Here is a 140,000-nt window from a genome sequence, read left to right on the forward strand (position 1 = left end):
GTATGGAGTCAGTATGTCTTTGTGGTATGGAGTCAGTATGTCTTTATGGCATGGAGTCAGTCTGTCTTTATGGAGTCAGTATGTCTTTGTGGTATGGAGTCAGTATGTCTTTGTGGTATGGAGTCAGTATGTCTTTATGACATGGAGTCAGTATGTCTTTATGACATGGATTCAGTCTGTCATTATGGCATGGATTCAGTCTGTCTTTATGGCATGGAGTCAGTCTGTCTTTATGGCATGGAGTCAGTCAGTCTTTATGACATGGATTCAGTCTGTCATTATGGCATGGATTCAGTCTGTCTTTATGGCATGGAGTCAGTCTGTCTTTATGGAGTCAGTATGTCTTTGTGGTATGGAGTCAGTCTGTCTTCATAGCATGGAGTCAGTATGTCTTTATGACATGGAGTCAGTCCGTCTTTATGGCATGGAGTCAGTATGTCTTCTTGGCATGGAGTCTCTCTGTCTGTCTAAATGGAATCAATCTGTCTTTATGGCATGGCGTCAGTCTTTCTTTATGGCTTGGAGTCACTCTCTTTGTGGCAAGGAGTCAGTCTTTCTTTGTGGCATGGAGTCAGTCTGTCTTTATGACATGGAGTCAGTCTTTCTTTGTAGCATGGAGTCAGTCTGTCTTTATGACATGGAGTCAGTCTGTCTATATGGCATGGAGTCAGTCTTTCTTTATGACATGGAGTCAGTCTTTCTTTGTGGCATGGAGTCACTTTCTTTGTGGCATGGAGTCAGTCTTTCTTTGTGGCATGGAGTCAGTATGTCTTTGTGGTATGGAGTCAGTATTTCTTTATGGAGTCAGTATGTCTTTGTGGTATGGAGTCAGTATGTCTTTGTGGCATGGAGTCAGTCTTTCTTTGTGGCATGGAGTCAGTCTGTCTTTATGACATGGAGTCAGTATGTCTTTATGACATGGAGTCAGTCTGTCATTGTGGTATGGAGTCAGTATTTCTTTATGGAGTCAGTATGTCTTTGTGGCATGGAGTCACTCTTTATTTGTGGCATGGAGTCAATCTGTCTTTATGGAGTCAGTATGTCTTTGTGGTATGGAGTCAGTATGTCTTTGTGGTATAGAGTCAGTATGTCTTTGTTGTATGGAGTCAGTATGTCTTTGTGGTATGGAGTCAGTATGTCTTTATGGCATGGAGTCAGTCTGTCATTATGGCATGGAGTCAGTATGTCTTTGTGGTATAGAGTCAGTATGTCTTTGTTGTATGGAGTCAGTATGTCTTTGTGGTATGGAGTCAGTATGTCTTTATGGCATGGAGTCAGTATGTCTTTGTGGTATGGAGTCAGTATGTCTTTGTGGTATAGAGTCAGTATGTCTTTGTTGTATGGAGTCAGTATGTCTTTGTGGCATGGAGTCAGTCTTTCTTTGTGGCATGGAGTCAATCTGTCTTTATGGAGTCAGTATGTCTTTGTGGTATGGAGTCAGTATGTCTTTGTGGTATAGAGTCAGTATGTCTTTGTTGTATGGAGTCAGTATGTCTTTGTGGTATGGATTCAGTCTGTCTTTATGGTATGGAGTCAGTCTGTCTTTATGGAGTCAGTATGTCTTTGTGGTATGGAGTCAGTCTGTCTTTATAGCATGGAGTCAGTATGTCTTTATGACATGGAGTCAGTCCGTCTTCATGGCATGGAGTCAGTATGTCTTCTTGGCATGGAGTCTCTCTGTCTGTCTAAATGGAATCAATCTGTCTTTATGGCATGGCGTCAGTCTTTCTTTATGGCTTGGAGTCACTCTCTTTGTGGCAAGGAGTCAGTCTTTCTTTGTGGCATGGAGTCAGTCTGTCTTTATGACATGGAGTCAGTCTTTATTTGTAGCATGGAGTCAGTCTGTCTTTATGACATGGAGTCAGTCTGTCTATATGGCATGGAGTCAGTCTTTCTTTATGACATGGAGTCAGTCTTTCTTTGTGGCATGGAGTCAGTCTTTCTTTGTGGCATGGAGTCAGTATGTCTTTGTGGTATGGAGTCAGTATTTCTTTATGGAGTCAGTATGTCTTTGTGGTATGGAGTCAGTATATCTCTGTGGCATGGAGTCAGTATGTCTTTATGGAGTCAGTATGTCTTCATGGAGTCAGTCTGTCTTTATGGAGTCAGTCTTTCTTTGTGGCATAGAGTCAATCTGTCTTTATGGAGCCAGTCTGTCTTTATGACATGGAGTCAGTCTGTCTTCATGGTATGGACTCAGTCTGTCTTTATGGCATGCAGACAGTCTTTCTTTATGGCATAGAGTCACTTTCTTTGTGGCATGGAGTCAGTCTTTCTTTGTGGCATGGAGTCAGTCTGTCTTTATGACATGGAGTCAGTCTGTCTTTGTGTTATGGAGTCAGTCTGTCTTTATGGCATGGAGTCAGTCTGTCTTTATGGCATGGAGTCAGTATGTCTTCTTGGCATGGAGTCTGTCTGTCTATATGGAATCAATCTGTCTTCATGGCATGGCGTCAGTCTTTCTTTATGGCATGGAGTCACTTTCTTTGTGGCAAGGAGTCAGTCTTTCTTTGTGGCATGGAGTCAGTCTGTCTTTATGACATGGAGTCAGTCTTTCTTTGTAGCATGGAGTCAGTCTGTCTTTATGACATGGAGTCAGTCTGTCTATATGGCATGGAGTCAGTCTGTTTTTATGACATGGAGTCAGTCTTTCTTTGTGGCATGGAGTCACTTTCTTTGTGGCATGGAGTCAGTCTTTCTTTGTGGCATGGAGTCAGTATGTCTTTGTGGTATGGAGTCAGTATGTCTTCATGGAGTCAGTATGTCTTTGTGGTATGGAGTCAGTATATCTTTGTAGTATGGAGTCAGTATGTCTTTATGGAGTCAGTATGTCTTTGTGGCATGGAGTCAGTCTTTCTTTGTGGCATGGAGTCAATCTGTCTTTATGGGAGCCAGTCTGTCTTTATGACATGGAGTCAGTCTGTCTTTGTGGTATGGAGTCAGTATGTCTTTGTGGTATGGAGTCAGTATGTCTTTGTGGTATGGAGTCAGTATGTCTTTGTGGTATGGAGTTAGTATGTCTTTGTGGTGTGGAGTCAGTATGTCTTTGTGGTATGGAGTCAGTATGTCTTTGTGGTATGGAGTCAGTATGTCTTTGTGGTATGGAGTCAGTATGACTTTGTGGTATGGAGTCAGTATGTCTTTATGGAGTCATTATGTCTTTGTGGTATGGAGTCAGTATGTCTTTATGGAGTCAGTCTGTCTTTGTGGCATGGAGTCAGTCTTTCTTTGTGGCATGGAGTCGGTCTTTCTTTGTGTTATGGAGTCAGTCTTTCTTTGTGGCATGGAGTCAGTCTGTCTTTATGACATGGAGTCAGTCTGTCTTTATGGAGCCAGTCTGTCTTTATGGCATGGAGTCAGTATGCCTTTGTGGTATGGAGTCAGGATGTCTTTATGGAGTCAGTATGTCTTCATGACATGGAGTCAGTCTTTCTTTGTGGCATGGAGTCAGTCTGTCTATATGGCATGGAGTCAGTCTGTCTTTATGACATGGAGTCAGTATTTCTTTGTGGCATGGAGTCAGTATTTCTTTGTGGCATGGAGTCAGTCTGTCTTTATGACATGGAGTCAGTATGTCTTCTTGGCATGGAGTCTGTCTGTCTATATGGTATGGAGTCAGTATGTCTTTGTGGTATGGAGTTAGTATGTCTTTGTGTTGTGGAGTCAGAATTACCACAAATCCCTGAGATGCCTTATTGCTATTATAAACTGGTTACAAATATAATTAGAACAGTAAAAATAAATGTTTTATTTTTCCTGTGGTATACGGTCTCATATACCATGTCTTTCAGCCAGTCAGCATTCAGGGCTCAAACCAGCCAGTTTATAATTATGTGTATACAACTGTAAGACAAGCAGTTATACATTTCCCAAGACAAATCTGTCACCCTGAACTCTAGTGTCGCATTCTGATAATTTCCACAATTTCTCCTGCAACCCGGGGCAGATTTTTTATTTTGTTGCTTCTGATTGTTTCTATCCCTGTAAAACGCTGGTTGCTTTGCTGAAATACTGCAGTGTTTATTACGGCTCCCCCTCTCTCCTCCTCTCTCCTCTCTCCCCCTCGTCTCTCACCCATTTTGTGTCCTCTCTTTCCCCATCTCTCTCTTTTTTCCCCTCTCTCCCCCTCACGATTTTGTCCAACAACACTGCCCTCTCCTCTCCCATCTCCTCCTCCTCCCTCTCCCATTCCCTTGTTCCCGTGTGGATAGGTTAGGTTAGGGGGGGCTGGCTGGCTGGAGCAGCAGCCTGGACCAATGACGTGGTGCGACATGTAACCATGGCGCTGGAGAGGAAATCAATAACTGAAACGATGAGGGGCGCTGGGCTGGGCTGGATTAACGTCAGGGGGCCAAGCAGGCCAGGGGGGTTTGGGGGGGATGGGAGGGGGGGTGCTTTGGGGGCCTTGGACTGGAGATTTGAGGTTGGGCGACCTAAGGTATGGGGAGGGGGGAGACAAATTGGGCAAGATGTACAGTCCTCAGCCTCGAGTCCTCAGGCCAGGTCCCATTGTACACCGTTCCTCTCTCTGTCTTTCCTTTAGTTGTTCAAATGTGTGTCGCTTCCAGGACCAACGACACAGATGAACTGCTGGTCCCAAATAGGCCAATATAGAAGTGTTAAAGAAAAATGCCTCTGTATATGGTTGGATAGAAACAGCTAGTGAACTACTAATATCTCCCTGCCTTCTCTGTCTAACTTTGCCCCAGAGAGGTGTGTGTGGAGTCTGAGAGGAGAGATTGTGTTGAGTCAGAGAGGAGAGATTGTGTGTAGTGTCTGAGATAGAGTGTGTGTGTGGAGTCAGAGAGGAGAATGTGTGTGGAGTCAGAGAGGAGAGTGTGTGTAGAGTCTGAGAGAGTGTGTGTGTGTGTGGAGTCAGAGAGGAGAGTGTGTGTGGAGTCAGAGAGGAGAATGTGTGTGGAGTCAGAGAGGAGAGTATGTGGAGTCAGAGATGAGAGTGTGTGGAGTCAGAGAGGAGAGTGTGTGGATTCAGAGAGGAGAGTGTGTGGAGTCAGAGAGGAGAGTGTGTGGAGTCAGAGAGGAGAGTGTGTGGAGTCAGAGAAGAGTGTGTGGAGTCAGAGAGTAGAATGTGTGGAGTCAGAGAGGAGAATGTGTGGAGTCAGAGAGGAGAGTGTGTGGAGTCAGAGAGGAGAGTGTGTGGAGTCAGAGAGGAGAGTGTGGGGAGTCAGAGAGGAGAGTGTGTGGAGTCAGAGAGGAGAGTGTGTGGAGTCAGAGAGGAGAGTGTGGGGAGTCAGAGAGGAGAGTGTGTGGAGTCAGAGAGTGTGTGGAGTCAGAGAGCAGAGAGTGTGTGGAATCAGAGAGGAGAGAGTGTGTGTAGTCAGAGAGAAGAGTGTGTGGAGTCAGAGAGGAGAGTGTGTGTGTGGAGTCAGAGAGGAGAGTGTGTGTGTGGAGTCAGAGAGGAGAGAGTGTGTGGAGTCAGAGAGGAGAGTGTGTGGAGTCAGAGAGGAGAGAGTGTGTGGAGTCAGAGAGGAGAGTGTGTGGAGTCAGAGAGGAGAGAGTGTGTGGAGTCAGAGAGGAGAGTGTGTAGAGTCAGAGAGGAGAGAGTGTGTGGAGTCAGAGAGGAGAGTTTGTAGAGTCTGAAAGAGAGTGTGTGTGTGTGTGGAGTCAGAGAGGAGAGAGTGTGTGGAGTCAGAGAGGAGAGTGTGTAGAGTCTGAGAGAGAGTGTGTGTGTGTGGAGTCAGAGAGGAGAGTGTGTGTGGAGTCAGAGAGGAGAATGTGTGTGGAGTCAGAGAGGAGAGTGTGTGGAGTCAGAGAGGAGAGTGTGTGGAGTCAGAGAAGATAGTGTGTGGAGTCAGAGAGTAGAATGTGTGGAGTCAGAGAGGAGAATGTGTGGAGTCAGAGAGGAGAGTGTGTGGAGAGAGAGGAGAGTGTGTGGAGTCAGAGAGGAGAGTGTGTGGAGTCAGAGAGGAGAGTGTGTGGAGTCAGAGAGGAGAGTGTGTGGAGTCAGAGAGAAGAGTGTGTGGAGTCAGAGAGGAGAGTGTGTAGAGTCAGAGGAGAGTGTGTGGAGTCAGAGAGGAGAGAGTGTGTGGAGTCAGAGAGGAGAGTGTGTGGAGTCAGAGAGGAGAGTGTGTGGAGTCAATGAGGAGAGAGTGTGTGGAGTCAGAGAGGAGAATGTGTGGAGTCAGAGAGGAGAGAGTGTGTGGAGTCAGTGAGGAGAGAGTGTGTGGAGTCAGAGAGGAGAGTGTGTGTATGGAGTCAGAGAGGAGTGTGTGTGTGTGGAGTCAGAGAGGAGAGAGTGTGTAGAGTCTGAGAGAGAGTGTGTGTGTGTGGAGTCAGAGAGGAGAATTTGTGTAGAGTCTGAGAGAGAGTGTGTGTGTATGGAGTCAGAGAGGAGTGTGTGTGTGGAGTCAGAGAGGAGAGAGTGTGTGTGGAGTCAGAGAGGAGAGTGTGTGTGTGGAGTCAGAGAGGAGAGAGTGTGAGTATGTAAGTCAGCAGCAGGGTGTGGCCCTCAGTACTGTCAAGATTCAGATAATAAATATCCGTAATAAATATCATTATTATTGGGCCAATCTCCCCCAATAACACAGCCTCAGTGAAAGATGACACCGGGGACTTGGCTGGATATTGGCAATATATCAGCATTGATTATTGAAAGTGCTGACAGAGAGGGGGAGGCAAAGTTAATAAAAACTAATAAAAAAAGACAAGAAATACAGGAAGAACAAGGTCTTAAGATGGACTGGCTGCTTATTCACTATAGAAGGAGGAGGGGAGACAGAGATGGGGATCAGGTGTGTGTGTGTGTGTGTGTGTGTGTGTGTGTGTGTGTGTGTGTGTGTGTGTGTGTGTGTGTGTGTGTGTGTGTGTGTGTGTGTGTGTGTGTGTGTGTGTGTGTGTGTGTGTACTTTCATGCTTGTGTGTTTCTACATGGAGTATGTAAGTCTGCTGTATGCTCACACATGATTTATTTCCCAGTGTTTGCTTTGTGTCTTCAGATCTGCATAGTACACTAACGCTAGATACTGTAGATCAACACATGGACTCCACCTACACACACACACACACACACACACACACACACACACACAACATAACACCATCCATCATGTCCAATTTATCTTGATAAATCTATACATCAGGTCAGCATATGGATTTGTGTGAATTTTGCATCTTCTCTCTGTTATTATTATTAATAATAATACGCGTAACAATAACAACATTATTTTAGTTCTCAGTGTTTATTATGATTTTAGTGGCAAAGCAGAATAAAGATCTCAATATGAGGTAAACTCCCAGCAGCCCCCAAGTCCAATGGGTATATCCTCTGGCGTGTTGATGTTCATGTTCTCCGTTTCCGTACATACATACATATTCTCCGTACATACCAAGATGGCATAGTAGTCAGACAGGCGTCCTTTGTCCTCGTCTTGTCGTGTCCCATGGATATATATATATATTTACATCTTTCTTCGCATATCTTTTATATATTTTCTTTTCCAAAAACTCAACTTCAGAACACTCTCCTGCAACCCGCCTCACCAATTAAAAAAAAAAAGTATTATTTATCTCAAATCTCTTCTGGTTAGCCAGAAGCTAACCAGAAGCTAGCCAGAGGCTAACCAGAAGCTAGCCAGATGCTAACCAGAAGCTAGACAGAAGCTAACCAGAAGCTAGCCAGAAGCTGACCAGAAGCTAGCCAGAAGCTAACCAGAAGCTGGCCAGAAGCTAGCCAGTTTGCTAGCTAACGTTAGTATTCAGCTAACCACGGTTTGTGGTCATCAGCTATCCTTTAGCTCGAAAAGCTATCACCAGCTTTGTACGGCGCGACTCAGACCAGAACATACCGGACCTATTTTTCTCTCCATATCCCCGGATTTCAACCGCAAACTCTGGACATTTACACCTGGATCTCGCAGCTAGCTAGCTGCTATCCGTGTGACTATTGGCTTGCGCTGATCCCGGAGCAAACATAGATTATTCCGGAGCTGGCCAGCTGGGGAGTTCCATCGGCGACTCCTGGGCTGCGGTCACCTATCCGGACCCGTTTTACTGCCGATGCGGAGCCCCACCGGGCCTTCACGACTGGACTACCGACGTTATCTGCCCGAGGGAGTTATCTAACTGTCCCCTCCGTCGCGACGTTACCTGAACGCCCATCTGCGGCCCGCTAATCGTTGGCTGTCTTATTGGCTGCTATCTGAGTGGGTCTATCAGACAATTTTTCTTGGGTCGCTATAACTATGTCTATTTTGCCAATTGGATTGATCCCCTCTGCCACGCGGAGCCCCACTGATCTACCGACGGAGGCGCACAGGGTGGCTGAAAACAGACCTCCATCCTATGCTAGCTTGCTACCGATAGCCCGGCTAGCTGTCTGAATCGCCGTTACTCCAACCAACCGCACTTCTCACTGGACCCTTATGATCACTCGACTAAGCATGCCTCTCCTTAATGTCAATATGCCTTGTCCATTGCTGTTCTGGTTAGTGTTTATTGGCTTATTTCAATTTAGAGCCTCTAGCCCTCTACCTTATCCAACCTTTCAGTTCCACCACCCACACATGCGATGACATCACCTGATTTCAATGTTTCTAGAGACAATATCTCTCTCATCATCACTCAATACCTAGGTTTACCTCCACTGTATTCACATCCTACCATACCTTTGTCTGTACATTATACCTTGAAGCTATTTTATCGCCCCCAGAAACCTCCTTTTACTCTCTGTTCCGGACGTTCTAGACGACCAATTCTCATAGCTACTCCTCCTCCGTTCCTCTGGTGATGTAGAGGTGAATCCAGGCCCTGCAGTGCTTAGCTCCACTCCTATTCCCCAGGCGCTCTCTTTTGATGACTTCTGTAACCGTAATAGCCTTGGTTTCATGCATGTTAACATTAGAAGCCTCCTCCCTAAGTTTGTTTTATTCACTGCTTGTTCTAGCTGTGTCTGAATCCTGGCTTAATTAAGAAGACCACCAAAAATTCTGAAATCTCCATCCCTAACTACAACATTTTCAGACAAGATAGAACGGCCAAAGGGGTCGGTGTTGCAATCTACTGCAAAGATAGCCTGCAGAGTTCTGTCCTAATATCCAGGTCTGTACCCAAACAATTTGAACTTCTACTTTTAAAAATCCACCTCTCTAAAAACAAGTCTCTCACAGTTGCCACCTGCTATACACCACCCTCTGCCCCCTGCTGTGCTCTGGACACCAGATGTGAACTGATTGCCCCCCATCTATCTTCAGAGCTCGTGCTGCTAGGCGACCTAACCTGGAAGATGCTTAACACCCCAGCCATCCTACAATCTCAGCTTGATGCTTCAATCTCACACAAATTATCAATGAACCAACCAGGTACCACCCCAAAGCCGTAAACACGGGCACCCTCATAGAAATCATCCTAACCAACTTGCCTTCTAAAGACACCTCTGCTGTTTTCAACCAAGATCTCAGCGATCACTTCCTCATTGCCTGCATCCGTAATGGGTCAGCGGTCTAACGACCTCCACTCATCACTGTCAAACACTTCAGCGAGCAGGCCTTTCTAATCGACCTGGCCGGGGTACCCTGGAAGGATATTGATCTCATCCCGTCAGTAGAGGATGCCTGGTTATTCAAAAAAAATGCCTTCCTCACCATCTTAAATAAGCATGCATAATTCAAGAAATTTAGAACAGATATAGCCCTTGGTTCTCTCCAGACCTGGGACAGGGGCAGCAGGGTAGACTAGTGGTTAGAGCAGTGGACTAGTAACCAGAAGGTTGCAAGTTCAAACCCCCGAGCTGACAGGGTACAAATCTGTCGTTCTGCCACTGAACAGGCAGTTAACCCACTAGGCCGCAATTGAAAATAAGAATTTGTTCTTAACTGACTTGCCTAGTTAAATAAAGGTAAAAAGTAATAAATGAATAAAACCTGACTGCCCTTAACCAACACAAAAACATCCTATGGCGTTCTGCATTAGCGTCAAACAGCCGCTGTGATATGCAACTTTTCAGGGAAGCTAGAAACCAATATACACAGGCAGTTAGAAAAGTCAAGGCTAGCTTTTTCAAGTAGAAATTTGCTTCCTGCAACACAAACTCAAAAGGTTCTGGGACACTGTAAAGTCCATGGAGAATAAGAACACCGCCCACTACACTGTCACCACTGATAAATCCAATAATTGAGAATTTCAATAAGCATTTTTCTACGACTGGCCATGCTTTCCAACTGGCTACCCCTACCCCGGCGAACAGTACTGCACCCTCCACAGCAACTCGCCCAAGCCTTCCCCATTTCTCCTTCTCCCAAATCCAGTCAGCTGATGTTCTGAAAGAGCTGCAAAATCTGGACCCCTACAAATCAGCCGGGCTAGACAATCTGGACCCTTTCTTTCTAAAATGATGTGCCAAAATTGTTGCAACCCCTATTACTAGCCTGTTCAACCTCTCTCTCGTGTCGTCTGAGATTCCCAAAAATTGGAAAGCAGCTGCGGTCATCCCCCTCTTCAAAGGGGGGGACACTGTTGACCCAAATTGCTACAGACCTATATCTATCCTACCCTGCCTTTCTAAGGTCTTCGAAAGCCAAGTCAACAAACAGAATACCGACCATTTCGAATCCCACCATACCTTCTCCGTTATGCAATCTGGTTTCAGAGCTGGTCATGGGTGCACATCAGCCACGCTCAAGGTCCTAAACGATATCTTAACCGCCATCGATAACAAACAATACTGTGCAGCCGTATTCATTGACCTGGCCAAGGCTTTCGCCTCTGTCAATCACCACATCCTCATCGGCAGACTCGATAGCCTTGGTTTCTCAAATTATTGCCTCGCCTGGTTCACCAACTACTTCTCTGATAGAATTCAGTGTGTCAAATCGGAGGGCCTGTTATCTGGGCTTCTGGCAGTCTCTATGGGGGTGCCACAGGGTTCAATTCTTGGACTGACTCTCTTCTCTGTATACATCAATGATGTCGCTCTTGCTGCTGGTGAGTCTCTGATCCACCTCTACGCAGACAACACCATTCTGTATACTTCTGTCCCTTCTTTGGACACTGTGTTATCAACCCTCCAAACGAGCTTGAATGCCATACAATTCTCCTTCCGTGGCCTCCAATTGCTCTTAAATACAAGTAAAGATAAATGCATGCTTTTCAACCGATCGCTGCCTGCACCTGCCCGCCTGTCCAACATCACTACTCTGGACGGTTCTGACTTAGAATATGTGGACAACTACAAATACCTAGGTGTCTGGTTAGACTGTAAACTCTCCTTACAGACTCACACCAAACATCTCCAATCCAAAGTTAAATCTAGAATTGGCTTCCTATTTCGCAACAAAGCATCCTTCACTCATGCTGCCAAACATACCCTCGTATAACTGACCATCCTACCGATCCTCGACTTCGTCGATGTCATTTACAAAATAGCCTCCAACACCCTACTCAATAAATTGGATGCAGTCTATCACAGTGCCATCATTTTTGTCACCAAAGCCCCATATACTACCCACCACTGCGACCTGTACGCTCTCTTTGGCTGGCCCTCGATTCATACTCGTCGCCAAACCCCCTGGCTCCAGGTCATCTACAAGACCCTGTCACGTAAAGTTCCCCCTTATCTCAGCTCGCTGGTCACCATAGCAGCACCCACCTGTAGCATGCGCTCCAGCAGGTATATCTCTCTGGTCACCACCAGAGAGGGGAACCAGAGACTGGAACGAACTACAAAAATCTCTGAAACTGGAAACACTTATCTCCTTCACTAGCGTTAAGCACCAGCTGTCAGAGCAGCTCACAGATTACTGCACCTGTATATTGCCCATCTATAATTTAGCCCAAACAACTACCTCTCCCCCTACTGTATTTATTTATTTATTTTGCTCCTTTGCACCCCATTATTTATATCTCTGCTTTGCACATTCTTCCACTGCAAATCTACCATTCCAGTGTTTTACTTGCTATATTGTATTTACATGGCCTTTTTTTGTCTTTACCTCCCTTATCTCACCTCATTTGTTCACATTGTATATAGACTTATTTTTCTACTGTATTATTGACTGTATGTTTGTTTTACTCCATGTGTAACTCTGTGTTGTTGTGTGTGTCGAACTGCTTTGCTTTATCTTGGTCAGGTCACAATTGTACATTTGTCAACTTGCCTACCTGGTTAAATAAAAGTGAAATAAAATAAATAAATAAATCCACAGACAGAATGATTTTGCAGTGCATGGTGATCAAACAGGTTTCCAGTTATATTCATCAGAGGTGTAGGGAGGGGGAAGTCTGTGAATCCCAAAATTTGTAATTATACAGATAATTAACAAAATATGACATGACAGAATTCATACCTTGGTTTTTGTGGTGAATGTGAATGAAAAAAAACTGTTTTGATCATGTTTTTCATACATATATCTTGTCCATAATGTAGAGGCCTATGGGATATTCATTGAAGATGTAAGGGAGGAGGATGGTACATGTGATCTGTATTACACACTGTACCAATAGCAATTGACATTCCTTTGTGTGCCTCCTTGTCTGCATACCTGCAGACACAGACACAAAAGTGAGCAGTTCAGTCATCTGCACCCAATACATCTAGCCTTCAACATGTTCTTACAGCCTACATATGCTCACCTCTTTGTTGATTGATATCCATTGAATTGTGTCCATTTTCTGTTTTAGAAAGATTTGCAAAAATATGAAAAGATAGATGGTATCATCATAAAACAATATCAATTTAGATCATACAAGGGACAAACCTTACCTTAAATTGAGGAGATCTTTACATTTTTCAGTTAAGTGCCTGCACCTGTTGTCATTTCAAATTGGGAAGTTAGGTTCCTGCAAGAACCCCCACAAACTAAGGAGGTTACTTGAAGAACCTCAACTCCTATGGGGTTCTTGGAAGAACCTTTTGGGAGCCATTTTCAGTGCCAAGAACCCTAAGGTTCTTCAAATAACTTTGAGGATCTTAGAAGAACCCTTGTTGAACCCCTAATTTTGTGTGTGTATGTCCTACACAGTGTAGTGATAGAGGGTGTGAGAGGTCTGGGGTGGTGCTAGGTGGTATTGTAGTGACAGTGTAGTGATATAGGATGTGAGAGGTCTGGGTTGGTGCTAGGTGGTATTGGAGTGACAGTGTAGTGATAGAGGGTGTGAGAGGTCTGGGTTGGTGCTAGGTGGTATTGGAGTGACATAGTGTAGTGATAGAGGGTGTGAGAGGTCTGGGTTGGTGCTAGGTGGTATTGGAGTGACAGTGTAGTGATATAGAATGTGAGAGGTCTGGGTTGGTGCTAGGTGGTATTGGAGTGACAGTGTAGTGATAGAGGATGTGAGAGGTCTGGGTTGGTGCTAGGTGGTATTGGAGTGACAGTGTAGTGATATAGAATGTGAGAGGTCTGGGTTGGTGCTAGGTGGTATTGTAGTGACAGTGTAGTGATAGAGGATGTGAGAGGTCTGGGTTGATGCTAGGTGGTATTGGATTGAATCTAGGCAGTGTCACAGTGAGAGAGTATTGTTCATTGTAATGTGGCCTTGTTACCACTCTGACGGCGACAGTAACACAACTGTTGCCTGATATTGATTTGGGGACATGGGTGTTATTGATGAGTGAGAATTGAATTCAACCAGCTCATTTGTCAGTGTGACATCACCGTTTAACAATAACCATGACATGGCATGCACATGGACAGTAGACACAGACAAATACATAGTCAAACACACACATTATGCACATATGCAGTACACACTCACACACAGCTCGTACGTAGTTACACACTTCTTTTGGAAGGCTCATGGGTTCTAACCACCCGGCTTCCTGTTCCTTATTTCTGCTGTAATTGCCATCGTGTTTTTTTCTTGCTTTCTTTGAAGATGAAAATGACATGCTATTACTACGAGGCCAGTAATATACTAGACTAAAGGACAGATGGGGCAGGATGACCAGACTATATGTGCTGAATGTGTAACCATAATGTCTAAGTTAATATGACTAAATATACTGATATTTCAGGAAGGATATACCAATATGACATTTTTAGGAACATTCTGCATTCTATGAATGTCATTGGTGATTGATAGAATTTGAGGTCCATTTTGTTGGATGTCATTTGTTTTTCCTGTATGCATAGATGAAGCTTTGATTTATTGTTAAACATATCTCATTTATTTTTAGGTCATCAAAATCCTGATTATAAGTAGCAATATATCGTTCTACAGAGAAAATGGCAGATGAACTAACCGTTAATCAGAACACGTTATCACACACAATAAAGTATGCAACATTTATTAAGAAACAACAACCCTGTAATCAGCCTGGGAATTTGGCCTATTTAAATAGGGAGAAAATGTAAGATTTTTGCACAAATTAAGCAATCAAATCTATGTATTTTTAATAACATTGTCATACAATTGTAATGAAATAAAAAATATCTGAGATCCTGTTTTTACCACTATGGGGCCAATAATAATGTAATCCTCAATATTGAAATTGGCATCCATATAGCCATTACTATACAGTGCCGTGCAATAACATAACAGTACAGAATAATAACAGTTACAATGACTCCATTCCATCTCCATCTCAGAGGTAGCCTGGTGGGTAGGAGTGTTGGGCCTGTAACCGAAAGGTTGCTGGATCGAATCCCCGAGCTGACAAGGTACAAATCTGTTGTTATGCCGATGATGTCGATTAAGGCAGCCCACTACACCTCTCTGATTCCGAGGAGTTGGGTTAAATGCGGAAGACACATTTCAGTTGAATGCATTAAGTTGTACAACTGACTAGATGTCCCCCTTTCCTTCTTCATTAAAAAAAGGGGATGAGAATAGCCTCTATTTTCTGTTTGACGAAGTACCAGTCCCAACAGTGGACAACCTGTCCCAGGCCGTCCGGGCCCCTGGTGAGAATGGTCCAGAGCAGCAGGGGTTATTGGATGGTGAGGCCCCCCAGGGGTGGTGAGGCCCCCCAGGGGTATTGTCTCTGGGCTCCAGGGGTCCATGGAGGCCACTAGGGACGGGAAGTCTGGAGCAGCCTCCCTGCAGGCTCCCTGCCTAGGCATTATCACATAGAGAGAGAGGGGAGGCACAAAGACTTAGAGAGAGGAGCTTTGTATTTGGACCAGGTGTATAGTATGGTTGGGTATAGCCCTGAGGCTTGACTACTGTTTGCCACAGCAAGAACAATACACAGTATAGTTCTTAGATGAATTGCAAAGTATGAAATTAGTGTCTGTCTGTCTGGCTACTTGCGTTTGTATAATGTTTTTTGCAAAAGTTTTTTGCAGGTAAATACTGAACAATCAAGTGCCCAAATGTAATCCCATGTTTAAAAAACGAGATAACTGTTTTAGTAAGGTGCATATGGGAGTGGGTATTTGGGGTACAGCTTTGTGTAGGACACAGAGTTTATTTGGTTGGATGTCAGCTCCACATATGACAGATGACATCCGATGACATTTGCAGATAAAGGAAAGAGAAGAGTTGGATGGAGGTGTGCGAGGAGGAGGATGGGGGGATGCTGGAGGTGTTAGGGCCCCCCTCATCCTCCCATCCCCTCCAACACCATCTTATTTTCCCCTCCTTCAATCTCATACACCCTACCTCTATCCGTCTCTCCCACAAACGCGCACAACCACACTACATTCTACAAGAAATAATTGCTTTTGTCTGGAAGGAGTATGGGGAGGAGGAAGGAGCGGGGCGCGCGCGGCTACCTCTGTTCGAAAAGGGGGTGCGTGAAGGACAACTAGTCGCTTCTCTCCTTCCCCTCCTCAACCACATCCCTCCTTCCTCTCGTTGGACTTGCGGATGTCATCTGTCATACGTGGAGCGGAGGGAGAGGGACAATAAACCGTGTTATATTGTAGTGTATTCGGAGGTAGAGATGAAGGCTGGAAATAGGACACATTTCTCATAATTAGAAACTAGCACATATCCCTGGTGTCCCTGGTATCCCTGATATCCCAGTGATAACCAAAACGGTGAAGGAATAATCATCATCATAATAATAGTAGTAATATTAATATTAAATATATTGTATGACTATATCGATAGGCCTATGTGTTTTTATTAGTCAGTCATAACGTTTAACATTTCATATTTAACTGGTAGCAAGAGGCCTATAGACTGTAGTCTTACTCAATGCTATTGATTTGCCTGTATTGACTTAGATGTTTGTATTGATCTTTCTGTTTAAAAATCTATATCGATAATAATCTAGTGTATAGCGTGGTAATTCACCGCGTATTATATATCGGTTTGGCACGAGGGAGGTGAGGCGATGAAGAAGAGAAAGAGGGCGCGCGCTGCGTGCACGGCAATACTCCAAGATGTGGCCTGCATGCGGGAAGTGAGATGTTGGTTGAACCGGTGCTCTTCCGCGTGAAGCCGGCAGCTATACGGCCTCTGCTGGCCTTACCGGAGTGGGATTTTGCTCATGGTCAAACACAAGCCTTACCTGTAGCAGATGACGTTTCTTCACATAGAATAGTAGCATCTTCTGAGTCACAGGAATTATGGTGATGAAATTAGATCATGACACGTCAGTAATTTTGAAGTTGAAGTCATGGATGCAGGGAGGAATTTAAACAGCCATGATTTGTTAGAAATGCTTATAGCTGGTCTCACAATGCCTTTGCCTAAACGTATAGACTAGATTCATATGACTGTCATAATGATTGTAGAACATTGTATATGAGTGTCAGAAATCACCAAGAAAGCGTTTATAGTGCGTTAGCCAATGCAAGTTCAACTGTGAATTTTTAAGGCTGAATGATGTCTTAATGCAAAGATTCCCTCATGCAATTCCATGAGAGAGATAAAAAAATGCAAACATGATTTGATTAAAATCTAGATGTTATCATAGGTTTTATCTTTCTGAACAAAATGCATTTCAATAGTTAACATTTGCAGTGATGGGGAACAAGTGTAGGCTATCAACTTTTGTCGTATTATACACTAAACACAAATATAAACGCAACATGTAAAGTGTTGGTCCCGTGTTTCATGAGCTGAAGTAAAAGATCCCACAAATGTTCCAATTGCACAAAAAGCTTGTTTCTCTCAAATTTTGTGAACAAATTCGTTTACACCCCTGTAAGTGAGCATTTCTCCTATGCCAAGAAAATCCATCCACCTGACAGGTGTGGCATATCAAGAAGCTGATTAAACAGCATGATCATTAAACAGGTGCACCTTGTGCTGGGGACAATAAAAGTCCACTCTAAAATGTGCAGTTTTGTCATGCAACACAATGCCACAGACGTCTGAAGTTTTGAGGAAGTGTGCAATTGCCATGCTGACTACAGGAATGTCCACCAGAGCTGTTGCCAGAGATTTTGAATGTTCAACCGGTCTCACAACTGCAGACCATGTGTTTGGTGTCATGTGGGCAAGCGGTTTGCTGATGTCAACGTTGTGAACAGAGTCCGCCGGGGTGGCGGTAGGGTTATGGTATGCGCAGACATAAACTACAGACAACGAACACAGTTGCATTTTATCGATGGAAATTTGAATGCTCAGAAATACCGTGAGGAGATCCTGAGGCCCATTTTCTAAGGTATCGGTCATGTGAAATCCATAGATTAGGGCCTAATTCATTCATTTCAATTGACTGAGTTCCTCATATGAACTGCAACTCAGTAAAATCTTTGAAATTGTTGCATGTGGCGCTTATATTTTTGTTCAGTATAGTAACATACTGTATGTGCCTATTGGTTGGCTTCTCCAGTTATCTGTGATCCCAGTCTCCCAGACAAGCAGTAATGTAATGATCACCATTCGCATCATTATAGCATGGTCTTATTAAGAGGAAAGAAGACAGAAATCAATACAGGATACCTTTAGCAGCGGCGCTGAAAACGAGGGAGAGGCGGGAGGAGGAGGAGGGGAGGGAGGAAGGGAGGGAGGAAGGATGGAGCGAGGGAGCAGAGAGAGAGAGAGCATGAGGGAGGAGGGGGTGGGGGGTAAGGTGGTGGTAATGTGTGAGTAGCGGGTGCTCTCGCTTCAATGTTGCAGCCAGCGTAGTGGCAGATCGCTAGAATACTGGAGGGAGCCGGGTCGAGTGAGCTATTTGGGGTTCCCAAAAATCTGGGACAAACAGGCAGACAGAAAGACACACAGGCGGATGGACGGAAAGATAGGCAAGTGCTCCGACAAAAACGAGAAACGTAACGGATATTCGGCTTTCTTTTTATGTTGTTTCCGTTCTTTATTTATTTGGCTTTATTTATTTATTTATCGATTGATTGCGTTTTAATTACTGCCTTGTGACAGGGAGTGAGGGAGGAGGAGCGTAGGCCAAGCGGGCACGTTGTGTAGCCTTTCCAAATGTTTATTTATTTCAGCTGATTAGCTTATTAATGCGACTATTTTACATGCATTTTAAACACGATTCGCTGCTTTGTAGCCTGCTTATGGGTGAATGTGTGTGTATATAGCCTACATGTGAGGGACAGTGAGAGAGTGCAATCAGCTAGAAACCAAATAAAGTAGATTAACCAAAAATAACAAATCCAAATCTATCACAATAATTGTTGTACTTTATGCACGCCAGCGTGACTCGGGTTTCGTCTGTTTCTATTGTAATAGTATCCATTTTATTTACCAGCGCAAACCAAAGCTAACCCGGGTGAGTGACGCTAAGAGACTAGCGACTGTTACGGTGTTTGTTCTCACGCCTGTCGATAGGAAAACAGTAGGCTAACATTGAGACTATGCTAATATAAACGCATACATGAGAAATAGAACGATTAGACTAATGTATGGTTACTTACAGTTTGCCACGGCATACGAGAGAGACAGGAGCAAAAATCTGGACATAACCACAGGCTTATAATACAAGTATTATTACTATATTAGTCCTGATAGTGTTCTTCTGATATAGTAGTGGGAGTTCAGTTGTGGTTCTATCCGTCTGTGTGTTGGGTCTGGGCTGTTTCCTTAGCCTGATTGCTGCACAGTCAAGGAGCACCATATAGATTTATGTTTTATGCACATTTACATCCAAAATCCTGCGGATGAGAAACAGACATCCTAAAACGTAAATAGAGCTATCCAGCATAGCCTAGATGTGTACACGCCATCAACTGGTAAGCTAAACAACGAATGTTCTAAGTTTTCGATACCAAGTATATTTCAAACGGACGAAGATACACAGAAGAGGAACCATCTTGTCACAATATTACTGAAAAATGATATGAAACAAAACCAGAAGACGGAGGAAGATCATGTTTGTTCCCTTGCCGGTGCCGTTCATGTTTCAGAGAACTGCCCCTGACCTCAACGCCTGGCGTCTGAAGTCCCCGTTGGCTCTACGTTCCGACTCCGGTAAGACATTTTCTGTTATTCTTGCCATGTCGGTGAGGTTCAGTCATGCATTCCCGCCCCACCTTAACGACTCCCATGTAGCGCGCTTTTCGGTGCCGATTATCCACTCGGAACTGGAAAGTGCTCTGGGCACACACACACTTCTGTGTTGAAGGCTGGAATACACTCCTCTTCTCTCTTGTTTTAAATGTGTAAATAAACAGTCCATAGTTTAAAATTAGACTGCAAATAATTGCGCGTAAATGTAATTTTCTTCATTCCCTTGAAAGAATACGTGCTCGTAATGTGCGACGGGTCCATCTTGTGTTTATTTACGTTCCTTTTCTCCCGGTGATGTATCCCTCTTTCTGTCCCCTCTCTCCATCCTTCCCCTCTCCTCCGCTCCGTACGCCTGTGCCTCAGCCTCCGTCTCTCCCGAACTACCCTCTCTGCAGGCAGGAAATATTCATGCAAACTTATCGATCCTGCGGAGATCGATTCCTGGGCTGGTGGAAAGAGGGAGAGGGGAGAAAGAGGCAAATATACGGTGAAAGGGGAAGGACGGTGAACGAGGAGAAGGGAGAATACTGTCTTTATTTCATTTTATTTAACTTATTTTCGACAGTGTGCGTGTATATCTGTGTTGTGATTCAGACATTGAACTGACATTTTGTCGAATAGGCCTCTTCTGTCTCAATTCGAGACAATGGTTAGATGTGTGTGGATAACACCTTTATTTCAGTAGCCTGAACATGACAGACATTGATTTCTCAGGACCACGTTTGTCTGTCCAGATGCTTGTCTGCGTGTGGTGTCAGTGTGGCTGGTCGCTAAACCCGGCAGGGGAAGGCGGCTGTGGCGCCGTCTGCGTTTCATCTGCGCTGAAGCGGAATAAAAGGACGCATGGTGGGAGCAGCCAGCCCGGCTTTCGTGTGTCGCTGCCAGTGTGTCACTGTGGCGTCGTCTAGCTCTGGAATTAGGCAGCCGCCCAGACGTGAAACGGCAGCGGTTTACAGCTTTTCTCTTCATCCTCAGTAGGGAGTGGAAGTATGCGTAATGTCCCTGATCTCGGTGTGTATGTTTGTGTAGAGGTAGTAGGGTTGGGAGGGGGTTGGTGGAAAATACCATATGAATGCACTGAGCGTTTATCTTCCACCCTCCCGATTTATTAAAGCCATTCAGAATGCATGCACACAATGCCTGTCACGGTTTAATGGTGCATAAATACAGCTCGTTGTGCACCTAGACGGTGTCTGCGTTCTTAAAGAGACAGGCACACATTTATCTGTGTTAGACTATATTTTCCTCTCTTTTTCCAATGTGTAATTTTCAGATCAGTTCAAGTTCATTTGATTTCAGAAAGGCGAGTTTCTCTCCACCTTCATTTACTATCTGTCACAAGAAGGGTGTTTATACACCATGGTGTAAAGATGAGGGGATGTGTGAGAGAGAGAGAGAGAGGAGAGGGGAGCGTAGAGGGAGGAGAGTGACCTGTTACCTAGGTGTATCTCTAGAGTTAGCATATAGAGGAGAGGGAGGAGAGTGACCTGTTACCTATGTGTATCTCTAGAGTTAGCATATAGAGAAGAGGGATGAGAGTGACCTGTTACCTAGGTGTATCTCTAGAGTTAGCACATAGAGGAGAGGGAGGAGAGTGACCTGTTACCTAGGTGTATCTCTAGAGTTAGCACATAGAGGAGAGGGAGGAGAGTGACCTGTTACCTATGTGTATCTCTAGAGTTAGCACATAGAGGAGAGGGAGGAGAGTGACCTGTTACCTATGTGTATCTCTAGAGTTAGCATATAGAGAAGAGGGATGAGAGTGACCTGTTACCTAGGTGTATCTCTAGAGTTAGCACATAGAGGAGAGGGAGGAGAGTGACCTGTTACCTAGGTGTATCTCTAGAGTTAGCATATAGAGGAGGGGGAGGAGATTGACCTGTTACCTAGGTGTATCTCTAGAGTTAGCACATAGAGGAGAGGGAGGAGAGTGACCTGTTACCTATGTGTATCTCTAGAGTTAGCATATAGAGGAGAGGGAGGAGAGTGACCTGTTACCTAGGTGTATCTCTAGAGTTAGCACATAGAGGAGAGGGAGGAGAGTGACCTGTTACCTATGTGTATCTCTAGAGTTAGCACATAGAGGAGAGGGAGGAGAGTGACCTGTTACCTATGTGTATCTCTAGAGTTAGCATATAGAGAAGAGGGATGAGAGTGACCTGTTACCTAGGTGTATCTCTAGAGTTAGCACATAGAGGAGAGGGAGGAGAGTGACCTGTTACCTAGATGTATCTCTAGAGTTAGCACATAGAGGAGAGGGAGGAGAGTGACCTGTTACCTAGGTGTATCTCTAGAGTTAGCATATAGAGGAGGGGGAGGAGAGTGACCTGTTACCTAGGTGTATCTCTAGAGTTAGCACATAGAGGAGAGGGAGGAGAGTGACCTGTTACCTATGTGTATCTCTAGAGTTAGCATATAGAGGAGAGGGAGGAGAGTGACCTGTTACCTAGGTGTATCTCTAGAGTTAGCACATAGAGGAGAGGGAGGAGAGTGACCTGTTACCTAGGTGTATCTCTAGAGTTAGCACATAGAGGAGAGGGAGGAGAGTGACCTGTTACCTAGGTGTATCTCTAGAGTTAGCATATAGAGGAGGGGGAGGAGAGTGACCTGTTACCTAGGTGTATCTCTAGAGTTAGCACATAGAGGAGAGGGAGGAGAGTGACCTGTTACCTAGATGTATCTCTAGAGTTAGCACATAGAGGAGAGGGAGGAGAGTGACCTGTTACCTAGGTGTATCTCTAGAGTTAGCATATAGAGGAGGGGGAGGAGATTGACCTGTTACCTAGGTGTATCTCTAGAGTTAGCACATAGAGGAGAGGGAGGAGAGTGACCTGTTACCTATGTGTATCTCTAGAGTTAGCATATAGAGGAGAGGGAGGAGAGTGACCTGTTACCTAGGTGTATCTCTAGAGTTAGCACATAGAGGAGAGGGAGGAGAGTGACCTGTTACCTATGTGTATCTCTAGAGTTAGCACATAGAGGAGAGGGAGGAGAGTGACCTGTTACCTATGTGTATCTCTAGAGTTAGCATATAGAGAAGAGGGATGAGAGTGACCTGTTACCTAGGTGTATCTCTAGAGTTAGCACATAGAGGAGAGGGAGGAGAGTGACCTGTTACCTAGGTGTATCTCTAGAGTTAGCATATAGAGGAGAGGGAGGAGAGTGACCTGTTACCTATGTGTATCTCTAGAGTTAGCACATAGAGGAGAGGGATGAGAGTGACCTGTTACCTAGGTGTATCTCTAGAGTTAGCATATAGAGGAGAGGGAGGAGAGTGACCTGTTACCTATGTGTATCTCTAAAGTTAGCATATAGAGGAGGGGGAGGAGAGTGGCCTGTTACCTAGGTGTATCTCTAGAGTTAGCATATAGAGGAGAGGGAGGAGAGTGACCTGTTACCTATGTGTATCTCTAGAGTTAGCACATAGAGGAGAGGGAGGAGAGTGACCTGTTACCTAGGTGTATCTCTAGAGTTAGCACATAGAGGAGAGGGAGGAGAGTGACCTGTTACCTAGGTGTATCTCTAGAGTTAGCACATAGAGGAGAGGGAGGAGAGTGACCTGTTACCTATGTGTATCTCTAGAGTTAGCATATAGAGAAGAGGGATGAGAGTGACCTGTTACCTAGGTGTATCTCTAGAGTTAGCACATAGAGGAGAGGGAGGAGAGTGACCTGTTACCTAGGTGTATCTCTAGAGTTAGCATATAGAGGAGAGGGAGGAGAGTGACCTGTTACCTATGTGTATCTCTAGAGTTAGCACATAGAGGAGAGGGATGAGAGTGACCTGTTACCTAGGTGTATCTCTAGAGTTAGCATATAGAGGAGAGGGAGGAGAGTGACCTGTTACCTATGTGTATCTCTAGAGTTAGCACATAGAGGAGAGGGAGGAGAGTGACCTGTTACCTAGGTGTATCTCTAGAGTTAGCACATAGAGGAGAGGGAGGAGAGTTACCTGTTACCTAGGTGTATCTCTAGAGTTAGCATATAGAGGAGGGGGAGGAGAGTGACCTGTTACCTAGGTGTATCTCTAGAGTTAGCACATAGAGGAGAGGGAGGAGAGTGACCTGTTACCTAGATGTATCTCTAGAGTTAGCACATAGAGGAGAGGGAGGAGAGTGACCTGTTACCTAGGTGTATCTCTAGAGTTAGCATATAGAGGAGGGGGAGGAGAGTGACCTGTTACCTAGGTGTATCTCTAGAGTTAGCACATAGAGGAGAGGGAGGAGAGTGACCTGTTACCTATGTGTATCTCTAGAGTTAGCATATAGAGGAGAGGGAGGAGAGTGACCTGTTACCTAGGTGTATCTCTAGAGTTAGCACATAGAGGAGAGGGAGGAGAGTGACCTGTTACCTATGTGTATCTCTAGAGTTAGCATATAGAGGAGGGGAGGAGAGTGACCTGTTACCTAGGTGTATCTCTAGAGTTAGCATATAGAGGAGAGGGAGGAGAGTGACCTGTTACCTAGGTGTATCTCTAGAGTTAGCATATAGAGGAGAGGGAGGAGAGTGACCTGTTACCTATGTGTATCTCTAAAGTTAGCATATAGAGGAGGGGGAGGAGAGTGGCCTGTTACCTAGGTGTATCTCTAGAGTTAGCATATAGAGGAGAGGGAGGAGAGTGACCTGTTACCTATGTGTATCTCTAGAGTTAGCACATAGAGGAGAGGGAGGAGAGTGACCTGTTACCTAGGTGTATCTCTAGAGTTAGCACATAGAGGAGAGGGAGGAGAGTGACCTGTTACCTAGGTGTATCTCTAGAGTTAGCACATAGAGGAGAGGGAGGAGAGTGACCTGTTACCTATGTGTATCTCTAGAGTTAGCATATAGAGAAGAGGGATGAGAGTGACCTGTTACCTAGGTGTATCTCTAGAGTTAGCACATAGAGGAGAGGGAGGAGAGTGACCTGTTACCTAGGTGTATCTCTAGAGTTAGCATATAGAGGAGAGGGAGGAGAGTGACCTGTTACCTATGTGTATCTCTAGAGTTAGCACATAGAGGAGAGGGATGAGAGTGACCTGTTACCTAGGTGTATCTCTAGAGTTAGCATATAGAGGAGAGGGAGGAGAGTGACCTGTTACCTATGTGTATCTCTAGAGTTAGCACATAGAGGAGAGGGAGGAGAGTGACCTGTTACCTAGGTGTATCTCTAGAGTTAGCACATAGAGGAGAGGGAGGAGAGTTACCTGTTACCTAGGTGTATCTCTAGAGTTAGCATATAGAGGAGGGGGAGGAGAGTGACCTGTTACCTAGGTGTATCTCTAGAGTTAGCACATAGAGGAGAGGGAGGAGAGTGACCTGTTACCTAGATGTATCTCTAGAGTTAGCACATAGAGGAGAGGGAGGAGAGTGACCTGTTACCTAGGTGTATCTCTAGAGTTAGCATATAGAGGAGAGGGAGGAGAGTGACCTGTTACCTAGGTGTATCTCTAGAGTTAGCACATAGAGGAGAGGGAGGAGAGTGACCTGTTACCTATGTGTATCTCTAGAGTTAGCATATAGAGGAGAGGGAGGAGAGTGACCTGTTACCTAGGTGTATCTCTAGAGTTAGCACATAGAGGAGAGGGAGGAGAGTGACCTGTTACCTATGTGTATCTCTAGAGTTAGCATATAGAGGAGGGGAGGAGAGTGACCTGTTACCTAGGTGTATCTCTAGAGTTAGCATATAGAGGAGAGGGAGGAGAGTGACCTGTTACCTAGGTGTATCTCTAGAGTTAGCACATAGAGGAGAGGGAGGAGAGTGACCTGTTACCTAGGTGTATCTCTAGAGTTAGCACATAGAGGAGAGGGAGGAGAGTGACCTGTTACCTAGGTGTATCTCTAGAGTTAGCACATAGAGGAGAGGGAGGAGAGTGACCTGTTACCTATGTGTATCTCTAGAGTTAGCACATAGAGGAGAGGGAGGAGAGTGACCTGTTACCTATGTGTATCTCTAGAGTTAGCATATAGAGAAGAGGGATGAGAGTGACCTGTTACCTAGGTGTATCTCTAGAGTTAGCACATAGAGGAGAGGGAGGAGAGTGACCTGTTACCTAGGTGTATCTCTAGAGTTAGCATATAGAGGAGAGGGAGGAGAGTGACCTGTTACCTATGTGTATCTCTAGAGTTAGCATATAGAGGAGGGGGAGGAGAGTGACCTGTTACCTAGGTGTATCTCTAGAGTTAGCATATAGAGGAGAGGGAGGAGAGTGACCTGTTACCTATGTGTATCTCTAGAGTTAGCACATAGAGGAGAGGGAGGAGAGTGACCTGTTACCTAGGTGTATCTCTAGAGTTAGCACATAGAGGAGAGGGAGGAGAGTGACCTGTTACCTAGGTGTATCTCTAGAGTTAGCATATAGAGGAGGGGGAGGAGAGTGACCTGTTACCTAGGTGTATCTCTAGAGTTAGCACATAGAGGAGAGGGAGGAGAGTGACCTGTTACCTAGATGTATCTCTAGAGTTAGCACATAGAGGAGAGGGAGGAGAGTGACCTGTTACCTAGGTGTATCTCTAGAGTTAGCATATAGAGGAGGGGGAGGAGAGTGACCTGTTACCTAGGTGTATCTCTAGAGTTAGCACATAGAGGAGAGGGAGGAGAGTGACCTGTTACCTATGTGTATCTCTAGAGTTAGCATATAGAGGAGAGGGAGGAGAGTGACCTGTTACCTAGGTGTATCTCTAGAGTTAGCACATAGAGGAGAGGGAGGAGAGTGACCTGTTACCTATGTGTATCTCTAGAGTTAGCACATAGAGGAGAGGGAGGAGAGTGACCTGTTACCTATGTGTATCTCTAGAGTTAGCATATAGAGAAGAGGGATGAGAGTGACCTGTTACCTAGGTGTATCTCTAGAGTTAGCACATAGAGGAGAGGGAGGAGAGTGACCTGTTACCTAGGTGTATCTCTAGAGTTAGCATATAGAGGAGAGGGAGGAGAGTGACCTGTTACCTATGTGTATCTCTAGAGTTAGCACATAGAGGAGAGGGATGAGAGTGACCTGTTACCTAGGTGTATCTCTAGAGTTAGCATATAGAGGAGAGGGAGGAGAGTGACCTGTTACCTATGTGTATCTCTAAAGTTAGCATATAGAGGAGGGGGAGGAGAGTGACCTGTTACCTAGGTGTATCTCTAGAGTTAGCATATAGAGGAGAGGGAGGAGAGTGACCTGTTACCTATGTGTATCTCTAGAGTTAGCACATAGAGGAGAGGGAGGAGAGTGACCTGTTACCTAGGTGTATCTCTAGAGTTAGCACATAGAGGAGAGGGAGGAGAGTGACCTGTTACCTATGTGTATCTCTAGAGTTAGCATATAGAGAAGAGGGATGAGAGTGACCTGTTACCTAGGTGTATCTCTAGAGTTAGCACATAGAGGAGAGGGAGGAGAGTGACCTGTTACCTAGGTGTATCTCTAGAGTTAGCATATAGAGGAGAGGGAGGAGAGTGACCTGTTACCTATGTGTATCTCTAGAGTTAGCACATAGAGGAGAGGGATGAGAGTGACCTGTTACCTAGGTGTATCTCTAGAGTTAGCATATAGAGGAGAGGGAGGAGAGTGACCTGTTACCTATGTGTATCTCTAAAGTTAGCATATAGAGGAGGGGGAGGAGAGTGACCTGTTACCTAGGTGTATCTCTAGAGTTAGCATATAGAGGAGAGGGAGGAGAGTGACCTGTTACCTAGGTGTATCTCTAGAGTTAGCACATAGAGGAGAGGGAGGAGAGTGACCTGTTACCTAGGTGTATCTCTAGAGTTAGCACATAGAGGAGAGGGAGGAGAGTGACCTGTTACCTATGTGTATCTCTAGAGTTAGCATATAGAGGAGGGGGAGGAGAGTGACCTGTTACCTAGGTGTATCTCTAGAGTTAGCATATAGAGGAGAGGGAGGAGAGTGACCTGTTACCTAGGTGTATCTCTAGAGTTAGCATATAGAGGAGAGGGAGGAGAGTGACCTGTTACCTAGGTGTATCTCTAGAGTTAGCACATAGAGGAGAGGGAGGAGAGTGACCTGTTACCTAGGTGTATCTCTAGAGTTGGCATATAGAGGAGGGGGAGGAGAGTGACCTGTTACCTAGGTGTATCTCTAGAGTTAGCACATAGAGGAGAGGGAGGAGAGTGACCTGTTACCTAGGTGTATCTCTAGAGTTAGCATATAGAGGAGAGGGAGGAGAGTGACCTGTTACCTATGTGTATCTCTAGAGTTAGCACATAGAGGAGAGGGAGGAGAGTGACCTGTTACCTATGTGTATCTCTAGAGTTAGCATATAGAGAAGAGGGATGAGAGTGACCTGTTACCTAGGTGTATCTCTAGAGTTAGCACATAGAGGAGGGGGAGGAGAGTGACCTGTTACCTAGGTGTATCTCTAGAGTTAGCAAATAGAGGAGAGGGAGGAGAGTGACCTGTTACCTATGTGTATCTCTAGAGTTAGCATATAGAGGAGGGGGAGGAGAGTGACCTGTTACCTAGGTGTATCTCTAGAGTTAGCATATAGAGGAGAGGGAGGAGAGTGACCTGTTACCTATGTGTATCTCTAGAGTTAGCACATAGAGGAGAGGGAGGAGAGTGACCTGTTACCTAGGTGTATCTCTAGAGTTAGCACATAGAGGAGAGGGAGGAGAGTTACCTGTTACCTAGGTGTATCTCTAGAGTTAGCATATAGAGGAGGGGGAGGAGAGTGACCTGTTACCTAGGTGTATCTCTAGAGTTAGCACATAGAGGAGAGGGAGGAGAGTGACCTGTTACCTAGATGTATCTCTAGAGTTAGCACATAGAGGAGAGGGAGGAGAGTGACCTGTTACCTAGGTGTATCTCTAGAGTTAGCATATAGAGGAGGGGGAGGAGAGTGACCTGTTACCTAGGTGTATCTCTAGAGTTAGCACATAGAGGAGAGGGAGGAGAGTGACCTGTTACCTATGTGTATCTCTAGAGTTAGCATATAGAGGAGAGGGAGGAGAGTGACCTGTTACCTAGGTGTATCTCTAGAGTTAGCACATAGAGGAGAGGGAGGAGAGTGACCTGTTACCTATGTGTATCTCTAGAGTTAGAATATAGAGGAGGGGAGGAGAGTGACCTGTTACCTAGGTGTATCTCTAGAGTTAGCATATAGAGGAGAGGGAGGAGAGTGACCTGTTACCTAGGTGTATCTCTAGAGTTAGCACATAGAGGAGAGGGAGGAGAGTGACCTGTTACCTAGGTGTATCCCTAGAGTTAGCACATAGAGGAGAGGGAGGAGAGTGACCTGTTACCTAGGTGTATCTCTAGAGTTAGCACATAGAGGAGAGGGAGGAGAGTGACCTGTTACCTATGTGTATCTCGAAAGTTAGCACATAGAGGAGAGGGAGGAGAGTGACCTGTTACCTATGTGTATCTCTAGAGTTAGCATATAGAGAAGAGGGATGAGAGTGACCTGTTACCTAGGTGTATCTCTAGAGTTAGCACATAGAGGAGAGGGAGGAGAGTGACCTGTTACCTAGGTGTATCTCTAGAGTTAGCATATAGAGGAGAGGGAGGAGAGTGACCTGTTACCTATGTGTATCTCTAGAGTTAGCATATAGAGGAGGGGGAGGAGAGTGACCTGTTACCTAGGTGTATCTCTAGAGTTAGCATATAGAGGAGAGGGAGGAGAGTGACCTGTTACCTATGTGTATCTCTAGAGTTAGCACATAGAGGAGAGGGAGGAGAGTGACCTGTTACCTAGGTGTATCTCTAGAGTTAGCACATAGAGGAGAGGGAGGAGAGTGACCTGTTACCTAGGTGTATCTCTAGAGTTAGCATATAGAGGAGGGGGAGGAGAGTGACCTGTTACCTAGGTGTATCTCTAGAGTTAGCACATAGAGGAGAGGGAGGAGAGTGACCTGTTACCTAGATGTATCTCTAGAGTTAGCACATAGAGGAGAGGGAGGAGAGTGACCTGTTACCTAGGTGTATCTCTAGAGTTAGCATATAGAGGAGGGGGAGGAGAGTGACCTGTTACCTAGGTGTATCTCTAGAGTTAGCACATAGAGGAGAGGGAGGAGAGTGACCTGTTACCTATGTGTATCTCTAGAGTTAGCATATAGAGGAGAGGGAGGAGAGTGACCTGTTACCTAGGTGTATCTCTAGAGTTAGCACATAGAGGAGAGGGAGGAGAGTGACCTGTTACCTATGTGTATCTCTAGAGTTAGCACATAGAGGAGAGGGAGGAGAGTGACCTGTTACCTATGTGTATCTCTAGAGTTAGCATATAGAGAAGAGGGATGAGAGTGACCTGTTACCTAGGTGTATCTCTAGAGTTAGCACATAGAGGAGAGGGAGGAGAGTGACCTGTTACCTAGGTGTATCTCTAGAGTTAGCATATAGAGGAGAGGGAGGAGAGTGACCTGTTACCTATGTGTATCTCTAGAGTTAGCACATAGAGGAGAGGGATGAGAGTGACCTGTTACCTAGGTGTATCTCTAGAGTTAGCATATAGAGGAGAGGGAGGAGAGTGACCTGTTACCTATGTGTATCTCTAAAGTTAGCATATAGAGGAGGGGGAGGAGAGTGACCTGTTACCTAGGTGTATCTCTAGAGTTAGCATATAGAGGAGAGGGAGGAGAGTGACCTGTTACCTAGGTGTATCTCTAGAGTTAGCACATAGAGGAGAGGGAGGAGAGTGACCTGTTACCTATGTGTATCTCTAGAGTTAGCATATAGAGGAGGGGGAGGAGAGTGACCTGTTATCTAGGTGTATCTCTAGAGTTAGCATATAGAGGAGAGGGAGGAGAGTGACCTGTTACCTAGGTGTATCTCTAGAGTTAGCATATAGAGGAGAGGGAGGAGAGTGACCTGTTACCTAGGTGTATCTCTAGAGTTAGCACATAGAGGAGAGGGAGGAGAGTGACCTGTTACCTAGGTGTATCTCTAGAGTTGGCATATAGAGGAGGGGGAGGAGAGTGACCTGTTACCTAGGTGTATCTCTAGAGTTAGCACATAGAGGAGAGGGAGGAGAGTGACCTGTTACCTAGGTGTATCTCTAGAGTTAGCATATAGAGGAGAGGGAGGAGAGTGACCTGTTACCTATGTGTATCTCTAGAGTTAGCATATAGAGGAGGGGGAGGAGAGTGACCTGTTACCTAGGTGTATCTCTAGAGTTAGCATATAGAGGAGAGGGAGGAGAGTGACCTGTTACCTATGTGTATCTCTAGAGTTAGCACATAGAGGAGAGGGAGGAGAGTGACCTGTTACCTAGGTGTATCTCTAGAGTTAGCACATAGAGGAGAGGGAGGAGAGTTACCTGTTACCTAGGTGTATCTCTAGAGTTAGCATATAGAGGAGGGGGAGGAGAGTGACCTGTTACCTAGGTGTATCTCTAGAGTTAGCACATAGAGGAGAGGGAGGAGAGTGACCTGTTACCTAGATGTATCTCTAGAGTTAGCACATAGAGGAGAGGGAGGAGAGTGACCTGTTACCTAGGTGTATCTCTAGAGTTAGCATATAGAGGAGGGGGAGGAGAGTGACCTGTTACCTAGGTGTATCTCAAGAGTTAGCACATAGAGGAGAGGGAGGAGAGTGACCTGTTACCTATGTGTATCTCTAGAGTTAGCATATAGAGGAGAGGGAGGAGAGTGACCTGTTACCTAGGTGTATCTCTAGAGTTAGCACATAGAGGAGAGGGAGGAGAGTGACCTGTTACCTATGTGTATCTCTAGAGTTAGCATATAGAGGAGGGGAGGAGAGTGACCTGTTACCTAGGTGTATCTCTAGAGTTAGCATATAGAGGAGAGGGAGGAGAGTGACCTGTTACCTAGGTGTATCTCTAGAGTTAGCACATAGAGGAGAGGGAGGAGAGTGACCTGTTACCTAGGTGTATCTCTAGAGTTAGCACATAGAGGAGAGGGAGGAGAGTGACCTGTTACCTAGGTGTATCTCTAGAGTTAGCACATAGAGGGGAGGGAGGAGAGTGACCTGTTACCTATGTGTATCTCTAGAGTTAGCACATAGAGGAGAGGGAGGAGAGTGACCTGTTACCTATGTGTATCTCTAGAGTTAGCATATAGAGAAGAGGGATGAGAGTGACCTGTTACCTAGGTGTATCTCTAGAGTTAGCACATAGAGGAGAGGGAGGAGAGTGACCTGTTACCTAGGTGTATCTCTAGAGTTAGCATATAGAGGAGAGGGAGGAGAGTGACCTGTTACCTATGTGTATCTCTAGAGTTAGCATATAGAGGAGGGGGAGGAGAGTGACCTGTTACCTAGGTGTATCTCTAGAGTTAGCATATAGAGGAGAGGGAGGAGAGTGACCTGTTACCTATGTGTATCTCTAGAGTTAGCACATAGAGGAGAGGGAGGAGAGTGACCTGTTACCTAGGTGTATCTCTAGAGTTAGCACATAGAGGAGAGGGAGGAGAGTGACCTGTTACCTAGGTGTATCTCTAGAGTTAGCATATAGAGGAGGGGGAGGAGAGTGACCTGTTACCTAGGTGTATCTCTAGAGTTAGCACATAGAGGAGAGGGAGGAGAGTGACCTGTTACCTAGATGTATCTCTAGAGTTAGCACATAGAGGAGAGGGAGGAGAGTGACCTGTTACCTAGGTGTATCTCTAGAGTTAGCATATAGAGGAGGGGGAGGAGAGTGACCTGTTACCTAGGTGTATCTCTAGAGTTAGCACATAGAGGAGAGGGAGGAGAGTGACCTGTTACCTATGTGTATCTCTAGAGTTAGCATATAGAGGAGAGGGAGGAGAGTGACCTGTTACCTAGGTGTATCTCTAGAGTTAGCACATAGAGGAGAGGGAGGAGAGTGACCTGTTACCTATGTGTATCTCTAGAGTTAGCATATAGAGGAGGGGAGGAGAGTGACCTGTTACCTAGGTGTATCTCTAGAGTTAGCATATAGAGGAGAGGGAGGAGAGTGACCTGTTACCTAGGTGTATCTCTAGAGTTAGCACATAGAGGAGAGGGAGGAGAGTGACCTGTTACCTAGGTGTATCTCTAGAGTTAGCACATAGAGGAGAGGGAGGAGAGTGACCTGTTACCTAGGTGTATCTCTAGAGTTAGCACATAGAGGAGAGGGAGGAGAGTGACCTGTTACCTATGTGTATCTCTAGAGTTAGCACATAGAGGAGAGGGAGGAGAGTGACCTGTTACCTATGTGTATCTCTAGAGTTAGCATATAGAGAAGAGGGATGAGAGTGACCTGTTACCTAGGTGTATCTCTAGAGTTAGCACATAGAGGAGAGGGAGGAGAGTGACCTGTTACCTAGGTGTATCTCTAGAGTTAGCATATAGAGGAGAGGGAGGAGAGTGACCTGTTACCTATGTGTATCTCTAGAGTTAGCATATAGAGGAGGGGGAGGAGAGTGACCTGTTACCTAGGTGTATCTCTAGAGTTAGCATATAGAGGAGAGGGAGGAGAGTGACCTGTTACCTAGGTGTATCTCTAGAGTTAGCACATAGAGGAGAGGGAGGAGAGTGACCTGTTACCTAGGTGTATCTCTAGAGTTAGCACATAGAGGAGAGGGAGGAGAGTGACCTGTTACCTAGGTGTATCTCTAGAGTTAGCATATAGAGGAGGGGGAGGAGAGTGACCTGTTACCTAGGTGTATCTCTAGAGTTAGCACATAGAGGAGAGGGAGGAGAGTGACCTGTTACCTATGTGTATCTCTAGAGTTAGCATATAGAGGAGAGGGAGGAGAGTGACCTGTTACCTAGGTGTATCTCTAGAGTTAGCACATAGAGGAGAGGGAGGAGAGTGACCTGTTACCTATGTGTATCTCTTGAGTTAGCATATAGAGGAGAGGGAGGAGAGTGACCTGTTACCTAGGTGTATCTCTAGAGTTAGCATATAGAGGAGAGGGAGGAGAGTGACCTGTTACCTAGGTGTATCTCTAGAGTTAGCACATAGAGGAGAGGGAGGAGAGTGACCTGTTACCTAGGTGTATCTCTAGAGTTAGCACATAGAGGAGAGGGAGGAGAGTGACCTGTTACCTAGGTGTATCTCTAGAGTTAGCACATAGAGGAGAGGGAGGAGAGTGACCTGTTACCTATGTGTATCTCTAGAGTTAGCACATAGAGGAGAGGGAGGAGAGGAAGGACAGAGAAGCGAAAGAGGGAGCGGGTACTGGGAGGAGTTTTCGAGATCTGCACGTTGAAAAATTGCAAATGTCATAGTGAGATAAAAAAAAATGGAGAAAGAAGGAGAGAGAAGTCGGTGAAAGTTAAAGCAGATGACAGAGTGAAGAATGAGTCTGGAGAAGAAAAGGTGAACTGTACCAGAGTCAATGTGGTGCATGATATGTTGCTAATTATGCATAACAACATAACCTATTGTAACACACACTCTCTCTCTCCAGCCTGTACTTTTTATGTTCTTCCCACATTACAGACCCTCTGGGGTCTTATCTCCCAACACAATAAGTCACCTAGCACACTACACGTGCTGGACTGTTTTCCAGCTGGGCAGACATTCATTCACAGTGGTCTATATGTAATGGTATCTGGGCAGACATTCATTCATAGTGATCTATATGTAATGGTATCTGGGCAGACATTCATTCATAGTGGTCTATATGTAATGGTATCTGGGCAGACATTCATTCATAGTGGTCTATATGTAATGGTATCTGGGCAGACATTCATTCATAGTGGTCTATATGTAATGGTATCTGGGACAGAAGTGTATATACCAAAGTTGTACAACTGAGTTCAAACGCAGTTCAAACGAAATGTGTCCTTTAACCCGACCTCTCTGAATCAGAGCATGCAGGGGGCTGCCTTTAATTGACGTCATCTGCACCCAGGGAGCAGTTGTTGTTGGGGATTAACTGCCTCGGGGATTCGAACCGGCACCCTTTCGTTTACTGGTCCAACGCTCTTAACCACTAAGCTACGTGCCACCCCTGTGTAGTGTAGTACAGAGTAAAGTGGTTTGTGACACCATCATCATTAACCTCTGTATGAAACTTTAATGTGGCCGGGCTTGATATGATGGAATAGGACTGACACTGTAGCCTTACATTAGTTTCCTTTACACACACACATATTTGAAAACAATAACTTTATTTCTACCTGTGTGGATTTAGATCACAGGCATATAAGCCTAGGCAGGCTACGGCTGGGAAACAAGAGGAACTCTGTTCAGGAGAGAATGTGGTTAAGTAGAAAGAAGGAGTTATATTCTTTATAAACTGCTAGGGTGAATGAGCTACAACTCTCTTCATGTTCATGAGCCAACATAACAGGATCCATTGCAGTGGCTCCGTAGGACAGACACTATAAGGTGAGTCAAAAGGAAGACACAGTAATTCACAAGGGCTACATAGCGAACATAATAAAGTACAACTTTTTATGATGGATTCTCATGACAGTTGAGTTGGCATACGCTACGCAGTGTATGTGAATTGACGCGCTCTACTCTGGCATGCAAATTATGACGCCGCTTTGATGCAAATTTTGACGTGTCTCTCTGTATTGTTTCGGCTTCAATTAATCGCTTGTACACACGACAAACCATTACACACTCTCACACACACCCTCTCGCACATTTAATCCCACTAATTTAGCTTCATACGCCTCGTGGCTGTAGAGCCATTAAGCCACAGGCACACAGAGACTGCTGTAGTCAATATCTACTGTCTATGCTATGCTGTGTATGCATTTCTGTTTCATATGATGTATGCTAATAAACAAGCTATAGTTTTACATTCATATTTGTGTCAAGATCCTGTATGGTTCTGTATAGTATAGGGACATGTTCGTTTCTGTGCTTGTGTGTAGTGTCGGTGCCTGTATGAGAAACGATTTGATTGTGCACGTAGGCCGATGCATATGCTTACATGTGTTTTTGTGTGTCTGTGTCCGAACCTGCCCGTGTGTGTATAGATTGGAGCGTGGAGGGGAGTGTGTGAGTCCCAGTGTTAACATGATTGCGAATGACAAAATGTCAACCTGGGTTTGTTAGGAACGTAATGGGGAATCAATAGACACAAGAAAGATGTCAATACAACATGCTCTATAGCATTACGGCTACTGCTCCCCCCTCTCTCTCTCTCTCTCTCTCTCTCTCTCTCTCTCTCTCTCTCTCTCTCTCTCTCTCTCTCTCTCTCTCTTTCTCCTTTTCTCTCATCCCATCCCTTCTTCATATTCCACAGTACAGTGCATTTCTCTCTCTCTCTCTCTCTCACTCTCTTTTCTTCCCCCTGTCCATCTCTTCCTCTGCCTGTGTGTGTGTTCCGTTATTAGATTACAGTATGATGGGCCCACAGTCAGTAATGCAGTGCTCTAGTCTGGTCTGGTGGCAGAATGCTGCTAGTCATAATGAAAACAGACATGTGGATGTTACAGAGTTATATATTATGGCATCACACAGATGCTCTTGACATGGATAACCTCACTCACTGTCCCCAGTACAGGATGTCTGAGTCAAGATCTCTGTTCACGGGAAGAACATTTACAGTACACCATACACAGGGAATGCAGTGTGTGTGCTTGTGTGTGTGTGTGTGTGTGTGTGTATGTGTGTCAGTGTGTATGTGTGTGTGTGTGTGTTGCAGACTCAGACTAATGTAGTACCAATGCTGATGAAGTCCCCCCATTAACAGCAGTGAGTGGTATTGAATTTCTCCCTGGGAGGAAAGGTCAAGCCACCAACTACACACTCACTCACACATACATGCACACACACGCACATGCATGCCCCCTCCCACACACACACACACACACACGATAACACACAAGGTGTTCTATGTATGGTGGGTCAGTGTGTGTGTCCACTGAAATACATCCCAGCATTAGTTCTAATCAGAGACAGAGTGAGCAGGCCACTTCATCAGACCTATCCCTCTGGGACCAGGGGAGAGAGGGGTGAGGCAGGGGGGAGAAAGGGGGAGACGGACGGGGTCCAGGCTCTTAATCAACACATCACCTGGAATACACTCATGCATGCTGCTTTTTACACCCCCTTTCTCTCTCTCTCTCTCTCTCTCTCTCTCTCTCTCTCTCTCTATCTCTCTCTCTCTCTCTGTCTCTGTCTCTGTCTCTCTCTCTGTCTCTCTCTCTCTGTCTCTCTCTCTCTCTCTCTCTCTCTCTCTCTCCCTGTCTCTCTCTCTCTCTCTCTCTCTCTGTCTCTCTCTCTCTGTCTCTCTCTCTCTCTCCCTGTCTCTCTCTCTCTCTCTCTCTCTCTCTGTCTCTCTCTCTCTCTCTCTGTCTCTCTCTCTCTCTCCCTGTCTCTCTCTCCCTCTCTCTCTCCCTGTCTCTCTCTCTCTCTCTCTCTCTCTGTCTCTCTCTCTCTCTCTCTCTCTCTCTCTCTCTCTCTCCCTGTCTCTGTCTCTCTCTCTCTCTCTCTCCCTGTCTCTCTCTCTCTCTCTCTCCCTGTCTCTCTCTCTCTCTCTCTCTGTCTCTCTCTCTCTCTCTCTCTCTGTCTCTCTCTCTCTCTCTGTCTCTCTCTCTCTCTCTGTCTCTCTCTCTCTCTCTCTCCCTGTCTCTCTCTCTCTCTCTCTCTCTCTCTCCCTGTCTCTCTCTCTCTCTCTCTCTCTCTGTCTCTCTCTCTCTCTCTCTCCCTGTCTCTCTCTCTCTCTCTCTCCCTGTCTCTCTCTCTCTCTCTCTCTCTCCCTGTCTCTCTCTCTCTCTCTCTGTCTCTCTCTCTCTCTCTCTCTCTCTCTCTCTCCCTGTCTCTCTCTCTCCCTGTCTCTCTCTCTCTCTCTCTCTCTCTCCCTGTCTCTCTCTCTCTCTCTCTCCCTCTCTCTCTCTCTCTCTCTCTGTCTCTCTCTCTCTCTCTCTCTCCCTGTCTCTCTCTCTCTCTCTCCCTGTCTCTCTCTCTCTCTCTCTCTCTCTCTGTCTCTCTCTGTCTCTCTCTCTCTCTCCCTGTCTCTCTCTCTCTCTCTCTCTCTCTCTCTCTCTCTCTCCTGTCTCTCTCTCTCTCTCTCTCTCTCTCCCTGTCTCTCTCTCTCTCTCTCCCTGTCTCTCTCGCTCTCTCTCTCTCCCTGTCTCTCTCTCTCTCTCTCTCTCTCTCCCTGTCTCTCTCTCTCTCTCTCTCTCTCTCTCCCTGTCTCTCTCTCGCTCTCTCTCTCAAGCATACTTGACCTCCACAAAGGGCACCAAGGCATGCCGCGGTGCCACAGATTGACAGATTGAGTGTTGAGTATGTGCGTTTATGTGTGTTTGTGTGCGTGTGTGTGGTCGCACGTTGTGTGTTTGTTGGTCAACCTCTGATAAGTGTGTGAGGTGAAGGAGAGGCATATGTCCAATCACACAAATCAGAGAAGGCCAGAAACTGTTGATTGTATGTGGAACACAGATTTGTTGACTGTTGACTGTATGTGGAACACAGATTTGTTGACTGTTGATTGTATGTAGAACACAGATTTGTTGACTGTTGATTGTATATGGAACACAGATTTGTTGACTGTAGATTGTATGTGGAACACAGATTTGTTGACTGTTGATTGTATGTGGAACACAGATTTGTTGACTGTTGATTGTATGTGGAACACAGATTTGTTGACTGTTGATTGTATGTGGAACACAGATTTGTTGACTGTAGATTGTATGTGGAGCACAGATTTGTTGACTGTTGATTGTATGTGGAACACAGATTTGTTGACTGTTGGTTGTATGTGGAACACAGATTTGTTGACTGTAAATTGTATGTGGAACACAGATTTGTTGACTGTAGATTGTATGTGGAGCACAGATTTGTTGACTGTTGATTGTATGTGGAACACAGATTTGTTGACTGTTGGTTGTATGTGGAACACAGATTTGTTGACTGTAAATTGTATGTGGAACACAGATTTATGACTGTTGGTTGTATGTGGAACACAGATTTGTTGACTCTTGATTGTATGTGGAGCACAGATTTGTTGACTCTTGATTGTATGTGGAACACAGATTTGTTGACTCTTGATTGTATGTGGAACACAGATTTATGACTGTTGGTTGTATGTGGAACACAGATTTATGACTGTTGATTGTATGTGGAACACAGATTTGTTGACTGTTGATTGTATGTGGAACACAGATTTGTTGACTGTTGATTGTATGTGGAACACAGATTTGTTGACTGTTGATTGTATGTGGAACACAGATTTATGACTGTTGATTGTATGTGGAACACAGATTTGTTGACTGTTGGTTGTATGTGGAACACAGATTTGTTGACTGTAAATTGTATGTGGAACACAGATTTGTTGACTCTTGATTGTATGTGGAACACAGATTTGTTGACTGTTGATTGTATGTGGAACACAGATTTGTTGACTGTTGATTGTATGTGGAACACATAAGCCTTCCTGTTCCCCTCTCATTTCCTCCTAATAGAACAATATCTCCCACATGCTTTCTGTATTGTACTCATGTTCCTCTCTATAGTCCTGTCTTTATGCTTTCTGTATTGTACTCATGTGCCTCTCTATAGTCCTGTCTTTATGCTTTCTGTATTGTACTCATGTTCCTCTCTATAGTCCTGTCTTTATGCTTTCTGTATTGTACTCATGTTCCTCTCTCTATAGTCCTGTCTTTATGCTTTCTGTATTGTACTCATGTTCCTCTCTATAATCCTGTCTTTATGCTTTCTGTATTGTACTCATGTTCCTCTCTATAATCCTGTCTTTATGCTTTCTGTATTGTACTCATGTTCCTCTCTATAGTCCTGTCTTTATGCTTTCTGTATTGTACTCATGTGCCTCTCTATAATCCTGTCTTTATGCTTTCTGTATTGTACTCATGTTCCTCTCTCTATAGTCCTGTCTTTATGCTTTCTGTATTGTACTCATGTGCCTCTCTCTATAGTCCTGTCTTTATGCTTTCTGTATTGTACTCATGTTCCTCTCTATAGTCCTGTCTTTATGCTTTCTGTATTGTACTCATGTTCCTCTCTATAGTCCTGTCTTTATGCTTTCTGTATTGTACTCATGTTCCTCTCTATAGTCCTGTCTTTATGCTTTCTGTATTGTACTCATGTGCCTCTCTATAGTCCTGTCTTTATGCTTTCTGTATTGTACTCATGTTCCTCTCTATAATCCTGTCTTTATGCTTTCTGTATTGTACTCATGTTCCTCTCTCTATAGTCCTGTCTTTATGCTTTCTGTATTGTACTCATGTTCCTCTCTATAATCCTGTCTTTATGCTTTCTGTATTGTACTCATGTTCCTCTCTCTATAGTCCTGTCTTTATGCTTTCTGTATTGTACTCATGTTCCTCTCTATAATCCTGTCTTTATGCTTTCTGTATTGTACTCATGTTCCTCTCTCTATAGTCCTGTCTTTATGCTTTCTGTATGTACTCATGTGCCTCTCTATAGTCCTGTCTTTATGCTTTCTGTATTGTACTCATGTTCCTCTCTCTATAGTCCTGTCTTTATGCTTTCTGTATTGTACTCATGTTCCTCTCTATAATCCTGTCTTTATGCTTTCTGTATTGTACTCATGTTCCTCTCTATAGTCCTGTCTTTATGCTTTCTGTATTGTACTCATGTTCCTCTCTATAGTCCTGTCTTTATGCTTTCTGTATTGTACTCATGTTCCTCTCTCTATAGTCCTGTCTTTATGCTTTCTGTATTGTACTCATGTTCTCACTCTATAGTCCTGTCTTTATGCTTTCTGTATTGTACTCATGTTCCTCTCTATAATCCTGTCTTTATGCTTTCTGTATTGTACTCATGTGCCTCTCTATAGTCCTGTCTTTATGCTTTCTGTATTGTACTCATGTTCCTCTCTCTATAGTCCTGTCTTTATGCTTTCTGTATTGTACTCATGTTCCTCTCTATAATCCTGTCTTTATGCTTTCTGTATTGTACTCATGTTCCTCTCTATAGTCCTGTCTTTATGCTTTCTGTATTGTACTCATGTTCCTCTCTATAGTCCTGTCTTTATGCTTCTGTATTGTACTCATGTTTCCTCTCTATAGTCCTGTCTTTATGCTTTCTGTATTGTACTCATGTTCCTCTCTCTATAGTCCTGTCTTTATGCTTTCTGTATTGTACTCATGTTCCTCTCTATAGTCCTGTCTTTATGCTTTCTGTATTGTACTCATGTTCCTCTCTATAGTCCTGTCTTTATGCTTTCTGTATTGTACTCATGTTCCTCTCTATAATCCTGTCTTTATGCTTTCTGTATTGTACTCATGTTCCTCTCTATAGTCCTGTTTATCTGTTTATCTCTCAGTTATGGGGAGATTTGGGGTTATTTATCATATAGTAGATTCATACAGGTTTATGGACTGACCACACTTAAATTCACCAGTTGGTTGCCAAGATTAAGAAGGAGAAAATGTGTGAGACCCCTCCTTTTTCTGTACAAGGGGTGCACCCCTTGGTCCCTTTGTCTGTTTGTGAAGTGGATTGGGGAGGTGCAGGGGGGTAGAGGGGCGGTGTGACTAAATGACCTCTCTCCCCTTTCTTTTGACTCTCCTGTATTCTGTCCATTTTGTCACACGACCCTCCTCTTTCATCCTCTGTCCTTCCTTTTCAGCCTGGCTGAGTCGCCGTGCATGGTACTGTCTGTCTGTCTGTCTGTCTGTCTGTCTGTCTGTCTGTCTGTCTGTGTCTCTGTCTGTCTGTCTGTCTGTGTCTCTGTCTGTCTGTCTGTCTGTCTGTCTGTCTGTCTGTCTGTATGTCTGTCTGTCCGTCCGTCCGTCCGTCCCCCTCTCTCTCTCTCTCTCTCTTGCTGTCTCTCTCCCTCTCATCTCCCCTCCTCCTCTCTCCTCCGGAGTGTGGGGAGCGATAGCCTGGTTGCCAAAGTGACTGCAGGACACATTAAGGCCTATAAAAGCCCGGGCCGCGGTCACACTCTTAACCGCGAGTCAGAGGTAGTGTATGAAAGTGTGTTTAAATGGGTCTGTGATTACACAGGGACAGCCAGAGAGAGGTAAGTAGCCGAGGGGGAAAAAGAGAGAATGAGATATGGAAGAAATACATTCATAATAAAAGAAACGGAACAGATTTGAACACAAAAATGGACAAACAAAAAAATCCTCTTCCACCACAACCACCGGCCCCTCCCCTGTCTTTCACCCCTAGTTCCTAATTGGCCACATGGTGCCTTGAGTGACAGGTGTAATCATCAGTCAAATTATGAGGGAGAGAGAGAGGGGTGGAGGCCGGGGGAGGAAGGAGGGAGAAGTGGAGGAAGGTTTGAATGGAAGGTTCTTTGATCAGACGAAAGGAGGAACGGAGGAGAGGAGGAGAGGAAAGAGGGGGACACCAGAGGAACAGATTGAGTTACATGGAGACCTGCTGCCTACACCTGTTACTCCCTTAGACTGCCACACTAGCACATACTACACAATAGTATTACACTTCGTTTACCAGCGACTACCACTACGATTCAGTAGAGACTACAGTCATTATACACTAACAGCAAATACAGTTCTACCACCACTACTCAGAAACGACGCTGTACAGTGTCACCATAGAAATCCACAATAGTAACCTGTAGTACATATCAAGCTTGGGTGCGGTTGCACAGTATACCCAAACTCTTTGATTTTATCAACCAAGATAATTAAAGCTGTCAGTGTATTTCAGTAGTCCTAGTGAGCCCCAGCCTGAGCTCGTCCTAACGAGGTTTACAGTAATTAGGAGTTGTAGTGATAGAGAGAGGACTTTGATTCCTGCTCTGTGCGGTGGCATTAGCGGTACTCATTAGCAGCTTATGAGCTTGCATGGCCATGCTCTCTCCCTCTCCCTCTCCCTCCCTCTCTCTCTCTCTCTCTCTCTCTTTTTCTCTCTCTCTCTCTCTCTCTCTCTCTCCCTCTCCCTCTCCCCCTCTCCCTCTCCCTCTCCCTCTCCCTCTCCCTCTCCCTCTCCCTCTCCCCTCCCTCCCTCTCCCTCCCTCTCCCTCTCTCTCTCTCTCTCTCTCTCTCTCTCTCTCTCTCTCCTCCCGTTCCTCTCCCTCTCTCTCTCCCCTCTCTCTCTCTCTAGTCAGATCCTATTAGGCAGCTGAATGTGCATGCAGGGAGATTAGGAAACTACACATACATCATATTCTTTCTTCAGAGAAAATACTCCTTTAACTGACATTATCACTGTAAATACCCCTCTCTTTCTCTTTATTTCCTTCTCTTTACATAACACTTCCTCTTCCCCTCTCTTCCTCCATTTCTCCCTGTCTTCTCCTCCTCTCTCTCCACGATGGAGTGATTATTGAGGAGATGTTGCAGTGTTCAGCGCTCGTTGATGAAGTCTACCTTTGTCTGTACTGCCCTGTCGTAACCAGGACACCGCTTATAGCAAAATCAATACACAGAGAGAGAGAGAGAGAGAGAGAGAGAGAGAGAGAGAGAGAGAGAGAGAGAGAGAGAGAGAGAGAGAGAGAGAGAGAGAGAGAGAGAGGAGAGAGAGAGAGAGAGAGAGAGAGAGAGAGAGAGAGAGAGAGAGAAAGAGAAAGAGAGAGAGACCTCCCATTATCCCACACATTGCTATTATCACTCGTCTACCATCAATGTTGATACAATTAGTATATCAAATCACAGTCCGTAGCACAGTCAGTATCACTGTTTATGGTCAATGTGATGTTAGCCTGTTGGGTCTAGATCAGTGTGTGTTACATATCTGTCCGGTGTGGCCTTGGTGTAGTGCTGGTGTGGATGCTAGGGGGACAGGGCTATCTGCCATGTGTATATATGAGATCGCCTCTCCCTCTCCATTCTCCCCACCCCACTCCCCAGTGGGACCAAGTGTGAGGGGAGGAGAAGGGGAGGAGGAGGTTGTTGTGTGAGAGAGGCACAGCTGGGAAATGAGAAATGCCCCCCCCCACCACCACCTTAACTCACACATACAATACACACACACGCACACAAACATACACATTCCTGATCCCCCATCTCTTTATCCTCCCCTCAGGAAAGAAGAAGGGAGAAGGGGGATGAAGGCAACGGAGAAGGGGACAGATAGGGGCATTAAAATTCATGGATTTTTTTTTCCTGCTGAAAATCAATAGTGTTTACTATGAATGAGAGGAACAGTGGACAACAGCAGTGCCCGGGGTAGAGGGAGGATGAGGAAGGGGGATAGAGGGAGAGGTAGGGAGGAGGAGGAAGGGGGATAGAGGGAGAGGTAGGGAGGAGGAGGAAGGGGGGTAGAGGGAGAGGTAGGGAGGAGGAGGAAGGGGGGATAGAGGGAGAGGTAGGGAGGAGGAGGAAGGGGGGATAGAGGGAGAGGTAGGGAGGAGGAGGAAGGGGGTAGAGGGAGAGGTAGGGAGGAGGAGGAAGGGGGGGGTAGAGGGAGAGGTAGGGAGGAGGAGGAAGGGGGATAGAGGGAGAGGTAGGGAGGAGGAGGAAGGGGGGTAGAGGGAGAGGTAGGGAGGAGGATGGGTGACTTTATTACTATAGGCAGAGTCACCAAGGGCCAAGGTTAAAGACCGGTGTGGGGCGAGAGAGAGAGACAGGGAGAGAGAGAGAGAGAGAGAGAGGGGGGGGGCATTGACTAGCAATATGGATACTGAGAAGAGACACTAATACATATTTACAGTGTTCTCTCACTATACATATTTACAGTGTTCTCTCACTATACATATTTACAGTATTCTCTCACTATACATATTTACAGTGTTATCTCACTATACATATTTACAGTGTTATCTCACTATACATATTTACAGTGTTATCTCACTATACATATTTACAGTCTTATCTCATTATACATATTTACAGTGTTATCTCACTATACATATTTACAGTGTTCTCTCACTATACATATTTACAGTGTTCTCTCACTATACATATTTACAGTGTTATCTCACTATACATATTTACAGTGTTATCTCACTATACATATTTACAGTGTTATCTCACTATACATATTTACAGTGTTATCTCACTATACATATTTACAGTATTCTCTCACTATACATATTTACAGTGTTATCTCACTATACATATTTACAGTGTTCTCTCACTATACATATTTACAGTGTTATCTCACTATACATATTTACAGTGTTCTCTCACTATACATATTTACAGTGTTCTCTCACTATACATATTTACAGTGTTCTCTCACTATACATATTTACAGTGTTATCTCACTATACATATTTACAGTGTTCTCTCACTATACATATTTACAGTGTTATCTCACTATACATATTTACAGTGTTATCTCACTATACATATTTACAGTGTTATCTCACTATACATATTTACAGTGTTCTCTCACTATACATATTTACAGTGTTATCTCACTATACATATTTACAGTGTTATCTCACTATACATATTTACAGTGTTATCTCACTATACATATTTACAGTGTTCTCTCACTATACATATTTACAGTGTTCTCTCACTATACATATTTACAGTGTTCTCTCACTATACATATTTACAGTGTTATCTCACTATACATATTTACAGTGTTATCTCACTATACCTATTTACAGTGTTATCTCACTATACATATTTACAGTGTTCTCTCACTATACATATTTACAGTGTTATCTCACTATACATATTTACAGTGTTATCTCACTATACATATTTACAGTGTTATCTCACTATACATATTTACAGTGTTATCTCACTATACATATTTACAGTGTTATCTCACTATACATATTTACAGTGTTATCTCACTATACATATTTACAGTGTTATCTCATCTCACTATACATATTTACAGTGTTATCTCACTATACATATTTACAGTGTTCTCTCACTATACATATTTACAGTGTTATCTCACTATACATATTTACAGTGTTCTCTCACTATACATATTTACAGTGTTATCTCACTATACATATTTACAGTGTTATCTCACTATACATATTTACAGTGTTATCTCACTATACATATTTACAGTGTTATCTCACTATACATATTTACAGTGTTATCTCACTATACATATTTACAGTGTTATCTCACTATACATATTTACAGTGTTAGCTCACTATACATATTTACAGTGTTATCTCACTATACATATTTACAGTGTTCTCTCACTATACATATTTACAGTGTTATCTCACTATACATATTTACAGTGTTATCTCACTATACATATTTACAGTGTTATCTCACTATACATATTTACAGTGTTATCTCACTATACATATTTACAGTGTTATCTCACTATACATATTTACAGTGTTCTCTCACTATACATATTTACAGTGTTATCTCACTATACATATTTACACTGCACTGACTTCAGATTCATTCTGTCTTCCACTTTCTTCTTAACTTTTTCTCTCCGTCTTGAATGCTTCTTCTCCCCTATTGTTTTGCCTACACCTTTCTCAAATCAAATCGAATCAAATTGTATTTGCCACGTGCCGAATATAACGGATGTAGAATTTACCCTGAAATGCTTGCTGACGAGCTCTTCCCACGGATGGCAAACTGGAAATGTTTTGCTGAATGATAGTTTTGTGTTGGGTGGCTGCACAATGTGGAGGGTGGGAGGATGTGTTCTGTTGTGCTGGGTAGGTGCTCTGCACAGGGATAGGATGTGTGTTGTGTTGTGCTGGGTAGGTGCTCTGCACAGGGATAGGATGTGTGTTGTGTTGTGCTGGGTAGGTGCTCTGCACAGGGATAGGATGTGTATTCTGTTGTGCTGGGTAGGTGCTCTGCACAGGGATAGGATGTGTGTTGTGTTGTGCTGGGTAGGTGCTCTACACAGGGATAGGGTGTGTGTTGTGTTGTGCTGGGTAGGTGCTCTGCACAGGATAGGGTGTGTGTTGTGTTGTGCTGGGTAGGTGCTCTGCACAGGGATAGGGTGTGTGTGAGTGTGTGTATGATGAAATAACGTTGAGTGAGTTCATGCATTATGGAGGGAGCAGGCGGGTGACAGAGAGCGGCTGAATGGGAATGACTGCCTGCCATGCACTTAGAGTTCAGGGCTAATCTCACTGTGCTGCTCTGACATTACCATAGATCTACATTACCACATATCCACTTATCTACATTACCATTGTCAACATTACCATAGATTTACATGACCACACAGCTACATTACCATAGCTCTACATTAACATAGATCTACATTACCATAGTCAACATTACCATAGATTTACATGGCCACATATCAACATTACCATAGATCTACATTACCACACATCTACATTACCATAGATCTACATTACCACATATACATTACCATAGATCCACATTATCATTGTCAACATTACCATAGATTTACATGACCACATATCTACATTGCCATAGCTCTACATTACCATAAATCTACATTACCAACGATCTACATTACCACATATCTACGTTACCCCATATCTACATTACCATAGCCAACATTACCATAGATTTACATGGCCACATATCTACATTACCATAGCTCTACATTACCATAGATCTACATCACCATAGATCTACATTACCACACATCTACATTACCGTAGATCTACATTACCATAGATCCACATCACCACATATATACATTACCATAGATCCACATTACCATAGATCTACATTGCCACACATCTACATTACCATAGATCTACATTACCACATATATACATTACCATAGATCTACATTACCGTAGATCTACATTACCAGTCTCACCCTAAAAGGCAATATACAGTGGGGCAAAAAAGTATTTAGTCAGCCACCAATTGTGCAAGTTCTCCCACTTAAAAAGATGAGAGAGGCCTGTAATTTTCATTATAGGTACACTTCAACTATGACATACAAAATGATTTGAAAAAATCCAGAAAATCACATTGTAGGATTTTTTATGAATTTATTTGCAAATTATGGTGGAAAATAAGTATTTGGTCACCTACAAACAAGCAAGATTTCTGGCTCTCACAGACCTGTAACTTCTTCTTTAAGAGGCTCCTCTGTCCTCCACTCGATACCTGTATTAATGGCACCTGTTTGAACTTGTTATCAGTATAAAAGACACCTGTCCACAACCTCAAACAGTCACACTCCAAACTCCACTATGGCTAAGACCAAAGAGCTGTCAAAGGACACCAGAAACCAAATTGTAGACCTGCACCAGGCTGGGAAGACTGAATCTGCAATAGGTAGGCAGCTTGGTTTGAAGAAATCAACTGTGGGAGCAATTATTAGGAAATGGAAGACATACAAGACCTCTGATAATCTCCCTCGATCTGGGGCTCCACGCAAGATCTGACCCCGTGGGGTCAAGATGATCACAAGAACGGTGAGCAAAAATCCCAGAACCACACGGGGGGACCTAGTGAATGACCTGCAGAGAGCTGGGACCAAAGTAACAAAGCCTACCATCAGTAACACACTACGCCGCCAGGGACTCAAATCCTGCAGTGCCAGACGTGTCCCCCTGCTTAAGCCAGTACATGTCCAGGCCCGTCTGAAGTTTGCTAGAGAGCATTTGGATGATCCAGAAGAAGATTGGGAGAATGTCATATATAAAACCAAAATATAACTTTTTGGTAAAAACTCAACTTGTTGTGTTTGGAGGACAAAGAATGCTGAGTTGCATCCAAAGAACACCATACCTACTGTGAAGCATGGGGGTGGAAACATCATACTTTGGGGCTGTTTTTCTGCAAAGGGACCAGGACAACTGATCCGTGTAAAGGAAAGAATGAATGGGGCCATGTATCGTGAGATTTTGAGTGAAAACCTCCTTCCATCAGCAAGGGCATTGAAGATGAAACATCGCTGGGTCTTTCAGCATGACAATGATCCCAAACACACCGCCCGGGCAACGAAGGAGTGGCTTCGTAAGAAGCATTTCAAGGTCCTGGAGTGGCCTAGCCAGTCTCCAGATCTCAACCCCATAGAAAATCTTTGGAGGGAGTTGAAAGTCCTTGTTTCCCAGCAACAGCCCCAAAACATCACTGCTCTAGAGGAGATCTGCATGGAGGAATGTGCCAAAATACCAGCAACAGTGTGTGAAAACCTTGTGAAGACTTACAGAAAACGTTTGACCTCTGTCATTGCCAACAAAGGGTATATAACAAAGTATTGAGATAAACTTTTGTTATTGACCAAATACTTATTTTCCAACATAATTTGGAAATAAATTCATAAAAAATCCTACAATGTGATTTTCTGGATTTCTTTCTCATTTTGTCTGTCATAGTTGAAGTGTACCTATGATGAAAATTACAGGCCTCTCTCATCTTTTTAAATGGGAGAACTTGCACAATTGGTGGCTGACTAAATACTTTTTTGCCCCACTGTATGTGTTATTCAGATATTATATTATGCATACCAAATATATATTGCATACATATACAGTCGTCAGGCTATTTGATAGGTACAGTAGATGATGTAGTTTTGATAGAGTGTTGTTTGTTTTGAAGGTGGAGGGAGTTTGAGTTTTAGAGATTTGGAGACATCAGACGTGTGGGTACAGATATGGGTGAAGAGACTTGTGTGTGTCTGTGTCTGAACTGGCAGGGTGAACTGAAGTTTACTCAGGTCAGGAAGACACACAACTACTGTTCTGTGTGCATGACTGGATGTAACCAGCTCTGTGTGTGTGTGTGTGTGTGTCTGAACTGGCAGGCTGAACTGAAGTTTACTCAGGTCAGGAAGACACATGACTACTAGTCTGTGTGCATGACTGGATGTAACCAGCTCTGTGTGTGTGTGTGTCTGAACTGGCAGGGTGAACTGAAGTTTACTCAGGTCAGGAAGGCACACGACTACTGGTCTGTGTGCATGACTGGATGTAACCAGCTCTGTGTGTGTGTGTGTGTGTGTGTGTGTGTGTGTGTGTGTGTGTGTGTGTGTTTGGCCTCACTCCAGTGCATCAATAAACCAGAGCGTAGTTTGAGAGCCAGTGAGTGATGTTTAACTACCGTTCCTCAAGGAACCCCGCAGCACTTTCAGGCACCACAAGGGGGCCACAAGCCAGGGGATCTGGGGAGACAGTGACCAGTACAGGGGAGGGAGGGCCAGCACACAGGAGAGACCCGTATTTGGGTTCATAGAGGTTTTTTCTTTCTTCCTTCTCATTGTATTTCACCCTGCCCTCTATCCATATGCCAACTTTCCTTTACCCTCTTTCTTTCACTCTTGAATTTTTCACCTCCCCTTTTTTCTTTGCCCTCTCAACTTCTTACTAATTTACTTACTAATCCTACTCTCTGCAGGTCTCTCTCCCTCTCTCTCCCTCTCTCTCTCTGCAGGTCTCTCTCCCTCTCTCTCTCTCTCTCCCTCTCTCTCTCTGCAAGTCTCTCTCCCTCTCTCTCTCTCTCTCTCTCTCTCTCTCTCTCTCTCTCTCTCTCTTTCTCTCTGTCTCTCTCTCTCTCTCTCTCTCTCTCTGTCTCTCTCTCTCTCTCTCTCCCTGTCTCTCTCTCTGTCTCTCTCTCTCTCTCTCTCTGTCTCTCTCTCTCTCTCTCTCTCTCTCTCTCTCCCTGTCTCTCTCTCCCCCTCTCTCTCTCTCTCTCTCTCTCTCTCTCTCTCTCTCTCTCTCTCTCTTTCTGTCTCTCAGTAGTCTGTCTCTCAGTAGTCTGTCTCTCAGTAGTCTGTCTCTCAGTAGTCTCTCTCGCTCTCTCTGTCTGTCTCTCTCTCTCTCTCTCTCTCTCTCTCTCTCTCTCTCCCTGTCTCTCTCTCTCTCTCTCTCTCTCTCTCTCTCTCTCTGTCTCTCAGTAGTCTGTCTCTCAGTAGTCTGTCTCTCAGTAGTCTCTCTCTCTCTCTGTCTCTCTCTCTCTCTCTCTCTCCCTGTCTCTCCCTGTCTCTCTCTCTCTCTCTCTCTCTCTCTCCCTGTCTCTCTCTCTCTCTCTGTCTCTCAGTAGTCTGTCTCTCAGTAGTCTGTCTCTCTCTCTCTCTCTCTCTCTCTCTCTCTCTCTCTCCCTGTCTCTCTCTCTCTCTCTCTCTCTCTCTCTGTCTCTCAGTAGTCTGTCTCTCAGTAGTCTGTCTCTCTCTCTCTCTCTCTCTCTCTCTCTCCCTGTCTCTCTCTCTCTCTGTCTCTCTCTCTCTCTCTCTCTCTCTCTCTCTCTCTCTCCCTGTCTCTCCCTGTCTCTCTCTCTCTCTCTCTGTCTCTCAGTAGTCTGTCTCTCAGTAGTCTGTCTCTCTCTCTCTCTCTCTCTCTCTCTCTCTGTCTCTCAGTAGTCTGTCTCTCAGTAGTCTTTCTCTCTCTCTCTCTCTCTCTCTCTCTCTCTCTCTCCCTGTCTCTCTCTCTCTCTCTCTCTCTCTCTCTCTCTCTCTCTCTCTCTCTCTCTCGCTCTCTCTCCCTGTCTCTCTCTCTCTCTCTCTCTCTCTCTCTCTCTCTCTCGGTCTCTCAGTAGTCTGTTCCCTTAGCGACCGTTTCCAAGGTGCCCATTCCCAAGGGCTGTGGGAGGGGTTCTGGGATGTCAGGCATGCATAACTATACACCTGTAATCCCTGCAGCTCTCTCTCCTCCTTCCTCTCTATTCTACCATTCTTCCTCTTTCTTTCTTTCTTTCTTTTTTATAGTATTATTATTTGCCACTACTTCAACCTACCCTTTTTTAACTATCTTGACAGAATGGAATTAGTATCAGTAGTAAAATCCCTCCAATTTGTCTGAAAATAGAAAATTGCTTTATTGCTACAACCAGACTTGTAATGTTTTTAATGTCTTTTCAATAGGTGTTTGGAGGGAGGACAGGTGAAATGGTTTCTATTCACAATGTACAGAACCGATACATCTGCACCTTGTTTAAAAGGTCATTTGTCAAACCTGACATTTTGTGCCCTTACCTAAAGGTGGGCTCAATAACCCTCGCTTTCTGACCCATTGTTTTATCTAGTTGTGTTCTAGTATAAAGTTGGCTGATAACAACTTGTTTTCAATAATAAGTGATCTGCTCTTCTCCAACCTCAGTCAGTGTAACACTTAATGATGTTGAAGGACAGCTGCCTTATCCGAACCAAGCCCGTTGCACTTCAACTTGCATGTCTGTGTGTGTTGGTGGGCATAGTTCTGACGCCATGCTGAGGGTCGGGGTTGCTTGGTGATGGGGTCGGCGTCTGTAGAAATGTGAGGGTTAACAGGGAGTGTGTGTGTGGAGGGAGGAGGTTTTCACTCAGCGTTGGTTGTCGCCCCTCTGTTCTCCTTTTGTTCCTCTGACATTCCTCCATTTTGTTATTGTGTTGCAGAGGATTGGACCAAACGAGGCCCCACAGCAACACCCCCACTTCCACACCCCCTGACATGTTCAAATCTCTCTCTCTTTCTCTGCGTGCTTTCGCTCGCTCTCGTGCTCTCTTTCAGTCTGTCATTCTTTCTCTCAGGGACTTGCTCAATTAGCTTAGAGGGACATTTTTGTTCCCTTGATTTTCTCAACCTACCCCCCACCCCTTACTCTCTCTATCTCTATGTCTCTTTCTCTTTCCCTTTCTATCTCTATCTCTATCTCTCTTTCTCTTTCTCTTTCTCTCTCTCTCTCTCTCTCTCTCTATTGATCTAGTCATAGGTTTCTCAGACTCTCTCAGTACTGGCCCCGCTCTAATCAATACAGATAATTGTCTGCTCTCTCTCTCTCTCTCTCTCTCCATGCCAAACATAGACCGCTCCCTCCTCCTCCTCTCTCTCTCTCTCTCTTTTTTATCAATGAACCCTGGTCTTCCCTCATTCCCACCCCCTCTACCCCTTGATCGGGGATTCCCTCCCCTAATGACAGTAGATAACCTGCTTTCTTAACCGATTTTCCCCTCCCTCCCTCTCCCTCTTTCATCGATTACCGTGAGAGTTTGCCCTGCCGGCCCCTCCTGCCCTACAGATGTTAACTATATGGTGGTGTTGTGGTTTTACTCCGGTGGATCCATTTGGACCGTGTCTGTGTGGGTTGGGTTGCTCACCATGGTTCTCTGGCAGGTCTCAGTCAGACCAGTGACCCCACTGTAACAAGAATACAATCTGCCATGTTCTACTCAGGCCTATTGATGATGATCGTCACCTAGGAGAGGTCTCAGTATCTTCATGCTCTCAGGCCATACCTTAGAGCACGATGTCGAACTCATTTTGCCCGGGGGCCGCATTCCTTCTTCAACAAGGTCTGGAGGGCCGCACTGAAAATGTGTTATTTCCTCGCTGTCAAAATGTGCTAAATGTTTTCCTGTATCCATAGTTGTTGGAATGTTCAACGCTCCCTGACTGTCCAGCATCCATTTGGGTGATTATTAGTGAGCTGGACAGTCAGGTATGAGTGTAGGTCCATGATCATTTCTACAGTTTGGATTTGTTTTTACTCCTTTGATATTATATTATATCTATATATATCTATAATGTTGTTTTACTCAAACCACCAGCGGGCCAGATTGGTCCTATAATAATAACATTGTATTCAGGAATTTTACTTTCAGAATTTTGGCTTCCCAACTTGAACACATGTTGGGAAGTCACTACTAACTGATGAATCATTCACAAATACTTGTGAAAAAGAGTTATATGCATATATGCCCCCCCCCCCCCACCCCCCCCCCCCCACACACACCGAACAAACTAGTGCATGTTGAATAACACCTCCATCCACTAGACAGACACCAGGACAGGGCTGTATTAGGTCTAGACAGACACCAGAGCAGGGCTGTATTAGGTCTAGACAGACACCAGGACAGGGCTGTATTAGGTCTAGACAGACACCAGAGCAGGGCTGTATTAGGTCTAGACAGACACCAGGACAGGGCTGTATTAGGTCTAGACAGACACCAGGGCAGGGCTGTATTAGGTCTAGACAGACACCAGGGCAGGGCTGTATTAGGTCTAGACAGACACCAGAACAGGGCTGTATTAGGTCTAGACAGACACCAGGACAGGGCTGTATTAGGTCTAGACAGACACCAGAGCAGGGCTGTATTAGGTCTAGACAGACACCAGAACAGGGCTGTATTAGGTCTAGACAGACACCAGGACAGGGCTGTATTAGGTCTAGACAGACACCAGGGCAGGGCTGTATTAGGTCTAGACAGACACCAGGACAGGGCTGTATTAGGTCTAGACAGACACCAGAGCAGGGCTGTATTAGGTCTAGACAGACACCAGGACAGGGCTGTATTAGGTCTAGACAGACACCGGGGCAGGGCTGTATTAGGTCTAGACAGACACCAGGGCAGGGCTGTATTAGGTCTAGACAGACACCAAGGCAGGGCTGTATTAGGTCTAGACAGACACCAGAGCAGGGCTGTATTAGGTCTAGACAGACACCAGGGCAGGGCTGTATTAGGTCTAGACAGATACCAGAGCAGGGCTGTATTAGGTCTATACAGACACCAGAGCAGGGCTGTATTAGGTCTATACAGACACCAGAGCAGGGCTGTATTAGGTCTAGACAGACACCAGAGCAGGGCTGTATTAGGTCTAGACAGACACCAGGACAGGGCTGTATTAGGTCTAGACAGACACCAGAACAGGGCTGTATTAGGTCTAGACAGACACCAGAGCAGGGCTGTATTAGGTCTAGACAGACACCAGAGCAGGGCTGTATTAGGTCTAGACAGACACCAGGGCAGGGCTGTATTAGGTCTAGACAGACACCAGAGCAGGGCTGTATTAGGTCTAGACAGACACCAGGACAGGGCTGTATTAGGTCTAGACAGACACCAGGGCAGGGCTGTATTAGGTCTAGACAGACACCAGAGCAGGGCTGTATTAGGTCTAGATAGACACCAGAGCAGGGCTGTATTAGGTCTAGACAGACACCAGGACAGGGCTGTATTAGGTCTAGACAGACACCAGAGCAGGGCTGTATTAGGTCTAGACAGACACCAGAGCAGGGCTGTATTAGGTCTAGACAGACACCAGGACAGGGCTGTATTAGGTCTAGACAGACACCAGAGCAGGGCTGTATTAGGTCTAGACAGACACCAGAGCAGGGCTGTATTAGGTCTAGACAGACACCAGAGCAGGGCTGTATTAGGTCTAGACAGACACCAGAGCAGGGCTGTATTAGGTCTAGACAGACACCAGGACAGGGCTGTATTAGGTCTAGACAGACACCAGAGCAGGGCTGTATTAGGTCTAGACAGACACCAGAGCAGGGCTGTATTAGGTCTAGACAGACACCAGAACAGGGCTGTATTAGGTCTAGACAGACACCAGAGCAGGGCTGTATTAGGTCTAGACAGACACCAGGACAGGGCTGTATTAGGTCTAGACAGACACCAGAGCAGGGCTGTATTAGGTCTAGACAGACACCAGAACAGGGCTGTATTAGGTCGAGACAGACACCAGGACAGGGCTGTATTAGGTCTAGACAGACACCAGGGCAGGGCTGTATTAGGTCTAGACAGACACCAGGGCAGGGCTGTATTAGGTCTAGACAGACACCAGGGCAGGGCTGTATTAGGTCTAGACAGACACCAGAGCAGGGCTGTATTAGGTCTAGACAGACACCAGGGCAGGGCTGTATTAGGTCTAGACAGACACCAGAACAGGGCTGTATTAGGTCTAGACAGACACCAGGGCAGGGCTGTATTAGGTCTAGACAGACACCAGGGCAGGGCTGTATTAGGTCTAGACAGACACCAGGGCAGGGCTGTATTAGGTCTAGACAGACACCAGAGCAGGGCTGTATTAGGTCTAGACAGACACCAGAGCAGGGCTGTATTAGGTCTAGACAGACACCAGAGCAGGGCTGTATTAGGTCTAGACAGACACCAGAGCAGGGCTGTATTAGGTCTAGACAGACACCAGGGCAGGGCTGTATTAGGTCTAGACAGACACCAGAGCAGGGCTGTATTAGGTCTAGACAGACACCAGGGCAGGGCTGTATTAGGTCTAGACAGACACCAGGGCAGGGCTGTATTAGGTCTAGACAGACACCAGAACAGGGCTGTATTAGGTCTAGACAGACACCAGAGCAGGGCTGTATTAGGTCTAGACAGACACCAGGGCAGGGCTGTATTAGGTCTAGACAGACACCAGAGCAGGGCTGTATTAGGTCTAGACAGACACCAGGGCAGGGCTGTATTAGGTCTAGACAGACACCAGGGCAGGGCTGTATTAGGTCTAGACAGACACCAGGGCAGGGCTGTATTAGGTCTAGACAGACACCAGGGCAGGGCTGTATTAGGTCTAGACAGACACCAGGGCAGGGCTGTATTAGGTCTAGACAGATACCAGAACAGGGCTGTATTAGGTCTAGACAGACACCAGGGCAGGGCTGTATTAGGTCTAGACAGACACCAGAGCAGGGCTGTATTAGGTCTAGACAGACACCAGGGCAGGGCTGTATTAGGTCTAGACAGACACCAGGGCAGGGCTGTATTAGGTCTAGACAGATACCAGAACAGGGCTGTATTAGGTCTAGACAGACACCAGAGCAGGGCTGTATTAGGTCTAGACAGACACCAGAGCAGGGCTGTATTAGGTCTAGACAGACACCAGAGCAGGGCTGTATTAGGTCTAGACAGACACCAGGGCAGGGCTGTATTAGGTCTAGACAGACACCAGGGCAGGGCTGTATTAGGTCTAGACAGACACCAGAGCAGGGCTGTATTAGGTCTAGACAGACACCAGAGCAGGGCTGTATTAGGTCTAGACAGACACCAGAGCAGGGCTGTATTAGGTCTAGACAGACACCAGGGCAGGGCTGTATTAGGTCTAGACAGACACCAGGGCAGGGCTGTATTAGGTCTAGACAGACACCAGGGCAGGGCTGTATTAGGTCTAGACAGACACCAGGGCAGGGCTGTATTAGGTCTAGACAGACACCAGGGCAGGGCTGTATTAGGTCTAGACAGACACCAGAGCAGGGCTGTATTAGGTCTAGACAGACACCAGGGCAGGGCTGTATTAGGTCTAGACAGACACCAGGGCAGGGCTGTATTAGGTCTAGACAGACACCAGAGCAGGGCTGTATTAGGTCTAGACAGACACCAGAGCAGGGCTGTATTAGGTCTAGACAGACACCAGGGCAGGGCTGTATTAGGTCTAGACAGACACCAGGGCAGGGCTGTATTAGGTCTAGACAGACACCAGAACAGGGCTGTATTAGGTCTAGACAGACACCAGGGCAGGGCTGTATTAGGTCTAGACAGACACCAGAGCAGGGCTGTATTAGGTCTAGACAGACACCAGGGCAGGGCTGTATTAGGTCTAGACAGACACCAGGGCAGGGCTGTATTAGGTCTAGACAGACACCAGAGCAGGGCTGTATTAGGTCTAGACAGACACCAGGGCAGGGCTGTATTAGGTCTAGACAGATACCAGAGCAGAGCTGTATTAGGTCTAGACAGATACCAGAGCAGGGCTGTATTAGGTCTAGACAGATACCAGAGCAGGGCTGTATTAGGTCTAGACAGACACCAGGGCAGGGCTGTATTAGGTCTAGACAGACACCAGAACAGGTCTAGACAGACACCAGAGGAGGGCTGTATTAGGTCTAGACAGACACCAGAGCAGGGCTGTATTAGGTCTAGACAGATACCAGAGCAGGGCTGTATTAGGTCTAGACAGATACCAGAGCAGGGCTGTATTAGGTCTAGACAGATACCAGAGCAGGGCTGTATTAGGTCTAGACAGACACCAGGGCAGGGCTGTATTAGGTCTAGACAGACACCAGAACAGGTCTAGACAGACACCAGGGCAGGGCTGTATTAGGTCTAGACAGACACCAGAGCAGGGCTGTATTAGGTCTAGACAGACACCAGAACAGGGCTGTATTAGGTCTAGACAGACACCAGAACAGGGCTGTATTAGGTCTAGACAGATACCAGAGCAGGGCTGTATTAGGTCTAGACAGATACCAGAGCAGGGCTGTATTAGGTCTAGACAGACACCAGAACAGGTCTAGACAGACACCAGAGCAGGGCTGTATTAGGTCTAGACAGACACCAGAACAGGTCTAGACAGACACCAGAGCAGGGCTGTATTAGGTCTAGACAGACACCAGAGCAGGGCTGTATTAGGTCTAGACAGACACCAGGGCAGGGCTGTATTAGGTCTAGACAGACACCAGGGCAGGGCTGTATTAGGTCTAGACAGACACCAGAGCAGGGCTGTATTAGGTCTAGACATACACCAGAGCAGGGCTGTATTAGGTCTAGACAGACACCAGAACAGGTCTAGACAGACACCAGAGCAGGGCTGTATTAGGTCTAGACAGACACCAGAGCAGGGCTGTATTAGGTCTAGACAGACACCAGGACAGGGCTGTATTAGGTCTAGACAGACACCAGGGCAGGGCTGTATTAGGTCTAGACAGACACCAGGGCAGGGCTGTATTAGGTCTAGACAGACACCAGAACAGGTCTAGACAGACACCAGAGCAGGGCTGTATTAGGTCTAGACAGACACCAGAACAGGGCTGTATTAGGTCTAGACAGACACCAGAACAGGTCTAGACAGACACCAGAGCAGGGCTGTATTAGGTCTAGACAGACACCAGAACTGTCACGTCGTCATATGGAGGAGACCAAGGCGCAGTGTGGTAAGCGTACATACTTATTTTATTAAAGAAAGAACACTGAACAAAACTAACCTTGAAGCAAATATGAGTAGTGCAGACAGGCAACTAAACATAGAATATGAACCCACAAATACCCTAGACAAATGGCTACCTAAATATGGTCCCCAATCAGAGACAACGATAAACAGCTGCCTCTGATTGAGAACCAATCTAGGCAACCATAGACATATAAACACCTAGACTAGAAAACCCTCTAGACAATACAAAAACTAAACAAACCACCCTTGTCACACCCTGACCTAACCAAAATAATAAAGAAAACAAAGATAACTAAGGTCAGGGCGTGACAGTACCCCCCCCCCCCCCCCAAAGGTGCGGACTCCCGGCAGCAAACCTAAACCTATATGGGAGGGTCTGGGTGGGCGTCTAACTTCGGTGGAGGGCTCTGGTTCTGGACGCCGCCCCCCTTCTTTACACTGATCCCTCCGCCCTTGTAGCACAGACCCGTGGACTGCGGATCCTCGCAGTTGGCCCTGGGCTGGGGACCCTTGCAGCATGGATAATCGCCGGAGGTTCTGGACTGGGGACCGTCGCTGTCGACCCCGGAATGGGGACTGTCGCTGGAGACCCCGGGCTGGGGACCGTCGCTGGAGACCCCGGGCGGGGATTGTCCGCTAGATACCCCGGGCTTGGGCTCGTCGCTGGAGACCCCGGGCTGGGGACTGTTGCTAGATACCTCGGGCTGGGGACCGTCGCTGGAGGCTCTGGACTGGGTACTATCGCCGGACGTTCTGGACTGGGTACTATCGCTGGACGTTCTGGACTGGGTACTATCGTCGGACGCTCTGGACTGGGTACTATCGCTGGACGTTCTGGACTGGGTACTATCGTCGGACGCTCTGGACTGCCGAGGCGCACTATAGGTCTAGTGCGTGGTGCCGGTACTGGTGGTACCGGGCTGGAGACCCGCACCTCAGGGCGAGTGCCAGGAGCAGGAACAGGACACACCTGACTGGGAAAGCGCACTTGAGGGAGAGTGCGAGGAATTGGCACAGGGTCTTGAAGGTACACTGGAGACCTGGTGTGTATAGCCAGCATCAATTGTTCCGGAACTTTAACACACGTTTCAGGACGAGTACGGAGAGCTGACTTAGGTGGCACCAAACTGACAACATGTTATTTTATTCAAAATCCTTTCGTCCTCCACCAACTCAATAACTCCCCCATTTCTCTCTCCTCCGAATCCTCCGAATCCTCTTTCTCCCAGACTGGCTCTGGTTTACTCCTCGGCTCCACCGATTGCTCCCCCCCCAAACATTTTTCTTGGGGTTTCTGTGGTCGCCTTTCCTCCAGTGCTATCTCCACCTGCTTCCATGGCAGGGTCTTGTCCCCTGCCATTACCTCCTCCCAGGTCCAGGATGTCCTCCACTCATCTTTCTCCCGGGTCCAGGATGTCCGCTCCTCATTCACTCGCTGCTTGGTCCTTATTTGGTGGGTTCTTCTGTCATTGTCGTCATATGGAGGAGACCAAGGCGCAGTGTGGTAAGCGTACATACTTATTTTATTAAAGAAAGAACACTGAACAAAACTAACAAAACTAACCGTGAAGCAAATATGAGTAGTGCAGACAGGCAACTAAACATAGAATAAGAACCCACAAATACCCTAGACAAAATGGCTACCTAAATATGGTCCCCAATCAGAGACAACGATAAACAGCTGCCTCTGATTGAGAACCAATCTAGGCAACCATAGACATATAAACACCTAGACTAGAAACCCCTCTAGACAATACAAAAACTAAACAAACCACCCTTGTCACACCCTGACCTAACCAAAATAATAAAGAAAACAAAGATAACTAAGGTCAGGGTGTGACAAGAACAGGGCTGTATTAGGTCTAGACAGACACCAGGGCAGGGCTGTATTAGGTCTAGACAGACACCAGGGCAGGGCTGTATTAGGTCTAGACAGACACCAGGGCAGGGCTGTATTAGGTCTAGACAGACACCAGGGCAGGGCTGTATTAGGTCTAGACAGACACCAGGGCAGGGCTGTATTAGGTCTAGACAGACACCAGGGCAGGGCTGTATTAGGTCTAGACAGACACCAGGGCAGGGCTGTATTAGGTCTAGACAGACACCAGGGCAGGGCTGTATTAGGTCTAGACAGACACCAGGGCAGGGCTGTATTAGGTCTAGACAGACACCAGGGCAGGGCTGTATTAGGTCTAGACAGACACCAGGGCAGGGCTCTATTAGGTCTAGACAGACACCAGGGCAGGGCTGTATTAGGTCTAGACAGACACCAGGACAGGGCTGTATTTGGTCTAGACAGACACCAGAACAGGGCTGTGTGTGTGTGTGTGTGTGTGTGTGGATACTCTTATCACTGAACCCAATCTAAAGGCATACATCCACCACACCACACGGCTAGGACTTAATATAAAACCTGGAGGAAATCTAGGCTTACTGTTCACTCAAATAGCACATATATCTGTTCAGATTTTCCACTCATAGATTTGTCAGGTGATGGTGTGTGTTGGTCATGTCAACCAAGCAGCAGGTGTGATGATGAATTTGAACTGGATGAAAACACTGCAGACTCCTGCTGTAAAACTAAAAACAGTTGTATTGTGAGAATAGTGAATAGAAAGCGGTAGCTAGCTAAGTTGATTGACAGTGATTATACTGTACCATTTGAAACAGGTCCATTAAGTCTAGAGGCTCAGGTCTACATATGTGTGTGTGATCAGTCAGTCTATGTAGGGCTTAGAGAGCCAGCAGGACAGGAGGGGCGAGGAGCATCGCTCTGGGGGGAGACAGCAGGGGACTCTCCCCCCTGGGGAATAGTGGACCCTCCAGCCCTCTGGTCATGGACTTGAACCCGGTGGGCCTAAAGGCCAATCTGTTCCGTTCCTCAGTGACATGTGAAGCGTCACGCATGTCCTTAATGGATAAACAGACGGGAGCTGTTGCTCTGTTTCACTGCTTGGTTGGTTCATTCCTTACAGAGGAAAGGAAATAGGCATTTGGAATCTGTTGGTTTTATAATCCTACGCTGGAGTTGAATTGCAGAAGCTCTACTGCATGAAAATGAATAAAGCATCTCTATGGGCTTTAGAGAAACATACTGTACCCAGAGTCATTGTGTGTGTGTGTGTGTGTGTGTGTGTGTGTGTGTGTGTGTGTGTGTGTGTGTGTGTGTGTGTGTGTGTGTGTGTGTGTGTGTGTGTGTGTGTGTGTCTGTGTGTGTGTGTGTGTGTGTGTGTGTGTGTGTGTGTGTGTGTGTGTGTGTGTGAATTATGTTATGGCCTGCTCATTCTTCACTTGCAAAATAAATAATACTCACCTGGCTCAGAGAAAAATAAATGTATTGAAGGTGAATGGAAACATGGAGAGGAGGAGGCAAGGAGCATTATATAGAAACATGGAGAGGAGGAGGCAAGGAGCATTATATAGAAACATGGAGAGGAGGAGGAAAGGAGCATTATATAGAAACATGGAGAGGAGGAGGAAAGGAGCATTATATAGAAACATGGAGAGGAGGAGGCAAGGAGCATTATATAGAAACATGGAGAGGAGGAGGCAAGGAGTGTTATATAGAAACATGGAGAGGAGGAGGAAAGGAGCATTATATAGAAACATGGAGAGGAGGAGGCAAGGAGCATTATATAGAAACATGGAGAGGAGGAGGAAAGGAGCATTATATAGAAACATGGAGAGGAGGAGGCAAGGAGCATTATATAGAAACATGGAGAGGAGGAGGCAAGGAGCATTATATAGAAACATGGAGAGGAGGAGGAAAGGAGCATTATATAGAAACATGGAGAGGAGGAGGAAAGGAGCATTATATAGAAACATGGAGAGGAGGAGGCAAGGAGCATTATATAGAAACATGGAGAGGAGGAGGAAAGGAGCATTATATAGAAACATGGAGAGGAGGAGGCAAGGAGTGTTATATAGAAACATGGAGAGGAGGAGGAAAGGAGCATTATATAGAAACATGGAGAGGAGGAGGCAAGGAGCATTATATAGAAACATGGAGAGGAGGAGGAAAGGAGCATTATATAGAAACATGGAGAGGAGGAGGCAAGGAGCATTATATAGAAACATGGAGAGGAGGAGGCAAGGAGCATTATATAGAAACATGGAGAGGAGGAGGAAAGGAGCATTATATAGAAACATGGAGAGGAGGAGGAAAGGAGCATTATATAGAAACATGGAGAGGAGGAGGCAAGGAGTGTTATATAGAAACATGGAGAGGAGGAGGAAAGGAGTGTTATATAGAAACATGGAGAGGAGGAGGAAAGGAGCATTATATAGAAACATGGAGAGGAGGAGGCAAGGAGTGTTATATAGACACATGGAGAGGAGGAGGAAAGGAGCATTATATAGAAACATGGAGAGGAGGAGGAAAGGAGCATTATATAGAAACATGGAGAGGAGGAGGCAAGGAGTGTTATATAGAAACATGGAGAGGAGGAGGCAAGGAGTGTTATATAGAAACATGGAGAGGAGGAGGCAAGGAGTGTTATATAGAAACATGGAGAGGAGGAGGCAAGGAGTGTTATATAGAAACATGGTGAGGAGGAGGAAAGGAGCATTATATAGAAACATGGAGAGGAGGAGGCAAGGAGTGTTATATAGAAACATGGAGAGGAGGAGGAAAGGAGCATTATATAGAAACATGGAGAGGAGGAGGAAAGGAGCATTATATAGAAACATGGAGAGGAGGAGGCAAGGAGTGTTATATAGAAACATGGAGAGGAGGAGGCAAGGAGCATTATATAGAAACATGGAGAGGAGGAGGCAAGGAGTGTTATATAGAAACATGGAGAGGAGGAGGAAAGGAGCATTATATAGAAACATGGAGAGGAGGAGGCAAGGAGCATTATATAGAAACATGGAGAGGAGGAGGCAAGGAGCATTATATAGAAACATGGAGAGGAGGAGGAAAGGAGCATTATATAGAAACATGGAGAGGAGGAGGCAAGGAGCATTATATAGAAACATGGAGAGGAGGAGGAAAGGAGCATTATATAGAAACATGGAGAGGAGGAGGCAAGGAGTGTTATATAGAAACATGGAGAGGAGGAGGAAAGGAGCATTATATAGAAACATGGAGAGGAGGAGGAAAGGAGCATTATATAGAAACATGGAGAGGAGGAGGCAAGGAGTGTTATATAGAAACATGGAGAGGAGGAGGCAAGGAGTGTTATAGAGAAATATGGAGAGGAGGAGGCAAGGAGTGCTATATAGAAACATGGAGAGGAGGAGGAAAGGAGCATTATATAGAAACATGGAGAGGAGGAGGAAAGGAGCATTATATAGAAACATGGAGAGGAGGAGGAAAGGAGTGTTATATAGAAACATGGAGAGGAGGAGGAAAGGAGCATTATATAGAAACATGGAGAGGAGGAGGCAAGGAGTGTTATATAGAAACATGGAGAGGAGGAGGCAAGGAGTGCTATATAGAAACATGGAGAGGAGGAGGAAAGGAGCATTATATAGAAACATGGAGAGGAGGAGGAAAGGAGCATTATATAGAAACATGGAGAGGAGGAGGCAAGGAGTGTTATATAGAAACATGGAGAGGAGGAGGAAAGGAGCATTATATAGAAACATGGAGAGGAGGAGGCAAGGAGTGTTATATAGAAACATGGAGAGGAGGAGGAAAGGAGTGTTATATAGAAACATGGAGAGGAGGAGGAAAGGAGCATTATATAGAAACATGGAGAGGAGGAGGCAAGGAGCATTATATAGAAACATGGAGAGGAGGAGGAAAGGAGTGTTATATAGAAACATGGAGAGGAGGAGGAAAGGAGCATTATATAGAAACATGGAGAGGAGGAGGCAAGGAGCATTATATAGAAACATGGAGAGGAGGAGGCAAGGAGTGTTATATAGAAACATGGAGAGGAGGAGGAAAGGAGTGTTATATAGAAACATGGAGAGGAGGAGGCAAGGAGTGTTATATAGAAACATGGAGAGGAAGAGGCAAGGAGTGTTATATAGAAACATGGAGAGGAGGAGGCAAGGAGTTTTATATAGAAACATGGAGAGGAGGAGGCAAGGAGTGTTATATAGAAACATGGAGAGGAGGAGGCAAGGAGTGTTATATAGAAACATGGAGAGGAGGAGGAAAGGAGCATTATATAGAAACATGGAGAGGAGGAGGCAAGGAGTGTTATATAGAAACATGGAGAGGAGGAGGAAAGGAGTGTTATATAGAAACATGGAGAGGAGGAGGCAAGGAGTGTTATATAGAAACATGGAGAGGAGGAGGCAAGGAGTGTTATATAGAAACATGGAGAGGAGGAGGCAAGGAGTGTTATATAGAAACATGGAGAGGAGGAGGCAAGGAGTGTTATATAGAAACATGGAGAGGAGGAGGCAAGGAGTGTTATATAGAAACATGGAGAGGAGGAGGCAAGGAGTGTTATATAGAAACATGGAGAGGAGGAGGCAAGGAGTGTTATATAGAAACATGGAGAGGAGGAGGCAAGGAGTGCTATATAGAAACATGGAGAGGAGGAGGCAAGGAGCATTATATAGAAACATGGAGAGGAGGAGAAAGGGTTATGGGTGGGTCATATATTCTCCTGTCTTTAAAAAAATATTTATGCATCTTTCTTCTGGTTGTTTGTGTTTGTGGAAGATGACTTATCAGATTGAAGCTCCATTCAGGCCTTCGGTCAGCCAGGGGAAGCAGGCAGACACCTTTCTCTCCTACCCTTTAGAGAAGAGGAGCCTTGAATTTGATTTTCAGAGTCAGGGAGCGAGAGAGAGGGAGGAGTGGGTTGAGGTGGGATTTGAAGCAGGCGTCGTTGAGAAAGGGCCGGCAGTGTGCGTCCTTCCCCTTTCCCCCTACTAGGGGCCCCGATCGATACCAACTCCAAGCAATAAAGCTTTCCCCCTGTCATCTCAGCAGAATACAAAGCAGAATAGAGAGAGAGAGAGAGAGAGAGAGAGGTGAAAAGCTGTTCCGCTAGCCAGACCAATTTCCTACCCCCCTCAACCCACAACCACCACTCCCTCCCTCCCTCGTTCAATCGCTCTTTCTCTCCTCTCCCAATGCACACCATGTCCCTGTGCTCTGACTGTAGAAGGCTGATGTCTCTCCATTATAAATAGAACAGAATATATAAAGAATACAATGAGACACATTATTCCTCTGATTATCACAGGGAGAGAAGGAGGGATGGAGGGAGAAAGGGAAAAGAGAGGTAAAACATCCACAGAATTGGATGAATGGTGAGCAAAGAACATGCTAGTGGTAGGATAGGATAAAGGGAGTGAGGGAAGATGGGGTGGAAGGTAAAGGAGAGGGGGAACAGGGGATGTACTGATAGAGGAAGAGGGGGAAGAGGAATATTGATGAGGAAAAGCAGAACAGAGAGAGGAAGACGGAAAAGGTGAAAGAAAGAGAGAGAGCACAAAGCAGAGTGTGCTAGGCAGAGAGAGAGGGAGAGTACAAAGCAGAGTGTGCTAGGCAGAGAGAGAGGGAGAGCACAAACAGAGTGTGCTAGGCAGAGAGAGAGAGGGAGAGCACAAATAGAGTGTGCTAGGCAGAGAGAGAGGGAGAGGGGAGGTTAGAGGGTCAAACAGCAATCCCTTGAATTGAGAGCCAATTGCAGTAATTGTAATCTAGATTCAAAGCAGACAGCTACAGCCGTGACACACACACACACACACACACACACACACACACACACACACACACACACACACACACACACACTACACACACTACACACCATGTGTAGACAGAGAGAAGCACTTAGGCAGACAGACAAAAGACAGGGAGAATGCATTCTGGTTCTGTAACCTGCGTTGTGTGGATGCTTGTGAGGTGTAAGTGTACTGTTTGTGTGTGTGTGTGTGTGTGTGTGTTTGTGTGTGTGTGTGTGTGTGTGTGTGTGTGTGTGTTTTCAGCGGGGCACATTCTCTCTCTGTTCTTCTCCATTGAATGGCAGCACAGGAGTCAGCCGCCAATCAGACATTGTGCTGCCGACAATTTCATAACATTTCTCTATGCTGACCCCCACAACGCTACTGTGTATATGTGTGTGTGTGTTTCACCTCAATCCGGCACCCCACGCCCCTCTCTCGCCCCCTCTCTCGCCCCCTCTCTCTCCCCCTCTACATTTCCCTCGTTATTTCCTCCTCTGTCTCATTCTCTTATTTATTGGAAGATTCTAGTGTAAATCCTTCATCTCTCGTTTGTTTCTCTACCTTCATTGTCCCCTCTCTCCATCTCCTCCTCTCTGTCTCGCTGCACTCGTTCACCGGGATACCTGCTCTCTTCCCTTCTTTCTGTTCTCTTCTCTTTCAGCCCTATTTTCTCCTAGAACTCACCACTCAATCTATATGTTGTTACATCTCTCTACCATCCTCCCTTCTTCTCTGCTTCCTTCCTTCCTTCCTTCCTTCCTTCCTTCCTTCCTTCCTTCCTTCCTTCCTTCCTTCCTTCCTTCCTTCCTTCCTTCCTTCCTTCCTTCCTTCCTTCCTTCCTTCCTTCCTTCCTTCCTTCCTTCCTTCCTTCCCTCTCTCTCTCTCTCTCTCTCTCTCTCTCTCTCTCTCTCTCTCTCTCTCTCTCTCTCTCTCTCTCTCTCTCTGTCTCTGTCTCTGTCTCTGTCTCTGTCTCTGTCTCTGTCTCTGCCTCTCTCTCTCTCTCTCTCTCTCTCTCTCTCTCTCTCTGTCTCTGTCTCTGTCTCTGTCTCTGTCTCTGTCTCTGTCTCTGCCTCTCTCTCTCTCTCTCAGTTCAATTCGATTTCAGGGCATGGGAAACATATGTTTACATTGCCAAAGCAAGTACAAATAGATAATAAAGAAAAGTGAAAAAAAAAACAATTTAAAACAATTACAGTAAACATTACACTCACAAAAGTTCAGATAGAAAAAATACTTTTCAAATGTAATATTATGTGCAAATAGTTAGAGTACACAAGGGAAAATAAATAAACATAAATATGGGTTGTATTTACAATGGTGTTTGTTCTTCACTGGTTGCCCTTTTCTCTCTCTCTCTCTCTCTCTCTCTCTCTCTCTCTCGCTCTCCCTCTCTCTTTCTCTCTCCCTCTCTCTCTCTCTCTGTCTCTCTCGCTCTCTCAATCCGGTCTCCCTCCTTCCTGCATTTGTCTTTCTCTTTCTTTCTCTCCCTCATCCCTCTCTCCCTCCTGCGTTCCCTGGGGAGGTCAGTAATAATGGTAGTGATGGAGTGAGAGAGGGAGGTGCGATTATTGTCTTGTCGGGAGTCAGACGAATCGATCGGCCCAGAAATATGAGGCGCGAGAAAGAGCCGCTGTGTCAGATACAATAACCACCAGCTCCCAGGGGCTTAGAACAACACACACACACACACACACACACACACACACACACACACACACACACACACACACACACACACACACACACACACGTACACTAACCAAACACACATTTCATACACTGACGCAAACACACACATTTATTTATACAGACAAAAACACAAGCATACATACAGTATATACACACACACAACGGCATCCTCTCTCTCTTTCATTAACACACAGATGGATATATACTTGTCTCTCTGAGAGAACCGACAGGCAGACAGGATGATCATCTGACTTGATATCAGATTTACAGTTAAATTTCTTTATTCATACATTTTCCTCCACACGTAGACAAGGACATGACCATAAAATCTCTCACACACCGCTCACACACGCATGTATGAACAGAAGTAAACACACGCGCACACACACGCCGAGACCTTTTGCTGCTGTTGCCTGGCAACGTGTGTCCAATCAAGGTGCAGAGCAGTGTCCAGTGATGTCAGAGCTGCTGCTGACCAGCAGAGAGTGAGGGAGAGAGAGAGGGAGAGAGAGAGAGAGGTTGTTAATGTATGTTGTGTACATGTGGATGCATATGTGTTAAATAGAAAGTTTGAATTTAGAGAGTGAAGCTGGTCGGAAAAAAAGTGTTGTGATTAGGGGACAGAGAGGAGGCGAGGGATAGAGGAGGGCCTGGTGAAGGTGAAAGAGGAGGAGAGACATAGAGGAGGGTCTGGTGAAGGTGAAGGAGGAGGAGAGAGATAGAGGAGGGTCTGGTGAAGGTGAAGGAGGAGGAGAGAGATAGAGGAGGGCCTGGTGAAGGTGAACGAGGAGGAGAGAGATAGAGGAGGGCCTGGTGAAGGTGAAAGAGGAGGAGAGACATAGAGGAGGGTCTGGTGAAGGTGAACAAGGAGGAGAGAGATAGAGGAGGGCCTGGTGAAGGTGAAAGAGGAGGAGAGAGATAGAGGAGGGTCTGGTGAAGGTGAACGAGGAGGAGAGAGATAGAGGAGGGTCTGGTGAAGGTGAACGAGGAGGAGAGAGATAGAGGAGGGCCTGGTGAAGGTGAATGAGGAGGAGAGAGATAGAGGAGGGCCTGGTGAAGGTGAACGAGGAGGAGAGAGATAGAAGTGGGTCTGGTGAAGGTGAACGAGGAGGAGAGAGATAGAGGTGGGTCTGGTGAAGGTGAACGAGGAGGAGGATGGAAAGGATGACACAGAGAAAGATACTGCACCATCATTTAAATTTGTAGGTGATAAACAATACAGATGATTTACTATCCAACTGACCATGATATCTCCTCTTCCTATAGTTAAGTAATGTAATTAAGTAATGTAACACTTAATGTAACACTTTCTCTTTCAGTCTGCCCTTACAGCTCTGACAGAGTTCTGTCCGTCTCAACTAGCTGGACTGTGTGTTATTACTGGTCACATGTTAGAGACAGGTGTTATCTAGTTCTCACCCCCTGCTGGTTTCCATACACCACCTAAACCTCCCACCCTCCTACCAGTACAGTTTATAATCCTGGAGCTACACACACACATGCACACGCACACGCACACACACACAGTGGTGAGACAAACACACAATGTAGGTCCAACACCAGTGTAAAGATGAGGGTGTGTGTATCTGCTCTGGGCTCCTTTGTGGTGGCTGTACAATAGATGGGAGCTCCAGAGAGATGTCGAATGGTCCCTGTACTGACCCATTCTAGACACCTCTCCTTCCCTCTCTTTATCTCTTTACCTCTCTCCCCCTCCTTCCCTCCTTCATTCTCTCTTTATCTCTTTACCTCTCTCCCCCTCCTTCCCTCCTTCCTTCTCTCTTTATCTCTTTACCTCTCTCCCCCTCCTTCCCTCCTTCATTCTCTCTTTATCTCTTTACCTCTCTCCCCCTCCTTCCCTCCTTCCCTCTCTTTATCTCTTTACCTCTCTCCCCCTCCTTCCCTCCTTCATTCTCTCTTTATCTCTTTACCTCTCTCCCCCTCCTTCCCTCCTTCCTTCTCTCTCTATCTCTTTACCTCTCTCCCCCTCCTTCCCTTCTTCCTTCTCTCTTTATCTCCTTACCTCTCTCCCCCTCCTTCCCTCCTTCCCTCTCTCCCCCTCCTTCCCTCCTTCCTTCTCTCTCTATCTCTTTACCTCTCTCCCCCTCCTTTCCTCCTTCCTTCTCTCTTTATCTCCTTACCTCTCTCCCCCTCCTTCCCTCTTTACCTCTCTCTATCTCTTTACCTCTCTCCCCCTCCTTCCCTCCTTCCTTCTCTCTTTATCTCTTTACCTCTCTCCCCCTCCTTCCCTCCTTCCCTCTCTCTATCTCTTTACCTCTCTCCCCCTCCTTCCCTCCTTCCCTCTCTCTCTATCTCTTTACCTCTCTCCCCTCCTTCCCTGCTTCATTCTCTTTTTATCTCTTTACCTCTCTCCCCCTCCTTCCCTCCTTCCCTCTCTTTATCTCTTTACCTCCCTCCCCCTCCTTCCCTCCTTCATTCTCTCTTTATCTCTTTACCTCTCTCCCCCTCCTTCCCTCCTTCCTTCTCTCTCTATCTCTTTACCTCTCTCCCCCTCCTTCCCTTCTTCCCTCTCTCTATCTCTTTACCTCTCTCCCCCTCCTTCCCTCCTTCCCTCTCTCCCCCTCCTTCCCTCCTTCCTTCTCTCTCTATCTCTTTACCTCTCTCCCCCTCCTTTCCTCCTTCCTTCTCGCTTTATCTCCTTACCTCTCTCCCCCTCCTTCCCTCTTTACCTCTCTCTATCTCTTTACCTCTCTCCCCCTCCTTCCCTCCTTCCTTCTCTCTTTATCTCTTTACCTCTCTCCCCCTCCTTCCCTCCTTCCCTCTCTCTATCTCTTTACCTCTCTCCCCCTCCTTCCCTCCTTCCTTCTCTCTTTATCTCTTTACCTCTCTCCCCCTCCATCCCTCCTTCCCTCTCTCTCTATATCTTTACCTCTCTCCCCCTCCTTCCCTCTCTCTCTCTATCTCTTTACCTCTCTCCCCCTCCTTCCCTCCTTCCTTCTCTCTTTATCTCTTTACCGCTCTCCCCCTCCTTCCCTCCTTCCTTCTCTCTTTATCTCTTTACCTCTCTCCCCCTCCTTCCCTCCTTCCTTCTCTCTTTATCTCCTTACCTCTCTCCCCCTCCTTCCCTCCTTCCCTCCTTCCCTCTCTCTATCTCTTTACCTCTCTCCCCCTCCTTCCCTCATTCCCTCTATCTCTTTACCTCTCTCCCCCTCCTTCCCTCCTTCCTTCTCTCTTTATCTCTTTACCTCTCTCCCCTTCCTTCCCTCTCTCTATCTCTTTACCTCTCTCCCCCTCCATCCCTCCTTCCCTCTCTCTCTATATCTTTACCTCTCTCCCCCTCCTTCCCTCCTTCCTTCTCTCTTTATCTCCTTACCTCTCTCCCCCTCCTTCCCTCCTTCCCTCTCTCTATCTCTTTACCTCTCTCCCCCTCCTTCCCTCCTTCCTTCTCTCTATATCTCTTTACCTCTCTCCCCCTCCTTCCCTCCTTCCCTCTCTTTATCTCTTTACCTCTCTCCCCCTCCTTCCCTCCTTCCTTCTCTCTTTATCTCTTTACCTCTCTCCCCCTCCTTCCCTCCTTCCCTCTCTCTATCTCTTTACCTCTCTCCCCCTCCTTCCCTCCTTCCCTCTCTCTCTATCTCTTTACCTCTCTCCCCCTCCTTCCCTCCTTCCTTCTCTCTTTATCTCTTTACCTCTCTCCCCCTCCTTCCCTCTCTCTATCTCTACCTCTCTCCCCCTCCATCCCTCCTTCCCTCTCTCTCTATCTTTACCTCTCTCCCCCTCCTTCCCTCTCTCTCTATCTCTTTACCTCTCTCCCCCTCCTTCCCTCCTTCTCTCTCTCTTTACCTCTTTACCTCTCTCCCCCTCCTTCCCTCTCTCTCTATCTCTTTACCTCTCTCCCCCTCCTTCCCTCCTTCTCTCTCTCTTTACCTCTTTACCTCTCTCCCCCTCCTTCCCTCCTTCCCTCCTTCCCTCTCTCTATCTCTTTACCTCTCTCCCCCTCCTTCCCTCAATCTCTTTACCTCTCTCCCCCTCCTTCCCTCCTTCCTTCTCTCTTTATCTCTTTACCTCTCTCCCCCTCCTTCCCTCTCTCTATCTCTTTACCTCTCTCCCCCTCCATCCCTCCTTCCCTCTCTCTCTATATCTTTACCTCTCTCCCCCTCCTTCCCTCCTTCCTTCTCTCTTTATCTCCTTACCTCTCTCCCCCTCCTTCCCTCCTTCCCTCTCTCTATCTCTTTACCTCTCTCCCCCTCCTTCCCTCCTTCCTTCTCTCTATATCTCTTTACCTCTCTCCCCCTCCTTCCCTCCTTCCCTCTCTTTATCTCTTTACCTCTCTCCCCTTCCTTCCCTCCTTCCTTCTCTCTTTATCTCTTTACCTCTCTCCCCCTCCTTCCCTCCTTCCCTCTCTCTATCTCTTTACCTCTCTCCCCCTCCTTCCCTCCTTCCCTCTCTCTCTATCTCTTTACCTCTCTCCCCCTCCTTCCCTCCTTCCTTCTCTCTTTATCTCTTTACCTCTCTCCCCCTCCTTCCCTCTCTCTATCTCTACCTCTCTCCCCCTCCATCCCTCCTTCCCTCTCTCTCTATCTTTACCTCTCTCCCCCTCCTTCCCTCTCTCTCTATCTCTTTACCTCTCTCCCCCTCCTTCCCTCCTTCTCTCTCTCTTTACCTCTTTACCTCTCTCCCCCTCCTTCCCTCTCTCTCTATCTCTTTACCTCTCTCCCCATGACAGCAGGGTGATTGATGTTACTCAGAAGGCCCCAGCCTCCCCATCCCCTCCCTGGGGTCCCACTATCAGATTGTTAGTGTGTGTGTGTGTGTGTGCGTGTGTGTGTGTGTGTGTGTGTGTGTGTGTGTGTGTGTGTGTCAGATTTTTTTTTTCTGTGTATGTGTTTTTATTCCGTATTAAAATATATATAGTTAAATCGAAAGAATTTCATGAATAACTGAGTTATTATTAATCAAGTACAGCAGTGTGTTTCTGAAATTCCATGAAAGGATTATTTCTTTTTTTGATGTTGTATGTCATTGTATTGGTTCCTAATCATTATGTTATTATGTAATGTCTGTGATATTATGTTGCCCAAATAAGGGTGTCTTACCCCAGCATCCTCAGATTACCCAGAATGGAGTGTCGCTGGATCTTGTTGTCATGGTAACCAAGGCTTAGACCTCCTCAAAGGCAGGAAGGACCCCCTTGTCCCTGGACATGACACACACACACACACACACAAACACACACACGGGAGAGGGGGGATGGTGGTAGTAGGGCCACGGCCAAATCCAGGCTGCCCAGACGACCTCTGACCCATAGACACACCCCCTCCCCACACGCAGTCTGTCACTGTCTCTGGACAACCATGACTCCTGGGGTCACCACCTTCTAACACACACACACACACACACGCACGCAAACTTGAGAGCTCTCCTTTCGATAGTTTTTGAATTAGTGAAGAGAGAGAGAGAGAGAGAATGGGGGAGGCACAGTTCCCTCTCCTTGGCCTTGGATGGATGCTGGTTGCATCTGTAAGTGGAATTGATTGCCAATACTGCCACCATGTGGCTGACTCATGCTACTTCAGAGAAACCCATATTTCCACTGTGGTAGTGAACTCAAGCTGGTTGGTCAGCGATAGTGCTGCACTTACTCAATTTTTCCTCCGTTGGAGGAGTGGGGTTGAGAGGGGTAGTGGTTTATGCGGATGTTGTGATGGCTCACATCTCCCGCCTCATGTGACAGTGAACACAGTCTGAGTAGGTAGAACCAACAAAAGTGCCAATATAATGAAAACTGTTGAGCATGTGGATTAAATGTTTCGTAACACTTGACTTAAAGTCGACAGCAGGTATAATGCTATATCACTTGTTATATTGTCTTATTGTATGGCATATGATGGGTTAAGTCTCTAACTGGCCTGGTAGTTTGGTCTCCCGAGTGGCGCAGCGGTCTAAGGTTTGATTCCAGGCTGTATCATCACCGTCTGTGATTGGGAGTCCCATAGGGCGGCGCACAATTGGCACAGCGTCGTCTGGGTTTGGCCGGAGCAGGCCGTCATTGTAAATAAGAACTTGTTCCTAACTGACTGGTTAAATAAAGGTTAATAAAAGTAGTGCGCTGGAAAACATTTAAATCTCAGCTAGATATCTCTTACAGCGTGTTGACTAGAGGTAAACAGGCAGATCATTTAGCTGATTTTAACCTAAAAAGGCTTGATACAAGTGGGGTAAGATACATCATCTTTTTTAAGATATTTGATCTTAGTAAGACATCTTACCAAGGTAAATGATCATAGTGGGGCAGACCATTTCTCTACTTTAACCTACAAAAAGACATTTCCTGGGTGAGCGATATCAACTCAAAACATTTTCACTTAATTATCTCAATACAATACTAAAGAATCTAGGTAGTATATCATTTTTCTGCAGTGTGACTGCAGTAGTGTCAGCCAAAGGGTTGTTTTCTCTGAGCTGTGAGTGACAGTTTCCAGACACCCTGTCACTTTCCACTGATAGTCTTCCCCCTCTTCTTTCTCCTCCTCTATTTCTTAGATCTCACCCTCTCCCACTCTTTAACCTCGCGTGTCCCCCTTTCTCTTTCTGACCCCACTTCCTACTCTTCTTTTGTTTACTTCCTCTTCTCTTTCTCTTTCTCTCTCTCTCTCTCTCTGTAAGGATGTGGGGAGGGGTGGGGCATGTGTGGGGGCGTGGACAACAAGAGGGAGAATGATTTTTATCACTCCTCCATTGGGTGAGAGAGAGACAGAGACACACAGAGAGAGAGAGAGACAGAGACAGTTAGAGAAAGAAGGGGACTCAGACACTCAGACAGATATGACCAAGACAGCAGCTCTAGCAACCATGGACTTCTGCAATATGTGGGTAGAAGGTGAGTGTCTGTGCCTCTCCCTGCCTTCATTAGCACGGCCCAATTAAGCTCGCCGTGTGTGTGTTTTTGTGTGTGTGTGTGTGTGTGTGTGTGTGTGTGTGTGTATCTGGGCTGAGCCAATTGATTAGCACCACTGCGAGCATGGCTAATTAGAGCACATCAAAGAGAGGGAGATGGATGAAGCGAGGAGAGGGGAGGAGAGGACGGAGGTGTGGATGTCTGTCGCAGGCAGAGAGAAAGGTCAGATGCGTCTCTCCAGGGTGGACAGGGATGCAGTGTGTGGGTGGGTGTGTGTGTGGGTGGGTGTGTGTGTTTTCTGTACAAGTATTAAACAGAGAACCTAAAGGTACACTTTAGTTATGTGTCCTACATAACAGCATTAGAAGTGGTCTTTAGCCTACATATAGATTGTCACGTTTTAATGTCAAATTAAGAGATGATAGAGAAATAGTTTCTCAAAAATACATTCACAGGAAATGATTCATCAATAACAGAAAAACCTATCAACAAACGTCAATAGTATTACTGCATGTCATGAATAATCAGGTATAGATAACATCACAGTGAACCATTTACGGTATGTGCGTGCGTATCCATTTGATGGGAATGATTCATGCGATGAAGCACCTTGTCACTTCTCACATCGACGTGGACAGTGATGAATAGGGCTTTTTAAAATCAACCCCCCTGTACATTCCTGTGACCAGACCACGGTGACGGGATGACACATCATATTATGGTGTCCGTGTAGTACAGTATCACCGCTGGATAGAGAATGAGGTTACTCAGGTGAATAGTTGACTTGAGGGGTGAACTACAGTGTCTCAACTATGCCTTGAATTGCACACAGACAACACAGTCGATTGTCAGTATTCATTGTGAATACACCAGTCATAATGTTAGGGTTTCAGTGTGCAGTTTGTTAACTGACAGGATTATCACACAACACTACTGACCTGCCACAGATTTACAGACAGTTGTAGTCCAATGACTACAGTTTTTTTCATTGAATGATTTCATAGCAGTAGTGAAATATGAATGGAAAGTTTAAACGTTTCATCGGTAGACTTCATTTCCCAGACCCCCCCTTGGCGCCAGAGGGATCTCCTTAAGCAGGAAGTGAAGGTTCAGTTGAGGTCAGTTTCACCCAAAATACCCCTGGGAGAACACACCATAGAAACAGAATGCATAGAACATGTAATGGCAAGGCATATCATGCTGTGCACTATGCAACCGTATACAGCAGTATACAGTACAGTTTGTGAGACTGGGCGGCAGGTAGCCTAGTGGTTAGAGTGTTGGACTAGTAACCGAAAGGTTGCTAGATTGAATCCCTGAGCTGACAAGGTAAACATCTGTCGTTCTGCACCTGAACAAGGCAGTTAACCCACTGTTCCCTGGTAGGCCGTCATTGTAAATAATAATTTGTTCTTAACTGATTTGCCTAGTTAAATAAAGGTTAAATAGAAAATAGACATCCATTTATATTGTACATACATACACCTATTCATTAGGTAGTGGTAAAAGGCTTCTGAGAATAGCTTGTCTTGTTCCAACGGCAGCGAGAGGAGAGACTATAACGGCCGACACGTATCAGTAGTTATGTGTCTTACAGTGGGGCAGTTAAAATGGCAGTTTGACGTAATCGCAGAGAATGTTGCCAGTGCTGCGATAGTACTATATTATGGGTCTACTGAGCCGTTCCTTATGTATCAGAGTAAAGATGTATCTAAACCACCACCAGAACACTTCAGATACTGCAGTTTTGTCACTGTCACGTGATGGTATTATTATGTTAGTATTATTACAGCACCTATAGATAGATTGTGTGTGTGTGTGTGTGTGTGTGTGTGTGTGTGTGTGTGTGTGTGTGTGTGTGTGTGTGTGTGTGTGTGTGTGTGTGTGTGTGTGTGTGTGTGTGTGTGTGTGTGTGTGTGTGTGTGTGTGTGTGTGTGTGCGAAAGTAGGGTGGCAGGTAGCCTAGGAGTTAAGTGCGTTGGGTCAGTAACCCAGTAAGGTCGCTGGTTCAAATCTGCAAGCACTTAACTCTAATTTCTGTTATAAGGTGCTCTGGATAAGAGGGTCTGCTAAATTACTAAAATGTCAGTCTGTGTGTTGTGTGACAGTGTAACATTGAGTGAGAAAGCATTAGAGTAATATTAATAGTCTCATTGACAGTAAGTGTTGGGTTTAGCACTCTGTGTTCAAGATGGTGTGAGCTAGGGGAAGTAGAGGGGGGAAGTGAGAGAGACATACAACACACCATGATACACTAGCATTACACCAGCCTACTGTATATTAACTACTACCCTCACTACATACCAATAACACTGTATATACACTACTACCCTCACTACATACCAATAACACTGTATATACACTACTACCCTCACGACATACCAATAACACTGTATATACACTACTACCCTCACAACATACCACTAACACTGTATATACACTACTACCCTCACGACATACCACTAACACTGTATATACACTACTACCCTCACTACATACCACTAACACTGTATATACACTACTAACCTCACCACATACCACAAACACTGTATATACACTACTACCCTCACTACATACCAATAACACTGTATATATACCACTAACACTGTATATACACTACTACCCTCACGACATACCACTAACACTGTATATACACTACTACCCTCACTACATACCACTAACACTGTATATACACTACTACCCTCACAACATACCAATAACACTGTATATACACTACTACCCTCACGACATACCAATAACACTGTATATACACTACTACCCTCACTACATACCACTAACACTGTATATACACTACCACCCTCACAACATACCAATAACACTGTATATACACTACTACCCTCACGACATACCACTAACACTGTATATACACTACTACCCTCACTACATACCACTAACACTGTATATACACTACTACCCTCACGACATACCACTAACACTGTATATACACTACTACCCTCACTACATACCACTAACACTGTATATACACTACTACCCTCACAACATACCAATAACACTGTATATACACTACTACCCTCACGACATACCAATAACACTGTATATACACTACTACCCTCACGACATACCACTAACACTGTATATACACTACTACCCTCACTACATACCACTAACACTGTATATACACTACTACCCTCACAACATACCAATAACACTGTATATACACTACTACCCTCACGACATACCAATAACACTGTATATACACTACTACCCTCACTACATACCACTAACACTGTATATACACTACTACCCTCACTACATACCAATAACACTGTATATACACTACTACCCTCACTACATACCACTAACACTGTATATACACTACTACCCTCACAACATACCAATAACACTGTATATACACTACTACCCTCACGACATACCAATAACACTGTATATACACTACTACCCTCACGACATACCAATAACACTGTATATACACTACTACCCTCACTACATACCAATAACACTGTATATACACTACTACCCTCACGACATACCACTAACACTGTATATACACTACTACCCTCACTACATATCACTAACACTGTATATACACTACTACCCTCACAACATACCAATAACACTGTATATACACTACTACCCTCACTACATATCACTAACACTGTATATACACTACTACCCTCACTACATACCACTAACACTGTATATACACTACTACCCTCACTACATACCACTAACACTGTATATACACTACTACCCTCACTACATACCACTAACACTGTATATACACTACTACCCTCACTACATACCACTAACACTGTATATACACTACTACCCTCACTACATACCACTAACACTGTATATACACTACTACCCTCACTACATACCACTAACACTGTATATACACTACTACCCTCACTACATACCACTAACACTGTATATACACTACTACCCTCACTACATACCACTAACACTGTATATACACTACTACCCTCACTACATACCACTAACACTGTATATACACTACTACCCTCACTACATACCACTAACACTGTATATACACTACTACCCTCACGACATACCAATAACACTGTATATACACTACTACCCTCACGACATACCACTAACACTGTATATACACTACTACCCTCACGACATACCACTAACACTGTATATACACTACTACCCTCACTACATACCAATAACACTGTATATACACTACTACCCTCACGACATACCAATAACACTGTATATACACTACTACCCTCACGACATACCAATAACACTGTATATACACTACTACCCTCACTACATACCACTAACACTGTATATACACTACTACCCTCACTACATACCACTAACACTGTATATACACTACTACCCTCACTACATACCACTAACACTGTATATACACTGCTAACCTCACTACATACCAATAACACTGTATATATACCACTAACACTGTATATACACTACTACCCTCACGACATACCAATAACACTGTATATACACTACTACCCTCACTACATACCAATAACACTGTATATACACTACTACCCTCACTACATACCACTAACACTGTATATACACTACTACCCTCACAACATACCACTAACACTGTATATACACTACTACCCTCACAACATACCACTAACACTGTATATACACTACCACCCTCATGACATACCACTAACACTGTATATACACTACTACCCTCACTACATACCACTAACACTGTATATACACTACTACCCTCACTACATACCACTAACACTGTATATACACTACTACCCTCACGACATACCAATAACACTGTATATACACTACTACCCTCACTACATACCAATAACACTGTATATACACTACTACCCTCACTACATACCACTAACACTGTATATACACTACTACCCTCACAACATACCACTAACACTGTATATACACTACTACCCTCACAACATACCAATAACACTGTATATACACTACCACCCTCATGACATACCAATAACACTGTATATACACTACTACCCTCATGACATACCAATAACACTGTATATACACTACTACCCTCACTACATACCACTAACACTGTATATACACTACCACCCTCATGACATACCACTAACACTGTATATACACTACTACCCTCACTACATACCACTAACACTGTATATACACTACCACCCTCATGACATACCACTAACACTGTATATACACTACTACCCTCACTACATACCACTAACACTGTATATACACTACCACCCTCATGACATACCACTAACACTGTATATACACTACTACCCTCACTACATACCACTAACACTGTATATACACTACTACCCTCACAACATACCACTAACACTGTATATACACTACCACCCTCATGACATACCACTAACACTGTATATACACTACTACCCTCACTACATACCAATAACACTGTACATAAACAACTACCCTCACTACATACCACTAACACTGTATATACACTACCACCCTCATGACATACCAATAACACTGTATATACACTACTACCCTCACTACATACCAATAACACTGTATATACACTACTACCCTCACAACATACCACTAACACTGTATATACACTACTACCCTCACGACATACCACTAACACTGTATATACACTACTACCCTCACTACATACCACTAACACTGTATATACACTACCACCCTCATGACATACCAATAACACTGTATATACACTACTACCCTCACTACATACCAATAACACTGTATATACACTACTACCCTCACAACATACCACTAACACTGTATATACACTACTACCCTCACGACATACCACTAACACTGTATATACACTACTACCCTCACTACATACCACTAACACTGTATATACACTACCACCCTCATGACATACCAATAACACTGTATATACACTACTACCCTCACTACATACCAATAACACTGTATATACACTACTACCCTCACAACATACCACTAACACTGTATATACACTACTACCCTCACGACATACCAATAACACTGTACATAAACAACTACCCTCACTACATACCACTAACACTGTATATACACTACCACCCTCATGACATACCAATAACACTGTATATACACTGCTAACCTCACTACATACCAATAACACTGTACATACACTACTACCCTCACGACATACCACTAACACTGTATATACACTACTACCCTCACTACATACCACTAACACTGTATATACACTCCTACCCTCACAACATACCAATAACACTGTATATACACTACTACCCTCACGACATACCAATAACACTGTACATACACTACTACCCTCACAACATACCAATAACACTGTACATACACTACTACCCTCACTACATACCACTAACACTGTACATACACTACTACCCTCACTACATACCACTAACACTGTATATACACTACTACCCTCACAACATACCAATAACACTGTATATACACTACTACCCTCACTACATACCACTAACACTGTATATACACTACCACCCTCATGACATACCACTAACACTGTATATACACTACTACCCTCACTACATACCACTAACACTGTATATACACTACTACCCTCACAACATACCACTAACACTGTATATACACTACTACCCTCACAACATACCAATAACACTGTATATACACTACTACCCTCACGACATACCACTAACACTGTATATACACTACTACCCTCACTACATACCACTAACACTGTATATACACTACTACCCTCACGACATACCAATAACACTGTACATAAACAACTACCCTCACTACATACCACTAACACTGTATATACACTACTACCCTCACTACATACCACTAACACTGTATATACACTACTACCCTCACTACATACCAATAACACTGTATATACACTACTAACCTCACTACATACCAATAACACTGTCTTCCCACACAACACCACATATCACTAACACTGTCTTCCCACATTACACTACATATCACTAACACTGTCTTCCCACACTACATATCACTAACACTGTCTTCCCACACTACATATCACTAACACTGTCTTCCCACACAACACCACATATCACTAACACTGTCTTCCCACACTACACTTCATACCACTAACACTGTCTTCCCACACTACATATCACTAACTCTGTCTTCCCACACTACATATCACTAACACTGTCTTCCCACACAACACCACATATCACTAACACTGTCTTCCCACACTACACTTCATACCACTAACACTGTCTTCCCACACTACACTTCACTACACAGTCTACCCACACTACACTTCATACCACTAACCCTGTCTTCCCACACTACACTACATATCACTACCACTGTCTTCCCACACTACATATCACTAACACTGTCTTCCCACATTACACTACATATCACTAACACTGTCTTCCCACACTACACTACATATGACTAACACCGTCTTCCCACACCACACTACATATCACTAACACTGTCTTCCCACATTACACTACATATCACTAACACTGTCTTCCCACACTACATATAACTAACACTGTCTTCCCACACTACACTACATATCACTAACACTGTCTTCCCACACTACATATCACTAACACTGTCTTCCCACACTACATTTCACCAACACTGTCTTCCCACACTACATATCACTAACACTGTCTTCCCACACTACATATCACGAACACTGTCTTCCCACACTACATATAACTAACACTGTCTTCCCACACTACACTACATATCACTAACACTGTCTTCCCACACTACATATCACTAACACTGTCTTCCCACACTACATTTCACCAACACTGTCTTCCCACACTACATATCACTAACACTGTCTTCCCACACTACATATCACGAACACTGTCTTCCCACACTACATATCACTAACACTGTCTTCCCACACTACATATCACCAACACTGTCTTTCCACATTACACTACATATCATGAACACTGTCTTCCCACATTACATATCACTGACACTGTCTTCCCACACTACATATCACGAACACTGTCTTCCCACACTACATATCACAAACACTGTCTTCCCACACTACATATCACGAACACTGTCTTCCCACACTACATATCACTAACACTGTCTTCCCACACTACATATCACTAACACTGTCTTCCCACATTACACTACATATCACTAACACTGTCTTCCCACACTTCATATCACTAACACTGTCTTCCCACATTACACTACATATCACGAACGCTGTCTTCCCACACTTCACTACATATCACTAACACTGTCTTCCCACACTACATATCACTAACACTGTCTTCCCACATTACACTACATATCACTAACACTGTCTTCCCACTCTACATATCACTAACACTGTCTTTCCACATTACACTACATATCATGAACACTGTCTTCCCACATTACACTACATATCACGAACACTGTCTTTCCACATTACACTACATATCACGAAAACTGTCTTCCCACACTACATTTCACTAACACTGTCTTCCCACACTACATATCACTAACACTGTCTTCCCACATTACACTACATATCACGAACACTGTCTTCCCACACTGCATATCACTAACACTGTCTTCCCACACTACACTACATATCACTAACCCTGTCTTCCTACACCACATATCACTAACACTGTCTTCCCACATCACACTACATATCACTAACACTATCTTCCCACACTACACTACATATCACTAACACTGTCTTCCCACATCACACTACATATCACTAACACTATCTTCCCACAATACACTACATATCACTAACACTATCTTCCCACATTACACTACATTTCATTAACACTGTCTTCCCACACTACACTACATATCACTAACCCTGTCTTCCTACACCACATATCACTAACACTGTCTTCCCACATCACACTACATATCACTAACACTATCTTCCCACACTTCACTACATATCACTAACACTGTCTTCCCACATCACACTACATATCACTAACACTATCTTCCCACAATACACTACATATCACTAACACTATCTTCCCACATTACACTACATTTCATTAACACTGTCTTCCCACACTACACTACATATCACTTACACTGTCTTCCCACATTAGACTACATTTCACTAACACTGTCTTCCCACACAACACCACATATCATTAACACTGTCTTACCACACTACACCTCATACCACTAACATTGTCTTCCCACATTACACCACATTTCACTAACACTGTCTTCCCACACCACATACCACTAACACTATCTTCCCACCCTACACTACATATCCCTAACACTGTCTTCCCACACTACACTTCATACCACTAACACTGTCTTCCCACACCACATACCACTAACACTATCTTCCCACCCTACACTACATACCCCTAACACTGTCTTCCCACACTACACTTCATACCACTAACACTGTCTTCCCACATTACACTACATTTCACTAACACTAACTTCCCACACCACATACCACTAACACTATCTTCCCACACTACACTACAACACTATCTTCCCGCACTACACTACATATCCCTAACACTGTCTTCCCACACTACACTACATATCCCTAACACTGTCTTCCCACATTACACTTCTTATCACTAACACTGTCTTCCCACACTACACTACATATCACTAACACTGTCTTCCTACACTACACTACATATCACTAACACTGTCTTCCCACACTACATATTACTAAAACTATCTTCCCACACTACACTTCATACCACTAACACTGTCTTCCCACACTACACTACATATCACCAACACTGTCTTCCCACACTACACTTCATACCACTAACACTGTCTTCCCACACTACACTACATATCACTAACACTGTCTTCCCACACTACACTACATATCACTAACACTTTCTTCCCACACTACATTTCACTAACACTGTCTTCCCACATTACACTACATATCACGAACACTGTCTTCCCACACTACACTACATATCACTAACACTGTCTTCCCACACTTCATATCACTAACACTGTCTTCCCACATGACACTACATATCACTAACACTGTCTTCCCACACTACACTACATATCACTAACACTGTCTTCCCACACTACATATCACTAACACTGTCTTCCCAAATTACACTACATATCACGAACACTGTCTTCCCACATTACACTACATATCACGAACACTGTCTTCCCACACTACACTACATATCACTAACACTGTCTTCCCACACTACATATCACTAACACTGTCTTCCCACACTACACTACATATCACTAACACTGTCTTCCCACATTACACTACATATCACAAACGCTGTCTTCCCACACTACACTACATATCACGAACACTGTCTTCCCACACTACACTTCATACCACTAACACTGTCTTCCCACATCACACTACATATCACTAACACTATCTTCCCACACTACACTACATATCACTAACACTGTCTTCCCACATCACACTACATATCACTAACACTATCTTCCCACAATACACTACATATCACTAACACTATCTTCCCACATTACACTACATTTCATTAACACTGTCTTCCCACACTACACTACATATCACTTACACTGTCTTCCCACATTAGACTACATTTCACTAACACTGTCTTCCCACACAACACCACATATCATTAACACTGTCTTACCACACTACACCTCATACCACTAACATTGTCTTCCCACATTACACCACATTTCACTAACACTGTCTTCCCACACCACATACCACTAACACTATCTTCCCACCCTACACTACATATCCCTAACACTGTCTTCCCACACTACACTTCATACCACTAACACTGTCTTCCCACACCACATACCACTAACACTATCTTCCCACCCTACACTACATACCCCTAACACTGTCTTCCCACACTACACTTCATACCACTAACACTGTCTTCCCACATTACACTACATTTCACTAACACTAACTTCCCACACCACATACCACTAACACTATCTTCCCACACTACACTACAACACTATCTTCCCGCACTACACTACATATCCCTAACACTGTCTTCCCACACTACACTACATATCCCTAACACTGTCTTCCCACATTACACTTCTTATCACTAACACTGTCTTCCCACACTACACTACATATCACTAACACTGTCTTCCTACACTACACTACATATCACTAACACTGTCTTCCCACACTACATATTACTAAAACTATCTTCCCACACTACACTTCATACCACTAACACTGTCTTCCCACACTACACTACATATCACCAACACTGTCTTCCCACACTACACTTCATACCACTAACACTGTCTTCCCACACTACACTACATATCACTAACACTGTCTTCCCACACTACACTACATATCACTAACACTGTCTTCCCACACTACATTTCACTAACACTGTCTTCCCACATTACACTACATATCACGAACACTGTCTTCCCACACTACACTACATATCACTAACACTGTCTTCACACACTTCATATCACTAACACTGTCTTCCCACATGACACTACATATCACTAACACTGTCTTCCCACACTACACTACATATCACTAACACTGTCTTCCCACACTACATATCACTAACACTGTCTTCCCAAATTACACTACATATCACGAACACTGTCTTCCCACATTACACTACATATCACGAACACTGTCTTCCCACACTACACTACATATCACTAACACTGTCTTCCCACACTACATATCACTAACACTGTCTTCCCACACTACACTACATATCACTAACACTGTCTTCCCACATTACACTACATATCACAAACGCTGTCTTCCCACACTACACTACATATCACGAACACTGTCTTCCCACACTACACTTCATACCACTAACACTGTCTTCCCACATTACACTACATTTCACTAACACTAACTTCCCACACCACATACCACTAACACTATCTTCCCACACTACACTACATATCCCTAACACTATCTTCCCGCTCTACACTACATATCCCTAACACTGTCTTCCCACACTACATATCACTAACCCTGTCTTCCCACACTACATATCACTAACCCTGTCTTCCCACACTACATATCACTGACACTGTCTTCCCACATTACACTACATTTCACTAACACTGTCTTCCCACATTACACTACATTTCACTAACACTGTCTTCCCACACTACACTACATATCACGAACACTGTCTTCCCACACTACACTTCATACCACTAACACTGTCTTCCCACATTACACTACATTTCATTAACACTAACTTCCCACACCACATACCACTAACACTATCTTCCCACACTACACTACATATCCCTAACACTATCATCCCACATTACACTACATTTCACTAACACTAACTTCCCACACCACATACCACCAACACTATCTTCCCACACTACACTACATATCCCTAACACTATCTTCCCGCACTACACTACATATCACTGACACTGTCTTCCCACATTACACTACATATCACTAACACTGTCTTCCCACACCACATACCACTAACACTATCTTCCCACACTACACTACATATCCCTAACACTGTCTTCCCACACTACATATCACTAACACTGTCTTCCCACACTACACTACATATCACTAACACTGTCTTCCCACACCACATACCACTAACACTATCTTCCCACACTACACTACATATCACTAACACTGTCTTCCCACATTACACTACATATCACGAACGCTGTCTTCCCACACTACATATCACTAACACTGTCTTCCCACACTACACTACATATCACTAACACTATCTTCCCACACTACACTACATATCACGAACGCTGTCTTCCCACACTACATATCACTAACACTGTCTTCCCACACTACACTACATTTCACCGACACTGTCTTCCCACACTACATATCACTAACACTGTCTTCCCACATCACACTACATATCACTAACACTGTCTTCCCACTCTACATATCACTAACACTGTTTTCCCACATCACACTACATTTCACCAACACTGTCTTCCCACATTACACTACATATCACTAACACTGTCTTCCCACACTACACTACATATCACGAACACTGTCTTCCCACACTACCTATCACTAACACTGTCTTCCCACATTACACTACATATCATGAACACTGTCTTCCCACACTACATATCACTAACACTGTCTTCCCACACTACCCTACATTTCACCAACACTGTCTTCCCACACTACACTACATATCACTAACACTGTCTTCCCACATGACACTACATATCACTAACACTGTCTTCCCACACTACACTACATATCACTAACACTGTCTTCCCACACTACATATCACTAACACTGTCTTCCCACATTACACTACATATCACGAACACTGTCTTCCCACACTACACTACATATCACTAACACTGTCTTCCCACACTTCATATCACTAACACTGTCTTCCCACATTACACTACATATCACGAACACTGTCTTCCCACACTACATATCTCTAGCACTGTCTTCCCACACTTCACTACATATCACTAACACTGTCTTCCCACACTACATATCACTAACACTGTCTTCCCACATTACACTTCATATCACTAACACTGTCTTCCCACATTACACTACATATCACTAACACTGTCTTCCCACACTACATATCACTAACACTGTCTTCCCACACTACATATCACTAACACTGTCTTCCCACATTACACTTCATATCACTAACACTGTCTTCCCACATTACACTACATATCACGAACACTGTCTTCCCACACTACATATCACTAACACTGTCTTCCCACACTACATTTCACTATCACTGTCTTCCCACACTACATATCACTAACACTGTCTTCCCACATTACACTACATATCACTAACACTGTCTTCCCACACTACATATCACGAACACTGTCTTCCCACACTACATTTCACTATCACTGTCTTCCCACACTACATATCACTAACACTGTCTTCCCACATTACACTACATATCACGAACACTGTCTTCCCACACTACATATCACTAACACTGTCTTCCCACACTACACTACATATCACTAACCCTGTCTTCCTTCACCCCATATCACTAACACTGTCTTCCCACATCACACTACATATCACTAACACTATCTTCCCACACTACACTACATACCACTAACACTGTCTTCCCACATTACACTACATATCACCAACACTGTCTTCCCACACTACATATCACGAACACTGTCTTCCCACAATACACTACATATCACTAACACTGTCTTCCCACATTACACTATATATACTGTTTCACTAACACTGTCATCTCACAAACAGACCTGAAACTTTTTGAGGTGTGCCGTTTTAGCTATTGGTTTGCACTTTTGGGACTACTCCATTTGTTCTGTTGTAGATTCTTTGAATTGCTTCCTTATATCTGAGTTGTTCAGACTAAATTAAGTTATGGTGAAAATCCACCTATTCTAGAAGGGTCCTTCCTGTGGTTAGATGTGCACGTCATTGGTGAGGAACAGCCAATGGGCTTTTCTGTCTGACCACTGCTTCCCCTAGCAGACCCTGTGTTTGTAGAAAAAAAAACTCCTGACTGTCACAAGTAATGTTCTGCCCCTGCCTTCCTGTTTTCTGTGTTATCCAGCCTGGATATAGCTTGTTCAGACATCTAGGCCTCAATGGCCTCACCACTATTGGTTTTCAATGGTTTGGTTTAACTGATTCAGACCTGGGTCTCCAGGCAAGTGGACTCTCTGGCCAATCAACAACATGAATCAATCATTGAACTACTTGGGAGAAAGGAAACCCAGCAGCTCTACAGATATTGAGGCCTGGTATTGAATAGCCCTGTTGCTATTCAATCCACTACATATCACGAATAGTGCCCTAGACCGCTGCGCTCCATAGTTGTGCAGTGGTCTTAAGGCACTGCATTTCAGTGCTAGAGGCGTCAAGACAGACCCTGGTTCGATTTCAGGCTGTATAACAACTGGCCGTGAATGGGAGTCCCATAGGGCGGTGCACAATTGGCCCAGCATTGTCCGGGTTAGGGTTTGGCAGGGATAGGCCGTCATTGTAAATGAGATTTTTTTCTTAACTGACTTGCGTAGTTAAATAAAAAATAAAAAAATAATAACAACCTCATCCATCGTAATTGTTGGTAAATGTGTTCAGTGTCTCACTACTACCCCCTATTGGTTGGTAAGTGGTCCTGCTCAGAATATGTGAGCGGATCAGTGAATACTTGGACCTACCAAACAAAATGATTTGAATGAAAAGTATTTTAATAAACATGAAAATGTGAATGTGAGAAGCGCTCATATCTTTTAAATAGGCTACATGTCATATTAAACAGCATATAAACACTCTAGATAGGCCAGGGGCCAGACAGGGAGCCTAAGAAGGAACGGAAATGAATTATTTAGGCTATATTATTTAATTATTTCAAGGCTATAGCGACAAAGAAATACATTGTGAAGCATTAGCGCGCGCGACACACTAGGCCGGTAGGGACTCAGTGACATTAAGTGCTCAACAGTTAATTTTGTTGTATTAAATCATTATACTGTATAAATTGCAGATATAGGCTGTGACTAACTTACGAATGAAACAAAAAATGCCTTATTAGGCTTTGAATTCATTGCCTTTGAATTCATTTTTAGAGTCACCAGTTTGACCAGAGTTAGTGGCTTCAGGCTCATGCAATGGTGCCTGGAGAGCAGGGCAGCAGTGGAGAACACCCTCTCCACACTTGCAGAGCCACTTGGGATGCTAAACACCCTTTTGGCCACCCTAGGGTGCAGAGTGTTTTTTATATAGATAATCCTAAAGGTTTTCAGGCAAAATAAATTAATCAAAATGGAAAACTCCTTAAAAGTTGGAATATGCCGGGCCTATTGGGCCAAAATCAATTATGGCCGATTTGTATAGATAATAGAACAAAAATTAAGGAAACGTAAAAAAAAATATTTTGCTACAATGGTACACTTAGTTATGTACCCACCTCGTTCCTTTGTTTTAGCATGCGCACGTAATACGTACACCATCATGCTTTCAGGATATGTGTCTTTTCAGATTCCACAATTATTCTTTAGTTGTGGACATAAGATCTCCACAGTCCCTCTCTTGCTCCTCATCTTTGTCACCTTGATTTTGCACCTGTTTGTTTGATCAGTTTCTTTATGAAAATATTTAGCAAACTCCATGACAGTAGCTAAAGCAAGGGACTATAGCAGCAGACAAATGCATGCTGGGCCGGGCAGGCCCTGAGCTCCTGAAGTGAGCGCTACTGGAGCACTGTTGAAGCTAAATTGGAGCGGGCTAAAAGGCCAACACTCCAGCCTTTGGGAATCTCGCTCCAGGCTCCAGTTAAATTGGGCACGCTCAGCTCCCCTCCACTCACATACTCTGGTCCTGCTCCATAGCCCAGAGGACAAACAAGGGAAGTCTCTGTAGTGCTATGCCATTACTCATAAACAGTACCAGTCAAAGGTTTGGACACCTACTCATTCAAGGATTTTTCTTTATTTGTACTATTTTCTACATTGTAGAATACAGTGAAGACATCAAAACTATGAAATAACACATATGGAATTGTGTAGTAACCAAAAAAGTGTTAAACAAATCAAAACATATGTTATATTTGAGATTCTTCAAAGTAGCCACCCTTTGCCTTGATGGCAGCTTTGCACACTCTTGCCATTCTCTCAACCAGCTTCAGGAGGAATGCTTTTCCAACAGTCTTGAAGGAGTTCCCACATATGCTGAGCACTTGTTGGCTGCTTATCTTTCACTCTGCGGTCCAACTAATCCCAAGCCATCTCAATTGGGTTGAGGTCGGGTGGCAGGTAGCCTAGAGGTTAGAGTGTTGGGCCAGTAACTGAAAGGTTGCTAGATCAAATCCCTGAGCTGACAAGGTTAACATCTCTCGTTCTGCCCCTGAACAAGGCAGTTAACCCACTGTTCCTAGGCTGTCATTGTAAATGAGAATTTGTTCTTAACTGGCTTGCCTAGTGAAATAAAAGATTAATAAAACATTAAAGGTTAAGTGATTGTGGAGGCCAGGTCATCTGATGCAGCACTCCATCAGTCTCCTTCTTGGGCAAATAGCCCTTACACAGCCTGGAGGTGTGTTGGGTCATTGTCCTGTTGAAAAACAAATGATAGTACCACTAAGCCCAAACTAGATGGGATGGCGTATCGCTGCAGAATGCTGTGGTAGCCATTCTGGATGTGTGCCTTGAATTCTAAATACATATAGTGTCACCAGCAAAGCACCTCCACACCATCACACCTCCTTCTCCAGGCTTCAGGGTTGGAACCACACATCCGTGCACCTACTCTGCGTCTCACAATGACACAGCGGTTGGAACCAGAAATCTCAAATTTGGACTTATCAGACCAAAGAACAGATTTCCATCGGTCTAATGTCCATTGCTTGTGTTTCTTGCCCCAAGCAAGTCTCTTCTTCTTATTGGTGTCCTTTATTATTGGTGTTTTTGTATATTTGTATATGTGTTATTTCATAGTTTTGATGTCTTCACTATTATTCTACAATGTAGAACATAGTAAAAATGAAGAAAAACCCTTGAAGGAGTAGGTGTTTCTAAACCTTTGACTGGTACTGTAGATAATAACCTGTTACAGACATAGTAAAAATGAAGAAAAACCCTTGAAGGAGTAGGTGTTTCTAAACCTTTGACTGGTACTGTAGATAATAACCTGTTACAGACATAGTAAAAATGAAGAAAAACCCTTGAAGGAGTAGGTGTTTCTAAACCTTTGACTGGTACTGTAGATAATAACCTGTTACAGACATAGTAGCTTATTTAGTCTGTTGGTTGTATTTGTTAGTTTGTGTCGTTTCACAGTTTAGTTTTGTTATGACTTCAAAAAGGTCAACTGGATTTTGTTTCTTTGAGAATAAAAAAATATGCATTTATGTTACTCTGAGCACTCATCCTTTATACTGGAACCGAGAGAGAGAAAGATAGTGGGGGAGAAGTGATAGAGAGAACTGGGAGGAAAGGAGAAAGAGAGAGAGAGAGAGAGAGAGAGAGAGAGAGAGAGGAATGTTTTTAATAATGCAGGTGGCAGATATAATTAGTTGTTCGTTGGGTTGATTTGCATGTTTTCATAAAAGGGAAGTTGGTGTGAGGGAGGGAGTGTGTCAGCAAAGACCAGTGTCAGTGTAGATATTGTGGGTTCTCACAAAATAAGCTGTAGTTAATACAGTAACTGCTAAATGAAACACCTGTTATGGTAACTTGCTTTAAAATAATTAACTTAACATAAGTTCCCTTCAATATCAGATTTTATTTACAGTGAATTGTGTACCCCTCACCGCCCCTCACTCGCTCTCTATCTCTTTAAATCTTTCTACCTGCCCCAACTCTCTCCCATTCCACCACCTGTTCCTCCTCTCTCTTTCCCTCCCTCTCACCCTCCCCCCACACCCCTCGACTCTCTGTCTATGGGGACAGTCCCAGCCCTGACTGGCTGTCTGTACAGTACAGAGGAGAGGAGAGGAGAGGAGAGGAGAGGAAGTGTTGTGGTGTAGTATAGCGGGGTGTGGTGTGGTGTAATGATGACACTACAGTGAGTAACATCAGTATAGAGGTGTCTAGTGGGGTTCTGTTCCCACTCAAACCTCTGTAGGGCCTATTGTTAGACCAAACAAACACCTACATATAGGAAAGAATGAACGGAGGCTGCACAGCAAAACATATCACCGCATATACAAAAGCCAATACTGCAGTGTGACATCATATTTCAGCGCCTATTTCAGCACCGTAACATCAACCAAAAGCATTTGCACTTTCTCTTTTTTCTATTGCTATGTGATTATCTGTATAATGCTTCAACTGAACCTGAACATGCTGACTCACATGTCATTAGTCATTAAACCTAATCATCTGCTTTCTCCGTCTCTCTCCCCCCCGGTCTCCCTCTCTCTCTCACGCTGTCTCTCCCTCCCTCTCTCTTTCGCTCTCTCTGTCTCTCTCTCTCTCTCACTCTGTCTCTCCCTCCCTCTCTCTTTCGCTCTCTCTGTCTCTCGCTCTCTCCGTCTCTCTCCCCCCTGGTTTCCCTCTCTCTCTCACTCTGTCTCTCCCTCCCTCTCTTTCGCTCTCTCTGTCTCTCACTCTCTCCATCTCTCTCCCCCCCCGGTCTCCCTCTCTCTCTCTCTCTCTGTCTCTCTCTCTCTCTGTCTCTCTCTGTCGCTCTCTCTCTCTCTCTCTGTCTCTCTCGCTCTCATAGAAATCAGGATGTCAAAGCCAGTTGAGGTTGAGAACACAGTGGCTGACTCTCCAATGGAGAGCACAGGTATTTGTCTGTGTGTGTGTGTGTGTGTGTGCATACCTACATGTGTTCGTGTGTGTGCGTATGTGCATGCAAGTGCGTGTGTATGAGGAATTTCTAATTGTTTCCTATGCCCCCCACACAGATTCAGAGCGGAATGGTCCTGACTCAAATCATCAGGTTTGTGTCCGTTTGGTGCTTCACCTTCATTTCAGTACTGATATCACTGGTAAGATACTGTGCATTCAGACCCCTTGAATTTTTCAACATTTTGTTACATTACAGCCTTATTCTAAAATTGATTCAATAGTTTTTTTCCTCTCATCAATCTACACACAATACCCCATAATGACAAAGCAAAAACTGTTTTTTAGAAACGTTTGCAAATATAAGAAAAATAAATAACTGAAATATCGGACCGTTCACTTAGTACTTTGTTAAAGTACCTTTGGCAGCGATTACAGCCTTGAGTCTTCTTAAGTATTACGCTACAAGCTTGGCACAGCTGTATTATGGGGAGTTTCTCTCATTTTTCTCTGCAGATCCTCTCAAGCTGTGTCAGGTTGGATGGGAAGCGTTGCCGCACAGCTATTTTCAGGTCTCCAGAGATGTTCGATCGGGTTCAAGTCCGGACTCTGGCTGGGCCACTCAAGGACATTCAGAGACTGGTCCCGAAGCCACTCCTGCGTTGTCTCGGCTTTGTGCTTAGAGTTGTTGTCCTGTTGGAAGGTGAACCTTCGCTCCAGTCTGAGGTCCTGAGCGCTCTGGAGCAGGTTTTCATCAAGGCTCTCTCTGTACTTTACTCTGTTCATCTTACCCTCAATCCTGACTAGTCTCCCAGTCCCTGCTGCTGAAAATCTTCCCCACAGCATGGTGTTGCCACCACCATGCTTCACTGTAGGGATGGTGCCAGGTTTCCTCCAGACGTGACCCTTGACATTCAGGCCAAAGAGTTCAATCTTGGTTTCATCAGACCAGAGAATCTTGTTTTTCGTGGTCTGAGAGTCTTTTGGCAAACTCCAAGCGGGCTGTCCTGTACCTTTTACTGAGGAGTGGCTTTCGTCTGGCCACTCTACCATAAAGGCCTGATTGGTGGAGTGCTGCAGAGATGGTTGTCCTTCTGGAAGGTTCTCCAATCTCCACAGAGAAACTCTGGAGCTCTGTCAGAGTAACCATTGGGTTCTTGGTCACCTCCCTGACCAAGGCCCTTCTCTCCCGATTGTTCAGTTTGGCTGAGTGGCCAGCTCTATGAGTCTTGGTGGTTCCAAACTTCTTCCATTTAAGAATGATGGAGGCCACTCTGTTCTTGGGGACCTTCAATGCTGAATATTTTTTTGGGGGTATTGTGTGTAGATTGATGAGGGAAAAAGTAAATTTGATCCAGTTTAGAATAAGGCTGTAACGTAACAAAATGTGAAAAGGTCATGGGGTCTGAATACTTTGCGAATGCACTGTACCTCTAGGAAACACAATAATCAGTCATTTTCAATGGTGACAATCATGATCTGAATAACACACACATTAGGTCTGAAAAGTAAAGATGACTGACAACAAGTAGCCTAATACCAAGACACAAGCATCAACACAGCAGTGCAGTGTGTTTCCCAAATCTGGTCCTGGAGACCCCAAGGGAGGTCCGGCTGTTTTTACCCAAAATACACCTGATTCCACTTATCTAAGGCTGGATGATGAGTTGCTGAGTGGAATGTTGTGTGTTTGGGTCCCCAGGACAGGATTGGAAAACACTGCAGTCATATATTCTTTTTTATGATCATTTATGTTTATGTTTCTCTGTACTGATGGTTTTTGTCTTTTTAACAGCTTCAGCAGATGAAAATCAGTCCCTTTCACCTTTCTCCAACCCTCAGCAGCAACAAGGTGTGTGTGTGTGTGTGTGTGTGTGTCTGTGTATGTGTGTGTGTGTGTGTGTGTGTGTGCAGATGTGTGTTTTGTGTGGCCACACTATAGAGTATTTTGCCACATTTGCATACAGATTGACAGGTATGCAAAACAGTCAGACTAGCCAGTTTGGACATGCCCATTCCAGGAAGAAGGGATGACTATCCTTCATTTCTAAAGAAAAGAAAGGCACCTTCCTGTTTGGCATTCAGGTTACCACAGTAGATAGAGCAGAACAGTCAGCTTCATTTAACTGTATCCCTCGTTCTCTCTCCTCCTCTCAGAATAAGATGGAAGAGGGTGGTGAGATGTCCCCGGGCCCTCCTCCCCACCACAGCCACGCCCCCTCACAGACGCCCCTCCCACACACACAGCTCATGCTGACCGGTTCCCAACTGGCAGGGGTAAGACAAGGAGGAAGAGGCTTAACAAACACACATTGATGCACACTCACAAAAACACAGACTCATGCTTATGGTCTGGCTTGAGTTCACTGCTTTATTCCTTCTTTCTTTCCTCTGCTCTCCCTCCCTCCCTCCCCTCCCTCTCTCTCTCTCTCTCTCTCTCTCTCTCTCTCTCTCTCTCTCTCTCTCTCTCTCTCTCTCTCTCTCTCTCTCTCTCTCTCTCTCTCTCCCTCCGTCTTTCCCTCTCTCCCTCCCTCCCTCCCTCTATCCCTCCCTCCCTCCCTCCCTCTATCCCTCCCTCCCCTTCTTTCTCTCTCTGTCCCTCTCTCGCTCTCTTTCTCTGTGTGTCTCTCTCTCTCTCGCTCGGTGTCTCTTTCTCAGTTGACAGCTCTCTTGCCAGCTCAGCAGCAGTTGTTACTGCAGCAGGCTCAGGCTCAGCTTCTAGCTGCAGCTGTGCAGCAGTCTGTTCAGCAGTCCAACGCAGCTCACGCAGCTCACGCAGCTCACGCAGCTCACGCAGCTCATGCAGCCCACGCAGCCGCCCAAGCCAATCAGCAAGCTCAGGCAGCCGCAGCAGCCAATCAACATGCCCAGCAGCAGGCGGGACAGACAGGGCAGCAGGGCCAATCACAGCCCCAGGGACAGAGCACACATGAACAGACAGGTCAACCTGTCCCTGTCCCGCCCACTCATCCTCAGCTCACCCTCTCTCAGCCAATTCAGCTCACCGCCCAGGTACTGACAACCAATCACAAGGCACATCCTGGCTGGGAAGAGGTGGGGAAGGGTCTTGATTCAGGAGACAGTCTGGGATCCTCTGTTTTTATTGATCTTTTTCTTTATTGCTTATGTTGCTCTGCTGTTCTTTCAGTCTTTTCTCTTGGCCTCTATATGAAGGGGTTGTTTTCATTTCTTCTCTGTGCATTTGTGTTCTCTCCATCTCTGACCCCTCTGTTCTCTCCATCTCTGGACCCCTCTGTTCTCTCCATCTCTGACCCCTCTGTTCTCTCCATCTCTGGACCCCTCTGTTCTCTCCATCTCTGGACCCCTCTGTTCTCTCCATCTCTGGACCCCTCTGTTCTCTCCATCTCTGACCCCTCTGTTCTCTCCATCTCTGGACCCCTCTGTTCTCTCCATCTCTGACCCCTCTGTTCTCTCCATCTCTGACCCCTCTGTTCTCTCCATCTCTGGACCCCTCTGTTCTCTCCATCTCTGGACCCCTCTGTTCTCTCCATCTCTGGACCCCTCTGTTCTCTCCATCTCTGACCCCTCTGTTCTCTCCATCTCTGGACCCCTCTGTTCTCTCCATCTCTGACCCCTCTGTTCTCTCCATCTCTGACCCCTCTGTTCTCTCCATCTCTGGACCCCTCTGTTCTCTCCATCTCTGACCCCTCTGTTCTCTCCATCTCTGGACCCCTCTGTTCTCTCCATCTCTGGACCCCTCTGTTCTCTCCATCTCTGACCCCTCTGTTCTCTCCATCTCTGACCCCTCTGTTCTCTCCATCTCTGGACCCCTCTGTTCTCTCCATTTCTGGACCCCTCTGTTCTCTCCATCTCTGGACCCCTCTGTTCTCTCCATCTCTGACCCCTCTGTTCTCTCCATCTCTGACCCCTCTGTTCTCTCCATCTCTGACCCCTCTGTTCTCTCCATCTCTGGACCCCTCTGTTCTCTCCATCTCTGGACCCCTCTGTTCTCTCCATCTCTGGACCCCTCTGTTCTCTCCATCTCTGACCCCTCTGTTCTCTCCATCTCTGGACCCCTCTGTTCTCTCCATCTCTGACCCCTCTGTTCTCTCCATCTCTGACCCCTCTGTTCTCTCCATCTCTGACCCCTCTGTTCTCTCCATCTCTGGACCCCTCTGTTCTCTCCATCTCTGGACCCCTCTGTTCTCTCCATCTCTGGACCCCTCTGTTCTCTCCATCTCTGACCCCTCTGTTCTCTCCATCTTGCGACCCCTCTGTTCTCTCCATCTCTGGACCCCTCTGTTCTCTCCATCTCTGACCCCTCTGTTCTCTCCATCTCTGGACCCCTCTGTTCTCTCCATCTCTGACCCCTCTGTTCTCTCCATCTCTGACCCCTCTGTTCTCTCCATCTCTGGACCCCTCTGTTCTCTCCATTTCTGGACCCCTCTGTTCTCTCCATCTCTGGACCCCTCTGTTCTCTCCATCTCTGACCCCTCTGTTCTCTCCATCTCTGACCCCTCTGTTCTCTCCATCTCTGACCCCTCTGTTCTCTCCATCTCTGACCCCTCTGTTCTCTCCATCTCTGGACCCCTCTGTTCTCTCCATATCTGACCCCTCTGTTCTCTCCATCTCTGACCCCTCTGTTCTCTCCATCTCTGACCCCTCTGTTCTCTCCATCTCTGGACCCCTCTGTTCTCTCCATCTCTGACCCCTCTGTTCTCTCCATCTCTGACCCCTCTGTTCTCTCCATCTCTGATCTCTGTTCTGTCCTCCTGTCTCCCTGCAGGACATCCAGCAGTTGTTGCAGCTGCAGCAGTTGGTTCTGGTGCCAGGACACCACCTGCAGTCTCCTCAATTCCTCCTCCAACAGCACCAAGGGCAGCAAGGTGGGCTCCTCGCACTAGTCACTACCACCGGTTTCTGTTCTATTGGGACAGTGCCCTGAAGATGGGCTGTAGATGTTCCAACTATCAACAAACAGATTTCATTTATTTATAAGTGCCAACTGTTGACAACCATTAACAGGTTCTTCAAATGTCTCATACTAGACCATGGAGCTTTGTGGAATATTACGTGTGTTGTTTGTTCACATAACTGATCAAAGGCCTACTGATTTTCCTCACTTCTTCACTCGTCAGGACTGCTATCAACACCAAATCTGATTCAGCTACCTCAGCAAAACCAAGGGAGCCTCCTGTCCGCTCCCAGGCTGGGACTCCAAGCACAGGTAGGCCCACTGAGGAAACACCCAGGCTTTGAGAGAGGCTACAGGCCCAGCTCTTTCCAACAAACATCTCTTCTCATCATTCTGTCATATCCAGTAAACGCCTCTCTTCTGCTATATAATTCTCGCTCTCTCTTGCTCTTCCACTTTATTTTTCCTCCTCCTCCCCCTCTACCCCTGTAGAGAGATAAGGCTATGGAGGGCAGTGGGGTCATGACCTCTGTGTCCTCTGTGACCTCTCACCCCGAGGAGCCCAGTGACCTTGAGGAACTGGAGGTGTTCGCCCGCACCTTCAAACAGAGACGCATCAAACTGGGCTTTACACAGGTACGCCTTTCTCTGTGTGTGTGTGTGTGTGTGTGTGTGTGTGTGTGTGTGTGTGTGTGTTAACTCTCTATTTTCCTCCTCCCTCGCTCTCTCAGGGTGACGTGGGAATGGCCATGGGGAAGCTATATGGTAATGATTTCAGCCAGACCACCATCTCTCGCTTCGAGGCCCTCAACCTGAGCTTTAAGAACATGTGCAAACTCAAACCACTACTGGAGAAGTGGCTCAATGATGCAGGTGAGAGGGGAGGGTGGGGAATGAGAGAGAGGACGGGAGGGTGGGAGTAGGGAGGGGCCGGGAGAGAGGAGAGCGAGGACGGGAGAGGAGGAGAGAGGAGGTGAGGGAATTGGTGAAGGAGAAAGGTGTATGACACTTTGAATTAATCAATAAATCAGTTGATTAATTAACCAATCCCCAAGTTGCATTCATCTTTAACTCTTTTTATTGGCATTTCCTTTCACAGTTATAGTAAACAATGGTTGAAATACAGTACATTGCACATATGGTTTTATAAATTCGATAGACCATGGAAACATGCTTTTTGAATGAGGAAGGAATGTATACGCCCATACGGAAATATAAGACTTTAGTAATGCTTTCATAACAAAACAAACATTAGAAACAACAAAGTGCACAAAAAAACAAACATGGTTCGTCTTCAAAACGAAAAGAACAATTATAATAATAAGACTAATATTAAACACAAAGGTAGATCCATTAAATACAATGCTTGGGTAGGCAGTTTACTGTAGAGTAGAGGGAAATTGCAGTGTCTCTTCATAGGTAAAGAAATGTTGCCACATTCGGTAGAATTTGTCAGAAACCCCGTAGAGTATATTTTATCTTCTCCAATTTACTAACGTGTAAGACATCTTTAATCCACACAAAATGAGAGGGAGGAGAGGGCGAATTCCACAGAAGTAAAATCAACCTTCTTGCCCACAAAGGCTACAAAGTCAGATGTGTGTTTTGGTAGTGTTATAGTATCAGGTATTACCCCAAATAATGATGTCATGGCAGTAGTTTCAAAAGGTACCTGTAATACTTTAGATATGGTATCGAAGATGGCAGACCAATAGTTATGTAGGGAAGACCAATACATACGTATTAATGAAGCAGGAGCTTGCCGACACCTGTCGCAAACAGGGTGGACATCAGATGTTAGAAAGCCTGAGTTTAGTCCAGTGAGTGTGGTGGAGGATTTTGCATTGGATCAAACCATGTTTGGCACAAATAGAAGAGGAGTGGACATGGTGCCGAATATCTTCCCATGTGTCATAAATCAACTCATCACCTAGATCCTGTTCCCATAAAGTTTTAATAGCTGCGAATGAAGGATTTTGAAGAGAGGAAATTTGATCATAGCTATAAGAAATTATCCCTTTTACTGTTGGGGATGGTGGGATAAATGCATCAGTGGGAGGGTCACGGGAAGACTGGGGAATTGAGAGGTCATGTCACGGACAAAGCTACGCACTTGTAGATATCTAAAGAAATGACTATTCGGGAGGTGGAATTTAGCTGAGAGTTGTTGGAGAGATGCAAACGTGCCGTCAATATACAAATCATTGAATCATTGCAGCTTCCTACAGGGATCTACAGGGATCTACAGGGATGGATGAAAGCGTGATTTCTGAGGGGCCATTAATGAATAGGTTTGCAAACCAAACCAAAGTCTAAACTGGTTCCAGATCTTGAAAGTGGTTTTTACTAAAATGTTTTTGGTATAACTTAGTAATAGAATGAATAGGGGAATGTGCCAAAGCAATCAGTGAAGATGGCATACATGAGGAAGATTCTATCTTCGCCCATGCTGGAATGATATGTTGGGTATCTGTACGAATCCAGTACTGAATTACACAGAAGTTGGCAGCCCAATAATAGAACTGTAAATTAGGTAGGGCCATGCCCCTCACACTTCCAGATGAAGTGGGAGATAATCCAATCTAGTTTGCGGAAGAAAGATTTGGGAATAAAAATAGGTATACATTGAAAGAGGTAGGATCATTTAGGAAGGGTATTCATTTTAACCAAATTCAATCGACCAGCTAATGATAGGGGGAGTCGTGACCATCGTTCAAAATCTTTCTCCACCAGAGTAAGGAGTAAAATTAGCCTTAAAAAGGTTGTCAAATTTGTCCATGACATGACATGACATGACATGACATGACATGAGAACTACTCTGAAAGAAAATGTGTGCAACGAGCTGCTGCATTTAAATGGAAAAGCTTGCTCTTATTCAGATTTAACTTGTAACCAGAGACTAGGCCAAATGCATTAAGAACAGATAGCACAATGGGTAAGGATACATTGGGGTTTGAGATATAGAGAAGCAAGTCATCAGCATAAAGTGAAACCCTTCGTTTGATGTTGCCTCTGAACACTCTCGTTACATGTGGGTTGGATCTGAATGAATGTAACCTATATCTGTAGAATGAGGATTCCAGTTTGTGTGATTTTAAATCATCCCACTAATCAATCTCTCTGTTTGACAGAGACCATGTCCACAGACAGTACTATGCCCAGCCCCAGCTCTCTGTCCTCTTCCTCAATGGGCTTCGAGGGCCTGCCGGGCCGACGCAGGAAGAAAAGAACCAGCATCGAGACTAACGTCCGCGTGGCCCTGGAGAGAGCCTTCATCACGGTGAGAGACATGACAAATTGTCGTGGAAATTCTACACAGGGACACTGGAAGTCAATCTTAAATTAATAATTGGTTATTATCAACGCGCTGAAGAGGTTCCAACCAACTCAATGCACCAAGTACACATGTCAATCAGGAGCTCAACCCGGGGCAGTCCCGTTAGTTCTCTTAAATATAGACAGGTTATATTTGCCTATTTTAGCTTAATCATCATTCATAATTCATTCATTATTAACGTTTGCTGCCTTCTTGTGACCGACCAATACTGGGTCATGCATGTGACGGACCAATACCTCACAAGGCTTCTTCTTTCTAAGCTGAGACCTTGAAACTCAGATATCCCTTTCTCAAAACAAGGTTCTGGGCGTACTGCCAAATTGCAGCTACTGATAGTGAAGATTTGTTCAATCAGTCACTTGCATGAACACAGAAATTTCTTATTAGAAAAGCACAAACATAAAAATGTCCATCACAAGATCACTGACATAAGGCCTTCATAACACTGTCATACAGGAGACATAAATCTTAAGCTGACATAACATCTACACGGCTTGTTGTGTAGTTTCTGCCCTCAGAAGAACACTATAACACAGTTATATCAGAGAGGTGATATAAGGCTAAGTGTCTATTAGTACTAATGTGTCCATCTCTGTCTTTCCCGTGTGTCAGCAGAACCAGAAGCCTACCTCAGAGGAGATCCTGTGTATCGCGGACCAGCTCAGCATGGAGAAGGAGGTGATCCGCGTGTGGTTCTGCAACCGCCGACAGAAAGAGAAGCGTATCAACCCCAACAGTGCCACCCCTCCCTTGCCCAGCCAGCCCCCCCAAGCCCCACCGACGCACAAACCCCCCTGCTACAGCCCACACATGGTATGGCCTGACCCGCATGATCCCCCTCTCCCAACCGTAGCCATCACAATTCTCCCCCCCATATGAATGGTGTGTCCCGCATGTCATAGTGGATGATCTTCTGCACCCCCTGTTCCAGTGTGCAGATGGTACTACCCAACCTGCATTGCTTTAGTGCTTTGCTATTACACATTAATAATTCTATCCCATTTATCCTTTTTCTATTGGATAAAGCTAAGTATAGATACTCTTTTAAATATAAACTCTCCCTCTTTTTCTCTTTGTCTTTCTCACCCGTCTCTCTATCAGATGTCCAGTCAGCTGTCCAGTCAGCTGTCCAGTCAGATGTCCAGTCAGCTGTCCAGTCAGATGTCCAGTCAGCTGTCCCAGGCAGTGACCAGCCTCAGTACCACATTGACCACCATGTCATCGTTCTCCCCTCTGATCCCCAGTGGTCCCACCCACTCATCTCTCAGCTCCGCCTCCTCTCCAGTGACTCCTCCTCCTCCTCGCAGCACAGCCAGCCCAGCCACTCCCAGCCACAGCACACTGAGTCTCAACACAGGGTGAGTATGCATACAAAGTGTACACTTTGGCCACTGTGCTTCACCATTGGTTCAGTATTCGGTTCACCTGCAGTTTGCAGCAAATGTTTATCACACCCACACATGATTGACACACACTGATCCGTGACACTGCTACTTCTGTGCAGCAATACTTTCTAACCTGTGTGTGTGACTGTGTGTTTTGTGTCCACAGCTTATGGCGTTTGGGTAAAAAGAATGGTGATGTGTCTAACTACATCACCGATTTTGCTGCAAACTTGAGGTGAAGACAACAGAGACACACATACCTATACTGTACACCCACCCACACACACACACACACTCTCTCTCTTACAGGAATATGATCGTCCGCACACAGACACAAGGTCCACAAGCAAGCATTTGGATTTGTAGCTCATAAAAACAAGATATGAATCAAGATGGTGTGTGTGTGTATCTGACCTGTGGGTTTCTCCTGCAGTGTGTCTGTGTTCAGGTCCCTGAGTCTGTCCTCTGTCTGTTCTGCTGCTAAACCTGCTTCTCTCTCTGTTTCTCCTCTGTATGTAAATGGATTTTCTCCTGTGTGTGTGTGTGTGTGTGTGTGTGTGTGTGTGTGTGTGTGTGTGTGTGTGTGTGTGTGTGCGTAACATAGGAACACTGTGATGGGAGTAAACACAGGGAACCAGGCTCTGAACCAAGCTCTCCTCAGCAACAACCCTTTGGCTACTATACAAGGTGTGTTAGAGGGAGAGAGAGGTGTAGGGAAGGAGGGAAACGAGAGGAAGAGGGAAATAAAGGAGGAAGAGAGAGAGACAGGGGGAGAGAAAGTGGAGAGGGAGGGACAGTAATTTGAGGTACAAAGTGATAATAAAGGTAAGTAATGTTAATGAATGCTAGGCAGAAAGAATGACAGAGATGATGAGAGGGACAGTTAGAGCTGATGAGATGAATGATAGATCACCTGATGGAAGAAGCTGGAGAACTGGTGAGCGGGGCTATGACAGGGATGTCCCATCACTCCAACATGTTCATCCCCATCTCTGTGTGTGCGTGTGTGTGTGTGTGTGTGTGTCTTTAGTCTGTCTTACATTATTTTTCTCATTCATCCGCTTCTTAATTTCATCTCTATAGTAAAGTCTATAGTAAATGTAGTTCTTTCACAGTAGGTATAATGACGTTAACTCTCATCTCCCTCCCTTCTCAGCTCTAGCAGCCAGTGGTGGCCAGCTGCCCCTTTCCAGTCTTGAGGGGGGCAGTAAGGTGTTGCTGGGTGGTGCAGGGGGGCAGGGAGGGGGTCTCCAGTCCTCCTTTTTCCTCAACCACCCCGCTTTCCTCCACATGGGCCAGAATCCTGGTGCTGGATTGGTCAGCGCTGCCGTAGCCAAAGCATCCCAGCCCTCCCCTTTCCCCTCCACCAGTAGCATAAGCCCCACCCCCTGCTCCCCCTCCCCTTGCTCCAGCCCCGCCTCTTCCTGCGACTTCGATGAATTGGCGCACAGCCCATCCTCATTGGGAGGGGCTAAGATTGAGTGACACAGCCAAGTGCCAATCAGAGAGGAGGAGAAAGGAGGAAACGACAACCTCGCCTTTCAACCAAAGCTATCTCTTTTATCACTCTCACCCTACACTCTCTCTCTCTCTTTCCCCCAGTCTTTCGATGCCAAAAATACACAGAATGAAAGAGAGTAGAGGGGGGAGTCAGAAGTGAAAAGGGGGAGAAGGGGGGAAAGAGGAAGATTGAAACCAAAAATCTTTATCTATCCAAAGTGATGGAGGAGGCATCGTGGGACTGTTTAGTCAATACTGAGCGATATCGCACCTCTCCTTTCTGTCTCTCTTTCTTCCCCGGGAAAATAAACCAATGACAAATAACAGGAGTAGAGATGTGTGTCGAATCGCGTGAACCAAAAATGACAAAAATAAACATTACTGTGTGTTTTGGGGGAATGGTGGCAAGGACAGAAAAAAGAAGTGGATGATTTTCTTTGAAAAGCTGCAGGTCTGAAAGAGGAGGAGATGGGAGGAGGATTTTAAACCAAAAATGTACCTGAGGAGGAGAAGAGGAACGCACGATGACAAAAATCAACAACCATACCAAAATCCCAGAAACCAAAAATACGGAAGGAAAAGCTTTATCCAAACGACTTATACATACTGATCCTATCCAGGACCAGGACTCTGCTACACACACACACACACACACACACATTCGATCACATTCATCTATCCATCTGATTAGTCATCCACCCTTCATGTCTGTCATAGTCTGTCACTCACTTTCACTGCAATTATATTGTTTCTGTGGGATATTTTAGATTGTTATAAATGGTTGATACTTAACGAGCCAAGCTTACAGGTGTATAGTTTGTGTTTTCCTACCACTGCTTCTTTAAGTGTGGTGTCCTATCTCCCCCTTGCTTTCCAATAGTTGGAGTCTGTCATCGTCATCAATATCATCATCTTGTGCCATTTACTTCATGTTGTCAGAGATAATAAGAGACAAGAGGGAACAAGAGATCAGGCTGAGTGTAGCAGTTTCCAGCCTTGATAAAAACCTCTCTCTCCGTAATTACTCACAACAAAATGACTCACTTGATGAAATAATATTAGACCTAGACTCAATGTAGTCCTTGTGAATGGCCAATCCACCATGGTGACAGTATGAAATTGAGCATGATTGGAGATTTAACCTAGTAACATTTTGAGGCAAGAAATAGGTCTATTGATAACAATGTTAGTTTAGTCATGGACAGGTCTGTCTTACGTTGTCAATCAGCCATCTGTCTCGACGTGCAGTAGAGAAACAGAGGTCAAAACCTGTTTAATGTTTAATATACGTTGTTTTTATTGTTCATCATCCCTCCATCCATCCCATTTTCACTGTCATTTTCCACCCAAATCTGCCATTATTACACGTTTAAACCAAAGCATTTGTTACTCATCAGAGGAGTCAGCCATGACATTAACACTCACATACTGTAGGGGTTGGGGACACACCCTACCCCTCCCGCTGAACCCCCCTAGTTGACCCCTTCCATCTCCTTTTGCCGGAGAGGGTCACTTCAAAAGGACAGAACCCTCACCCAACATAAAAGGGGTGCATACGGGGAGGGGATCGAATGGTGCGATGGGATCAAACATACAGAAAGAGGGGATGTTTTTAAGAGGATACCAAAAATACAAACCAAAAACATCAGAAACAAACCAAAAAGAAACACAACCAAATATGGATGGGGGGGGGGGGGGGGGGGGGGGGAGGAGGACAAGTGTACGTTTTTACAGACTGGAGCTGACACCTCTGTCTGTTATCCAACTAACTGGGCTTCAGTGGCCCTCTCTAAACTGTGTAGCACAGATGGACAGATGTATGGATAGATTGATGGATAGATAGGGCAGATTTCCTCCCTCCCCCTGTCTTTCTTTCACTCCAAACTCAGCTCTTCTTCTCTGGTCCTGGATGGAGAAATCTCTAATGACCTCATTGAACTGAATCTTCTAAGTCAGTTTTTTACATGTTTCTGTTTGTTGGTTTATTTTGTATTTGATTTGTTTGCTGTGTCTCTTGATGCTGTTTATGTGCTGTTCTTTACTCATTTGGGATAATAACGTATTCACTTACTACAACAGCTCCTTATTTTTTCCTAGTTGTTCTAGAGATTTTATCAGGTGGTTGGAAAAATACTGTGAAAATTTTGCTTCCAGATTTTTATTAGATAAAATAAAACTGACTGTCTTGGCAGAAAAAAAGACAGAAAAAGTCCAAAACAAGAGTTGAAAAGCAAAACGTGCAAACCAAACACCAAATACCAAACCAAACCAAATACCAAACCAAATACCAAACCAAACACCAAATACCAAACCAAACCAAATACCAAACAAACCAAACACCAAACCAAACCCCAAATACCAAACCAAACACCAAATACCAAACCAAACACCAAATACCAAACCAAATACCAAACCAATCACCAAATACCAAACCAAATACCAAACCAAACACCAAATACCAAACCAAACACCAAATACCAAACCAGACACCAAATACCAAACCAAACCAAATACCAAACCAAACCAAACACCAAATACCAAACCAAACCAAATACCAAACCAAATACCAAACCAAACCAAATACCAAACCAAACACCAAATCAAACCAAACACCAAACCAAACACCAAATACCAAACCAAACCAAAAAGGCAGGATAAAACTAGAGATGGTTCAACTGCCGTCCCTGCCGTTGCATTAGGGCTCACACTTATGATTGTGTCAATTTATCTGAAGTGTGTGCGTATGTGCGTTGTGTGAGGGTGTGATAGTGTGTGTGTGTGTGTGTGTGTACACGCGTTATAGAAAAAATTCAGTGGAGTTTACAAAGATGTTCTCTCTTGCACGTTTACCCCCGTTATCACAAACACACAAACACACTCGTACTTTACACATACACACAGCTTTCTCTGTGCACTATTGTATCAGTTCTGCCCCACATTTTGATGTAATTAAGACATTAAGACACAATTAAGATGGGAATGAGAAGTTAGGATTAGAAGTAGTTACTTCGCTATACAATAACACGTTTGTGAATTGTCCCATAATAGCGTTACACGTCGCCTAGTAGAACACACACACTTACTGTATACACACACACACATACACACTTCAGCAAAAATTTACAGTAGAGTTTAAAATGCATCCAAAGAGTATTTGGTTTGACACAGAAATACAGCTGTGGAGGTTCTAACCACGAGGTGAAACCTTTCCTCAACATTAACTCTTAGACGGAATGTATCTGTTAGTGCTTCTATAGATTTTGTAGAAAAAAAGATCTGTGTCCTAATGCTTACTTATTGCTAATGTATTGAAAAACATACAAAAAATATCTTAAAAAACATTGATGATAATGACTTGATTTTAGACCAAAAATGTTACTCTCTCTTGATATATATTCGGTTTATTTTTCAAATCATTTAGGACTTGATTGATTGTACTATTTATTCATCTTCAATTTGATTGATTTAAGCTTATATTGATTTCTTCTAACTATTTATTTGTTATTTATTTATTCTAGAGTCTTTTTACAGGGGATATATATTTAGAATATATATTATGTGGCTGTGACCAAAAATCCTGCTGAAGTACCTTCTCACCTCTTCAAACCAGATACATGCCACAGGTCTCACGGGGCCTAGGAGAACATGGTCATGTTTGGCCACAGACTCACTGCGACTACTCTTAAAGCTCTTAAAGGGGTGGGGGTGAGCTCATTGAGACTCTTTTCAAATGGATGGGGTGAGCTTACAGGGGGCAGCACTGTGTCTACTTCAGTACAACCACCTAACAGCATTTTCTCAGGCATTTCAGGGCAGGGAAAGGTCATGGAAATAGGAACGTCAGCTTCATATGTACATTTGAGCAATTCAATGTTTTCAGGTGTTGAATGCTGTCTTTCCTAAATATGGGGTTAATTGTCCTACTGATAATGATATTACTAGTGATGTCCTTATTGTATGATTGATGAGTAAAGACTGGTGAGATGAGAGGGACAGAGCATCTGAGTGTTTCTGGCTTTATGTGCGGTCTTGTGATGTTGTGTTTAGTTGAAGTGGGGATAAGGAGCCTCAGTAGGGTTCTCTACAGCCTTACTACAGTCCAGGATTGTTACTAGAGACCCACACCCAGGTGGGATCAAACCAGTCATGAGTGAAACTTTTAAAACATTGTATTAATAAATCTCAAAGCTTTAGAACTGGAGTTTGTTCCCATTACGATGTATACCATATACTTTGGACCAATCAGGTTAGAGGGATTTATATCCCGGATGTACACGTAGTCAATGCTGCCTATAAGATAGTATAATGTATGTTTGAATATAGCCCAACGGTTCTGGAAGAGAGCTCCGCTGACAGGGATGGTCAGGCAGGCAGATTGTTCTTAAAGATACAGTGCTGTTCCCTCACAACCTCTCCCCTCCTCATGAGAAATACACTGAAAGCTTTAAACAGCTACCAAACCAAAAAACTAGTTAGAAGATGCATTGACTGGGGTAAAGGAACGTGACAGAGGGACTTGTTTTCTTTTCTTTCTGTTTTGACTTTTCTTAATGTTGGTAGGTTTTGTTTCCCACATCTACTGTAGGATGTTAAAGAGAGATATACCTCATATACTCTGATGATAAACCAAATAGATGAAAGCTTTTTTTTTTAAAGCGGGGTTCGTGTGGGGATCGGGGTGTGACTGTGTGTACGTGTGTGTGTGTGTGTGAGTGTGACCATGGATGGCCAGAGCGAGGTTTGGATCCGGCAGAGTTCAAAGGTAAATAATGGGGTCAGAGGTCACATTTCCTGTGCCCCATCCTAATCAGGAGACATTTTGGGTAGCAAGTTGTATGCCAGCCCTCTCGCTGTGGTTCCCAGTCCACTCCCCCACACACCTCCCTCTCCGTCTTGGCTGAAGAACAACCCCCCGCTCTGTACAGCCCTCTCTCCATCCCCCTCTCCCCTACTGCTCCCTCCCTGCTGAAACAAAACACTCTCAGAGTATAAGTTTTCCATAGGCACAGATATAGGATCAGCTTACCTTCCTCCAAATCCTAATCTTAATTAACCATTGAGGGCACATAACACTGGCCTTAGCTCAGTGTCTATGGAGCAACTTTTTCCTACTCCTTAACACAAAGCTTTATTACAGGGGCTAGCCTCTGGGTACCCAGCATATTTAGGTTATTGACTGGATGTTGTGTCCTTCAGAGATGTGTGTGGCAGCGAGCGCAGAGGGGTAGGTGACTGGGGAAGGGCTGAGACTGTGGTTGCTAGGTGACGCATGCATACACTCCCCCAAGGTGGAAGTCCCTATTTCTCCCTTGCTCTTTCCTTCTGTAATGAGGTGTAGATCAGTTTAGGTCCTCTACATCCTGGTAGGATGCTTCTGTGGATCTCAGGGTCTTAGGGATCACATGTAAAGTGTAGGTCCTTTCAATAGGGATACCCCCACAAGAGAATGATACCAAAGTTTATGCCCTACTGTTGGATACGGCACCATGCACTCACTCCCTAAAACCCTGCTGTTTACCTGTGTCTGCACTGTTGGAGCTAGGAACATAAGCATTTCGCTACACCCGCGATAACATCTGCTAAATATGTGTACGCGACCAATAAAATGTGATTTGTCCATTCAGAGACTACACCTCTCCTATAGACTGAGTAGTCACCTGGCCATAGGCACAGATCTAGGATATGTTAACCTTTCCCTAATCATAACTATTAGTGTAGGCAGAACACAAAACTGACCTTAGATCAGCACCTAGAGGCAACAAATCCTACTCTCTCTACTATAGCCTGGGTCAACATTATCACAGCAGAGTTTAGTCTGGAAGAACATCTCTCCAGACTTTTTTGGCATTAACCATTTTGTACATTTTACAGTCTGAACATCACAACATTGGTTCAGTTCATGGATTAATTCCTTGTAGTCTTAGCGAAGCACCTCAGCAACCATGTCAAACGAGAAACAAAGGAAACTGTGAAATGTAGGAATTGATATTGCAACCTGGACTCAGGGATAGACGTAACATAGTAAAAGTAAATCTGGGACAGTAAAATTAGTATGATATGTTACGTTTGGTATGAGACCAGGCTGGAATTGATTTCAATTGGAGCAGAACAAGCAATGATTGACAGTTTAATGATAGATGACAGAACATTGTGTAGATGTCAAGGCAGTAGAAAGCAAAGGGGGACAAAAAGCAAAGAAAACAAAAATAGCAAAGAAAACAAAAAAAGAGGATGACTGATATTCCTCGTACCTACACACTTCCACACTCCCTCTCTTTCATCCTTTCTTCTGTCTTCATTCTCTCTCTTGTACAATATGGCTTCAGTCCAAAGTTCCTTAAGCAAGACAGCAAAGTCCGATCGTACAGAATAAAACCAAAGAGTTCGACATTCCTCCTCTCTTTCACAGACAGCCACTGCATCCCCCTTTCTTTCTCTCCTTTCTGTCTATTCATCTCTTTTCTGCGCCAACCCCGTCACCTAGTAATCCAGTTTCTGACCTCAGCTATCCTAAGGGAAATATCAAAGATGATTATAATGATGATAAAAATGTATATTTTTAATTATTTGTCATTTGAAAATTACATTAAGCTTCTCGTAAATATGATGATGATGACGATGAAGACAATAATGACGTTTCTCTTGGTATCTCTGTAGTTGTTCTGATCCTTTTTGAGTTTTGTCCCTTTCACTCGTGCTGCCAGAGTAATTCTGATGATCCCATGATCCTCTCTGAGTTTGTTGACCCTGTCCTTTTAGTTCTGTCTGTCTCTTACCACTGTCTGTCTATCTGTCTGTATTCCTGTCTGTCTGTATTCCATGTTGCTCTCTGTGTTCGTTGGGCAGAGGGAAAGCTACATGTTACAACCGAAAATATGATGTGTATGTGGGAGAATTCTGTACGAGGCGTTATGGAGAGTTTTTCCAGGGAATTTCAGACTTCTTTGGAAGTGATGGTGGTTAATAAAGGGAGGGAGGAGGGAAAATGGTCATAACTGCTATAACTGTTCTGTGGAAATAAGTCCCCAAGGTGTGTGTGTGTGTGTGTGCTTGTGCGCACCTCAAACTGTATCTAATCTGTTAGATAAGCAACAAGTTTGTAAACATTGGCTTGATTGGAGATTTACTGTTAGTCAACATGTAGTTCATTTCCCTCTGTCTGACCTTCAACCTTTGTTGTCTGTTTCCCTATCTGTTCTAGTGTGTGTGTGTGTGTGTGTGTGTGTGTGTGTGTGCTCATCCTGCCTCCTGTGAGCAGTCCTCCTCTTTTCTCTCCCTTCTCTCTGTCTCTCCCTCCCTTCTTCATTGTGGTAGCAACTTAGCCTTTTACTGTGTTTATCTTTAAAACAAAAACAAAAAACAAGAAAAATATCTCTGCTTGTTCATAGTACAGTGTTGTTCATTTAAAGTCATTTTTGTAACTGAACGTGTTTCATTCATCTAAATAAAAACAGGAGACAAAAACTGTACAGATGATCGTGGCCTCTGGTGTGTTTAAAACAGTACACTACACTCTAATATCTCTAGATCACATTCTCATCTCTATTATAGCTCTTGTTTTAGAATGTTTGTCTGGCATTGTTTTGCTCTAGAACTGTGATAACCCTGAAGGTCTTAAAGGAAATTCAGCTCAACATGCTCTAGCAGTAGGCCACCAGTAGGTGTCAGCTTAACATGCTCTAGCAGTAGACCACCACTAGGTGTCAGCTCAACATGCTCCAGCAGTAGGCCACCACTAGGTGTCAGCTCAACATGGTCTAGCAGTAGGCCACCACTAGGTGTCAGCTCAACATGCTCTAGCAGTAGGCCACCACTAGGTGTCAGCTCAACATGGTCTAGCAGTAGGCCACCACTAGGTGTCAGCTCAACATGGTCTAGCAGTAGGCCACCACTAGGTGTCAGCTCAACATGCTCGAGCAGTAGGCCACCACTAGGAGTCAGCTCAACATGCTCTAGCAGTAGGCCATCACTAGGTGTCAGCTCAACATGCTCTAGCAGTAGGCCACCACTAGGTGTCAGCTCAACATGCTATAGCAGTAGGCCACCACTAGGTGTCAGCTCAACATGGTCTAGCAGTAGGCCACCACTAGGTGTCAGCTCAACATGGTCTAGCAGTAGGCCACCACTAGGTGTCAGCTCAACATGCTCGAGCAGTAGGCCACCACTAGGAGTCAGCTCAACATGCTCTAGCAGTAGGCCACCAGTAGGTGTCAGCTTAACATGCTCTAGCAGTAGACCACCACTAGGTGTCAGCTCAACATGCTCCAGCAGTAGGCCACCACTAGGTGTCAGCTCAACATGGTCTAGCAGTAGGCCACCACTAGGTGTCAGCTCAACATGCTCTAGCAGTAGGCCACCACTAGGTGTCAGCTCAACATGGTCTAGCAGTAGGCCACCACTAGGTGTCAGCTCAACATGGTCTAGCAGTAGGCCACCACTAGGTGTCAGCTCAACATGCTCGAGCAGTAGGCCACCACTAGGAGTCAGCTCAACATGCTCTAGCAGTAGGCCATCACTAGGTGTCAGCTCAACATGCTCTAGCAGTAGGCCACCACTAGGTGTCAGCTCAACATGCTCCAGCAGTAGGCCACCACTAGGTGTCAGCTCAACATGCTCTAGCAGTAGGCCACCACTAGGTGTCAGCTCAACATGCTCTAGCAGTAGGCCACCACTAGGTGTCAGCTCAACATGCTTGAGCAGTAGGCCATCACTAGGTGTCAGCTCAACATGCTCTAGCAGTAGGCCACCACTAGGTGTCAGCTCAACATGCTCGAGCAGTAGCCCACCACTAGGTGTCAGCTCAACATGCTCTAGCAGTAGGCCACCACTAGGTGTCAGCTCAACATGCTCTAGCAGTAGGCCACCACTAGGTGTCAGCTCAACATGCTCTAGCAGTAGGCCACCACTAGGTGTCAGCTCAACATGCTCTAGCAGTAGGCCATCACTAGGTGTCAGCTCAACATGCTCTAGCAGTAGGCCACCACTAGGTGTCAGCTCAACATGCTCTAGCAGTAGGCCACCACTAGGAGTCAGCTCAACATGCTCTAGCAGTAGGCCACCACTAGGTGTCAGCTCAACATGCTCTAGCAGTAGGCCACCACTAGGTGGAGGCCTGGACCTGATTATCAGTGAGACCAACAACTGATGATACCCAGCAGAAGAGCAGTAGTCACGCAGCAGACCTGGACAGAGAGGAGAGGAGTCTGACTCTCTCTCTTTCTGTCCTTCTCGACTGAGTCATAGGACATCTGTTGATTGACAAACATCACTGACTGTGTTTGGCCCTTTCTCCGTCTGTCGCTCTCTGTACGTCTGTGCGTGCGCATGCTGAGTGTGTTTGCCAGTGTGTGTGTTGTGCGTGGCATATGCGTGCGTGCTGAATGTTTGTGTGCGTGTTTCGTGTCTATGTGCAACAGTAGGAGGTGGAGGACTCTGTGTGGTAACAGTGTGTGAGTGTGACAGCAGCTTTCTGACGCCCACCGCACAATGACTCACTGATCATGTTGTGTACATAGGATCATATTACTATGGTGACAATCTGGGCCCATATTGACCGATGGAGTCGACCAGTGTGTCAATCAGTGCATCCAATTTAAAGGTCTTCAGGTCCCTTACCGCCTCCGCGATGCCCTGTTTAGGATGGTAAGGATCCAAAGTGTAGCAAAGGTAACCCCAGTTTGAATATAATATCGTGACTTGCTCCCTCTTAGTCCTTGAAAGGATAGATTGGTTGTAGCAACTGTCAGTCATCTCTGAATGCTCTCCTCCACTCACGCTGAGTCTCAGTCAGCTCCCTCCTGCTGCTCCCACCCCCTCACCGTACATGCAGCAGTTCGCCCGCGACTAGGGTGGGCACAGAGAGGGCCTGGAAGCACGTTGCCACTCTCATCCACACAGTGGGCACAAGACTGGAGGCACACACACACACAGAACCACACACACACACACACAGAACCACACACACACACAGAACCACACACACACACACACACACAGAACCACACACACACACACAGAACCACACACACACACACACACACACACACACACACACACACACACGGTACAACAGGGAAACCCGTCCACCCAGGCATTACACATCACTCACAACAGCCAGAGTACAGAGAAATCCACTCCAGAACAGTAAGTAGCTCTGTTGAAACCAAGGCTGTACCCCTCAACACTGATAGACATTCCAACAGAACACACTTCAGGACTACAGAACAGTCAACCTGATATGGTTTAGAACAGCACTGCACCCACACTGGTGGGGGAGACCTACTGGTTCCAACAGTAGGGCATAAACTTTGTTTAGAATAAGCACATTTAGCACAATTCTAAACACAGTATGCTATACAGTGTCAACTTAATATGTTAGTTTTGTTAGCATTTACTGTACTCCGTAACTCTCCACAAGACAACATCTACAAAGGAAATAAATCAATTTGAACATAACATGTTACATCAGCACCCACCACAAATGAACCCATTGTACAGAACTTCAACTTTTAAAAAAAGCACACACAACAAACTCACACACGAGAGGAATCCAAAACCCACCCCTGCAGCTATGACACATTACTACACCACCCACAGCCATGCCCGGGTGAGGGAGGGCAGCACTCACCAGACTCACCAGTGGAACACAGCAGTTCCATGTTCCAGTGAGAGCAGCACGCCCCTAGACTGACACTGCTACTGGCCTGTCACAGTATGACACATAGCTGAACCACCCACAGACCTGCTGTCTGCATGCCAATGATGCCACACAGCACAACCAGAGACCAAGGACCATACCAAGGATCAGGGTCCCAACCACAGCCTCCTAGTCTTAGACCATTCTATCTGAACACACTCCGACTGGCTCTGAGAGCATGAGATGAACAGGGCATGAGTTTCATTTGGTAGTGGGGTGAGGGGTGATGAAAGGGGTGTAATCTGGTAGGAGGGGGTGAGCGGCCCTTTGGCCCTGCTCTGATGATGTGATGGGGATGGGAGAAGGGGCGAGGAGCGAGCACTGATTGGATCTGACTCAGACCTCTCTCATACTCACTAACTCACAAACACTCACTCACTCTCTCACCTAGCTAGCTAATCTGAGAGGGTTACAGTTGTCTGATCTAATTCTAGCTCTGCTATGACATGTGTAGAAGAGATAGGGGGAGGGAGAATAAATGGAGAAAGGGGGGTAAGAGGGGGTAAAAAGGAGAGAGGTGAGCGAGGGGGAGGGAGGTAGAGGATGATACAATATTGGAGAGGGGAGAGGTGGTTTTGAGAGAGGAAGGGTGAGAACAATTTGGGCAGTGAGGGGTTAGAGGGGGGAGAGAAGGAATGAGAGGGTGAGTAAGAGGGTGAGAGAAGGGAAGCTCACAGCTGTGCCAATAGGAAGAGTTTGTTCCTCTGTGAGATACAGGAGACACTGTCAACACACACGCTGTGCTCAATATAGCAACTGTCACAGTGCCAGGCATACCTCTCTCTCTCGCTCTCTCTCCTTTTACACCCTCTCTGCCTTGCTCACATTCTCTCTCTCTCGGTCTCTGCCCACACCCAGCGCAACCTTAAAACCCCCCAAATGAACTTCCTACTTTCTATCTCTCCTTTTTTGCTTCTCCTGTCAGTGTCATGTCTTGATTTTATTATTTATTATTTTTATTTATTTTATTTCACCTTTATTTAACCAGGTAGGCCAGTTGAGAACAAGTTCTCATTTACAACAGTGACCTGGCCAAGATAAAGCAAAGCAGTGCGACAAAAACAACAATACAGATACTCATAAACAAACATACAGTCAATAACACAATAGAAACATCTATGTACAGTGTGTGCAAATTTTGAAGATTAGGGAGGTAAGGCAATAAATAGGCCATGGAGGCGAAATAATTACAATTTAGCATTAACACTGGAGTGATAGATGTGCAGATGATGATGTGCAAGTGGAGATACTGGGGTGCGAAAGAGCAAGAAGATAAATAACAATATGGAGATGAGGTAGTAGGTTGTTCTATTTACAGATTGGCTGTGTACAGGTACAGTGATCGGTAAGCTGCTCTGACAGCTGATGCGTAAAGTTAACAGAGGGAGATATAAGTCTCCAGCTTCAGTGATTTTTACAATTCGTTCCAGTCATTGGCAGCAGAAGACAGGAAGGAAAGGCGGCCATATATACCTACTGGAGTGCGTACTACGGGTGGGTGTTGCTATGGTGACCAGGGGCTTTACCTAGCAAAGACTTATAGATGACCTGGAGCCAGTGGGTTAGGCGACAATGATTAAATGGCTAAATGAGCATGGTCTTTCTGCCATTAAAGGCCCAGTGCTGTCCAAAATGTGATTTCCTGTGTTTTATGCTGTACATACTGTACTGTCACACTATGAGGTTGGAATAATACTGTGAAAATGATGATAATACCTTTTTATTGTAAGAGCCGTTTGATAAGACTGCCTGAAATTTGAGCCTGTCTTGGCGGGATGAAGTTTTGGCCTGCCTGGTGGCATTAACAGCATAAATTGGTTAATAGACCAGTAAGAATGAGAGTTCCAAAACTCTCTGCCAATAACAGCTAGTTTTCAGTTTCCCCCTCCCCACTCTGACCACTTCCAGACAGTCCAAGCAAAATTATTGGTTGAGAAATTGCGCTTTACTAAAAAGATGTAACTTTTTTTGTTTTGTTACCATTTTAATTGAAAACAATCACAGTAAGGTACTTAATTGTTACCCAGAAATTATTTGCTATTGGGATAAAAAAAAAACTGCATTGGACCTATAATTATCTTACTCATTGTATTTCAGGCTTGACACACTGCCAGACATTGGTTTAATATAACACACATTCTCTGTGCTTCTCTCCAGCGCTCACATTACCCTCTCTTTCCACCTCCCACCTCCCCATTTTATTACGGTCCACACTGCACACTTTTTCCAGACTTTACAGACTTCAAAATGAGCTTTTTGTTCTTTACTAGCTCGGTCATTGCCATGGTAATCCTACATTAAATGTGTGGCTTTCTGTCTAGCTCTAGGGTGATGGAAATAGTGCCAGGGGCTGGTTTTAAGCTGGCATGCATTGGAATGCCAGTGCTACATAGAAGCTGTCTTCTAAAAGAGAGAGTCAGGTGTACTTCTGTGGGTATACTAGGACACGTATTGTGTGTGTGTGTGTGTGTGTGTTTGTGCGTGCGTGCTTGGATTCTCTGCATGTCACTGGCAAAACTCAATCTGTGACATTCCATTTACAATCATCAGAATATCCGGCATTGTCTACTTCCTCAATTATCAGTCTTTCTTCTCCCCACCTTAACCTCCCTACTGTTGCCCCTCTCTCTTCCTCCGTGTTATGTCTTCTCCACTGTGACTTTCCCCCCTCCCCCCCTTCTCTCTCCCTGCTCCAACGTTCACTGTGGTAATCCCATTACTCATGTACAAATACCAGCTGGTAGAGAGAGGGACGGGGAAAGGGGAGGCAGAAAGAGGGAGGGAGAAAGAGGGAGGGAGAGAGGAAAGAGTGAAAAGGGGACAGAAAGAGACCAGGGAAAGGGAGAGAAGATGGAGGGTGAACATGAAAGAGAATAAGAGAGAAAGTGAGAGAACAGTGAAAAGGGGGCCGTTATAGGCGGGAGAGAGAGAGATAATGGAGTTGAAGAATGGTGAGAGACTAAACATGCACAGAGGGAAGCTGTGTAGAGAGCGCATGCCAATGCCACAGGTAGGGAGACTACAGAGGAATGACACAAAGACATACGTACAGACAAACATCAAATTGGTTGAAGATGATAGAGACCTTAAAACTTGACCCCAGAAGGAGAGAGAAAGAACGACAGAGACAGACAGAGAGTGAGATGGTGTGATCCTGACGGTTGGAGTGGCAAGCTTGAAAATAAACAAGTTCTTTGATGACAAAGAGCCCATTGACTCTCTCTCTCCACTCCTCACTCTTATTCTCCCCATGTCTACTTGCTTTCATCACTTTTCCCCCTCTCCCATCTTTCACAGGGGCATCAACCACCACCCTCCAACACCCGGCAGCTCGTTGTCCTTTCAACCACCACCCTCCGACACCCGGCAGCTCGTTGTCCTTTCAACCACCACCCTCCGACACCCGGCAGCTTGTTGTCCTTTCAACCGCCACCCTCCAACACCCGGCAGCTTGTTGTCCTTTCAACCGCCACCCTCCAACACCCGGCAGCTTGTTGTCCTTTCAACCACCACCCTCCAACACCCGGCAGCTTGTTGTCCTTTCAACCGCCACCCTCCAACACCCGGCAGCTTGTTGTCCTTTCAACCGCCACCCTCCAACACCCGGCAGCTTGTTGTCCTTTCAACCGCCACCCTCCAACACCCGGCAGCTTGTTGTCCTTTCAACCGCCACCCTCCAACACCCGGCAGCTCGTTGTCCTTTCAACCACCACCCTCCAACACCCGGCAGCTTGTTGTCCTTTCAACCACCACCCTCCAACACCCAGCAGCTCGTTGTCCTTTCAACCACCACCCTCCAACACCCGGCAGCTTGTTGTCCTTTCAACCGCCACCCTCCAACACCCGGCAGCTCGTTGTCCTTTCAACCACCACCCTCCAACACCCGGCAGCTTGTTGTCCTTTCAACCGCCACCCTCCAACACACGGCAGCTTGTTGTCCTTTCAACCACCACCCTCCAACACCCGGCAGCTTGTTGTCCTTTCAACCGCCACCCTCCAACACCCGGCAGCTCGTTGTCCTTTCAACCACCACCCTCCAACACCCGGCAGCTTGTTGTCCTTTCAACCGCCACCCTCCAACACACGGCAGCTTGTTGTCCTTTCAACCACCACCCTCCAACACCCGGCAGCTCGTTGTCCTTTCAACCACCACCCTCCAACACCCGGCAGCTTGTTGTCCTTTCAACCGCCAATTCTTTCATTCTTTTTTTCTTTCCTCTAATCTTTCTCATCTACTTGAACCCTCTTTCCCAGTCCCCTCAAAGTGTCTCTCTCTTTCCAAGTTGAGGTGTTAAGTAGACATTTTTATAATAATGACAATGATAATAATGATAATGTTAATAATGATAATAATCATAAATTATAATAATAATCATAATGTTAATAATGATAATAATAACAATGCTAATAATAATAACAGTGATAATAATAATGATAATAATAAGGTAACACACTGATTGAGAAATCAAGGTCAAAAGGATCATAGGTTTTACCTTTTAGGGTTAATATCCCTTCAGTCCCTTTCACCTTTCTCCAACCCTCAGCAGCAACAAGGTGTGTGTGTGTGTGTGTGTGTTTGACGTCATCAGCCATATGAGTCATAGCATATTACACCATATATGCCCTGTTCAGGTATTTGGCCTAATCCTGGTAGATTTCCACTGTTTGCTGCAGGCCTAAACTGTGTGTGTGTGTGTGTGTGTGTGTGTGTGTGTGTGTGTGTGTGTGTGTGTGTGTGTGTGAGTGCGCGCCTGTGGTGCAATGCTGAGTGGGGTACCACACCCATTGTCCCTGGTAATTACAGAGTAATCTGTGTTGGAGCACCACAGACAGACCAGGGGAGGCATTAGGGCTCACTGTATATTCAGTCCTGGCTCTTGGAGACCCACAGGGTGTGCAGGGTTTTGTTCTAGCCCAGCACACTAACACTGCCATACGGGCTACGAGACTGAGCTCTCTACGGGTCTGTAGGTTCTCCTAAATCAGGGTGGGCCAGCCCTCTACTGAATAAGGAGTGTTAGAGATGGGTTGGAAAAAAGCCAACAGAACCTGTAGCTCACTAGGAGTCTAGTTCTGGACACCCCTATTTAAAGGGAGAGGGATGTTTTGGTGTAAATCTATCAGGTTCATTCAGGGTTTGGGGGGGATATAGTCTGGTGATATTGAAGGGGGGCTGGAGGGTCTAGCTGGGGAAGGGGTTCAGCGGGTGATGTTAGTGGGGGTTGGGGGGGTGTCCCTGTTCTCTTTCTTTCACCATCTCTGTCTTTCTCTCCACAGCGTCTGTCTGTCATTCCCATTAGGAACGGAGAGACTCTCCAAGCACGGAGGGAAGAACAGGATAAAAAGCAAGGAGCGAGAGGGAAAGAGAGAGAGGGAAAGAGAGAGAGGGAAGATTAGGCAAACGTGTGGGAAAGCATGAAGATGTTCTAAAATCAGGATCTGAGGAATGACTCTTTCAGATGAACACGTCCTTAGGAGTAACCGTGGCTGAGGACACTTTGTCATGGAATATCAATAGAGATACATCAGTACACAACCAAGAGCAGCATCCAGGGAACCTTCAAGCAGGATTTCAGCCACGAGACTGGACCAATGTGTTTCCACTGCCCAAAGAGAGACGTGTTCTATCCAGCCAGTCAACACAACAAACCAGTGGTAGAATGTATGTTACTACATAATAACAAAGCTGTGAAAACAAATATTAGGTAACATAGGGAAAAATATTAGCTTTGAATTGCTACTCATTGATTTTTTCCCCACACATTATTCACCTGATAGAAACAGGACTCTCGTGATATTGGCATGAATGTCATTGGCAGTCCTTGTGCTTTTATATTGACAAGCTGTAATTAAAAAGATGACAAGTCCTGTTGACTTTGAATTCAACAGTTGTTATGAAACATGATCAGTGGGTTTTATGTAAAAACAGTCTGGAGAATGTGAGTAATGCATTATGTAGTTCACACAAGTACATAACCTTGACAGCATTGTAAGACTTCAAACTTGACATGAGAGAAGGACTGATGGATGGAGAGAGAGAAAAGGCGAGGTAGGCAAGGGAGAGGCGGCGAAGAACAGAATGAGAGGAAGAATAAGAGAGGTGTGGGGGGGGGGGGTGATGGCACAGCAACAGAGGGTGGAGTGGGAGAGAAAAAGAACACAAACTCTTTTGCTTTGGCAATATTTACCTGTATTTCATGCCAATAAAGCACATTGAATTGAAAAGGGAGAGAGGGGAGGAGGGTCGTGGCAGGAGAAGAGGATGAAGATGGAGTGAGAGAAGTGGAGGTCATGGAAAAGAGTGAATAGAAAAGAGTGGGGGGAGAGAGAGAGAGAGAGGTGACAAACAGAAGGGGAGGAGGACAGGAGTAGGGAGGAGGACAGGGGTGGAGGGTGGGAGGGAGGAGGATGGGGTGGGAGAGAGGGTGGAGGGTGAGAGGGAGGAGGACTGGGGTGGGGGAGAGTGGTAGAGGGGTGGAGGGTGGGTGGGAGGCCTCCTCCCCCACCCTCTACCACTGTCCTCCTCCCCTCCCACCCCTCCTCCACTCCTTCCCTCAACCCATCTCTCCAACCCAGGTCCTCCTCCCTACCATCTTCTCTCCCACCTCTGCCGTCCTCCTCCCTCTCTTCTGTTTACCATTCATAAAGGGGAGGGTGGGAGGGAGGCACTGTGTGTTTATCAGTGTTCAGAATGTACTGTGCTGTAGATTTCTATGAAAATGTAATCTCATCTACTTGGATTACCTTAGAGCACCTTTTAAAAGGGGGTGGACACTCGTACACATGAATGCACACACACACACACACACACACACACACACGTGAGCAATTGATAGATGGACAGAAAGGCCATTTGTTCTCCACCGTTTTAATGGTTTAATTTCATGTCTCATACCTGACTCACTCTTTTTCTTTATTCTTCATCTCTCGCTTCTCTCTCCAACCATACTTCCTCTGTGAAGAGCTTGGGGGATGCTGAAGAGCTCTTCAAATGAAAGAGCAATATGGAGATAGGAGGAGAGGTGGATGGACAAAGAGGACAACAGAATGAAACTGAAAGAGATAAGACTAGAGCGACAGAGGCAGAGAAAGTGAGTGAGGACAGAGAGGGAGCGCGAGAGAGAGACAGAGAGTGAAAGGGGGGGGGGGGGGGGGGGGGGGGAGAAAACAATGCAATGGCTAATGTTCCCCTAGATGTGGTTGACAGGGAGTCCGGGCGTGGGAAAACATTAGCCTGGCCCTTCTGCTCAGGAAGAGACAGGATGGGATGGTGCTCGCTGTTTCCTGGATTTGGGAATGCTGCATCCAGCACTCTGATGCTTATCTGGGAAAACAGAGTGAGTTTCCTACCCTCCTGAAGAATAGCTAGTGGAGGACAGAGAGATCCTGTTTGCAAATCACACCATGGGAAGAGGGGTTGTTAAATGTGTTTGACATTGCAGTGTTATCCTGTTGATGTCCCTGAGCATTGGTCTGTGTCACACACACACACACACACACACTAGATGTACTGTTCTTATGAGCAGCTGGGGTTGTACATAGGGCTCATGAGACACTCTTCACCTGCCATGTATGCCACCTCTCTCACATGCACTTGTTGACATTGTGACAGTTCTGCATCAGTGCCACAGACTAGTGCCTGAGTGACAGGACACAATATTGTATATATGCAATACTTTCTCCTGAGACCGCAGGTGGCCAGGGAATATCCCATCACTGACACCAAATTCAGCAGGGAGGTGTAGTAGACCATGTGAAATAGAGGGGGAAGTGTGTATAAGTTTGGTTTCATTCCTGTTGCAATATGCTCAGAGTCTAGTGTTATAATGCCTTGTGCATTTGTACAGTGGTTTAATAATCTGGCCACATCAATAGATATAATTACCATTAAATGAAAATAGATAATTAGAAGTAAGTACCTGCTATTGACGTAAAAGGACGTGATGACGGTCTTCTCTCCTCTAGAATCGTAGGACACGGATATGATGTCACCACGGCAGTGTGGCGGTCTCTATGGCGACGCCGCGTGCTGCAGCAGTGACGCCACCCTGGCTCGTGGTGAGTGGGTGTGACCCGCCCCTTAGAGCCCCCCTGTCAGTGTGGGCGGCCCCGTGAGGAGAGAGCGAAACACGACACCCGAGAGAGGAACCAGGGGGAGGAGAAAGAGTAGCCACAGAGTACAGAATGTTAGTGAGTGGAGGAAGAAAGAAAGTCTAAAGAGAGGACGACTGCTATTCTACAGAACGGTTATTTTAGCGACAATATGTCAAACAACGGGGAAGATGCGATTGAGATGGAGTAAACAACTCGACAGTTCGTGAAAGTATATGCAAACAAGGAAAGATACGGGTTTTCGGTTCGTGTGCTTGTCAGGACGGTTGACCGTGTTCCGCTGCACCTCGAACAGGACAAGGCGAAGTTGCCGTGGGACAAACAGCAGTGAGCTACATCAACTGACTGCGATTCGGGGAAAGTAACGTTACCCCGATCGCTACAGTTGAGGAAGGGGGTATTTGGAAAGAAAGTGGAAGCAAAGGGGCCCGCAAGTGGCGCAACAGTGAAAAGTTTAACGTTAGCCTGTTCCCCCCTCGTTGTTCCATTCCGAACCAAAGGAAGGGCTCAGAGGGAGACGACTTTTCCTTCCACAAACGCTACTGACTTGAGATCCACCAAGCTCGCTAGCTAACGTAAACTATCCTGCAACACTCAAAATGAAAACCCCCGGAGATTCGGGTAAGTTTGTGCAAAACACAAGTCGACCACTTTTGTCTGGATGAACTTGATCATGAACTTTCTGGTTGTCTTCGCCAGTTGTTCGGTCTGTTGTTGTCAATTATTAAGTGGTGAACAAAAGTCATACACGTTGTTAAATACATTTAACTAGCTGGTTAGCTTGCTAACATTAGCCGTGCATTTGACAGTTAGCTGGCTGACTTGAGTTCATTGCATTGTAGCTATACAGTATTCAACACGTTCTCCAGTTATGCTTGATAAGTTGATACAACAGAAGTTGATGCAAAAGTGTTGTTTATACTTACTGTGTCTAGTTTGCTGGGAATATGTCAATGTGGATTGATTGTCGACCTGTTGATGTAGCTGAAGTTGAGTTGCTTTAGTGAGACATTCAAAATGGAAGCTTTTGCAAGCGGACATCCACTTTTAATACTCGAAAAGGAAATTAAACGATTGGTTGAGTTGTGGTGAATCATATGAACTAGACACTTTATGGAAGATTAGACCTAGCTACCAGGGTTGTTTTAAGAGTTTCGTTTAATTTGGTCATTTACAAGGTGTTGCTTGTTTGTCATCCTATGCATCCCGTCAAGTTTGTGTTTCTCCGCTGTTTGGTCGACATAGCTTTTAAATATGTGGCCACCTTTAGGGTCTATTTTCTCAGAAACGTCAAATGCTGCTGTTTTATGTATGAACCTGTCATAATCGAAATCTGATTAATTCGTGCTTTGTTTGTATTGTGCTTCAATAAGTTCTGAAAAGTAACTGTGCACGGACCCAGCCGTGGAATGTTGCGGAATCCATGTTGGGATATTCCCCTCACCCGTTCGTAGAAAGTCTATGGACAAGTTTTCGAAGCATCTTAAATCGGCAAAATTCACTATTAATTCACCGTTCAGAATAAGTTGTCATTCGCACAACACAGATTTAGTTAGAGCCGTGAAAATGCAAGTGAATAATTTGTTTAGTTTACTTTGCGAGGACGCCATGCTTGGTTAGTTATGAAGGCCGCGGCGCTAGAGAGACGGGTGAACGTTTCAATGGACTGTCATTTTCGAAGGTGGAGGCTTTGTCGAATCCCAAGACGTGAGAATAAATCCTGCCGTTTCTGATGTTTGCAGTTTACAATAACGCTTTAGGCATATTTCAAGCAATAATTAAACGTTAATCTCGCTTTCACTTTAGTAATGATCAGTGATGAAGGCAGATGTCTGGGGATGAGTAAAAGTGACTGGGCCGCTGACAAAACAGACCAACTATCTGAGTCCGACCGTAAACAAACAATGAAATACACCGCATCATAGGTGGCGCTGGAGTTTCATCTTTGGGGAAGCAGCTCAGCCCTAGCTGATAAACACATTTCATGCAATTCTACAACACTTTACATGTCTGGAGACATCAGAATCTTTTAATAGCCTACTACACAAATTGCAGGTTAGGCCTAGGCTACTCTGCTGACACTGACAAACTGAAATCAATAAAAACAACCTTGTCTTCAATGTAACCATCTAATCTAGGCCTACGAAAAGAGGAGACAAATTGTACAATATCACTTCCATCTACAATTGAAGAGGAAATTATTGTAATCAACTTTCCAGTGGCACTGACTCGCCCAATGATAAAGACAGTGAATATGCACACTCACCAGAGATATGGTCGACGCTATCCACTAGTGCCAAGATATTAGTCCTGGTGTATCCTACGAATGGGAATAAACTACACTTCACACTTAAATCATTTGGACTATATGTGACTTTTGTGTTTATCCCACAATTTAATTTTGAAATATTGCGATTGGCCTAGGGCTATAGATGCGTCTCACTGACAGCCGCAACTCCACATCAGCTATTTCATATTTGCCAAATTGCGGACTCCCCAACTGTAGGCTATGGGCTTGTTATTTACCATGTAATGGTGATATAACCAATTAGGTTCGATACAACATACAACAAACTAATCAAGTTAATTTATTTAATAAAAAAATCTATAATGTGAGCCAGTATTAAATCTGGCAGGGGAGTCAACTGGTTATGCCAGATCACTGGCTGGGAAACTGTTTTATGGAAATCATCAAAGGTGCAGCAACCATTGCATTGTTACATTTGTTTCTCTTTAAAAACACATGCCGGCACTACAATGTATGAACTTGTTTCCAGACCTATATACAGTTGAAGTCGGGATGTTTACATACACCTTAGCCAAACACATTTAAACTCAGTTTTTCATAATTCCTGACATTTAATCCTAGTAAAAATTCCCTGTCTTAGGTCAGTTAGGATCAGCACTTTATTTTAAGAATGTGAAATGTAAGAATAATAGTAGAGAATTATTTAATCATTTATTTCTTTCATCACATTCCCAGTAGGTCAGAAGTTTACATACACTCAATTAGTATTTGGTAGCATTGCCTTTAAATTGGTTAACTTGGGTCAAAGGTTTCAGGTAGCCTTCCACAAGCTTCCCACAATAAGTTGGATGAATTTTGGCACATTCCTCCTGACAGCTGGTGTAACAGTCAGGTTTGTAAGGCCTCCTTGCTTGCACATGTTTTTTCAGTTCTTCCCACACATTTTCTATAGGATTGAGGTCAGGGCTTTGTGATAGCCACTCCAATACCTTGACTTTGTTGTCCTTCAGCCATTTTGCCACAACTTTGGAAGTATGCTTGGGGTCATTGTCCATTTGGAAGACCCACCAAGCTTTAACTTCCTGACTGATGTCTTGAGATGTTGCTTCAATATATCCACATAATTTCCCATCCTCATGATGCTATCTATTTTGTGAAGTGCACCAGTCCCTCCTGCAGCAAAGAACCCCCACAACATGATGCTGCCATCCCTGTGCTTCACGGTTCGGATGGTATTCTTCGGCTTGCAAGCCTCCCCCTTTTTCCTCCAAATATAACGATGGTCATTAAGGCCAAAAACATCTATTTTTATTTCATCAGACCAGAGGACATTTCTCCAAAAAGCACAATCTTTGTCCCCATGTGCTGTTGTAAACCGTAGTCTGGCTTTTTTTATGGCGCTTTTGGAGCAGTGGCTTCTTCCTTGCTGAGCAGCCTTTGGTGTTATGTCGATCTTCACAAGGTCCTTTGCTGTTGTTCTGGGGTTGATTTGCACTTTTCTCACCAAAGTATGTTCATCTCTAGGAGACAGAACGTGTCTCCTTCCTGAGTGGTATGACGGCTGTGGTCGTCCCATGGTGTTTATACTTGCGTACTATTGTTTGTACAGATGAACGTGGTACCTTCAGGCATTTGGAAATTGCTCCCAAGGATGAACCAGACTTGTGGAGGTCTACCATTTTTCCCCCCTGAGGTCTTTTGATTTTCCCATGATGTCAAGCAAAGAGGCACTGAGTTTGAAGATAGGTCTTGAAATACATCCACAGCTACACCTCCAATTGACTCAAATTATGTCAATTAGCCTATCAGAAGCTTCGAAAGCCATGACATAATTTTCTGGAATTTTCCAAGCTGTTTAAAGGCGCAGTCAACTTAGTGTATGCACATTTCTGACCCACTGGAATTGTGATACAGTGAAATAATCTGTCTGTAAACAATTGTTGGAAAGATTACTTGTGTCATGCACAAAGTAGATATCCTAACCGACTTGCCAAAACTATAGTTTGTTAACAAGAAATGTGTGGAGTGGTTGAAAAACAAGTTTTAATGACTCCAACCTAAGTGTATGTAAACTTCGGACTTCCACTGTACATCTGCCACACCACCATTCTATCTACACTATCCATCATGGCTCGGCTTCTTTAACGGGTCAGGATGACTGCACCCTTCACTTCACTCACACCCACCAATCCACGTAATTCCCATGTTAATGCATCTGTCCAGTCCGCACCGACTCAATCACTGTACAAACACTACCACTCAAACTGAAACGAATGAACGAGAATTGTCCATGACTGTTTTTACTCAAGAGCGTGAAGTGAACTGTAGCTGTACTCCGGCCCTGCGGCTTTCACACAGTGCGATGCCTGACTTCACCGTGTCTGTGTGAATGGCCCGTGTCGATATCTGGTGCAGGTTGGTTTGTACTGTACGGCATCGGAAGAGGAAGTGGTCAGAGTTTGTACATCTTTGCTGTGTGTTAGATTAGTATCATTTCACTATCAGTGGCACACTTTCATATTCAAGGTGACTGATAATCATGTCATCTCTGACTGGTGTATCTTAGATGTTGTGTAGGTCTATAGTCAAGTAGTATGAGCAAAATCTCATGTCTAATTAGTGAAGAAGTTTAGCATGTTTCGTTTTTGCACTTGTTCCAAAGATGTTGTTTTGAGATGTAATGTGATATTGGCCTAATGTGACAAAAGATCATAGATAGCTTTTGGTGATCTCACCTTCAATAGTATGATCAACTCAAGCTAATCATAAATATGCTCTTTGTATCAAGTATGCAACACATGTGGCTGCAGTCAATGTGTCAGCTGGTTTGTAGTCTGAGGCCTATCAAAGCTGAACAACCGTGAACGATGACACTGTAAAAAGAGGCCATGATTATATGGAGATTCCAAATAGGTCAAACAGGGACCATCAAGCTCGCTAGTTAAGTCAGCTCATTCCTGAAATTGTGGCATAAGTTTGTTCCTGCTCTCACTTGCATGTTGTGAAGCACATTACTAACCAACTTCCCCCAAACATACAGCATCAGGAAGCTCAGTCACATTTAATGCCAACTCTGCATCTTTTTTTTATTTCACTAAAATAAGGGCTATGCCTGACATCACAGGGACTTGAGATGAAGCAGGCCTCTCTTATTTTTTGGGGGTGTTCTCTCCCAAGAATAATTTGGTTTTGTGTACAACACAACAGTGATGCCTGTTCTGTAGTGGCTCTGTGGCTTATATAGAGCCATGCCTGTTCTGTAGTGCCTGATGGACGGACTGTGTGAGCCCCATGGCCTCTGCTCTCCTCCCTAACCTCTCTAACCTCCACCCCCTTCCCTTTCTGCCACATTCCAGTACACCCCTACCCCAGAGAAACAGCCCTGAGGAGGGGGCTGATGACATCACCACACCCCACCACAAGTGGCCCTTCTACTAGAGTGTGTGTTTGGTTCTGTGTTGGGAAGTGTGTGTGTGTACCCAAGACTGGTGTGTATGTTTTGGATGTGTGTATACCAGAGCGAGTGTGTTTGAGCGGTGTCATGTACACGTGTATAAAGTGCTGTTGTTGGGTTTGTGTTTACGTTCACTTGAAAGTGTGTCGACCTTGTGTGTGTGTGTTGTGTGTCCGTGCTTGTGTAAGTCCCACTCCTTCACTCTCTTATTAACCGTGTTGACCTTTAACCCAGGCATTATCTAACCACAAATCTGCCCTAATAATAGAGACTTCAAATAGTCACATTATTATGAGGCTTTAATCCCAGCAGGCCTTTCTCTCATTCACTCTCCAGTTCTCCTGTTGCTGTGCTCTGTAGGCCTGGTTAGGAGTTTTAACCCTTAACAAACGCCTCTTCACTCATTACAATCTATGTTCATTGCCAGAATTAGAATGTTATAAATAGGATATAGCAATCTAATAGTTTGTAGATAGAAATGATCTGTTCTCTAAGCTTCTTTATCTACAAATACCTAGGTGTCGGGTTAGACTGTAAACTCTCCTTTCAGACTCACATTCCAAAATTAAATCTAGAATCGGCTTCCTATTTCGCAACAAAGCCTCCTTCACTCATGCTGCCAAACATACTCTCATAAAACTGACTCTCCTACTAATCTTTGAATTCAGCGATGTCATTTACAAAATAGCCTCCAACACTCTGGTCACCATAGCAACACCCACCCGTAGCACGCGCTCCAGCAGGTATATTTCAATGGTCATCCCAAAGCCAACACTTCCTTTGGCCGCCTTTCCTTCCAGTTCTCTGCTGCCAATGACTGGAACGAATTGCAAAAATCACTGAAGCTGGAGACTTATATCTCGCTCTGTAACTTTACGTATCAGCTGTCAGAGCAGCTTACCGATCACTGTACCTGTACACAGCCAATCTGTAAATAGAACAACCTACTACCTCATCCCCATATTATTTATCCTCTTGCTCTTTTGCACCCCAGTATCTCTACTTGCACATCATCATCTGCACATCTATCACTCCAGTGTTAATGCTAAATTGTAATTATTTCCCCTTTATGGCCTATTTATTGCCTACTCTTCTACACACACTGTACATAATTAGAAACATCTTTATTTTCTATTGTGTTATTGACTGTACGTTTGTTTGTAACTCTGTGTTGTTTTTGTCACACTGCTTTGCTTTATCTTGGCCAGGTCACAGTTGTAAATGAGAACTTGTTCTCAACTTTATTACAAATAAAAAAAATTGTCAGATTATTCGGTATCGGCGTTGAAAAATCATAATCGGTCGACCTCTATATACCTTTGACTATTGGATGTTCTAATGGGTACTTTAGTATTGCCAGCCTAATCTCGGGAGTTGATAGGCTTGAAGTCATAAACAGCTCAATGCTTGAAGCATTGCGAAGAGCTGCTGGCAAACGCAGTAAAGTGCTGTTTGAATTAATGCTTACGAGCCTGCTGCTGCCTACCACTGCTCAGTCAGACAGCTCTATCAAACATCATAATCAGACTTCGGTATAATATAATAAACACACAGAAATTCGAGCCGTTGGTCATTAACCTCTCCAGGGTAGGTGGGACGCTAGCGTCCCACCTGGCCAACGTCCAGTGAGATTGCAGAGCACAAAATTCAAATACAGAAATACTAATTATAATTATTCAGAAAAGATACAACTATTTTACATAGGTTTAAAGATGAACTTCTTGTGAATCCAACCACGGTGTCAGATTTCAAAAAGGCTTTACTGCAAAAGCATACCTTACGATTATTTGAGAACATAGCCCAGCAGACAAATCATTACAAACAGTAACCAGCCAAGTAGAAGAGTTACACAAGTCAGAAATAGAGATCAAATTAATCACTTATCTTTGATGATCTTCATATGGTTGCACTCAGAAGACATTAATTTATTCAATAAATGTTCCTTTTGTTCGATGAAGTCTCAGACTGCTCTTACTCCCTAATTTTTCCGAATACAAGCTTGAAACAATTTGTAAAGACTGTTGACATCTAGTGGAAGGCATAGTAACTGAAATTTGAGTCCTAAGTCAATGGATACTGTAATGGCATTGAATAGGAAAAAATTGAGAAAAAATCCTACTTCCTGAATGGATTTTTCTCAGGTTTTTGCCTTCCAAATCAGTTATGTTATTCGCACAGACACTATTTTAACAGTTTTGGAAACTTTAGAGTGTTTTCTATCCAAATCTACCAATTATATGCATATCCTATCGTCTGGGCCTGAGTAGAAGGCAGTTTAATTTGGGCACACTTTTCATTCAAAATTCCAAATGCTGCCCCCTACTCTAGAGAAGTTAATATGGTCAAATCCAGAAACCATAATTTCGAAAACAAAACGTTTATTCTTTTAGTGAAATACAGAACCGTTCTGTATTTTATTGAACGGGTGGCATCCATAAGTCTAAATATTGCTGTTACATTGCACAACCTTCAATGTAATGTCATACTTATGTAAAATTCTGGCAAATTAATTATAGTCTTTGTTAGGAAGAAATGGTTTTCACACAGTTTGCATCGAGCCAGGCGGCCCAAACTGCTGCATATAAATACTTGTGTATTTATTTTAAGAAAGGCATTGATGTTTATGGATGTTTATGGTACATTAGTGCAACCATTGTGCTTTTTTCACGAATGCGCTTTTGGCTGTGATTCGATGATAAATTAACAAGCACCGCACTGAGTATATGCAATGCAGGACAAGCTAGTTAACTACACATAGTTGATGATATTACTAGGTTAACTAGCGATTATGTTAAGATTGATTGTTTTTTTATAAGATACGTTTAATGCTAGCTAGCAACTTACCTTGGCTCCTTGCTGCACGTGGTCAGCCTGCTACACAGTCTCCTCGTGGATTGCAATGTAATCAGCCATAATCGGCATCCAAAAATGTGGATTACCGATTGTTATGAAAACTTGAAATCGGCCCTAATTAATCGGTCAACCTCTAGTGGGGCTAGTGGGACCTCTCATTGTACTCATAATGAAGCAGAGCAGCTCAGGGTTTGGAGGCTGCTTTGACAAGAGGAGAGACTGCACCCCGCTCTGCCCCTCGCTCTGTCCCTCGCTCTGGGCCATGTCCGAATACCTGTACTTGCGTTCTAAATAATAGATATTTTGGGCATGCGAAAATCGTTATGACAATATCGCAATATTATTTTTGCACTGGTTGGCAGTACCTGCACCAAAACTCCAGTGTCATTCTTCATAGCTTGTTCTCAGATTTGTTTTTAGATGGAGCCAATTTATTTTCAGCACTTTTATTTCCATGATTGATCAAAACTTGTTTTCTCATGTCTCTCTCTGTGCGTCTGCAGCAGACATATGGTGAGCAGTATGTTTGGAACATCGAATCGCAATAAAATCATAGTATCGAATTGTGATACATATAGAATCGTGAAAATCACAACACATATCGTACCGGCACCTAAACATTGTGATAATATCGTATTGTGAGGCCCTCAGCCCTACTCTGCCCTTGACTGGCCCTCAAGGCTTTATGCTTGACCACTTGATGGTATGTGGTCGACTCTCACGGTCCATTTCCCCTACATGAGACCTAGTCTATAGAGCGTTATAGGTGGTTCTAACAGCTGTGTGTGGTCAGAGCCTGAGAGAAACAGGAGGGATTTGCTCCATTTAAACTGCACTGTAATTGTCTGTTATCAGCCTAACCGTGCCTTCGGGATCTGTTGGTGTGTGTGTGATCCACACACAATGACTGTTATAAGTTGGGCCAAGTGGTCCAATAGGCCATATCCCCATACTGACCGTTTGGCGTCATGGTCCCAGTATTGGCTACTAGGATGGAGAAGGTCATGGATTAGAAATCATCTACTAAGGGTTGATATCGGTGGAGGATGCAGTGACACATGTGTTCTGCACCATAATCCCCCCCACCCCCACCCCACAGACACAGCTTTTTATGGGAAGTCCTGGACCTCCCACATTCCTGCTTTAGAAAGTTAATAGTTGCCGTCTGTGCTGCATTTCACACTGGAGTAAAACACAACCCTCTCTCACATAGAGACAGACAGAGTGTATCTATCTCTCTCACACACAGAGAGAGAGAGGCCATCATCTCAGGTGATGATCCTGTCTGGCTCAGTGGAACTAAGCAGGGTGTGGCAAGCTGCCTGGCCCGACCTGCACTGTTACTCAGCTGTGTGTGGGTGTGTAATATAAGATCGCTATTTTACAGAGCCAACATGTTACAAAGGTGTGGTGATTATGTATTATATATGAGACACAAAAAGTGTGTGAGAAAGTGTTTATTCATTTGACAGAGAAGGCATGTGTGTTATTTGTTAGTGTGTATGTCACATCAGACGAAACAGACAGATTAGCTCCTCTAAATAACTCTGCTGCTCCATCCAGCCTCACATTACATCAGCCACGACCCTGCACAGACCTGGGTTGACCCTGACCCAGCCTCACATCACACATTACACCAGCCACAACCCTGCACAGACCTGGGTTGACCCTGACCCAGCCTCACACCACACATTACACCAGCCACGACCCTGCACAGACCTGGGTTGACCCTGACCCAGCCTCACATCACACATTACACCAGCCACGACCCTGCACAGACCTGGGTTGACCCTGACCCAGCCTCACATCACACATTACACCAGCCACGACCCTGCACAGACCTGGGTTGACCCTGACCCAGCCTCACATCACACATTACACCAGCCACGACCCTGCACAGACCTGGGTTGACCCTGACCCAGCCTCACATCACACATTACACCAGCCACGACCCTGCACAGACCTGGGTTGACCCTGACCCAGCCTCACACCACACATTACACCTGCCACGACCCTGCACAGACCTGGGTTGACCCTGACCCAGCCTCACATCACACATTACACCAGCCACGACCCTGCACAGACCTGGGTTGACCCTGACCCAGCCTCACATCACACATTACACCAGCCACGACCCTGCACAGACCTGGGTTGACCCTGACCCAGCCTCACATCACACATTACACCACCCACGACCCTGCACAGACCTGGGTTGACCCTGACCCAGCCTCACACCACACATTACACCAGCCACAACCCTGCACAGACCTGGGTTGACCCTGACCCAGCCTCACATCACACATTACACCAGCCACGACCCTGCACAGACCTGGGTTGACCCTGACCCAGCCTCACATCACACATTACACCACCCACGACCCTGCACAGACCTGGGTTGACCCTGACCCAGCCTCACATCACACATTACACCAGCCACGACCCTGCACAGACCTGGGTTGACCCTGACCCAGCCTCACATCACACATTACACCAGCCACGACCCTGCACAGACCTGGGTTGACCCTGACCCAGCCTCACATCACACATTACACCAGCCACGACCCTGCACAGACCTGGGTTGACCCTGACCCAGCCTCACATCACACATTACACCAGCCACGACCCTGCACAGACCTGGGTTGACCCTCACATAGCCTCACATCACACATTACACCAGCCACGACCCTGCACAGACCTGGGTTGACCCTGACCCAGCCTCACATCACACATTTAACCACCCACGACCCTGCACAGACCTGGGTTGACCCTGACCCAGCCTCACATCACACATTACACCACCCACGACCCTGCACAGACCTGGGTTGACCCTGACCCAGCCTCACATCACACATTACACCACCCACGACCCTGCACAGACCTGGGTTGACCCTGACCCAGCCTCACATCACACATTACACCACCCACGACCCTGCACAGACCTGGGTTGACCCTGACCCAGCCTCACATCACACATTACACCACCCACAACCCTGCACAGACCTGGGTTGACCCTGACCCAGCCGATACCACCTCACACACACACACACTCTCCTAATCCTAACCTGGTGTGGTGTTTGTTTCCATTTATAGCACAGTGTAATTCACACCGCTAATCTATCATATTAACCTTGTGGTTCTGGTCATGTTGTGTGGATCACACTGTAAAATCCCATTTGGACTGATCCTTAATGTAAAATCCCATCTGGACTGATCCTTACTGTAAAATCCCATCTGGACTGATCCTTACTGTAAAATCCCATTTGGACTGATCCTTACTGTAAAATCCCATTTGGACTGATCCTTACTGTAAAATCCCATTTGGACTGATCCTTACTGTAAAATCCCATCTGGACTGATCCTTACTGTAAAATCCCATTTGGACTGATCCTTACTGTAAAATCCCATTTGGACTGATCCTTACTGTAAAATCCCATTTGGACTGAACCTTAATGTAAAATCCCATTTGGACTGATCCGTACTGTAAAATCCCATTCGGACTGATCCTTACTGTGAGAACCCATTCTGACTGATCCTTACTGTGACAACCCATTTGGACTGATCCTTACTGTGAGAACCCATTTGGACTGATCCTTACTGTGAGAACCCATTCTGACTGATCCTTACTGCAAGAACCCATTCTGACTGATCCTTACTGACTCCAGCCACTTTAATAATGGAGGACAGGGCAGGTACATAGAGGACAGGGCAGGTACATAGAGGATGGGGCAGGTACATAGAGGACAGGGTCATTGGGTTTACTTGAAAGCTACCTACACAAATAGCTAGCTAGAACAAAGTGTTAAGATATTCATTTAAAAAGATTAAAAGCAATACAAATAAGGATGGGGAAGGTCTACACAAGGAAAGAGGGAGGAGAAAACACAAAAGACCGACAGCGGGGAAATAGAGAGGTTGGAAAGAAACTCTTCAAATGTGATCTCACATTCCTGACTTGGGGTGGAGGGGAGAGAGAGAGCGAGAGAAGAGGGAGGGGTGGAGGAGAGAGCGAGAGAAGAGGGAGTGGTGGAGGAGAGAGAGAGAGCGAGAGAAGAGGGAGGGGTGGAGGAGAGAGAGAGAGCGAGAGAAGAGGGAGGGGTGGAGGAGAGAGAGAGAGAAGAGGGAGGGGTGGAGGAGAGAGAGAGAAGAGGGAGGGGTGGAGGAGAGAGAGAAAGAAGAGGGAGGGTGGAGGAGAGAGAGAGAGCGAGAGAAGAGGGAGGGGTGGAGGCGAGAGAGAGAGCGAGAGAAGAGGGAGGGGTGGAGGAGAGAGAGAGCGAGAGAAGAGGGAGGGGTGGAGGAGAGAGAGAAGAGGGAGGGGTGGAGGAGAGAGAGAGAGAGAGAGCGAGAGAAGAGGGAGGGGTGGAGGAGAGAGAGAGAGCGAGAGAAGAGGGAGGGGTGGAGGAGAGAGAGAGAGAGAGAGAAGAGGGAGGGGTGGAACAGAGAGAGAGAGCGAGAGAAGAGGGAGGGGTGGAGGAGAGAGAGAGCGAGAGAAGAGGGAGGGGTGGAGGAGAGAGAGAGCGAGAGAAGAGGGAGGGGTGGAGGAGAGAGAGAGCGAGAGAAGAGGGAGGGGTGGAGGAGAGAGAGAGAGAGAGAAGAGGGAGGGGTGGAGGAGACTAACCCACTTTAATAATGGGAATTGATGGGAAATGATGTAAATATATCACTAGCCACTTTAAACAATGCTACCTTATATAAATGTTACTTACCCTACATTATTCATCTCATACGCATACGTATATACTGTACTCTATATCATCGACGGTATCCTTATGTAATACATGTATCACTAGCCACTTTATACTATACTATGCCACTTTGTTTACATACTCATCTCATTGTACATACTGTACCCGATACCATCTACTGTATCTTGCCTATGCTGCTCTGTACCATCACTCATTCATATATCCTTATGTACATATTCTTTATCCCCTTACACTGTGTACAAGACAGTAGTTTTGGAATTGTTAGTTAGATTACTTGTTATTACTGCATTGTCGGAACTAGAAGCACAAGCATTTCGCTACACTCGCATTAACATCTGCTAACCATGTGTATGTGACAAATAAAATTTGATTTGATTTGATTTGATTTACTGCGAGAACCCATTCTGACTGATCCTTACTGTGAGAACCCATTCTGACTGATCCTTACTGTGAGAACCCATTCTGACTGATCCTTACTGCGAGAATCCATTCTGACTGATCCTTACTGTGAGAACACATTTTTAACTGATCCTTACTGTGAGAACACATTTGAACTGATCCTTACTGTGAGAACACATTTGAACTGATCCTTACTGTGAGAACACATTTGAACTGATCCTTAATGTGAGAACACATTTGAACTGATCCTTACTGTGAGAACACATTTGAACTGATCCTTACTGTGAGAACACATTTGAACTGGTCCTTACTGTGAGAACACATTTGAACTGGTCCTTACTGTGAGAACAGATGTGGACTGATCCTTACTGTAATAACACCATTTGGGCTGATCCTTACTGTAATAACACCATTTGGACTGATCCTTACTGTAATAACCCATTTGGACTGATCCTTATCGTAAGATCCCATCTAGCTGTTGTGCAGACATCATGACCTAGCCTGATTTTGGTGTACAGGAGTGAACTGTGGAGAATGAGAAGTCTGTGTATGTGTGACTCCAATGTGTTAATTTAGCTAACGGTGTACAGAAATGAACTGTGGAAAGTGAGGTGCCTTTTGAGGATGTCCCCCTCCTCACCAGGTTTACACTGGGCTGCTAACCACTAATATGACACTCACCCTCTATCTCAAAGCCTGGCTGTAGAGTGGGAGGAGGACTGGAATACTTCAGGCTATTTCTATCTGGGAATCTGTCTCTGCTTGGGAGAGGACAGATATCTAATTCTAGAGGATGGGAAGTCACAAAAAGACTACTGTGCCGATTGCACCTCGCTGATACTTAGTGTGTGTGTGTGTGTGTGTGTGTGTGTGTGTGTGTGTGTGTGTGTGTGTGTGTGTGTGTGTGTGTGTGGTCGGCTGTTGAGTATTCAAATGCCGCCTGGTGCCACCTAAAACGTTCTCTCTCTCCCACTTTCCACCGCCTGTTACCCCCTCTCTCTCTCTCCTCCACCCCTCCCTCTTCTCTCGCTCTCTCTCTCTCCTCCACCCCTCCCTCTTCTCTCTCTCTCTCCTCCACCCCTCCCTCTTCTCTCTCTCTCCTCCACCCCTCCCTCTTCTCTCTCTCTCCTCCACCCCTCCCTCTTCTCTCTCTCTCCTCCACCCCTCCCTCTTCTCTCGCTCTCTCTCTCCTCCACCCCTCCCTCTTCTCTCTCTCTCTCTCTCCTCCACCCCTCCCTCTTCTCTCGCTCTCTCTCTCCTCCACCCCTCCCTCTTCTCTCGCTCTCTCTCTCCTCCACCCCTCCCTCTTCTCTCGCTCTCTCTCTCTGTTCCACCCCTCCCTCTTCTCTCTCTCTCTCTCTCTCCTCCACCCCTCCCTCTTCTCTCGCTCTCTCTCTCTCCTCCACCCCTCCCTCTTCTCTCGCTCTCTCTCTCTCTCTCCTCCACCCCTCCCTCTTCTCTCTCTCCTCCACCCCTCCCTCTTCTCTCGCTCTCTCTCTCCTCCACCCCTCCCTCTTCTCTCGCTCTCTCTCTCGCCTCCACCCCTCCCTCTTCTCTCGCTCTCTCTCTCTCCTCCACCCTCCCTCTTCTTTCTCTCTCTCCTCCACCCCTCCCTCTTCTCTCTCTCTCCTCCACCCCTCCCTCTTCTCTCTCTCTCTCCTCCACCCCTCCCTCTTCTCTCGCTCTCTCTCTCTCCTCCACCCCTCCCTCTTCTCTCGCTCTCTCTCTCTCCTCCACCACTCCCTCTTCTCTCGCTCTCTCCTCCACCCCTCCCTCTTCTCTCGCTCTCTCTCTCCCCTCCACCCCAAGTCAGGAATGTGAGATCACATTTGAAGAGTTTCTTTCCAACCTCTCTATTTCCCCGCTGTCGGTCTTTTGTGTTTTCTCCTCCCTCTTTCCTTGTGTAGACCTTCCCCATCCTTATTTGTATTGCTTTTAATCTTTTTAAATGAATATCTTAACACTTTGTTCTAGCTAGCTATTTGTGTAGGTAGCTTTCAAGTAAACCCAATGACCCTGTCCTCTATGTACCTGCCCCATCCTCTATGTACCTGCCCTGTCCTCTATGTACCTGCCCTGTCCTCTATGTACCTGCCCTGTCCTCTATGTACCTGCCCTGTCCTCTATGTACCTGCCCTGTCCTCTATGTACCTGCCCTGTCCTCTATGTACCTGCCCCATCCTCTATGTACCTGCCCCATCCTCTATGTACCTGCCCCATCCTCTATGTACCTGCCCTGTCCTCTATGTACCTGCCCTGTCCTCTATGTACCTGCCCTGTCCTCTATGTACCTGCCCTGTCCTCTATGTACATGCCCTGTCCTCTATGTACCTTCCCCGTCCTCTATGTACCTTCCCCATCCTCTATGTACCTGCCCTGTCCTCTATGTACCTGCCCTGTCCTCTATGTACCTTCCCCGTCCTCTATGTACCTTCCCCATCCTCTATGTACCTTCCCCATCCTCTATGTACCTGCCCTGTCCTCTATGTACCTGCCCTGTCCTCTATGTGCCTGCCCTGTCCTCTATGTGCCTGCCCTGTCCTCTATGTGCCTGCCCTGTCCTCTATGTGCCTGCCCTGTCCTCTATGTACCTGCCCTGTCCTCTATGTACCTGCCCTGTCCTCTATGTACCTGCCCTGTCCTCTATGTACCTGCCCTGTCCTATGTACCTGCCCTGTCCTCTATGTACCTGCCCTGTCCTCTATGTACCTGTCCCGTCCTCTATGTACCTGCCCTGTCCTCTATGTACCTGCCCTGTCCTCTATGTACCTTCCCCATCCTCTATGTACCTTCCCCGTCCTCTATGTACCTGCCCCGTCCTCTATGTACCTGCCCTGTCCTCTATGTACCTGCCCCGTCCTCTATGTACCTGCCCTGTCCTCTATGTACCTGCCCTGTCCTCTATGTACCTTCCCCGTCCTCTATGTACCTTCCCCATCCTCTATGTACCTTCCCCATCCTCTATGTACCTGCCCTGTCCTCTATGTACCTGCCCTGTCCTCTATGTACCTTCCCTGTCCTCTATGTACCTTCCCCATCCTCTATGTACCTGCCCTGTCCTCTATGTACCTTCCCCATCCTCTATGTACCTGCCCTGTCCTCTATGTACCTGCCCTGTCCTCTATGTGCCTGCCCTGTCCTCTATGTACCTGCCCTGTCCTCTATGTACCTGCCCTGTCCTCTATGTACCTTCCCTGTCCTCTATGTACCTTCCCTGTCCTCTATGTACCTGCCCTGTCCTCTATGTACCTGCCCTGTCCTCTATGTACCTGTCCCGTCCTCTATGTACCTTCCCTGTCCTCTATGTACCTGCATCACTGTTCATTTTGAACTTTGAGCCAATTTATCTCAAGTAAGCATGTGGTTTCCCTCAACTGTGTGTGCGTGCACCTGGATGTGTGTGTGTGTTGCTTAGGGGAACCTGTGTGTGAGTCACTAATAC

At 45.2% G+C, this 140,000-nt stretch overlaps 2 protein-coding genes across 25 annotated transcripts in view; both read left to right on the forward strand.

Annotated features, from left to right (window-relative positions):
* Positions 1 to 17,928: 17,928 nt before the first annotated feature.
* On the forward strand, positions 17,929 to 104,892 carry LOC110537505 (POU domain, class 2, transcription factor 2). 23 transcript variants are annotated; one of them, XM_036969225.2, is made up of 16 exons: positions 17,929 to 19,278; positions 92,927 to 92,992; positions 93,114 to 93,148; positions 94,790 to 94,846; positions 95,152 to 95,271; positions 95,653 to 96,006; positions 97,742 to 97,841; positions 98,094 to 98,182; positions 98,363 to 98,506; positions 98,602 to 98,743; positions 101,018 to 101,151; positions 101,821 to 102,021; positions 102,310 to 102,566; positions 102,760 to 102,828; positions 103,198 to 103,280; positions 103,750 to 104,892. In XM_036969225.2, exons 1-16 carry the CDS (start codon positions 19,179 to 19,181, stop codon positions 104,076 to 104,078), a joined length of 2,280 nt encoding a protein of 759 aa, XP_036825120.1. In that variant the 5' UTR covers positions 17,929 to 19,178; the 3' UTR covers positions 104,079 to 104,892. The 23 variants fall into 23 exon arrangements, with proteins under 23 accessions (XP_036825120.1, XP_036825110.1, XP_036825115.1 ...); XM_036969215.2 differs by having other exon boundaries at positions 17,939 to 19,278; positions 101,003 to 101,151; XM_036969220.2 differs by having other exon boundaries at positions 17,939 to 19,278; positions 101,003 to 101,151; positions 101,824 to 102,021.
* A 17,899-nt stretch (positions 104,893 to 122,791) lies between these two features.
* LOC110509826 (ETS domain-containing transcription factor ERF) overlaps positions 122,792 to 140,000 on the forward strand; it is a 101,656-nt gene continuing 84,447 nt past the window's right edge. The window contains exon 1 of one of the 2 annotated variants that reach the window (XM_090225821.1): positions 122,792 to 123,522. In XM_090225821.1, coding sequence (XP_090081947.1) covers positions 123,501 to 123,522 — 22 coding nt within the window. In that variant the 5' untranslated portion in view covers positions 122,792 to 123,500. The remainder of the gene's footprint in view (positions 123,523 to 140,000) is intronic. The other variant, XM_090225810.1, reaches the window with a different exon arrangement.

Source organism: Oncorhynchus mykiss, chromosome 3 (genome assembly GCF_057628025.1).
Source record: "Oncorhynchus mykiss isolate SJ-2025 chromosome 3, ASM5762802v1, whole genome shotgun sequence".
Lineage (NCBI taxonomy): Eukaryota > Metazoa > Chordata > Actinopteri > Salmoniformes > Salmonidae > Oncorhynchus > Oncorhynchus mykiss.

What these genes read in the sequence shown, in the direction of transcription:
- LOC110537505 (XM_036969215.2), top strand. Translation starts at nt 19,179, where the DNA reads ATGTTTGTTCCCTTGCCGGTGCCGTTCATGTTTCAGAGAACTGCCCCT. An exon ending in CCGGTTCCCAACTGGCAGGG is followed by an intron (nt 95,272 to 95,652) that starts GTAAGACAAGGA and finishes TCTCTTTCTCAG; the next exon opens with TTGACAGCTCTCTTGCCAGC. An exon ending in TCAAACTGGGCTTTACACAG is followed by an intron (nt 98,507 to 98,601) that starts GTACGCCTTTCT and finishes TCGCTCTCTCAG; the next exon opens with GGTGACGTGGGAATGGCCAT.